This window comes from Drosophila teissieri, chromosome 3R (assembly GCF_016746235.2).
Source record: "Drosophila teissieri strain GT53w chromosome 3R, Prin_Dtei_1.1, whole genome shotgun sequence".
In the NCBI taxonomy this organism is placed as follows: Eukaryota; Metazoa; Arthropoda; class Insecta; order Diptera; family Drosophilidae; genus Drosophila; species Drosophila teissieri.
This window is the reverse complement of record NC_053032.1, coordinates 14075301-14217187: the sequence shown is the minus strand read 5'-3', so window position 1 is coordinate 14217187 and position 141887 is coordinate 14075301. Positions and strand designations below refer to the sequence as shown.

Genomic DNA, 141887 nt, shown 5'->3' with positions numbered 1-141887 from the left:
ACAAAGGTAAAAGTTTAACAAACGCAAATTAGGCAACCAAACTGTAATTATAACTGTTAGCTTTTAATCATGCCAAGCATTTTCCGTTCAATTCCCCCGAATTTGCGTTGCGAAAACTCGCTTGAAACTCTATGTTTTCACTTAGAACACACGGATTAGCTTATATTGCAAACTGTAGTCGCAAACACACTCAAACTCAAACACACTCACACTCACACACCCATGGGAGCACCCACACGCCGACAACTGCCCGTTTGAGTAATGTGTAATGGCTATGGAACTACTTAATGGCTAACAAACACTCGCCGCGGGCAGCACTAATGCAAATAAAGTTAAAAGGTAGCTAAAAATAACAACTAAGACCACTTTTGCTCGAGCAAAAGAGCAAAAGTCACGAGCAGATCGAAAATTAATAAATCGAAACTCATAAAAGTGGACACAGACACCCAAACACATACAGTCAGTTAGTACAATGGCAGCTCCAAAAGTCCTCATCTTGTGTTCCAAATTTGAATATATATTATATACATATGATTTGATGGCGACGCTTTAGTGTTCAGCAAAAGTAAACAAATATGAAACCGACAAATTAATGCAGAATTCTATTTAATGTATATGACGATGTTTGTTTGTGTGTCAGTGACGGAACGTTGTTAACGATTAAATTATAATTATAATTATAATTATTATTGTCGCAGAACTTACTTTAAATTCAAGGAACACGAAATGGAAGATCATTTCGCGCAGACGACAGATAACATATGCAAAACATAATTGCTGTTTTAAGATATTAACTATATATAAATATATATATATATATATACAGACATACATCTAGATTGAAAATATGACATGAGCATACAAAATGTAGGGATCATTTTACTGAATATTATATACATACTACTACATATAATCGAAACCAAAAAAAAATTCTGCTAAACAAGGAAAAATAAAACCACAATTGAAATGCTAAATGTAATACGATTACCGAAACTCAAGAGAAAGTATGAAACTACCAAGAGAAAAAGTAATGTGTAAACAATTGAAACCCGCATTGAGGCAGCATAAAGAATACAAAAATTTAAGTGAAATTATATTACGAAATATATTGTATATCGATACAAGATGGATACAAGTAAAATACAAATAAAACTCATGTATCATGTACTAAACAAACAGCAATTCGCTTTTATTTCCCGCCCCGGCCGTCGATCATTTCCCAATGGCATTTGCACCTCTGCTCACATTTTTCCATATTTTTCCCGTAAGTCATTATCGACTTCAGGAAGCGCCTCCCATCTGAGACAACAGCTCTATCACTCCGACTTAGTGGCTGCTAATTACACGGCACTTTGCATTTGCATTAAATCAATAAAACTGAAATGATAAACACCAAATAAAATCGCGTACCTACCTACCGCTCGGCCAGCTGAAGTGCAGAAAACTTAATTTATGATGCATATAAATCCACAATTATGCCGCCACTTCCGCATGCCGACTGCAGGCCGAAATATGCAAATTAATCACGGCAAATTAAAACGAAAGGTGCCCCATAAAAGCCATGGTGACCACAGTGCCGCCGCCCGTCTCCCTAATTTGCGTGCCAGCATTTGTCAATTTGCCCGGGGTTCAGGGCTCCATTTACGGTCGCCATTTCGCATCCGTAGTAAAAGTTAAAGTGGCCCCGACCCGAGACTAAGCCTGAGCATTGTGAAAAGTCCATCTCATTTGGGCTCAGCCGTTTAACGAATATTTCATACTCTGTTCGGGAATCATAGTCGAATTATTTACCTTCCACTTTATTTGTGTATATAAGTGTATGTATGCAGCCGTGGGTATTTATTTTTGGAATTATTATAATTTTTATTATTGATGCAGATGTTATGGTGCCTTCGTATTATATTACATTCTTGAATTTTAAATTTTATATTTATATAGCTGTTAGTTTTAGAGTCAGCTTTCTCGTCAAAAATATGTATGTGAATATATATGTATTCCAATTCAAATGAACTTATTTATTTCTTAGCCTTCTATAAGCTAATTTCGAATAATAAACATAGCTGCTCTATCTTGAAGTGAAAAGCTTGCGAAAACTGAAGGCCCTTTTCTGAAAAGAGTATGCAAAGGAAGAAGGTGCATTGTCATTAGGGCTCGGTTTCCAACGCGTTCTGTTAGTCAAAAGAGCCGACAGCTTTGTAAATGCAAATTAGACCTGCAGTCGGCGGGTACATTTGAGTGTTTGAGTAGATAGTCATTAAGTCTCTTTATGCCCGGTTTATCTAGTGAAGTTTATGTTATTTTTGTATCTTCTATTGCAGAATTTGCGCAGCGGATAACCTACGTGGCTACCTCAGCGTTTGTCTACCTGAAGACCTGGCTAATTAGTGGCTAAAGGAAGTGTTATGTCAATACCTCTAAACAAAATGTTAATAGTTATTCAGGGCACTGTTTATATAACTTCCTCGGAAAGCAACGGAAAGTCTGATTGAAGAATAGTTAGGCTAAGAAACGGAAACCAGTGATAATAATTTGATAGGGAGACTGTAAAGAAGACAGGATATGGAGAACAAGTCGAATTTAGGAATCCAGGGCTTCGAAAAGCAGTTTCAAACTGAGTAGTTTTGTAAGATATTGAAAGAGGAAAAGTGCTGGACACCCTCACACGCTTTGAAACTCGTACTTCCCCCGTTTAGCTTATTCACCAGAAAAACGAATAAAATTGTTCCACTTGATTGATGCAAACTCTGGCTATTTGCTATGTTTTGTGTATTTCCGTTTGCAGCCGGTTTCACAGACGCCATTACTTAGTTTTAATTGATCCGCGGACAATCGCCGGGCGGACTTAATCTTCAGATCAAATAGGTTTTTACACGCGAAAGGCAGCAGCGGCAACAACAGCAGCAACAGCAGCCTTCAACCTGACATATGAATAATTTAAATTTCGCTGTATGCCGTGCTGCGACTCGATAAACCAACCAAGATGAGAAGTAAAGACGTGAGGCCAACTCGAACTCGAACTCGGATGAAATCAATGAGCCATAGCCGGCGCAGACTTCTTGGCAGCGTTCCTGTCCATTGACCCAGCATGGAGCCCCGAAAGAAACCCTCGTAAACTGACTATCAGATGGTCCAATGAAAAACGCTTGGCCCGTCATAATACGCCGGGATAAAAGGGGCATTCTGTATGTGTACATATACATAGGTAACACTTATACATATATTGGCCAGATAAATGAGCCAGCGCACGGCGGAGACAACCAGTCACCACTTGTCGTAAATCTTCAGCCCGGCTTTTTCAGTGGGGATGGGTTTGGGGATGGGCCAGCTAATTCTTCAATAGAAACAGAACCTGTTTCCAATTATCGTTTTGCATTTGGTCGCCTGGACAGGCTTTCGCCGGCAACTGCGTTTGGCTATGGAGATTTCGACGGAAACGTGGCTAGATGGTCCGCTGCCGAAGCAAATTGGTAGTGTCAATTAACATATATGGGCTGTGGCCAAATGATGCTGCCAAAAACACAACAAAAAGCACTACCAACCCAGCTGCACAGTGACACACAAACGAATATAATAATGGTCTAGCCCTTCGATCTAGCAGAAATAGAAGGGGATTCCGGCGACCTGGAATCATTTAAAGTCGCCAATCGCTAATGACCTGCCCATCTACAACCGGACCGGCGGCCTAATCAATTTCAATTAAGTGTTCACAGCTTTTCGCGATAAGTATTGAGAACTCGCCGCCTCGAGGCCACTGTTCCTGGGACTCAGAGAAGGTGTCGGGCACGGTCCGTCCAACTGAAACCAATTAGCAGGTGGCTCCTACAAGCGATGACCAGTCGCAGACTGGAATTGTCCATCGGGGCGGGGAAGTACTCTGAAAAGAAAGGTTAGGTTTGGGACTTAACCCATTACTTGTTTTTGGAATAAATAAATCCAAAGACTACAACCTGAGTTAACTTTGTAAATAATATCTGAAACTAAAATGTAAGATGTTCGATTTTGCAACAAATTTTGATTTTCTTATTAATTAATTTATCTAATAATTTAATGTTTTCCTCTGACGTCTTTTCAAACAAGACAAAAATGAAAAGTTGTTGTAGCATTTAGTTTTTTGAAAACTGTTTAGGATAGTGTTTCATAAGCTAAATGCCATCAGTTCTTAATTAAAAGAAATTAGTCTTTCATGGTGCATTTAATAGGGTAACAATAAAGAAACGGCAGCATCTCTATTTATAAGATCGTTTATGGCCACACTAACTCGCTGGTGAATGAATGACTCGCTGGGCAAACATTGTGATTCGATGGAAATTGTCAAGCTGCGTATAATGCGCCATCAAAAACAATTATAGTAATGTCTTGTGCAAATGTTTTTAGCCACCTTCGACGTAATCTAAAGCTTAACCGGTGACGCAGTGTGCGAAAACCAAGTTCAATGGAATTGTTTATGTCTCCGCAGCTGAGAGAAATGACCCGTTTGCCTCCAAACTCCAAAACACCACCCACACGTGCCAAATATTTAACTTGGCTGTGTAACGCAAGTTATCAGGTTATCTAGATGGCCAAATCCAGGGTACACGCGTCGCTCCAAGCGTGGAAGATTCATTGCCAAGTTCGTTGGCACTTCCGGAAGGTCAGGAGAGACAGCTAATGGCCCACAAATCATAGCACAATTGTGTGACTGTTTACAGAATTGGCCATGGGGCTGCTTATATAGCCCAGGGTCGATCTTCTATCGATCTCGGCTGTTGGTATAATGGTTTGTCGCCCCTTGCCAAATATGGGGTATTTAACACGGTGACTCAGTTTTTGTTATTGGGCTTCCTCATTTGCATGGTCTTCAACTCGTTAAGCGTACAGATAATAAAATACATTTTCTAGGAGAAAATGTAATTTCTTAATCCTTTTTGATGGTGATAAATCATTAGTATCTGATCATCCTTGACTTCGGATAGAATGCTTTTGAGCGAAATCTTTGTTTGGTATCAAATAACAATAATCGACAGTAAAGTATGATCGCATTGACTTGTATAATATGATAGTTCTGTTCATTCAACACTCACTACACATCCAGAACAGATCGGTTGGCAGCTGTAGAACAGTCAAATAAATTTTTACCCTGAACACATTGTTTTTTTTTCATGCGAGAACAAGAGTTTTAAAAATTTATCATTTACGATCCGGGACCCGCAAAATTTACGTGAATGTTGAGGACCATCCAGACCAGTGCTGGCCAACCGGTGCGCTGCCTGGCCACCTTCGGCTCCAGATTCACGTACCAGAGCCAACCGATGTCGCAGCTCCGCGTGGAGAATCACTACCAGGTGCTGAACGTGCCCGTGGGCTCCAGCGACCGGCAGATTAAGCTCGCCTTCATCGAGTTGTCGAAGAAGTACCATCCGGATGCGAATAGCCAGACCAGCGACTCGGAGGTCTTCATGAAGATCTGCGAGGCCTATCAGACACTGCATCGGCAAAACTCCAGGCAGATCTACGACTCCAGACTCCGGATGCAGAACCAAAACAAATCTCCGCAGGAATCAACGTTTACCGGAAGACGAGTCTATACGGTTTGGTCACAGTATCAGTCCGCCGTTCGGAGCAAGCAGATGGGAAGGGGTTCCCGGCGGTTTGGGGGCGTAAAGCCCATCACCTTCAAGGGAAAGATGGTCAACAAATGGCTGCCGATGCCAACGACCTTCGATGACCTTAAGCGGCTGGGGCTCAAGGGATCGTGGCACGATGAATACTCCTTTCCCAACAGTCCTATTTTCTACCTATACATAGCTGGATTCTGCTTGGTGGGTGGACTGGTTCTAATGGACGTGATCGGTAGATTCCAAGAGCAATCATCCGTGGAGAAGGACATCGAAATCTTGCTTAGCGAAAAGGATCTGGAGACCTCAACAACAACACATCCAATCCCTCTATCTGCTTAATTTTTCTACCTCATCCATATGCATACAGAGATCACTGTCTTTGTTGTACTCCCTGGTCTCGTTTGAAAGAAAAATATATAAATCTGTTTGTTAATTGTGTGAATCTCTCTGTGAAACTACATCTTAGTCTGGCAGGCTGATTATGCATAATTTGTCATTCCAGCATAACCGATCGGATTGTACAAACAAGTTTCTCGCCACTCACGACTTCTAGTTTAGTTTTCAAGCTAATTAAGAATTATGATGTGTAGCGCTTTTGCTTTTCATCCTACCCTAGGAAAAGGGGTACTTGGAAACTGTGATGACGTTAAAGATTTTTTGCCCCATCAATGACGTTTAAGATTTTTTGCCCCATCAATGACGTATTGAAAAATATTTGTAACGTTTATACGCTATTTGCGTAGTTCTTTTAACGACCATGTTCAAATATTTAAAGATACGATCTAAATTTATTATGTTCATTAGGGGTTTCTGGTGACTTAAATGGGTTTTTTGAACAGGTTAAGTTTAATCAGATTAAACCTTTCATAACATTGGCGTAAACATCGCAAGACTTCCGTACTTCCCCTACTCTGCCGAAAAACTATTTGCAATCACTGAAGAAAAGTACTAAAAAAGATAAAGAAATAAATATCTAGGTGTTAAAACTCCCAATTAAATAATAATTCATAAAATGCTTTTCGATGTTTGTGAAACTTGCATTGCAGGCTGTATTGGCATACCTTAAAAATATAAATGCTTTACATACCACACATACCATATTTTCCACAGTGTAATTCGGGTCCAAGCACCTCTCACACTCGGATTATATCTGCTGCCGTATCTATAGATCGCGATCCCGTTCGGGTTTCGCTGAACTTCCGCGCTTTGACCTTTTCTGAAACGGCGGGCAGACGATCCCCAGATAATAGATACGTTTGGCTTAAGTATGTTCTATTATGATGCCATTAAATGGAACGTACAGTGGCAGCCGAAACTCTCAAGGCGAGCGAGTGGCGGCTCTCACATACATAGGTCGGGTCTCCAATCAGAGGCAGATATGTACGAGTATATTCCGGGCTTGTTAGATTCGCCGGACCACCGACCACCAATGGTTCCACCGTGGCACCGTTAGTCAACCAGTAATAATAGTTTTGTTAATTTGTGTATTGTATTCCCCTGTCTTTCCGCTTGTTTTGCTTTTTTCCGCCTGACAGAAATTGATAAATTATGATCGGTGCTTAGCTTTGATTAAGTTGTCGTGTCGCTCTTATGAATTCAGCGAATGTCAAAGGCAGAGGCAGCTGGGGCGAGAGATCAAATGCGCTGATATAGTTAAACAGCCAACAATGCGAATTTTGAATTTCCAATTCTCAGATCGCAAATAAACAAAAAACCGATGCATAAATCAATATTCGCACCGAGTGTCGAATGGCGCGCATGCGCAGCGGAGCGGCGCGATAAAGAGCGTTAAAATTATGTTCTGTCGCCTGGCTGCGCAAAATAAATACATACAGCGATCGGACCCATAATGAAGCCTATAAAAAGACGGGGCGAAATCGGCTCAGCAGGCGCAAAGTGAAAAAAAATCACCGGATCACAAAAAATGGTCAAAATTTATTGTACGCTGACGGCTTTTTAATGAAAAAACGCTGGCTACCAAAGCGAATTAATGAAGGTGTGTGCGCATATATCCCAGTTTCCAGATCCCTGATCCCCCCGCTCAAAAACCTTCATCAATTTCTGCGCCGGCACAAGTTCAAAAAAAGAAGAAATAAAATAAGAAAGAACCACAAGCGCAGAGTGATCAGCATATGAATCGATTTAGCATAAGAATGAAAACGTTTCTCTAACGAAAATTGTTTATGGTTTTACGACATCGGGCAGTTCATTCATTCACACACGTGTTGGACTTATTTTCCCTGTTTTATTATTTTTCTTGGCCAAAAACATCGAATTGATTGAGCAGCTCCCATTACCATTATCATTCCGATTTTGATTTCGATTCCGATTCCGATTCCGTAATTTGTTAATGGAGCTTTCGCCGTTCACAGCTTCGTTGTGAACTCAACCAGTATGACATTTTAATTATGCGCCTGTCAGCCAGACTGCCTGGCAGACGGCTTTCAATTGCAATTAATTATATTTTAATAATAGCCGTTGACCCCGGTGGGCTGAAAAAAGTAATCTAGTATATAAATGTTTTGTCACACATGGAGAACATGGAGAACTCATCAAAAAACAAGAGGTTTCGCAACCCTATCCAATCTGCTCTGAATAAAGTTGTGTTTTTGAGTTATCACCCGGATCAGTTGGCGAACCGTCATTTATCTCGGCCTCCGGGCTTGCCCCAAATGTATTCCTTATTTATTGTTTATTTTGCCTAAGAAAATGTTGATCATCAGTCAAGCTGGGGAAGATTTATGGCAGCGGAAGCGACTGCACCTCCACGACGAGGATGCGTTGATGACACTTGACACCTGCATTGCCAAGTGGCGCATCAACAGCAAAAATAATAATAATAACGATATCAGCCGCAATGGCAGTTTCAGGGGCGGAATCTGTATAGTTATGAGCAAATGTCAATTGGCAATCATATTCGCCGAGAGCCGAGTGGTTCCGCAAGGCGATCTCCGCGATAAACAAGTGACTGATTAGAGAAATTATCAGCAACCTTCGCTCGTTGTATCAGCGAATGGAAAAGCCATGTTAACATCACCCCCTATTTGCAATGAATTGGCTGGTGACCTTATTGACGGCGCTCTGACTTTCTATCCGATATCTATCTATAACTAGAAGTTTAAAATATATAAATAGCATGTATTCTTTGCAGCGGGATTTCAAGGCGAAACTTGTTTATTCTTTGGGGCCATTAAATTGGTGACTATTTTTGGATTGCTATAAACATTATCTACTTCAAATTGTTTTTGGACACTCCCAATCATCTCCCACAGTTCTATAAAATTGGTATAATAGCCTCTAATTTGTGAGAATTTTCTAATTAATATTGCTTTTGGCTATATATAATAAAATTGCTCAATTACCAGATTTTTAAGTTTATGAATTATGAATCACGTTGATGACATCATCGTGAACCCTTTAGTTTATGTAAAACCATAACTTCATATTTCCAGTAATCCCATAACGGCACTAACTGAAATCCAGTGATATTTCTCCATCGGAGTGAATCAGTGAACGATTCACTTTCCTTGCATCGATTAAAAACAACTGGGTCGCCTGAGTCACTTACGCCAAAGCGATGACTTTATAAAAATTAATATGCAACCGTCAGGATTTCAGCGGAAAGTACTGACCGCTTCCGACTTGTGAAGTCTTGAGTGGCTGAACCTAAAGATACAATGGAGGAATGAAACAAGTTGGTCCAGTGGGTGGCAGCCGATGTCCAAATGGACAGCACACGCGCAACGTAGGAAAGACATTAAATTGAGTCATAAAACTAAACACAAAGGCAAATCGAAGGAAGAACTTCGAAATCAGAAAAAGAGCTACAACGATAACCGCCGGATGATGCCAAGTGCTGTTGAATTGAGTTAAATGAGGTGTTGGGAATTTTTTACTTCGCTTAACATGCACGATTGTGCCTACATACATATGTACATATGTATTGTACGTACATACGCAGCCAGATCGGACAGATTCACGCAGGTTTATTGAAATGCAAACACCGACTGCCGAGAATCGACAATCGAAGGCCAATAATGTTTGCCTAAATCTTAAATCTCGGCGCTGCATGGGTATTGTACCAGCACAAATATGATCACACATCACACTTGAGTAGGAAATGTAAACTAGCCGCGAGACAAAAACATCGGCAACCTGGGGAGCAACAGCGAAGAGGTACATCAAAGAACACGTATCGGGCATATGTTTATTTCATATTTCTGTAGAGCATAATTTTTGATATTTATGTAGTTTTCGCGAAATAAAATAAATCAGCAGCGCAGCGAAGACGTCACTCCCGATGCCCCATCGCCGATCACTTGCCTCCGTTCTCCGTTCTCCGATCTCCGATCGCCAGTCGTCGGTTGCTGCTTGCTGGTCCCTGGGATTGGCAACTGCAACTGGCACTGCCACTGGGATTGGGCTCGAATCTGGGAATGGGAAGGAGGTCGAGACCGAGACCGAGTCCGAGTCCGATTCCCAGCCCGAGTCGGAGACCGAGATTGGAACCCTCACCCAAAACGTCATGTGTGGCATCAACATGGTCAGCGGCATCGGCGGCACTAAAACGAGGTGAAATAAACAGAACCAGTTAACAGTGGCCACACTTGGAAAAACCACGATCATAATTATTTTATGAATGAATATTTCATATTTTATGTTGTACATTAACCGGTTTAAAGTTCATGTATCCTGAATATACTTGGATAGTTTGTATCATAAATGCTTTAAATATAATTTGATGTGTTCCTAATTTTTGTTCAAATAAATCCGAACTTTTATTGGTTTCAGTGCATGAATAGGGCTCCTTTGGTTAAAAAAAAAGGCTCAGCTCTGCGATTCTGGGCCGGCGCAATCGTTTGTACTTGTTAATGGCTTTGTACGCGTAATTATTTTGGCAAGAAGCCGGCCAGTGCGAAGCGGAAATGCGCGAGGCAAAAGCGAACAGGGTCAGTTCAATGGGCAGACACAGATACAGATACTCGTGCATACATGACTGCCCCACTAGCGATGATGGTGAAAGGATCAAGTGGCATTTGTTCTTGTGCGCGGCGACTGTGCATTTAATTGGGTGTTTTTATTGGTTTTTAATGATACGCGAAATGATCGAAGCTTCGACTGCTGCCCGCAGGGCACCTGCTCGTCGATTTCGCGGGTTTCGCAGATTTCCCAGCGACCTGGCCAGCTGCCACGCCCCCGGCGAAGGCGAGTGATTGTTGCCGAACCAGCAGGATGATTAATATAAAGTTCAATCTTCAATTACGCCGGCTAAAAACACAAAACACAGCATTGTAGCTTACTAACAGCCGTATCCGAAGCAACATGTTGCTGATGCGTTGGCAACAAGTTGCTGGCGCGTAACTGCGACTGCGCGGCGTTTTTTGCGTCGCTCTCTCGCTTTGCTCACTTTTCTGGCCTGGCGATTCCGATTCCAATTCCGATTCCGCTGGGCGATCGGTAGCTTCTTTACCTGTTGCTGCCGCCTCTGCCGCTGTCGCTGCCAGCGATCGGCGGTATAAAAACGTTGGCGCCGCCGAGCGGTTAACCAAACAGGCGACGCCTTCAAGTCTAGCTGCACGTACACGAGAGTGGAGTTGGAGTCGTCGGCTTTTTTTCGTTGCGCTCTTTTTTTCGGTTTTCCACATTTTACACACCCCGCCCACCGTTCAAAATTGTGATACAAAAAATCCTAGCAAAATTGCAAAGCTGAAGTGTATGGAATACCAAATATAACTCTGTCATTTATGAAAAGGTTATATTTGAAAAATTAACAAAGTGCTTAAATCAATAAAAAGAAATCAACGTGTTGTTCAAACCCCAATTTTACGTAACCAAAATGATGCAGCCAAGTGCGCTATTACTAACCACCATCATGATCATCTCCTGCGGAGTGGCATTCGCCTGCAATGGAAAGATAATTGGTAAGTTATTCAAGAAAATCAAGCCAAGGTCCCAACAAATCTATATGCAGCTCAGGAATTTTGGGTGTTTCTAGAATTTAGAATTCCAGGGCATGTCTAGCATGGCTATTGGGTTTTTTCTAGTTCATTTTGGACACACGTTTCAACTATTCAGTGTGTGAATGAATACAGTGATGTGCAAATATTTGCCAGTAAAAAATCTTCTGTTTAAACTGCGTTCGCTTATTTCAGCGAGGGTGGGTTGAGGATTTTTTGGGTAATATGTAAATGCTTCTTAATTTGCCAGTTTGGCAGGTCTCGCCAAAAATAGACTCGGATCGGCACGAGCGAATCACCTTTCTTAATTGTCCAGTTTTAAGCAGTGTATATATTGCATAATAAATAGTTTAGAAAAGCAACAAATACGGGCGAAATATTACTTAAGCGTCGAGCGGGATAGGAACCGGTTAAAAAATATCTGGTTTATATAATTTATATAATATTTGCCAGTGCCCAAACGAATTAAAATTATTTTAGGTGGCTGACCTATCAACTGTCAGCGGCTCATACTCGTACAGCCAAAAGGCCGCTCAACTTAAAAACGAAATCCTCTTTAAGTGCAATGAGATCAGAGCAGGAGCCTCGTAGAACCCCCGAACACGATTAGTGGCGCCTAATAATCAGGCGTGCCAAAAGAGCTCATTGAACTGAGTTTGGCTTTTTAATTGCCCCACCAAGGCGCCAAGTTGAAGTTTGTAAACAAATTAAGTTACCAGGCGTCACAAATGCGCTGGCAAAATTATACAAATCACCCGATTTTTAATGGGTCATTGAGCTGATCTTGGCCACGCTTATGAGTTTCGGATAGAAATAGAAATGCCAAACGATTTAATGTTCTTTGTTCTGCACACGCGGCGCCTAAACACCCAAAAAATCCCAATTTGCCATAAAAGGCGAAATGAAAACAAAAAGAGTTTTATAGTGCGCGTGTGCGTTGCTGATTGATGATTGCTTTTATGCCTTGTCTTCGATATCAACTCGATTAAATGGTGTGTTTCCTTCGGAGGGGCCGGCACTTCAATTTAATCGCATGTCACAGGTATCATGACTGTTAAGCCGGAGCATTGTGGTGCGGCATCAATCAAAAGACCGCCGTGCTAATAATGTAATTAAATATGTTGGGCACAAGGCTAGTTGTAGTGATAATCAGTAAATGATAAATGAAAATGAAACGAAACATAAAGCATAACTATGAAAATTAACTCGCGCTAAATGCGTCGGTTATTTTTCAACGTCTTGTAGTCCTTGCCACTTAGCCCTCTTCCGTTGGGCATTTTTTTCCTGTACTTTGTTGTTTTTTCTGTTTTGTTCAAGGTGAAGTCAACGCCTGGCCAAGATGCGGTGCAGTTAAGCACTTGTTAACATATTGTCGGCATTTGGCTGAGCGGTCAGACTGCCAACAAGCGAGTTCGTTGCTTGAGTCTTTCGTTTCATTTCGTTTCGTTGCGAGCGAGCTGTTGACGTTCCGTTGTCAACATTATCTCAGCGGTTTGTTTCGTCCGCAAGCGGAAACTGATCGACAGCTTTATGTGCAATTTGTCAGCGAAGGTAGTTCACAAATTTGCATAGCGCCCGCTGGATTGCATCAACCGCAGCATCCATACAGAATACGAGGAATATGTGAGGCTTTGCCGGATGATTGATGTCCGCTGCCGTCTTAAACACACAGCTCTGGGCCTGGTTTTTGGCTTTCGCCTACCGGTTTTCACATTGATACAAATGTAGCATAATTTGACAGCTGTGGCTGGTCTCTGGGCCTTTGAGCTTTAGCTATTCGATTCTGATCGATGGCTCATGTGCTATTTTTAGTCCAGCCTTGGAAAGCATATGTTTTAAGATTAAGTCGAGGCAAACGCCGTGTTTAGTATTCTCGGTTTTTGTTTGGCCCCGCCGTCTCCGCCGCCGCCGCCGCTGCCGCCGCTTCAGTATTGACATCTAGACCCATATATTTGTGCAAGACCGTTGGCGAAGCTGCCAATTTATTTACCCAGCGACGATCAACTTGGGGCGCGTCAAGTTGTCTGACTTTAAATCTGATTCCGACAGACACGTCCCGGCACTTGACCGGCCGGCAAAAGCCATGGTCAAGTTGGAAGCCTGGCTTAAGTGCTATCACGTCGCGCTGGGCAATCAGCGCCCATCGCCTGCTCCATTATTATAATTATTAAAAATTATTAAGCGCGCGTAATTATTTAAATGAAATGGGGGCACTCCCCAAGGATCCACTTCCGTCTCAGCTCCTTTTTACTGTTTCGCCCCGATCTCGGAGTAATTAACACCCCGGGGCAATTCGGCTTAAACGGCGACCACTTTTCGTAACTGATTGGCTGACACACTTCAAACAAACCTCTCATGAGTCAGGCGTCATAGGACCATGATTTTGGGATAAAATCGAATCGAATTTGGCTAATTGACGCCTTTGAGCAGCACGCGCCGCTGGCATTTTGCATTTCATTTGATTTTTTATTCCAATTCGTGTTGTTCTGTGTTCCATTTGAATGGCCAACGCTTATCGAAACAAACCGGTTGACTTTGGGAAGCTAAAACGCTTTAAGGAAAGTGACACAGATGTCTTGTGATTCGTCCAACCGGCTGGTTACATAAAACACTAATCGCCGACAATTTGGAGCACACGCAAGTGTGGAATATTGTGTAGCTGGGTAAATAATTAAAATATATGTAAAACAAAGACCAATAAAAATGAGCAGCCCCACTTGGGATTTCCGTGAGGCAGAGCCATAGACACTGAGATTTCGACAAATATTAGCTCGCTAGAAACCGGCTCCCTTGGGTAGACAGTTGTTGTTGGAGTTCGTTTCCATCTCCATGTCAAAGGAGAAACACCAGCCCGAAGCCATCTTCGAAAAAAGCAAGCATTTTAATGCAAACAAAAATAGAAATGATAAAATTCTCCAGCTGCGTGGCTCATGCATATTCCCTATTAATTCCCCTTCTTTTTGGAGACTCTTTTTTAATATATGCAAATCTCGACCTAATCATTTCAGCATCGGGCATCACGACGGAAGAGAGATCAATCATCTTGCAGGAGCACAATCGCCTCCGGCAGATCGTGGCCACGGGACGCTATCCGGGCCAGCCGGGTGCCGAGAACATGCGAGAGATCGTCTGGGACGACGAGCTGGCCGCCAGGGCCCAGAAATGGGCTGATAACTGCCAGTTCCGCCACGATCCGCACCGCACAATAAGTAAGTTATTGCTATCCACAGCCCCTAATGCTCAATCCCATATCCACATGTGAAATCAAGGATTTGAAGCAGATCAGCGCAATGCATGTGGCGCGTTTTCTTCTACACGATACGGTATTGGCTAATTGCGGTGGTCATTAAACCTATAAAGTCAGAGTTTCATTGATTAAACATCGTTATTTTTAGAGAATGTATCAAATCCAAAGCCTAATATGTATTCAAGTTTTTTACGGCTCCTTTCACTGCCACTTAAACGAATTTCACCAATCAATAACTTTAAAACACCTTTTTGAGTGCTTTGTTTCAGAAAATGACTCATATGGACTGTGATTTGGAACTAAATATGATTAATTATTCTAACTAAATGAAAAAATCCCCTGTGCAAATATGTTTTCCAATTAAAAGTAGCACTTTTATGGCCACCCAATCACAATTATTTCTTAAGATCTATCATAATTTCCATTTTCCGCCTGCACGAAGAGCTTCTAAAACACTAAGACTAACCTGGCACTATCAGCACCTGAAACAGCATTCACCATAATTTTATACTCAACCATCTTTCTTAAAACCACATCGATGCTAATGTGCGACATTAATCTATTGACAGATCGCTTTACGATGGGCCAGAATCTGGCCATCATCTGGAGTACGGCGCCCTTGGATGCCGATGACGGGGATTTTCCCTCTCGCATCCAGAGTTGGTTTAACGAGGTGCAGAAGTACTCCTTTGGAGACGCCTGGTCCCCCAAAACTGGACACTATTCCCAACTGGTTTGGGGCGAGACCAGCTTGGTGGGCTGTGGATATGCGGAGTACAAGGACACCAGCAAGTACAACAAGCTCTACGTCTGCAATTATGGGCCTGGGTAAGTTTCATAGATGTTTGTCAGCGATTTGATTACTTTATTTAATTTATTCAGTTAATATAACGTAAAATTTAAAAATTTTAACATCATATCCCAAGTCTGTTGAATATATTATAATTTTATGGGATTTACTTTTGAATTCTTTAAATTTCTAATGAGTTGTTTCTTTCCTTCTTGCAGTGGCAATGTGGTGGGCTACAATCCCTATGAGGTGGGAAAGCCTTCGTGCTCCACGTACGGCATGAAGCCCTCGTCCCGCTACCAAGGACTCTGTGCCGCTCCCGGCTCCTCGCCAGCGGCCAACAGCGTTTACGGAGGGAACACAATTGAAACGTATGAGTACGGCTACAAGAGCAGCCCTTCCAGTCAAACCGCCAATAACAACTCGCCGACTAACAACATTAACAAGAGCCAGTTCAGCTATAACCAACCAAGACCCAAGCCCGTCCAACCCATCAATCCAAATCCCTCCCCGTTCACCCCACAGGCAGCGGTACCATCAGCGTCATCCTACGGCGGCAGTTCGTTTGGCACCGCCTCGAGGGGCGGCAGCCACGCCTACACAGCGGATCCATCGCAGTCGGCAGGCCGCTATCAGCACAAGCTCGAGGCGTATCGTCCAAGTGCGGCCGAGTTCGAGAAGTCCGTACACAAACACACCATACTACGCACCTATATAGAGCAGAATCAGCAACAGCAGCAGCAGCAGCAGGAACAGGAGCAGGATCAGCAGCAGCAGCAGCCAGAGCCATCGAGCACCAAGAAACCCAGTCGTGGATGGAGCCTGCTAACATGGCGTGGTTGAGCTATAGAAGTCCAGTCCATTTGCCAATCTAAGATGCCGCTCAATGTATTAGGCCATTAATAGCTACTGTGTAGTGCCATTAGCCAACCACCAGGACCCATCGTCATCTCTAACACCCTCTGTCCATCGCCGTGAAACCCCTAGCAAATCCTATTTAAATACTTCAACAATTTGCCATATGAGCTGTAGTAGTTTCCCTTCTTTGCAATTCCGGCTTGTTGAGACCAGAACATAGAAGAAGTGCTGGCGGCGGACGAATCATGCCACAGACGAATATTTGTATCAAATATTTGCCACCCACCCAAACTGTCATCCTGTTAAAACCAACCAATCGGCATTCAACATCGATCAGCTAGTTGTAGTATTGTGTTCAATAAAACAAGAATATTGATTTGTATATTAACGCTGTAATTCGTTTGATTTCGGGCTATACATTTCCTTGAATCAGATCTTGTTTCCCTTTTACGTTTTTAATTTGGTTTCCAACTTGCAAATGCTGACTAAAGCTGTTTGATTTGTGTTGAGCCAACTGACAAAACTTGGCTGCTCGTACACTCTAACTTAATTTCCGAAAAGAAGAGAGTGGGATTTAATACCCAAATCAGCTAAGAGCAAATGCTAAGGGAGCGCATGCGTATCGCTTCGAAAATTCCGCTGAATTAAAGAGTTGCTACTTGGGAAAACTCAGGAATATGATGGGGAAACGGTAACCCCCTCTGGCTAATGCGTTAAATGCAACAATGCCAACTCAAATTAAAGCCGGATATGAAAAGAGCAAAGCAACAATGAGCTAATGAGCTAATGAGCTGAAATGGGAAATGTATCGAGTTCAAGGGTTTTTGGCCAATTTAGCTTGCAACTTGTGTGTGTGTGTGCGTTCGAGTGAGTGCTGCGCAGCATTTTGGGAACCTTGCACCTGCTCAAGGTCGTCCAGGTGTCTCTCGCCCAGCCACCCAGTTACCCACTTCGTTCGCCTGCACAGCACAAAGTTTCCACCAGATAGCAGTCCATTTTTCCTTCCTTTCCGTACCGAAAAACTTCTTTGGCCATAACCACCCTCAAAATTGTGGCGATTTAAACCGCAAGTGGGGACTTTGTTTCCGGTTTTAATTGTTCCGTTTATCAGCCAGTTAGCTGTCCCCAAAGTACAACTCACACACTCCTGCCGAAAGTGCCAATTTCGTTTGTGACAAGGAATTAAGATAGGCAAATATGGCTGTCAATTGTTGTTGGGGCGCCCTATGACAGTCGTAAAATATATGCGAAATGTACGCATATGCCAAAGGGTTGAAGTTGCAGTAATTCCGGTGCTCTATGTGGCAATATGGTTTATTTATGTTGCTCTGGGATGTACGAAACATTACTCTGTTCCCTTAATAATTACATTTTGCCTAACAATATATAATTCAAATGAATGTAAAGAATATTTGAATTATTTGTATGGAGTAGAAATATATAGTAGAAAATAAGCCATATTATATAGATATGTATTTATTTGAATTATTTTCTGTGCACTTCTTTAATGCCTCCTCGTGGGCAGACGCACTTCATCATCCCGACCATACTCACAGGTCCTGGCAGCGTGAAATTAACTGACAGAGTCCTCGGCAGGACAACTTTTTATTTATACGCAGTCATACATTTAAATATGACGCAAGCCGGAGAGGCCGCACTGGCAGGAGTGTCCTTTTTTCTGCTGTCAGGCCAAGAAAATGTCCTGATTCTGAATCTGGACCGGAATCTGTATCCCCGTATATATAATGGCTCGAAACTTGACCCGCAGCTGGGGGAAGGACTTCGCGCTTGTCCCGGCTGATTTATGGCATTTTATACAAACGTCAATTTGATGCAGCTGTCACTGCAGCTGCAGCGGAAGTGCAATCTGCGAGTTAAATGCGTGCAAAAGCCATTTCCCATGCCATTTCCATGGCCAAGAAAAATAAAATTAAATGGCCGCATGTAATTAAGTCGCTTAATGTGCCTCAAATTGCCAACTCGCTTCGGCCAGAAAAAACGTCCGGGGCTTATGAATTTCCACGCATTAATTTTATTTCCCTTAATTTTCGTACCCTTTATGCGGCCTTCTTTTTTTGTTGCTTTCTTTGTTTATCCCCAATGTGGGCACTTTTCCGCTGCCAAGTGTCATTTTTGATTGTCGCCAAAGGAAATGGAGTGGGATTATATCCTTGCCTTCTGCGATAATTAGCGGAAAACTTTGGCAAGCATTTGACACGGCTTGCAAAAAGTGGCCATTAAAAATGTGCCATTATCGGATTCCAGCTGGCAAAAGGGCTTTTCCATTTTCCGTTTCTTTAATTTTTGCTCAACTCTTTCATTGGGGTGACATGCAGAACTTTAGTTTCAATTTGCAAACGTCCCACCTGACTTGGCATGATTGGCGAAAATGCTGAGTTTCAATTTAGAAAAGGGATTAGGTGTGCAGCTGCATATCATAAATGCCACGCCCCCATTGCACCGCCCACACGGAGCCACTGAAATGAAACAATAAAAATATCCACAAAGCTGCATCCCATACGAATATAATGCAATAATAAAATGGGTAACGAAAGCAAGAAAAAGCACATATTGGAAAAGTTTTTCAATTTCAGCAAAGCTTTTATTTTACATGCAAAGATCCCGCAGCCACCCACACACTCGCACCTCGGAAAATCTGCTCTCCCAACACCATGAACCACTTCCCACCACTTATCTCCATTGGGGCCAAGTGCAGGCGGGAAAACCAAAACTATTTTGTTGTGAAAGAGAAATCCTCACACATCCCGAACTCATCCCCGAAAACAGAAAATACAAAATTAGAAATGGGAAACCCGGCAACAAAACAACGCAAATGCAAAATGTAAGCAATAAGCGAAAATGAAATGAAAACTCATGAATGGCCAACGAGAGGAAAGCGAAATCAAACCGAAAAAGCATTTTCCGAGTATTATTGGTGGCCAACTCCCCGTCTCCATGGCCCTACAACTTGCCCTTCCTCGATTATTCCAGCTCCAGCTCCATCTCCATTCCCAGCTCCATTTTCATTTCCATCTCCATCTCCATTCGCATATCCATTTCCATTCCCCATTCTCATCGACTTGGTATTTGTAGTCGTTATGCAGTTGGTAGTGGAATTTTGCATGCCGCAACGCAGTTGGCCATGAAATGGAAAAAGAAGGCCAGCATAAGCTGGAAATTACCGAAAAACCCCGTATCCGTGTCCATGTCCATGTCCGTGTCCGTGTCCGGGAAATAGAATCAAAAGAGCAAAGCTCGCGCAGACGAAGCGTGTGATAGAGTTGCTCCTTTATTTATGAACGTCTGCGGTGGCTAAGCGCCGTTTGCCCATCCAACTGACCATCCAACTGGGGGAATCCTGCGCCCACTCTTAATTACGCACAGGACCTTGAGGGACGATCTCTGGCACAGCCGTTAAAAACACGTGGATTCTGCTGATGAGCCAGGACTGTAAATCATTTTGCATTTGGCCGTGGCTCCGTAAATTGGCATCATGCTAATAATTCAAGCCACTTAAATCAATTGGAAAATGTATTTACAACGAAGATATTAGTTAAAAGTTAGTAAAAATGAGAAAATACTTTTAGGTTTTCGGTTATTTAGTGTTATATTTAGATTTTGGATTTTTTTTTTCAGTGCGATATTCAGACTGTGGTAGGCCCATTAACCCTTATTTCATACCTTGCTGCATTGCCCCAAAGAATTCTCATTTTTAGACAATCAACTGTTGAGTGTGATTTCCACAAAGGACGAGAGAAAGTTCATGCATTTGTGTAAATGCTAAATCCTTTCGCTTTCATGCCCTTGACTTTTGACAAATGTCAGGCAATCTATGGCACTCTCCTTCGAATTCGATGGAAGTCATCAAATTTCGCTTTTGACCAAGACCCTGGTTCCAAGAAATGTAATCCACATGAGTGGGAAGTTTATGTGCGGTCCACGCAGTGCTGTAAAAATCCTGCATGAATTTGCATATTTTCGGGAGCACAAAGCACATGGCGGCAACAAAGAAATAAGGTAAATAAATATACAAAATTTGCTGGAAGAACTGCTGGGAATAAGGTTTGCTTTTGTTGAACTTTACGCGTCAAATTTTACATAAATCTTTATTTTCCCAGTACGAAGGGAAATGTTTGCTTTGAAAAATGTGCTGCATACTTCTGGGCGAGTGCTGACGATTGGACTGCGCACTGGGATTGGGATTGGGATTCGAATTGGGATTGGGAGTGGGATTGGGATTGGGGTCCTTCTACGAGTCGTATCCGATGAACTGCCCTAGTGACTGGCAACCGGGAACCAAATGGAAAGCAAACACGGAACGACAGCTTCGAACTGCCGTTAAATCAAACATAAAACCCGGAAAACTGTCGGAGAGTAACTCGCCTAGCAACGGCCACTAAACCGAACAAAGTCAGCTTTATGGGCCATCAAAATTGCACAACAAGCTGCCGCTGAACCCACCCACAGGTTATGTTCGCTGTTTGCTGGCCAGATTGGTTGGCCGTGGCCATCGGCATTGCTCCTGGTTAAGTCCATTGCCTAGTTTCAAACGCCTTGATTGCACAAAATATTGTTGCGAGTGTCCGTTTTCAATCCGAAATGAGTGTTCATCAAATCTACATAATTCGACCCGACCCACAGGATGCTAGGTGGTTCAATCAGTCCGGCAATCAGCACTTTTATTGTTGCTAATCAAAGGTCAACCGCACAGATTGTAACGAAACAGAGTTTTGGCTAGTTTTGCGACCGCCATCCGTTCATCCTCGTTCCGGCCAAATCTCATTTCTCATTTAGTGCTACCGCCTCGACCCGATGTCAGCTTTCCATCATCCCAAGTCCAGTCCTCATCCTGATCCCCATTCGCATTCCCATCCCCATTTGAAACCCCATCCACATCCGCATTCGCAACACGTAGTCGACGCATTTGTCGTCCGTTAATCAGTGCGTTGATTTTTGAGGATTTATGACAGAGTCGAGTGCAATTGCCAGTTCGGTTTTTGGGATATCCTTCATCAATTAGTTTACGCTTTGAGCTAAACTTTCATTGGCGAGGTTGCAGCTTTAAACGCTTTACGATGCACACATACTCGTATAGTCCGCATTTCCATCAATTAATTGCCTAATCGAAAAGCTTCTGACTAACAGCTGCACCATAACAAAAAATGTTAAAGTAGTAGACTCGAAGATTTTATGGCTGTAAAGGAAAGATTACAATAAGCACAAGCCAATACTTCTTGTGTCTTATTTAATTAAATAAATCTTTCAAGAAAATATATTTTCTTGTATTTTTCTAAATTTGTTCCTTGCCACCCCTAATTTTATACTTCGCCAGGGTAGAACTTTCCAGTGTAGTGCTGCCCCACGCCCGTATCATGGCTACAGCCATTTGCACTTGGTATCGGATATCACTGCCAGCCCTCAGGATGGAGCTCATCCCTTGGAAAAGGCATTGACTTGTACAAGAAAAACCAATTAAAATGAAAACATGCAACGTGCCATGGAGCAATTTATTGCATATGTATAGCTGTTGTGCGGCTTTCTCCGATTCCGTCTAGGAGTTGCTCCCTGCGATTACCCCGATGCCTTTCCCGGTGCCCCCGATTTGCGACTCCCGATCCGAGTGCCTGGTTTTGGTCTTTATCCTGTATGCGCATCAATGACTCATTAATGGGGCAGGGGAACTGGCGATGAAGTATGCCACACAGTGGCTCCATGCTGATTCATTAAATGCAACCGATTCAGTTGAAATCTGACCTCCCCCTCCGCCGCAGCAAACACTGTTTGCTGATATAGATTGCATATTTGTTTTATTGCTAAATACCATGGTTTCTTGGCTTATTGCTTTTTCCACTTAGGCACACAGAGGGCCACATATCAAGTTGATTAATTAATTCCTGAATTATGTGCTCTGCCCCAAGGAATGCGTCTTTTATCCGACATTTTCATTATACATACGAGTATATATACGAATATCTTCGGCGCTGCATCTGTTGACTGTTGGTCAGATAGTAACATTATTTTAGCATTAATTGGCTGTTCGCAATGTGTTTGCTTAATTCCGTACCTTTTACTTTCGACTTGGCAGCTTATTGACTCTCGACAGACTTGTTGAACAGTAAATAATTACACTTTGCCGGCTAAGACCTGAAGGTTTACCGGGCTGCCAGTTTCGATATGGTTCGATAATGTGCATTTTGCAGCCCTGAGGCACTTTTCGTTGCCTGTAGCAAGTGCTAATCGTAGTAACTGCCAAATATTTAAAACTGACTGTCTCTTAGCTATGTTCAATGATCAATATTTATACATTTTAACTATATGTTGAGGTAAACTTAAAACTATAAAGACCATAGAAAAAAGCCTCTTTAATAATCCATAAATTGGATATATTTCCATAAAATGGATCTGGGCCATATGGTATTCATGAATACAATGAATTAGAGAAGCCTTTACACAAACACACATATTTTATAAGGTCAAATTGTTATTTGCCCATAAGACTCCTAGCTCTGAAAGTGTCCTTAGTTAAACTGGTGCTGCCGCAAGTCTGCAGCGGATGTTGCAAATGCCAGAACAACGAGCCACATTCCTCAGTTTCAGCAAACTTTTGCCTCCGTTTGTGTGCTTGAAGCGGGCTCAATGGAAAAAGTGACACATGTGCCGCATTTGTTGTCTCAGTTCTTGTTCGTGTGCATTGGCGTAATTAATTTGAAGCGGCGCCAAAAGCGGAAGCGCCGCCCCCGCCAAATGCCCCTCGTCCATATGCTAATTGTGCACATCCGGATCCGGCGGTGCAAAGTTCCCAAAATGCGCCCCAATGATTGCTGGCTTTGTGGCATGTCAATTAGAAAATATCGCAAAATCTCTTCGAAAGAACCAACTTGGTCTCTTATTGAATCGTTTTCAGTGCGCATTTACCCAACTTTATTGCTCGCAATATTTGCATTATTTCTCAATTTTGGCGGGCCACGTTTAAGCATTCGTACTTATATTGCCGCCATTTCACACAGCTGACACAAAACCATTTTTGCCGTCAGTTTGCATACTCTCTGGTGTCACTCGGCCCGGCAGCTGTTTAAAATTCAATAAAAAAAATGGCAAAAATATGGCGAGGCATGTAAATTGTGCCTAATAAAAGTCTTATTGAATTTGCAATATGCCCACGGAAGCACAGAATTATTTAACCGATTTCAGCCTACATATGTACATATGTGTGTGGAAAGGCATTCACACGGACAAAACACGGATTTACATATAAAACAGATTGTAATAAATGCAGGACAAATACCGGGGCGAACATTAAAAGATAAAAGCTGTATGTGCCAGGGCAAACTAAAAGCAATATTTATTTAATGTTTAAGTGCTATGGGCTAAGTAATAGATTTACCTCTAAAATGCAAAGATAAGAGGTATTTAGCTCTTATTCATTCGCATAAATATTAATTGAGTACATCAAATGGGCAGAGTAATAGAAGTACACCCCAAATAGGTAATACTTTTGCCACACAGAAGCACAGATAGACCGCAAATCTGAAGCGATTGCGCATAGTCGTAATCTGTCCGTATTGGAAGTTGATTTGTCATGCACGTAGCGTTTGTCACATCAACACCACCAGTCCAGTCCAACACCACCGCCAGATACAGACAGAGATATTCATTTTGGGGGACGGGACACGAGTGATGTATGCATTGCCAATTGTCACTTTTGTTGACTGACATTGACGTGAAATGTTTTTCATAAACTACGCTCCGGAATTTGTGGGCAGCAGCCGGAGGCTATTCTCCCTATCCTCACAGGATGTGGTGTGGCATTGAGAGTTGCCATCCGTACAGGCGAAAATGCTCGCTTTCTTCTCGACTTAATGAAAAAGTTTTTATTGCCACGTCAGAGACACATACGCGCATAAGAAATGTGCCGGCGAAAACTATGAGGGACGACCTCGAATAATAAATGAAGCGCCTAGGGCGTGGCCAGGACCCAGGACCTCTCGGATCTCGAATATTCCCGTGCCAGGAGATTGATGACACTCTTCAAATTCCCGCCCAGGGGTGGAGCATCAGCAGCCCGAGGCTTTCGTGTCTAATTAAAAAGCAAAAGGACCTCTCAAATGATGCGCGCCCGAAAGGGCCCCATTACTCATACGTTATAAACACATTAAAGACGCCGACTCAACTTCGCGGCGTTGGCAACATAAAATCTAAACAATAATTACACATGCGACTGCAGCACAGCATATGTTGTGGCAATGGCTCCCGGGAGAGCTGCCTCCCCGCCTCCCCAGCCCCGTCGTATTCATGTACGTTTCCGTGTCCGGAGCTCGGGTTTTGGGTCTTGCGTTTCTGGGTTCGGTGCCCATAAACGTAAGTGAATTAACCATTCAACTAACATTACGGCCATTAAATCATTTTCGTGTGCGCTGCGTGCGGATGGCAAAAGGAAAGGCAATGGCAAGCCCGCAGAGGAAACTCCTGAAACTCCTGACCAGGATTCGGATTGGGGCGTGTGCTCGTCTGCCTTCTCTCCTGCTCTCCTGCTCTTTGGCTCTTTTGCGCTTCTGCCTCGTTGGCTGCATACTTTTCAGGACGCAGCTACACCAGCAGAAAAATTCCATTTAAAATGTATCAAATACAAAGTGTACTAAATTAACCAGTTGTTGAAAGTGATTTAAGCGTACCTGTCATTTAATATCAGGCCTATATTTAAAGCCACATTATCTACAATTGAACAATATTTAGTTCCGAATGATTTATATTAAAAGGGGTTCTGTCCGCCGGATACTCCGAAATTAAATGATTACTTTTACAATATCACATTGTTTCTCCCGGTGCACTGCCACAGAAAAGAACATGCAAACTAATTTGATGTTTGCCGCCCCTTGCCACCTTTCCCCCCAAAACGCACTGTGTGCGTGTGCTTTGCAATTGAAATTGAACTACAAAGTGTGCTGATGAGTTCGTGGGCCCTGCGAAATGGAAGGGCATGTCGAAAAGTGTTTACAGCGGTGCAATAAATTGCGCACCGCACGCAACTCGCTGAAGAGGGTTGAGGATTCACCGAAGGAGTGGCAACGGCCCAAGTGCAATGGCACTGGGTCCTCGAGAGGGTGGCCGGAACCCCTGGTGGTGGAGGGCATTAACGAGGCGTCAAAAGGTGCGATTAAGTCGAGCGAAGCAGCGAACACAAAAGACTTCGGGCGCAGCGGGAAAATCAATTTATGACTCACGCACACCTGGCCTCTTGCGAAACGGAGAAATGGAGGTGTGAACAGTTTAGTTCAACAATAATCTGATTTGATTCCACGAGCCTAACAATGGAGCTAAATGGGTTTATACCTCACTTCCAGGTCACTCGATCCACTTGCTCAGTTGTTGGACATTGTAGTGTTTCGTTACTAGTGTGATTGCAAGTGTAATTGCTATAGTTGATGTGATTAATTCATGCATGTAACCGATAAAGCTGAACTACATACCCAATTGTACTGCTAATCTTACTCTAAAGTTTAACGCGCAAACCACTGAAAACTGTGCATTTATTTCGAAAATATGTTCCTAAATTACGATATTAGTAAGAACCGTGAAAATGCTTCCGTTAGGAACCCGTAAACTTAAAGTCGCCCACCATTGAGCAGCCCCAACGACACTTATCAGGCAGACAGGAAACACAAACAGGCCATCAACCTGCAGCAAATATAAACTCTGGGGACTGGGTACTGGGGGCTGCCATATTCTATTTGCGGATCGCGGATGAAAGGACGCTATCTTTATGTGGCAGTAAAGGTGAAATAAATATCTTAACGAGCCGAGAGCGGCGCTGAAGTGCGTCGGCAAAATGAGCCGTAAAAGCAATCAATTCGCCATGTGTTTTGGAATGAAAATGCAAATGTACGCCAAATCAAATAATGTGCGATTGCGAGTACTCTGAGATGGGAGACAGAACACGTCGTGGAACTTTCACAGACTCACAGATTTATTTGCATTCGTCTGAGCCGGGGCTTCTGTTTGGGTTTGGGCCAAGTTGCGAGCAAACAATTATGAGGCAGGTTTTGAATCGAATACGGAGCAGAACCACCCCCTTTGATGACACACATTTTTGAAAAATACGATATGTAATTGCAAATATTTATTTGCGCGCACGTATGACAAAGCAAACAGGGCCTACACGCGCTGAGTTTTGGCGAAAAAGTAAAGAAAATTCCCCCACACTGCCCAAAAAGGAAAACGTGATGCTGTCAGCACTTGTAATTTTTAATGGCAACTCTCGAAATTTATGGCGCCAACTCTTGGCTCAATACCATGGACCACATGGAAGTAGACTGGGACAGGGTGAAATGCTGTCTGCAGCATTAAATGCCAGCTGGGAAAACCCAAACTCTGCTTCCCATTTCCCTTTCCCTGTCGTACCAAAAGGGCAATTTAAAGGGCGAAAATATTGGTCGAGGTCACTCCCCCTCCAAAAGTGGGAGGTCAAGCATCTCGCACAGAATATGCAAAAAAAATCAAAAAAATAGTGAAAAGCTCGGGGAAAAACACACGCCCTCTCGTGTACTCGAAATTGGCAGAAATTAGTTCGAGGGGTGCATAAATTTATGAAAGAATAAGGGCGAGGGAGTGTCCCTGTGTGCTGGCTCGAATTTGTTATTTAAGTGGCATATGCACGCATAAATGTTGAATTTTAATTTTAATTGATTCCAGCGGATTCCGCTGCGGAGGGGAGAAAGCTTTTCAATTGGGACTCATAATATACGTTAAGTGCTGCTTATTGGGTAGAAGAAATTAATGGCCTGATACAATACAGTACCGAAATAAATAATTAACTACCTGCCTACTTGAAAACTGCACTTTCATCACTTTGCTTATTCATTTTTGTGGGCATTTAAACAAGTTGAATACTTAAACATGTTCAATCAGTTAAATATATATTAAATAAATATGAATCATTTTTACAGAGCTATGGAGAACAATAAGTATATCTCTCGCAATAACTGCACTATTTATACATATACTTCTTGCTAAGCCAGTGAACTATTTTTTTACTATGAGCTTCTGATTATTGGTCGTAAGTAGTAAAGTGTGCTTCAGCTTTTTGCCCCAAACTCCAGCTAGCATAACGTACTCAAGTACGTCATAAGCTATAATGGTATGGCGAGAGTGTGCTGTTAATTAAATGTTAATGATATGGGGAAATGGCTGTCTTGTACTTAAGGTCAGCGAGAATGTTTTCTGTAATGCTGTTCTATGCTTGGAATGGTTCTTACTTTAACCAAGTAATAAATTTGATTATAAAATTCGCTTTGTGAAAAGATATGGTGTTTAATGGAGTAAGTCTTATGATGACCGACTATTCATGAGCAAATACCCAATTTTCGTTTATACCGAAACAGTTTAATGTCTGGGGCAAGTGTTTTACCGTGTTATGTGGTGGATTGTGGTTTTGGTTTCTCCTGGACTTTACAAGAATCTGTTCAATTTTATAAAGCATCCACACAGAATGGAAAAGATAAATGGTGATTTCACAGCGCAAAAGTTGCCCCTCCTTGCTCGCAGTTGACCATTGAAATGATGGATTATAGCACTCCTGAGGAGCACACGCATAACTGGCCAACAAATCGTGGCCAAAAATAACAGAGCACCGCAATTTACGTACTCGCCAACTAGGAAAACAAATGGAGGCGGAGGTCAGGAGCCAAACGTGAGCACACTCACGCTCATAGATACACAACCAGTCACGCTGGAAAAGCAACAGGAACTTTGGGGAAACTTGTAAGTTTGTTTGCCCACTGACTGCCATGGTTGTTTGTCTTCTTGGATGGGTTAAGCGGCATGGGTTAAGGCTGAAAGTGGCCTTCACAATAGAGCCGGAATCCCCCGAACCCGCCGCACCTGTCTGAGTTGCTTAATTGTGGCCAGGACTTTGGTGGGCCACTACAATCCTTGGACATTGGTGGTTGGCTCGTGGGGTTTTGTCACCGGCTTTGCAGTCTGGCCGCTGACATTTTAGTGGCCGTTCATATGTTAATATGTGGGGCAAAGGGCTAAAAGGTGCGACTGTGTGCCTCTAATTAAAAGCTACACATATGGGGCCAAAGCGAAGACTTGGTCTAGGGAGTGTGGGCCTCAGCTTAACACTGTCACGCATGGCTCCGTGTCGAAATGGTTCTGGCCAAAAGGTTAAGGCCAGGCCTAATCACTGAGATGGGTCGCAATGTACGCACGCCCGCCCAAGAGTCACAATTAGACTAATGAAAGCGGCATCAGACTGCGTAATTTTGTGGCTAATTTTCGTTTGGATCGCATTGCCTTTGGCGGGCTTGTTTGTGTTATACCTACATTTGGCTTTTGCCAATTAAAATAAATTATAATCCAATTTTTCCGTAAAAAGGGGCTAACGAGGGGATCCAGTCTTACACAATTACGCGTAGATTTATATCATTTCGGAATGTCGCGACGTCCTTGTCTCCGGGGATCCTGATCCAGTATTCATTTGCTTAAAATGAGAAACGAATAAAGAATAATGAAAAGCGTTCTGATTTCGATGGGATGCCGCAGACAGACTGTCTGGATTTTCCTTTTTTTTGCAAGCTCTCTTTTTGTCTGCTTGCTAAAACAATTTTCCCTTTCTCATTGAAATCGACAGGGGCCGCAGCGATGTCGAGAACATTTTGATGGATTAAAAGTTAAATGCCCGCGCCCCGCGGGGCATTTCACATTTTCCAGTCACTGGCTGTTCAATTGCAGAGGCAAAAAAATAAAAGTTTCGCTGATGATGAGTGGATATCGCCGGGCTCTTGCCCCACTGATTTCTGCAATATGGCCAATAATCGGAGCTAAATTCAGCTTTCAAAGAATTAAAAGTTGTGTAAAACAGCTGCAAAGCTAATTAAATTAAAACCATTCGATATAGTAGTTTAGATAAGTCAGTTTTTTCGCGTTTACATTCATTTTCCATTCACTAACGAAGCCAAATTAAAGCCGCAGACCATAATTTACAACCGAAACTCATGCGTAGTGCGAATATATACCAGCGGCAACCACAGAGGCTTATTTCGCTTCTTTTTAAATGACACGCCAAATATTTGCGTGTCATTTTTAATCGGAACCTGTGCAGGATATTGAATATGACTCTTGATTTCGTGTTTGACTTTTTGATATGCGCCAGCTGTAATAATGGTGTTAATGGCAATTAAATCGGATAAAAGGTTGGTCCCTAGAATGTTGGACTGTCTGCTCTCTATGTAGTTTTATGGTTAGTTTTTAAAGCTCCTACGCTGCTCCGGCTGCAAAGTTCGAGCGCTGACAGCTCGACGGCAAAGTGTCTCTCGGCAGCAGACACCGACTCTAAAGTGGTAAAAACTTTTGCGGTGATAAGCGTCGTCCTTTTGGACTGAAGGAGAAGAACCAGCCAGGAGCTGGGGAACGAGCTGGAACTGGTGGCATTTCTGAGGTCCTGATGCCAATGGCTTGTGGCAGCGCATAAAAGTATGCAACAGTTTTTAGCTTCCGCATTATGCCCAACTTGTTACTCAAGCCACAAGGAAGTCAAGTTTGCTGCTCCTGGCTGGCCGCACTCTGTGTTTTGGCCCGTATCAGTTCTCGTCTGAATAGACACGTTATCTATACACAATATGGCGTCAAGTGAGCTCGGTAAAGGCACGTTTGAATGATGCCCACCCACTCAAACCCAGCCCCTAGGAACTTGGCACAATGTCGTGCATTTCTTTTGTAGTTGAGTGTTCCATTTTTGTGTCTCTGCCGAAGACGTGCCATTGTGTTCACACAATATCTGGAAAAGCCATTTCCCATTTATTTCAAAAGTGCCTGAAACTTTTGGCCGCTTGAGCTTTGCCTGCAATTATCAACTGCCAAATTCACACACAGTCACTTACTCACTTATGCGTACCTATTCGAATGCAAATTAATCAACCGAAATAAATCTAAATTAGAGCTCTTGACACCAGCACAACGCACCGAGTTCAATTGAAATTTTCATTTCAACAAGTTGAATTAAGTTGGTCCTAGCGGCCACAACAATGCCATATTTTATTGCCCAAGTGAAGTTTACCTGGACGAAAAGTACAACTGGGAATGAACGCCTCTGTATTTTGTAGCACATAAATTTGATTTGTTCGACAAGCCTACAAGGATAGGACAATCCACAAGGATACTACACATTGCGAAAATATTGTACAAAATATTGAAAAATAATACGATTGCAAAGGACTACAAACATACATATATATTTAAGGTTGTTTGATACTTATTTCGTAATAATATGATAAAAATGTATTTAAAATATAATACAATAAATAAATGGCATGTATTTATCCTTTGAAAATGTTATTTTTTGTATTTCACAGTGGACTATAAAAGCTACTGTTCGCAAACTGTGCAGCAAAGTTCAAGTTTTGCATTGCACTTTATATCATTGGACGACACGCAGATCGACATAAATAATTCATGCTTGATAAATTAAACAATATACTAAGCAGCCATTTGTTATGCATAAAGTATGCGCCATGTGCGCCAGACTGTGGCACACCCATACCAATGCACTGGATCACACACACACAGCGTTATGGAGACAAAATGGCGGAGGCTGTCGTTGCAACAAGCGACAATTGCAACGCCTGTAAGCCCGAAAGAGCGGAAACGGAAACGTGCATAGTGCATGCTATTTGCACAAATGTGTGCTGGAGCGGGGGGAATAGTCGGGGTCGCTACTACCGCCACTACCACCATTATGCATTGTGTCTGCGTGGGAGTTGGTATTGTGAAGAGCTTTTATTTATGGTCACTTGGAAGCGAGGCTGGAACGTCTTGAGTTCGTAGCACTGGCCAAGGAGAAGTGTAGCTTGTACAAAGGCCAATGCGAATATCCAAACAAAAATGTAAACATAATTAAATACCGCATTCAAAATGTACTGAAAAGCTCCGTTTGTTTTAATGGCTTTCATTTTCCTTTATTTAAGCCCTTACTGAATGGAAAAACAAGTTATGGTGCGCACGAAAAGTTCGAGCATCTATATCTATGCAAGGCATGCCCCACGGATAACGAGATTCCCCACTAACCTTGACAATTACTCATAATCACTGCTGGTTGCACTAACCTTTGCCCCAGGGGCGACTGCTGCTTGCCACAGTGCAAACACAACAGTAATTATGTAATGAATAAAAGCCACATTCACAGTTGCAGCATGGCAATAGGATGTGCTGCAATGGAAAAGGGGATGGCGACGGGGTTTGGGATGAGCATGGAGATGTGGTTGAGGATGGGAATGGGAATGGGGATGTGGATGGGGATGGGGAGTGCCTTAAATAGCGCATGTCATGTGTGTGCCCCTCTTCTCAAATGTCTGGGCGGCAGATACTGTAATTGAGAAGGAAATTACGGCTGTTACTCATATGACCACAATCCCACTACCAATTTCTGCAGAGCTTAGGAAGATTAAACATTAGTTATGGGTATTTTTATACTGAAGGGAAAGTTTTAAAAATATGCAAATAACTGACATTTAACATTTAAACATTTAAAAGGCAAATTTAGTTAAGTTTAAATGGGATGACAGTGGCTCACAAATGATGTAGGTTAAGTTAATTTGGGTATTTGAAATAAAACAATCACAATCTCGTTAAAATTTTAAAATTGTTATGCATACAATTTTCCGAATTGCACACAACTAGCTAGCTTTTGTGCGAAAGTGGCCAAGTCGCCAGCACTGGATGGCTTCCGTAATTATGTATACGTCATGTGTTACATGGCGGCATAATTTAAAATGAAATGTCTGCCAAAGCTCGGCAATATTTGGCCAAAAGGCGAAAGGCGAAATGCGAAATGCAAAAGAGAACAAAGTAGCACTCGTGACGAGCAATTTACTAGCGCTTTGTTGTTCAGCAGGCGGAAGATTTTAATGATGCCCCCAGAGTCTGGAGTCCCGGCATTTGGCATTTTGCATTTCCTGCAGCCACTGCTGATTTAAATTAATTACTGCTAAATTTGCCCTGGCGCAGACGCCGCTTAAATTGGCCAACGGGAACTTGGCAGAAACTAAAGCTGAAAGTTGGTAAAATCGCGGTAATCGATACACGTAACTCGAGGCTCGGGGCTTGGAGCCTGAAGCTTGGAGCTTGGAGCTTGGAGCTTGGAGCTAGTGTCATAACGCCAGACGCCCTGAGAACAAGGCAAACAAAATTAATTTAATTTGCACACAGAGCTGGCTTTCGTGAGCGTGTCTGTGTGCGAGTGGCTGGGATTACGTTCCATGGAATTTAATGCAATTTAAAACGCATCAATTTTCTGTGTTGCTGCAGCGGACATTGTCATGTCCTCGCAAAGGCGGAGAAAGGATTTTCCATTTTCCCCACACGCACACTCATGCACACAGAATCACACAGATGCACACACGCACAGACACGCACACAAGCACGCTGCTGTTGGCAAATGCCATTTAAGCTGCAATAATAAAGCTGAATCACAGGATGCATCTGCATCCGCTTCCTTTCGAAGTCCGTGTCGCTTTCTCCGCCTAGCGGCCGCATTAACTTCTGACGCTTGCTTTCGGTTATATATCCTTACGGATTTCTCGGCAATCACTTAATTAATGATAAATATTGCCCAGAGCCAAGCCGCCAAGGCCGACACGCAACTCCAATTCCCCAACAAAGCCGTCATCAAGTGTCCATCCCCACAAAAGTCGGATAACAACTCAATTGGGCTAACCCAATTCCCCGAATATTCAGTTGACCATGGTTCATTAGCCAAAGTCTTCGGTTGTTTCTCTCCGTACTCTTCAGGTGGAAAGCTTTAAGTTTCGACTCTAAGCAGCTTAACTTCGCTTACAGTTTGGCTTGGGTTCATAACTGCCCAAGAATTTATTGCTTCAGCTGTCCAGGATGCCCTGGTACTTTGCGATGTTGCATTTAACAACTTTGACTTGGCCAAAAAGTTCATAAAATACTTTTGCGTTTCCCTCAAGATGCAAGAGGATTCCAACGAAAATTTCTTGCCTTAATGTGAACCACAAATTATAATTATATAGATAGCGATAATAATAGATTCAAATTATTTCTAATATTCCTTAATCACTTCTGCCGATTTTATGAAAAAAACTTTTAGCACTAGCAGAAATTTATTGAGGTCCCACCAGCTCACAAGATATTGACCGAAAAGAGCTCGCCTCCCATTAACAAATAATTAAATGCAACAAAAATAAATCGCACAAACCACTCTTACTAAATCGCACAAACCACTCTTACTTAGGTCAGTGACATTGCGGACCACACCAGGAATATGGTCAACACGCATCCCAACTGGAACCATCTGAGAAAACCAATCTGAGCTCCGATCTTAGGGTACAGCATTGGCAGAAGCCTGAGCACGCAGAAGAGATCTCTCTCCTTGCTAGCTTCACGGAAACCCGATGGGGTCCCATCCTTGGAATCGTTGACCGTGAACCAGCTGGGAAACTCCGAGTCGTAGAGGTACAGTCCAGTTGGACGAGGCACTGAGCCCGGCTGGGCCGGCACATTGCTGTCCTTCTGATGGGCATGGGGTCCCTCTCCATGGAAGGGCACGATGTCCTCGTACATGACCAAATGGCGTAGACAGAATGGGCATCTCGGCATTGGAGTGCCACTTAGTTTGGGCCACAGGCAAGTCCAGCAAAACAGATGGCCACAGATGGTGACCACACCACCACGCACATACTGGTGGCACTCATTGCACAAATAGGGATCCAGATGCGAATTCCTGCGACGACGACGGACACTTATACGCAAGTGGATCCCTTTGGCATCTTTGCCACTTTTTTTCTGCTGCTGTTGCTGATTGACTTTTGCGTTGAACAAGTCTGCTGCACCCTTTGAAGTCACCTCACCTAGTCAACTTAAATATTAATAATTTGCCATCTAATTGGAATGCCTTACCTTGATTAGGATTCTCGGCAGCTCCATTCGCTGGCATTTCTTCATTTATATCGCCATGATTTGGTTGATTATTTACTCGATCAACAGCCTCCATAATAAATTGAATTTTTTTTTAGCTTTAAAACCAATGTTTCAGCTTAGATAAGTATATTATTGTGCCTGGCAAACTTGTGACAACCGAGTCATAACAAACGTCACACTTTATAATACTTATACCCCTTAGTCGTTGAGTAAAAGGGTATACTAGAATCGTTGAAAAGTGTATAAACGGTGGTAGGAAGCTTTTGCGACTCTTTAAAGTAAAGTATCAAGAATATATGATCAGGATTAATAGACAAGTCGATCTGGCCATGACCGTCCGTCTGTATAAACGTCGAGATTTTGGAAACTATAAAAACTAGAAAGTTGAGATTTGACATGCAAGCTCTTGTGAGGCCTCGATATCGCATATACCAAAAATAATGTTAAACATTTTCGTTTACACTCGCACTAGATGAGTAACGGGTATCTAATAATCGAGGAACTTGATTGCGATCTAACATAACATAAGTTAACATAAGTTAACTGAAACTATTTTAGTAGATCCCATTACAAAATAATTTAATCAAATATAATAATTTTATCGGTTAATAAAAGAGGTACGATTTCACTATAAGCTAACTTGGTTTTAACAATTTTGTATTAAACATATTTTTATCGATTTGATGAAGGCATTCTCAGCGATTTCCATTTTGTGGGATGTTCATCAATGACAAATTCTCATTGTAACATAGTTTATACCAGATTTTGCAGACTTTTAGTGATTTATATTAAAGCCAGTCCATCATTTGGCTTAATGCCAATGGCAATTAGACAGAAGCTGTTGCCGTTCAACCAAGGATCGCAAAATAGCGACCTACGCACGCCGAGCAGTTGACAGTTCCGGAAAAACAGCGGAAAATCGAAATTCGTAGCATTCGCCAGATGTCCGACATATGGCGGCATAATTTATGCGAAAATTGAACCGGATAGTGAGTGGAAACTTCGCGGTCCGTTGCCGCTGTATTTCAATTCTGACAATTGCTTGCATTGTCCTGGCAGCACGTCTGCGGCATTGTTTAATCCCGATTTTTCGACAACGACATCGATGGGGACCATCGACTGCTTGTTAATTGACCCACATTTGTGATCTGAGTACATAATTAAAAGAAAATAAAGCGCGGGCTGCGCCAAATAAACCCGCCGACAGGCGTTCGCACACATAACAATGACAATAATAATAAAAGTGAAGTTTTACAGCGAAATTACACACTCGAACAGAATTAAATAACGAACGATTACGCAGTTGTGTAAAATACCCTGTTCTGGTTCTGATTAAAAACAAGTGAGAGTGTTGCGCGGTAAAATATAATTAAATTTAAGATTTTCAGACCATCTATAAGTTATTTTTTAAGTGCTATCTTAATATGGGTTTGCGTACAAAAGTATCTCCGAAACTTGTGACGCTTTTAATTTACCCAGTGAGTTGACAACTGGGGGAAAATTATGCATATTAATAGGGACTTTTTCTCATTTCACCAACTGCCGACATTTATCAGGCATTAATAATTACGTGTTAATACGTGAAATATGATTAAATTTTTATCAGTTTACATGAATCACTTTCGCACGTTTGCGTGCGAACAAGGACATTTTATTGGCTTCATTTGGCCACGGACCGCAGAGAAACTGACGTTTGTCCAATCGGAATTACAATCGCAATGCCAGTGGTTCTGCGTCATTTGGCGTCCTATATTCCTGTCCACAAAGCGAATCCTTTGGTCTGGCCATTTGCATGCTGTGACTGGAGGGGCGTAATACACTGCGTATACGCGATGGGGCCCTCCCTGCGTATACGCAATAAAAAGTGGTAAGGCCGAGCGATGGCGCAAGGACAACCGCCTGCGCTGGCCATTAAATGCAACAATAAATTCGGCAGTTCAGCTCCAGTCAACTTCGCTGGCATGCCCGAAATTTAATTAGTTGGCATTTAACATTAAGCATTTCAACTGGCGCCGCGGCTGTCATTGGGCTTTGTTTTCGTTTTGCTTTTTATGTTATTTTTCAGTTAATTAAACGCACGCCAACATCTCGCCATTCTAAATTGTGCGCAATTAAATTTGGAATTACTTTCAACTGAGTATACTGCGTTGCTCCTGCCAGCGGCGCGGCAATAACTTAACTTGAAATTTTATTGTAAGCCCTGCCTTGCCAACTGTCACTTTTGATGGGCAGCCATTGGAGCGTAATTAGGCTACTCCAACGTCCCTAAAACCCCTTTCCGAAATACCAGCCCCTTTCTCCTTTCTCCTTGTGCTGAAAAGCTTACTTTAACTTTTCCGCCTCGGCAAGTCTTTAAGTTCTGGCCTAACTTCGTTTGTCTGCTGCTGGAAATTGCACTGTCTGCCGGCTTCATTATGCAAAATGCAATGGTACACAGGCCGAAGTGAAGAGGCTGCTTGTCTTCCTTATGAGTTTCACTGCACATACTTATCCTGGCCGGAATGGGATTTTCGGGAGCTGATGGTGCCCAAGCACTCGCACATCGACTGCATCCGTCTGAAGGCATTTCTCACAACCGAGAAAGAAGTACACTATCGTACGAGGATTGGCTATTAAGTTTTTAATGATACCAAATGGCCTGTAAATAATACTATTTATTATTAAAACACAGAACGACGAAGTATCTTAAAAAGCCATATACTTTTGCCTATCATTTATAACATAGAAAAATATACAAGTATTATGAAGTGGGCTACAATTACACTTATAGGCAGGCATTCCTTGACGTCAGAGCATGCACACTGCGACTTGGATAAGCAATGACAGAGATTATCTTTTATATTTTTCCATATCACCTGCGAAGAAAGCACACAGACAGAATCGGTGTGTCAAGGGTGCCAAAATATAGGAGGTGAGCAGTTCGTGTCTGTCTGTGCCAAACGACGTACGAGTGCAATATTTATATTATTGCAGCTGCGGCGCCACATTGCAGCGACATGAAATGTTTGGCGTTGCATGAAAACCGAACTTAATGTGCACTCCCACGGGAATGAGGATGAGGAGTTTATTACTTTTGCGACTCGAGGTTTCGCTCCCTGTCCCGTCGGTGTCTCCTCCGGGTCTGGATGATGGTCACAATGAGTAACACCATGATCACGATCAGGAGCCCCACGCAGATGGCCGACATGCTCAAGCTGACCGTTTTGGAGGCCACTGCAAAGCTGCTAAAGAGGAAAACCAGCTCCAGGGAATCTCCCAGTTTTGAAAAGGAAACGCCCTTTACGAAATAATAGGTAGAACAGCAGTTAAACAGTATCATAATCAAAAGCATGGCCAACAGCTGCAAAAATTGGATGTTTAAATGTTCGAAATGAGACTACACCTCCATTCCGGCGACCACCCACCACCAATCGCATGTGCAGACGGGTCCTGGAATAATTCGAGTGGTACAACCAGGTGCTCAGGGCGTAAATCAGGCAGATGTAGGCGGTTCCCACGCAGACCACCTGCTGGGCCAGCTGCTCATAACTGACGTGGAGGGGCAGGACATTCCCAAACACCGACGCGTTCAGCACGGAAATGATCTGCGGAGCGGATGGCAGGGGGAGTCACAAGGTCAGGTATCAGATAGCACTCAGGTGCAACTAACCGCCGTGAGGAACAGCAATAACGATACGATTTCCTTGCGGGAGAGAAACATAATGGACCTTAAACTGGTAATTTAAAAATGCTGCAGCAGCTACTGATGTTTAACTCAAAGGCTGATAGGTCATTTTCTAATACTTGGTTTTAAATCCGTATTTTTTCAACAGAATACATTAGATCCAGTTCTTCGATAATGGAGTAATTTCAGATGCATCCTTTTGATGAATAGCCGATTCCTTGCTGTTGTAGCTCGGGCATCACTTCACATCCTTTCGAACAAGGTCGTGTTCCCGTCTTCCTAGATTGCCAGCCTATTTGATGAGCGCAAAATCATCGAGAACAAATTGAAATTTGCACCCGTCGTGGAAGCTTATCTGCGCCACGCAGGCACTTGCAATGCCACCCATTCCTCTCCAATGGAAGCGGCAGGCAGCCGGCGCTAATTCATCAACAGTAAAGGCAATTTAGATACTCATCTACCGGATATCGACAGCCAGGCAGAAGGCAGGAGGCACAAGGCAGCCATGTAAGCAGATACCCTCGTCCTGTTCCGAGGACTCCAACCCATCCATTCCTGCGGCTGCGAGCAGCGCGGAGCGTTCTGCAGACAGGGTTTCATAAAATATTGATGGACGTGGAGTTGGCAGCGCATACTCGCTTCCTGTTCCGTGTCTGTCGCAGCCATAAATAATTTGCTGTAAATGCAATCGTGGGGTTACATGGGGCATGGCATGGTCCACCCTGTGGCTCCAAGTGGGCGCCTTTGGGCGCCAGTGGGTGGGGCTGGCTGTGGGCGATGCGTGGTGGGTGGTTGGTGGTTGGTGGACGGTGTGGGCAGTGGTACGATGCTAATGGCAAGGCGCACGGTGCGAAAGTGTTTCGTATGAATTATTCGCCGGCAGCCAATTTGGAGTCACGTTTGCCAGCACAATTGAAACTGAACACCGACCATCGAACCACCGGCCATAATGCCAATCCAGTGCTGGCGATAGCGGATAAAAATAGCCATATAAATAAATATTAAGTGTAGAAAACAATTGACTAAGCTGAGTTTAACTCTAAGCTAAAATCAAAGGTAATATTCATTTTGATATTTTGAAACATGTATTAAAGCCAGTCGAATTATCTATTACAAATACTGCAAAAATATACATTCTGGTTAAAATGGAGTTTCAGATATGCACACTACTTCAAAGAATTATATGGATATGCGCAATATTTTAAAATCCCAAATTTATATGGCTTCTAATACATATATCCATTATACGTAATATATCTTGATATGCATCTCAGAAGTAGCTAACAGCTAGAAAAATCTAGCCAACAACACTGCCTTCCTGTTGCGAAACGCCTGTCGAAATGGTGTAATTTGTTATGTCTGCCACTGTAGCCGACCATGTCTATCTTCGGGCCGGGCTGCTTTTTAATAGCCATTCTCCTGCCGGCCGACTGTTGCTCGGCGGTTGTTGTGCCTTTATCGCCGGACTGCCTCCGTGCCCCGCCGCCCGCTGCTGCTCCTGCGCCGGCAGGGTAATGTGTATTTAATGACGCCATCTCATGTACAATGCCCGTATCCGTTCTACCATGATCCTGGCCTTGTCGGCGGACACCGGTTGTCCTCCAGCGCCTAATGTCCAGTGACCGCAGCCATCTGCAGGATAATGCCCCGGCTCCTGGTCGACGGGTGCCAATAAAGCTGCGCCCGTTGGCAGGCATTTCAATTTCGTGCCTGCCCTGCTTTTTCAATATTTTTAAACGGCGCCCATAAAACGTGAGCGGTAATGTGCGGACAAGGCTGTTTAATTGTACCCCTGCCCTCGGGCAATCAGCTACGTTTGTCTCAGATTACGATGGTAAGGCTCTCGATGTGTTTAAACAATAATTGAATTTAAGTCCGTTCTCCAAACAATAGAAGCCGAGCATAGCAATGCAAATGGAGGAACCAAGTGCACTGGAAAACTAGTTTTGCATTCTTGAAATTCTTGAAAATTATATACTTATAAATACATAAAGCGATAAAATGCCTGTGGATGTAATAACATCAACAAGCAATTATAATAGGTATATGATAAGCATACTTTTAAACACAATGTCTTTATCTAGTGATCTTTGTTTTCCACTCTAAGCCCACACATTATCCACATATATTTATTCCCACTCCGAATCTCATCCACAACTGGAATAAACATATCTATAACGTATTTATTTGTGTACATTTCTAATATATACCATCCTTACATCCGTTCAGTGGAACGATGAGTCTAAGGGATCTCAATCTGACGAAGGAGCAGATGCTAAAGCTTCAGCAGATACTGGCAGAGGAAATCAAGGACGAAAGCCAGCAGGATCAGAAGGAGCTATCGAAAGAAAGGAACATAGCCAAGGCCCTGGATAATGTGCAAGTCTATGTGGAGGCTGGTAAGCCAGAGGCTTTTGTCCAGCTGGAACAGCCGCTATTGCACAAATTTGACATCACGCCAAATGGAGTGGCCACTGGATCTTCGGAATCGAATATGTTCAAGCGGGCAGACGCCAAGGAAATTGATCGCTGGAAATCGGACAATGTGCTCAAGCTGGATTGCATTTCAGACGAGGACCGCGAGCAATTAGGCCACATTCAAACCGACGAAAGTACTGGCGAAACGTTCATGCTCGTGCCCATGGAGATAAACGTACTCATCGACGAAGCCGACATAACTCCTGATGCCTCCACAAAGCGTATCACCGAACAGGACGCCTACAAGAAGGCGAAAGCTGGACACACCCTCTATATGCACCACGAAGACGAGCATCCTTGCAAGTCGCCACAGGCCAACGGTTTGGATCAGAATCCTCAGGCTCAACAGACTAGCCCGGCTGCGGCAGAAAATCAGGCCAACTACGACTACCACGTGCACACTTTCGAGGTGCCCAGATTGAGTTTTCCCTTTGAACTCAAGTTTGACTCTGGTGAGAAGAAATGTGAGGGTGGCAAAGTGGCTAAATCAGGCGAGGTCTCGGGAAATCCAGATCACGACGCAAATCCAGCATCAGCTAAGCATCAGGACGTCCAAATAAATTAAAGGAAGTAAAGTGCAAGCTAGATGCATCAACGTCATTAAGGAAACCATTTAGAACAAAATTACTCACTAGTTTTCCTAACTTGGTCCCTCTCTTTGGCTAAATCTTTGTCTTAAATATTAAATATTTCGTGAAACTAAGTACAAATATCCCCCAGTTTTTCCAGTGTAAGCAACCCCATTCATGCAAACCCATATGCTGCATATTAATTAATTCGCTGGACACGATCTAACCGATCCAATGAGCGTTCGAATGGCTGTTGCAGTAATAATGCTCTTAAAAGGGGTTTGTAAGTGCCCTGCGTGTTCAAATGCATAACCAAATGACACTTCCTCTCAAACAATTGCACCTAATTGCAGACACTTGATCTTAGTTGCACAACAATGACCGCCCACCCAATTAACCCCTCGATATCGTAGTTACTATATGTGGATACGAATATATATGGATATACGTACGGACCACCGGCGCACTGCAATCTCGTTCCCTGTTCAATACAATTTCCATTCAGCTTGCAGCAGAGCAAAGAGAATATGATAAGAAGCAGTGGGAAATTTGCATAAAGCTTTTAGCCTAACGACGCGACATTTGCTTTTTATGTGATTCACGGACCGCCCCCACTCTACGTTCATTCTTTTTCATTTTCATCCCAGAATGCAACAGCTCCCAGCTTCCGCACAATTATTCAGCAATTTTAAGCACAACAATCGGTGGGCAGATGGGGTCGAGTCAGGAGCTGGCGCGGATCTGGTTGCATGCCTGATTGCCTGGGGGCCAAAATGCTAGGTCCTTCGATTCCGACATCGACTTGGTCGCTTAAGCAGATTGAAACAATCTCCGGGGTGGGTAAGAGCTTATAGCTTCTGTGCTTCTATGGACGAAGGCGAGGAGGGTTTTCTTTGGCTTTTAACTTTCGCCGAGACTGCCATTATTATTATTCTCCGGCGTCTGCCTGCAACTGTCAGTTGGGTAATTTATAATGAAGTTTCCTTATTGACAGTGGCAGCTTCCCTTCGAATTCCTGGCCGAAGGAATTCCCGATGCCCGATTCGCACTTCCGCTGCAGCGATTCTCCTGCAGTTGGGCATAAATTATGGATGCCTCCATAGTATATAATATATCGCCATAAATTGCTTGTCAAGTCGCGAGTCGACAGGCGAGCTAACTAAGATGCCGATGCCGATGCCGATGCCGGCAAACAAATAACAATCAAAATCACTTTTCGACCCCAAGTCGATTTATTTGTATGGGACGAAATCTCGGCACTGAGGCCTTAATCGCTGAGGCCAGCCGCATCATGAGATCGTCAATCGTTTTGATTTATTGCTATTTTATTTGCGCATATCCTTATTTGCCTTGGCCGCAAACTTCGAACCCCAATCACTGCCGAGGCTACTTTATTGTTCGATAGCTTATCAGGCAAAGGCAAAAGCAAAGGCAAAGGCGAGCGTCTTGGAGGCCGGAAAATATCATAATTTTCGCAGGACACGCTGGCCCCTGTTTGTGTTTGTGCTGGTCTCGTCCTGTCACAATGCCGTGCAAGGCATAAATCTGAATTAAATGCCATTTTGAGCGGCTCGCAAGGAGTAGCTGGGCGGAGAAAATGTTTACGTTCCGCAAGCACATTGTCACTTGTTGTGGCCTCTTTCTTGGACTCAACGCAACTCAACTCAACTCCGGGCCAGAAATTCCGCAGGGAATCGCTGCTCAGTGGCCCGGGCAAATAAATATTAATCATTGTGTAATAATTTTCTGCTGTCAGCTAAATTCAAGCAAAGTATTCATAATCCACAAGTAAGAACCGCTTTTGACAAATCGCTTTGCGGGCCACTCGCATAAATATTTATATTTGTATTCATGCTGGCCGGCAGTTGAAATGCTTTTAAAGTGGCCAAAAGTTGGGCGCCAGTTGTTGATTTGATTTTTTCAGCAATGTTTCCATTTGTTTTCTCGCCAACTTTCGGCAACTGTAAATCAGTTTGAGATCCTTTGATGTGTGTTTTGGGCTTGGGTTCCGAGAAACGAGATTGCAATAATCAAAATGTAATGAACAGAGGCTCTCACACATCCGCTTTCAACTGCTCGGGTCAAAACCAAAATGTTCTTTATGCACGGGTCCTTTGTACGTGATTGTGTGGGTGTGGGACCTTCTCATCTCGCCCTTTGTGTGTGTGCGGTTCTCAGCATTCGATGCACGTAACGCATTGTTTGAATTTCATGGCGACTTTATGAGTTTTGTAATCAGGTTTGTGAGCAAACAGACCCAAAAACACACACGCAGTCTCGCACTCACGTGTTAACCTGCACATAAATATTGTTTCTGGTCGTGGGCTCTCCGATTCTCAGATTCTCAGATGTGGGCGTGTTGACAAGCCGGCCGAGCAGCCAACCGCCCGTTAATGCTAATGAAACCCAAAGTTTGGGCTCCTTTGCTCGCCTATTAAGCCATTTTGTGGTCTGCAAAATCCACTTAAAACGTCTGGCGGCAACAAAATATTTTATTGCATGCTTTTCTGCGCAGACATTACCTGCACCTCTGCCTCAACGATCGGTAAAAATGCTCAACAATGTGATTTATACACGCTGGAAGCACTTAAAACTAGACACACTCTTTCACAATGGACTGGCCACGCCTCCGGAACGCCCCTTTTGTTGTTTGCTGGCACTTTTGGAGCTCTTCCAAAGCTTAGGGCTTAGTCAGCACACGTGGAAAAATAAAAAACAGATTCAACTTCTTTTTCTAAATATTAAAATAGACTTATTGATACATAGTTTCAATTTCATTTTAAATATTACACGATTACCCAATGTTATTTCCATTATAAGCAGATTTTTTCATTGCAGAATAATCACCTCGTTATCCTTGGGGTTTTTCTCGGTGATATGCTATTGTCCGCTTGCCAAACAAAAGCCTCTCTGCAGTTGATGACTAGAAATTAACTAAGCAGCAACAGCAACAATGTTGCCAAGAGCGAAACAAAGGGGCTTTCTCAAAGACCAGGGGCAGCACCCCACCCCCACCACCGAAAGCAAACAAGTAGTATTTCCAACCCCTAGGTTTGCATGTCTGGCTATCGGCTGTCCACTCCGGAGCATTAAATAAATATTTGCCATGCTCTGCAGGAATTTTTAGACCCCAAGCCCAAGGAACACATCCTGCCCGCCCGTCCGACTGGGAAAAAAATATTCTAAATATCATATCATCAGCACTTTTCGATGGAGTCTCGGCCTGGTTTCCATGGGGCCATGCGGTTTCGGGGTTGGGATCGTCCAGTGTTTACCATTTATTTTTTGATTTGGGTATTTAAGGTGTGGATGGATGGGCCAAGTTGGGCGTGCGTGTCCACAAGAGTGTCGCAGTGTGAGTGCGGAGGGGTGAGTACGTGGGTGTGCGTGTGTGTGTGTGTGCGGTTGTGTAGGCAGCAGTGTTGACAACTTAAGTGGAATTTTGCCTGCTCAAGCGTTGCAAGCATTAGCTTTTATCAGATGACATTAATATTATCTGAAGGACAGTTATTAGTTGGGTTAGAAGGAGACGCATCCTGCATAAAACAACTAAGAAAGGCACTGTATACTTCCATATTTAAAATTATATTCATTGCTCGCCAAGACACCAGTACTAATTTAAGTCTTCTTACGAACGTGGTGGTCGTACAGTATAATGAAACCATATAGACTCGACTTGATCATAGAGCGCCTAACGTTGCTGGAAAAGGGGTTCTTCTTGGTGGTAACGGGTATGTTCTTGTGATCACCCTTGTGAGCAAACATAAGACCATGTTCGGGATGAGCAACCACCGTATAATTGTCGTTGTCATTCGAAAATATCTTCCTGGTCTTCCAGTCGTAGAAGACTATATCACTCGGCTGGGGCTTCAGCATCTTCCGCTCCTCGAAAACCGCCCTCCAGTCGACTGCATTTGGTCCTTTGAACCGGTAGTTACGCAGACTGGCCTCAAAGTCGATGTAGCCGGACTTGGAGAACCCACTTCGCCCGCTTATTTCCAGAAAGATAATGGTCTGCATGGGGAGAGTTTCTATTATAAATATTAAATAAAGCATTGCGTATTTACCGATATCTCCTGCTGGACATTGCCATGTTCACGTTCGGCCAAAGCCCAAAGTGCTGGGTCGGTTCCATGGAAGTACTGACTGTAGTATATCTGAGCAGAAACCGTTGGGTTCAGGAGCTGCTCCACCTGTTTCTTCACGTTCAGGAATTCGTCCTCTTCGTAGAACGAGCGGTGTTCCCGATAGCCGAGTTTTGTGAGAGTGACGACTGTTTTGTGGAAAGGTAAGTACCGAAAGTCCTCGACGGTCGTAAAGGAGTGCAGGTACTCCTGGTAGTTGTTAAACTTGGCAATGCTGAAGTCCGTCATGATGGGCAAATATTTTAGAACCTATTGTGTTCCTACAAAAGTGTATTCTCTGTTTTAAATCTGCTGTATCTCTGATTCAAGAATGCCAGACTGCTAGGTGTGCACCAAGCCACAGTATGAATAATTGTTTCTGCCCTGTTAATAAGCTTAATATGTGAGCCAAAACAACCACAACCACAAATTATGAAAATCAGTTGTTCATAAGAACACATGGAACAGGATGAGCTCAACAATTCCCTAGAAATAAACATACCTAAAACCTTCTTAAACTCGGAAAGACGTATGCTAATTATTTATGTTGAAACTAAAAATAAATAAAAATAAAACTCATCTCGTATAGGAATTTTTTGGAATCAATTAAATTCATTTGTTGTAAAGCACGAATCTTTTAAAAGTACAATTTTGGTATAGCCTTTTAATATATATATTTTTTTAAATACAAACTATTAGCATATTATACTCATCCTTATTTTGATTTTGGTACGGTGGCTTCAGCACGTTCAGCCTGAAACCGCAAATATTAACATAGTTTAAATAATCCGTATCATGAATACGTCGATTTTGTGGAATTTTTTAATAAATTTCGAACAACACGCTCTGTGGCGACTTTTCATTTGGCGCATTATCCAAATACCGCAATGGGCAAAAATATGCATTTATTCATTTATTTTATTTGACTTTCTCGACGAGCGTGTTTAAAAGAGGGTTGGTGTCCGAAATTCCGTGCAGCCAAAAACATGTTCACTTCTAAAAGCCCATGCCACTGAAGGAGACGTCTTCAATGGTGAAAATATTAAACCCATTCTCGACATTCCCCATTTGATATGCGTAGATGCCTATGTGGATTATTTGGACAGGATTCGGGGCTGAGTTCAGCAACCTGCGGAACGGTCATTTATATTTATCAACACTTTCGTCAGTGACGTAATTTCCGGTTCGGCACGCACACATAAACAATCGTGCAGCTGACATAACAAAACGAAAATGGCCGACGCGTGTTCAAAATTTGGAAGCGAAATAATTAACTTGAATGCTAATTAGTTGAATTATCAATGAGAGGCTCAGTAAATCCGCCACTAGTATTTATTGACATTAAATCGCCGTAATGTCGGAGGGGGCGTGGTAGTCCATGTTTATGGCCCAATGGGCTTTGTTCGTGATAACCAGAATGTGTTTTTGCCGCATAAATCCTCATTCAGGCGATGGGCTTTGCCAGGCATTTAAATATATCAAGTGGCAGGACGGCCCAGATACTCACTATTATTTACATGGCCCCCATCAACAACTGCAATATCAGCAAGTTCTCCTCGGCGTATGTAATTTAAGACCACGGCATAAATCATCAGGACACCCGCTCAGACAATTTTGTAAAACACTCCGAGTGTCCCTGCCTTGCCTTTCCTTTCCTTTCCGTTCTGCTCCTTTCGTCTCCTTTCGTCTCCTTAGCTGAGTGGGCATGTGTTGAATAAATTTATTGTTGTGCATAATGCTGCCCAAGATCGCAAGCGTAAAAAATTGCCATTATGAATATGAAGTGCATTGCGTTTAAGGATGCAAGACGACTGCTCATACGCGGAAACGGGAGAGCGTGAATGATGGCGGCGTTTAAGGACACGTTGCATCAGCAGTCGCAGCCCGTAATTATGAATATTAATTGCAGGGTAAGCGCCGAAAGTGCCAACCGCAGGATGAAGGCGTGACCCTGTGAGGCTATGCAAATGTACGCAAAACTAATGGTGCAAAAACGGAGTCCATGAATAAATCACAGAAGATTAGGTCCCAAATGATGTGAAAAGGGATAAGGCCGCAAAAGTGTCCATCTCACCAAAAAAACAGACGCACACACGCACGCACACATTCAAAACACAAGTGAACCTAAACAAATAGGACCAAAAAGTATTGGCATAGAAAAGGATACGACCGGAGGAAGCACAGAGTTCATATCAGCCTAAATGCAAGTCTTCATTAAATTTGCATATGTCGATATTTTGGGGCTTGCCACATGTCTCTGTAGAAGCCCAACAAGTTTCATCTGCAGAGTATTTGTGGAAAATATGCGAATGTCTGAACAGCTGACAAGATTTCATAAGATGATTTCAAATCGTCAGTCCAATTAAAATTTCTATACACTTTCTCATATCCTTTGGATGACTGCCTGTAAATGGTTTTCACCAATCCAATTATTCTATAAAGTATTTTACAACAAGCCATTTCGGTTGCTCAATATGAACCCTAAAATTCCAAATCGAAGGACATCAGGGCGAAGTCGTATTCGTATTTCTCGGAACTCGGTTTACGGGTATATTGAATTTTATTCTTCTACTTGTAGGGCTGGCTGAATTTTGTGTAATTATTTGCCATGTGCGTCGGAAAACTTTGCCATTTTTGTGAACGAGTGCACTTCAAAGTTTATGCGCCAAGTGTTACATGGCGTATACGTAATTTTTCATTTCGGAGCCAGATTCAAGGCACTCGCAGTATGTCTGTATCTCCCCCCTTAGACTGTCATGTTCTACATGGCCTTGTGCGTGTGTGTAGTTTTGAGTGCTCTTTTCCCGTGCCCTGTTGATGTTTAGTTTTTAGACAAGCCGGCAAATATATTCGAATTTTATGCAAATTTTAATTGCTTTACTTTGCGATGGAAATTTACGACCGCAGCCGTGGCGGAAAAAAAAAACGGATAAGAGGACTTCAGTGTGGAGGATCATCTGCATAAATATTTTAGTGGTGCTAAAATAAATAATAGCCATTCTCGGTGGTTAATTCTCGACGTTGTCGGCAATTAGCCAAGGAGTCAATGGGGCAACCGGAAAAACAGACCATCGCGCTCAAGAGGTTTTATGGCCCATCTCAGATTTTGCTCGGCAAGATGAAGAGCTTTTCTCGCACAAGCTCGCCAACAGACCAAAACGACTTGCGAAAAGTTCGAAATTAATTCGCAGAAATCACTCAAAAGGATTTTCAGCTGCGCAGCAACACATGTGTCCATTCGGCTTCGTTTCCGCAGCATTTCCGGCATTTTTATGTGTCCTCCAGCAATTTTGGACAGTTGACTGGCTAGACAATTGACCCAGCCGAGTTTTTTATTTGATTCCCTCTGACAGACTTCAATGCCCTTTTAATGGCTATCTAATGGTTGACCATGGCATTTTTATCGTTCACTTGGACAGCTTGTTAATTTATATTTGCCTTAACCCTGAGCACAAAAACAATTGTTTCATTATTTATATCATAGATACTTCTTGGGCAGTAACTATTAAAAAATTTTAATTAATTATTTACAACTATTTATATCAAGAAATATCATAATTTGCATAACTTCTATATCCCCTGAAATGTAGAAAAGAAATGCTTATGAGCATACATTTTGCATTAAGCAAACGTGGGTAATATTCAGCTTGGCCCCAGCTTAATACACATGTTGTTATTCTATTTAATATCGTTTTAATCTTTTACGACTCTCAATATTGAAATAACATATTGTATCGGTCTGGTCTGGAGTCCTAGGTCTGGACCTCGGGGGCGTTTCCCTGCATGTGTTACTTTTTACGAGCATCAATTTCTGCCACATTGACATAAATGTGCATAATAACCGAAATGCTTTTTACATTTCCGCTGCAAAGGAAGTCATAAATAAGCCAAACGCTGACGGGGCAGTCAAGCCCGGCGTCTTCGCTGTCCGGCATTATCCGCAAAAGGGGCGTGTCCCCGCCCATGGAGTTTTGTGCTGCATCTGCGTCGCCACGTTGGGCGCAAATCAAGTTATTACGGCCCATGGCTGGACTCTGCCACTGCGTCACATATGGCGAGCATAAATAGCACCCATCCGCCCCGTTGGCCGGCTCACTTACTGGCTGAATGGGAAACGGGCTAACTGGCTGGATGGCTGGCTGGCTGGCTGGCTAGAAACTTTCTTTATGCGCTTTCCATGAACATTTCGTGGCAGGTTTATGTATTTAATGGACTTTGCACAACTTTCTTTAGCTTTCTTTGGCCCTTACCAACTGGCCCTTTCTTTTTGGCAACTGAAAGGGCGTCTGCATCGCAAGTTTGGAAAGGCTCGGCTTGGACGCATTACGTCCATTGGCAAAGTTTTGTGACGCCAGCTTTTATAACCGCTTCAGTGTCCATTTTCATTATTAGCCGGCGAATCCCACACAATAGCAGAATGCGTGGGATTTTATGTTCAATTATTTTTGTCGCCTGCGCAGCACATTCGCATTATTCGCGGCGCCACAACATCCATAAATTGCTCAATGCATTTTCTGCGCTGGCGGCATCAAATACCAACCAAAATTACAAAAATAATACCTATAGGGTCACTATTTGAACACTAAGCCATATTTACCAACTGGTTTTATTAAATGTTAACTTTAAATGTTAACTCTTCTTATTTAAAAACAACTTTTAGTTGTGGCTGAAGGGCTTTTAATCCGACTGCTGTAAATGCCTTTCACCATCAACCTTGGCATTTCACGCAGCTCTGGATGACCTTGAACTTTCACCACGAAAGGAAAAGCAGATAGCCAAAAGGGCCCTTTTGTTCGCTCGGTTTGAAAACATCCTTTGAAAGAGTGCTTTGCATACGGCTCGGTCGAAATGAAAAGTTCAAAAGTTAAGCGAACACTCGCAGGCAAATACGGTGGTCAGTTGCAAATGAATATGCCTACTAAATCGTTTATTATACTCGGCTGCCTTTTGACCTGTTCGGGTGTGTGGAAATCTTTTCATTTTGCGGTATTTAACATACTGTGTAAACTCGTATTCATACATATGCCAATCCTACGGAGGACATGGAACTTGGCAAAGAGCCGGCGCCGAATAGACGTCGTGAGGCAGCAAAAAGCCAACACATCTGTAAGATGGCACTCCCTGCGGAAAATGTCCTCGCAACATTATTAAAATGTTGTCAGGCATTCCGAACAAGTCACTGTGCAGTGGAGTTTATTTCATATTTGCAGCCAACCAGAATCGCATACATATAATATGTTGCATGTTGCGACAGTAAAAGTAAATGCAATATGGAAATACAAGTCGCCTTATTGCCTTTTTAAAGCTCTCCCGTTTTGCTGATATGCAAGTATTTTCACGCTTTTGCATGAAGCATAGGTAATTGTAAATATTTAGGTATCGTACAAAATATTTTCAGTTTTTGTATAAATGTTGTTTTAAAATTCATATTTCGATGGCACAAAGACCATATTAAGAAAACATTATGGCCGCAAATATTGGTCAACCAAGATATGATGAGGTACTTAGGATTTGCTGCTGCCATGAAGTATATGAAAAATCGAACAGAAATGGACAAAATGAAATGGTATCAACAAGCGCTGACAGCGGCGACAACGACACTTATCGAATGCGAAATTGATGAGCTAGGCAAATGACAGTCCGGCTGGGAAGGCTCACGTCCCTCGTCTTCGTCCGCGTCCTCATCAGCAGTCCCAGGTCCCAGTTCCCATTCCCGTTCCCAGTTGCCCAGCTCAGTCCTCCTGCTCATCCAGCCACCCCCAGGCGTAATGAAGGCCCGGCGGACTCTGTTCGATAAATTCCCGAAATTGGTTCTGACTTAAAGTCAATAAAAGTCCACTTAAGGCTTCATTGTTGCCCGCTTTTTTGGCTGGAGCTGGAGTTATCCTGCTGCTGCCGTTCTGCTGTTCACAAAATTGTTTTTTAATGCGCGCACATCAATAGACAAGCCAAATAGTCCATCGCAAATTTAACTACTACCATTTTCGTGCTCGATTTTGTAGCTTCTGCAGTGTTCAGCATCAGATATTAAGCGACAGCATGAATGGTGTTGCTTTTCCGGGGGGTTTTGCTGGACCCCAAGGATGGTCCATTCGGGGGATGTTTTCACAGTTGGTTTCAGGGCCTTTTACCTGCGGAGCCAAGGATTAACATCAGCGATGCCCAACAAGTGTCGTGGTCTAAAAGCCAGGGATGACAATTGACTCAATGGATACCATTAAGCCCATGTAGTAAAATAATAAATATTTATATTTTTTTTAAATAAACCATAAAGATATCAGTTGCCGAAAATCAGGAACTTAACCATCGATATCAGTTAGGGTTTTAAAATCATTATCCATTATATATTTTCTATACTCGAGTTTGTAGCTGGCCAGCATCCCTGACTCAAACATTACGTTGCATAATCGCCCCTCATAAATGGAATCTTTTTCCGAAAGCTTCTGAATATAGCCCCAATTTGTGGACAGAGATTTTGGAAGTGAAGCCCTTCCCCTGTATCTTTTAACGAAAACAATAACTTTCGTATGCCCCTTTGCTCTTCTTTAACGGGCTAATGCGAGTTTCCCAACAAGTTTCAGCAGCGATGAAGTTTCCCCTGGAAAACCAGGTTGCCAAGCCGGGGATGAGGAAATGGGAAGCGTGTGTTGCTAATTAGAACACATTTCTTCAATTTAACCCCCGCAAAAGTCAGGGAAAACACAAGCAAGTTTCGGGGAAAGCTGAAAACTCCGGGTACAGGTCGCTTTAATGAAACAAAATGGGGGTTGAATACGCACTCGTGATGAATATACGCGCAATTATACCTTAAGGTAATCCACTGTCATACCTTTGTTAAGTCGATTCCAATGAAAACACTTGAAACTTTTCCCATGAATGATCTTGTTGTTGGCTCACGACCGCGTTGTTGTATTTGACAAATATTTATGCTAATAAAAGCGGCATCACCGTAGATATGGCCTCCCCTAAAACACTGTTGCTGCTCTTTGCGGGCGAAACTTTCCACGAAAGTTCAAACTCCAGCTCTGAGCCATACAACCGAAGAACCAAACAACCGAACAACCAAACAACCAAACAACCGAACAACCACTGAGGGACAACCCACTGCTGCGGTCGATGATGCGAACCTAGCCACATCAGCGAGCTACCATAGAAGTGGGACCCGTTGGAAGGATATTATGCTTTGGAGTTTTAGTATTTAACAATTTAAAATGCATTTAGAGCAAGCGAAAGTCTTAGAGCACCTGGCTTTTAAGTGTTCGTGTTAATGATAAATGGTTTAAACTATTCAGTTTTGTATCAATACAGGTTTACCACAATAATATGAATAAGTATTCATTGGACTACAATAACAGCTTAAGTGAATATTTGTTAATTAACATTTAAATTTTCGTTAAGGCTTTCGGATTTGCTAATCATTAGGGTATAATTTGTATTTCGAATATATATATTTAATATACCTTAATAGAATAGATGACTACATCAAAGTTTAAAGAAATCGTGTTGCTTAGTTTAAACTGGCAGTGCTTGTGTTTAATATACATTCCCGCGTATCATAAATTAAAAGTTGCTTAAGAAATCAACATTGTTGTGTTAACATCTAATATTCAATACTGTATTACCATATTTTGCTTTCGTTTCCGAATGCCTGTGGAAGCCGAACTGTTGCTGAATTAGAAGTGCCGCAACCCTCTAGCCAAACGGCTTTCCGGCTCGACTTTATTAAATTAACGTTTCATGTTCGTTTAATGAACAAAGGAAGACGAAAATAATGATGCTCGAGAGGAGGAGGCGTGCTCCACAAGTGGGGGAGGGAATTTTGGGGCAAGTCAACGTGTCGCATACTCACCGAAATACAAAAATAAAAGACGCAAATGCGAAAAACGCCGCAAGATGTTGCCCTTGCTCCTGATGTTGCTGCTGCTGTGGCTGCTTTTTGCGTAACAAGCCACTCTAATGACAATATTGGCACTTACAACAACAATAACAACAACCTCAACAGCCACAACGAACACAACAACAATAATAATTTTTGTGGTTATTACCAAGATTACAACGGCAGAAGCAATGACAACTTTTTGTGCCCCACCCCAAGGACACCTACACTGGAAGATGAAATGGTACGTTTTCGAACAGATTAGGGAAAGCTTTTTAAATTTTACTTCTAAGAGTGAAGTTTTAGAATAACAATAGGACGAAATTGATTCTAAGTATTTCATAAAATAGTTATATTGTAAAGAATTGGAATTGAAATAGACATCAAACTTTATGTTGTACTTAAACAAAAAAACATTCTTTAAAATATACCAAATGGGTGTTAAGTTTTAAAGAAAAAGTTGTTCGAATATGTACTTTTAATTTTGAGTCTACACAGATTACTTCGTCTGAGCAAAGTAAACAAAGGCATATATATCTTCCAGATAAATTTTCCGTGTGCACACATACAAACTGTCAGGAAAAGAAAGAGAAACATGTCGCACCCAAGGAAGTCAAACTCACACACGTGCAGACGCACCTACACATGTACAAACATTTATAGTCTACTTAGAATTTAGCGACATTTGCCGTGGCGAAGAAGTATCAAAGGAAAGAAAAGCTGCACAAGCCGACGACGGAATGTTTTCATTTTTAATGAAGGCACGTAAAATGCGAAAAAGTCCTACGCACTCACACACACACACACACATGGACGGGCTTTCATAGATTTGCTTTAATTATAATTCCAGACGCGTTTATCACATCAACAACAATACAGGCGCAGACCCGCACACTTGTACTTGACTTATTATATGGCACTCGCACAGTAAGCCATTACATCTGTGTGGCCACAAAATGTTTTTTCATAAACTAACACACACACACACACATACACACGCAAAGGGCTGTTGAAAATTTAGAATGTCCTGTAGGTGGTAAAAAGGCGGAAAAACCACCCTGCCGCACTTCAGTTGTCTTGCCTGCGTATCCTGTTTTTTGGTATTATTTTTGGTCCTTTGTTCGGCTGAAATATTTATGCATTCGTATGACAAAAATTTTACAACAGTTGTTTTGTATACATATTGTATATTTGCCCTTTTGCATGCTACCCATCCAACTTCTTGGGCTTGTAAATTCTTGATGCGGCAATTTTGCAACAAAAATTATCTCAGCTCTTCTGGATTATCACAAACTTTTGCCAAATTGCAATTTTCTTAAAAGAAAACAACAAAATAACGGTGTAGAATTTTGTTATGCTTTACGTGATGAGTTTACATTTACCAAAGAAAAATTGGCTGTTCTAATTAGTTCACGACTTCATGTGTACAGTCACCTAAGCATAAACAAACTTCAAATGTTTGCTGAATTTTATTCTCAAACTACTTAGCACAGCTTATCATAGGGTATATGTATATACTCTTGCCAACTATGGAATATGTTCTTGTGTTTAATTTGAGGGAATTTTAGCAGTACATTCTAATCGCATTCCATTTCTTCGATTTTAATCTTACATTTTTCATTGCCTATGCACCGAGTTAAGCTCAGCATTTGGTACTTTAATAATTTATACAGACTGCAACATATGCAACAGAAAGCACTAATCCCAGCATAAGTCCCATTTGATTCCAAGAGCAGCTGTGCTTTATGGTCCTATCAGCCGAATACAGCAGACTCCCATGAGGTCAGAATGCTCGCTGTTTTCTGGTTTGGGGATAGATTAGAGGAGGAATTTGTAAACACAAACATATTTTCAGAAGTGATAAACACTTGTCTCTCAATTGGAGAGCCCACAGACACCTGGATGTCAAAAAATCCTTGCAGTCAAGTGGTTTTTGCAAACACTTGAATCGCACGCCAAAGACTAAGCTGACAAAGAATGTGCTCAAATATGAAAAGCAGAACAAGAACGATATGCAGCCAAGATTGGAAATAATATTTATTTGATATTTCCCAGCGCCATCGATGGCAACAACAAATGGCAAATATTTGTGCAAGTCTCAAGCAGCAACTTAAGCCAAAGTGCACACAATCCATCGTCCTTCTTCCCTCGGCCCATAGGATGTGCTTAGGCATGCAATAATCTAATGTGCAAATATGAATAGTGAATGTGCCAGGCGGGCGAGCACAACATGCTACATGCCACTAAAAATCTAAATAAAGTGCCAAGAAAGGCGGCGCAGAAGGGAGTGCCTTCATAGGGCGCAATGCAGTGAAAGATGTTGGCTCAATAGCTTCATCACATATACATCTGACTATATATTGCGATTGTATGGGAACTTTGCCTTCGGCCTGTTTGCAGAGACTACGCCGCAGACCGCCAGACACGTGCACTTGAAAACGCCAAAGTCAAGCCCAACATCGACGCCAACGCCCGGGCCAAAAGTCAATAATAATAAGTTGGGGGATTCGGAATACAAAAAAAATTCAGTCAGCAGTTGGATAAAGGGGTTTCGGAGGGGTAAAACATACTCAGACAAATTCGCTTGAAAAGGGTAAAGGAATGTAATAATACTTAAAACTTGAAATTCGACTATGCTGAGCAGGTTTCAAGTGCAGACATGCCAGTTTGGAGGCAAAACATACAAAAACTGAATGCTATGAAAAGCATATTAAACTAAGATTAGAAAATTAGTTTTATAAAATGAAGACTAAAGTATAAATATGTATTGCAACCGATAACTACAGGTATTAAATTTGAGGTAGCTTTACTTGATATTAAATTAAACTTAATTCAAATCTGTCTTTAAACACGTATGATGCTTTATCAGCCTTACTACTTATAACCTAATGTTTAATTCTAAAAAGGGAAAAATAACCTTTTAAATATTTTCCAATTCAGGCTGTCTAGTTTTTGTTTGATTCGTTGGCGGCATCACTGAGCCGCATAGCGTGGTCCCCACTCCGGGCCCACTAGGCGTATGAGTTATAAGCGAAGTTGCCGTAAGCCGTTCAGTGAGCTCTGTCCGCCCTGTTGGCCCTGCCCAACTGTCTGACTAGCTGGCTGCCTAGCTAGCTGCCTAGCTGCCTGGCTGCCTGTGCGGGATTGGAACTGGGAGGAGGACTGGTGGTGGGCACGTCCCTATCTTCGGCTGACTGTTAGCACTGCCTGCTTGACTTCCAAGTGGCATTTACTCATTCTTTTCTTCACATGTTTGCCCTGCCTCCGCAACGGCTGCAGTCTGCCTGCCTCGATTTGTCATTTTGCTGCCAAGACGAGACAGAGGCTGGGCGGCTAGAAAAAAAAGGAAAGACGGGGGTAAAAATGAAAAAGCCCTCAATTCTGTGCATACTTTTGTGTGTCGAATTTGAATTCAATTTCCGACGCTGAAAGGTTTTTAATCTTGTTATCAGGCAGCTGCTCAACCGCCTGGCATGCAAACTTGAGGATTTTCTGGCCAGCAACCCTTGTTAAACGTTGAGCAGTTGATTAGCTTAACCTTTTTGTTGTTATGCCTCCCCCTGCGGCGGGCGATAGTTATTCACATATTAATAAGTCCACATGCTCAGTTGGATTCAATTGGAGAGGCAGTGGAATTTTATTCTGACTTCTAAGGGAATAGCTCAATTTTTGATTAGGAAAATTGTGCAACCTTCCAAACTTGGATGACAGATCAGCATCTTCTGAGAACTTCATATAGTTTACTGGGCATACATATGTGTACAAGAAGGATAATAATATAAATACAAAAGATATATCAATAAGACAAAATAATAATAAGCTTTGGAATTGATCACTTTTTTGTTATTTCTAAATACTTATATTTTTAAGTGGGTTGTGGGTGGGTATTGGGTTCATTTTTCAGTTACATATACTTGGTCCTGTTCGGAAAACCCCACATATCACACCTCAGTAAAAGAAGAGCCTGTCACACAATTTGAAAAAGATGGGTAAAAGGATTCCAGTGTCCAATGGTCAACGTTTGTCTGACAGTTAGACACTTTTTTAGGTGTCCTTTATTGGGGCTTAATTAATTTCTTGATAGTATGCTGTTCAGACCACTCAGCTGGCATTTATCCCACGAATTTTCCAAGCCTCTGCAAAACGTTGGCCCCGCATAGGGAAATGGCAAACCGAGATATCGATCCCACGTCAGAAGTTTATTAAAACCCACCTGCAGTGGTATATTGCCAGTCACATGGATTTATTTGCGGCCATTAAATGTCAGAGCGACTGGAGCGACTAGAGATTGCAACGGCCTATCCCAAATCGCAACCGGATAGTCAGCTCACGCATTTTGCAAATTTACCACCGCCTAGCCGGCCAACAGCCACACCAAAGTTGCGGCAGATTATAAACGTAATCCCGGGCGCGGGCCACGTATTCCGGAGTCCTATAAACCGTAAACTCACGCACTCGCCCGCAGCGTTGGCAAATGCCACGTAGCTGCGGAATCGCAGAGCCCGGAGCACAGAAACATAAAAGAAAGCATTAAAAATGGCAAACAAAATGGCAAACATATTTCTCCCCGACGCGTCGCCACAGAGGTGAATAAAAATAAGCACAGTTGCCAAATTCCACATTTGTTTAGTGCTTAATGTTTAGCCACCGCCGATTTGCATGCCAAGCAGGTGCTCCATAATTTATCAGCGAATGCAAATGTCGAGAAGCTACGGCTCTGATTTATACACTATACTCGTACACGGTACTCGGCTGTAAAATGCTACGGCGGAAATTGTTTTCGACATTTAAATGCCAACTGACAATCGGCAAACCGACACCTGCGTCGCCATTTCGTCTGGGCAAATACGCAAAATTTCGGTTGAATTGCGGGGTGTTCTTAGTAAGTGTATTAAATAAGCTCTTATTAATTATTCAAGCTTGAAAGTAAAAAATAAATCATTAATTAGGCAGTGCCAATTTTAGTATCTTCAAGAAATGGAAAATTGAGGAAATGAAATAAAAACACTTGTAAATTTATTGGCAAATTTCTTTTGTAATTCCATGCTTAAAAGTTTTGTAAACTTATAATTATATTTATTTGATATTTTTGGAACTCCCCTTGGAAGCAGTGATTTCGATCTGCGATTGCAATTATCATCAATTTAATCAACAAGGTTGCAACGCCAGTGCAAATAAAAATCGAGAGTCGCCGCCATAATTTTGGTTTATAGCCGGGAATCTGTTAATGCGATGACTCTCACTCGGAGCTCTACCCGACTCTCCTGGCCACCTCATCCACTTTCAGGCCCTGTCCAATGGCGCTCATAAATAAAAATCACTGAGGCTTGAATTTTGCATAATTCCCTTTTTTCTTGTTTTGGCTGCACGCGTAGCTCTGCAAAGTGTAGTAAAAAATGGTTGGGAAAATTGCCCGTGTACATATATGGCCAAAGGTGTGGGTAAAAATCTCGGTGTGTATTTCTGAATGGCTACTGGAGGAGGGGCGTGTCAACGGCCTCTGCCACTTCCACTCCCACTCCCGCTGCGGTCCCCCATGCATCATGGTGTGGCAATTTTCAGCTTTTATGTATTTATTGCACATGAAATGCATTCCACAATGCGCCGGTAATTTACCAACTACGCCCCGTTGCCGCCCATGAAATCCAGCCCAGCCACCCACCAGCCGCCACTTTCAATGAATGCAACTGCAATGTGCAAATACCAGATATTTGCAGTTAGGGCTTCGGTAAAGCCCGACGATCCAATTTGTTTCCACAAAACCATGTTCTCAGAGCATTTATGACACTTTTTTAAAGGGTTACGCGTCATAAAATTATACAAACTGCAGCCAATGTTAAAGTGGGACTTCCCTTCGAGCATGATGTCTTCCAAATAGATGTTTCAATTGTTATATATTGCAAAGTTTTAAATAGAAGTTTAAGAACATGAAAATTGGATAAATTAGGGCAATGAAATATATCATTTGTAAATTGACTTTGTGCGTAAGTCATGTAATATGCAGCTTGTGAATAACTCTCGTAATATTCTTTGACCACAGCAATTAGATTTATCCGAAGAGCCAAAACTTTCCCAAAATGCCCTCTCCCCAGAAAGCCGAACAAGGACAAAAGTTTCCAGGCTCAGCAGATCACGAGAATCGTTCCACCAGCAGCACCCAAACCACCTCGCCCAAAAAGAAATTGGCACATTCGCTATCCAACCACATTTCGCCTACCATAAATCCAGACAAAAGGAAACTTTTTGGCAAGCGAGAATTTATGCCCGGACTGCCGGCCGACTTCTTAGCGATTTGTTCAGGCTTATAATTCATGTTTTAATTGGCAAAAGTCGAGGGTCGAAAAGCGCAGACGTCGAAGAGGCGCATTTATTTATGACTCGTTAAGTGTAAAATATCTGGCGCAAAATCAAAATATGCAGAAAGCCCCACACCCAACCGACTGCGGAGCACCAATCTAAATCATGTGTCTGTTTATGGTAGTGCCTAGTAGCGCCCACAAAATCGGGCAGAAAAAGCCGCTGCCAAGTTGGCAGCCATTAGGCTAATTATAAGCGTTCTACGGCCAACAGAAAGCTAAGCCCCTACGAGCATTGGAAACGATAAGTCCCGTATACGGGATCACGAGGGTCACTAAAAGCCCCTTATGCCGGGTACAACATAAACTACAATAACAATTAGTCGGCTTACGAAGTCGAAACTCGGGGTTCCAGCCCGAAAAGCCCAACCCTCATCATCAGGCGTAAAGGAAAAGTGTCCACAAAGTTCGTGCGTAAGCCCTCGCAAACAGGGTGAATTTTCGGGTGGTTCGAGCTAGTTAGCCACTTCGATCCGTTGGGGTTAACAAAGGCCGTTCGAGGCTGTCGTTGTGCCAGAAGTGGGCCGGGCTAAAGAGTGCATGACATACGCTTTTTACAATTATTTACTGACACTTCCGAGTCACGCCCCTAGGTGTCCTGAGGAAGGTCCCCAAAAAAGGAGACTCGTTTTACTAGTACGATACACATGTGCAGATTAAGGCATGCTTTTTGCTGCCCTAAAACAAAGCTCCTAAAAATAGAAGTCATGGGAGGAACACTGAGGAAAACAAGGGATCTTATAATTTAAGCTATGGGAGCTTTTGTTCTTTGTTGGGAAAGAAACCATATCTTCAAACTAAATGTACATATATATGTTTAATGAGCCAGATTTATTTATTTCATGAACTTGGATTCCGAGAAACTCCTCAGCAAAAAGTTGCTAATCAAAGCCTCTTCATCCGGAGTGTAAACACTTCACGAAGTGTATCTTAGCCTCAGCGTTTTGAAAACAAACTTTGCCGGCTGCTTTTGTTATGATTTCCCAAAAGCCAAGACGGGACACTGAACTGTGTTTGTCATCGGGTGACAACAAAGACTGGGAAAACTGAAAAGGGGAGGACCTCTCCACAGGCAGTCGGTGAAGTTTTTGCCAAAGTGCTTCTCTGCTCGCAGTTCTCCTTTAGCGAGTCCTGTGAATCCTGTGAATCCTGCGAATCTGGCATTGTGTTTATCACACGTCAAAGGCGCTTTTTGTCTTTGCCCAAATCTGCTTCAATTTGAGCCAAGATGAGCGGCATATAAAAAGTTTCTGTTGTATAAACATTGTGTGATTGTTAGAAAAACATGTGCCAGTGGCACCAACACACTCATGCAAAGAGAAACGCCCACTCGAAACAGGAAACGAAGAAAAATGATAGGATCGCAGATATATCCTCAAATACACTGCAAAGTGGAGTAATTACTTTTTTGAGCTTTAAGTTGTTTATTGCATTATAACTTAGAGTTACTGAGCATTCCGGAAGTTCAATAGTTGGACTGTATTGTTCATTTGGTCACCACACTCCCGTGATTTTCTATTTACGCTACATTGAATCTATTTTATTAAGCATAAATGTGAAATTCGTAGTAAACGTTTCATAAGGAACGTTGTACTTTTGCAAGAGTGTAATGAGAAAAAGTTGGGAAAAATCGAGTAAATCCATGGGAGTGGGGAAGCGCAAAGCGAACTCATCAAACAACGCCATCATCTGCATATGCCACGTCCTTGTCAGCGACATCCTTATTCCCGTTATGATGAAAAGTCGCAAGTTTTGCGAGCAGCGAATGTAAGTGTGTGTACGAGTACGAGTACGAGTATGTGTGCCAGTGTCTATGTCACAATAAAGCCGCTTTTATAGTCCTCAGATTAGGTTAATCCGCTGGCTGTTAGCTGTTAGCTGTTGGCATCGCTATCTGCTCGGCCTTTGTTCTAATGATGGAAATGAGCGTGTGAAAAGCCGGGCAATAACTCTTTCTGTTATGTTGGCCCTAATGAAAGCAGTTACGCTTTATTGTGCTCACGCACACACATTCCACGGTGAACTCGGTTTAATGAACAGCTCCTCCGCGCAGCGAAAAAAAGGATATTCAAGTCCCAGGCCACGCTTTATCATAATTTACGATGTATTAAGTGATTTTAAACATGATGCTTGCTGTTGCCTCTGCCATTACTGCTGTCTTTGGCAACCTCTTTGACACACTTACACGCACAGCTAATGACAAGAAAATAGTTAGTTAACTTGTAGGAAAGAAGCCTCCAAGCTTATAAATTAATAATATGTACCCTTCATATCAACCATCAGTAAAGCATAAATAGAGGTGTTTCCCTCGGACTGTAAAGTCAGAAGTTCCGATGAAAGGAAATGCTATTATTCTCAACGCTGCTGTACAAAACCTCCACGCTATCTCCATAAAAAGGTGTGGCATTCTTCTGAGGGCTCATGCAGTTGACATGTGCCAAGGAGGTTGATTAAATTAATGAAATAAATTATGAGCTGCTCATCACCGGCTCACTCGCTGCTGCCTTTTAAATTGAGTGCGCGCCATCTTGAAATTAATAATGTGACATGTCGCAGGACGAAGGGCAGGAGACGGGGGTCCTACTCCTTGGCAGGTGCCACACACGTGTGTCGTGTCCTTTTAATTCTGCTGCAAAATAAATGAAGTGCCTAAGCCAGCGCAGACTTAAGTTGCCTGTCTGAGTTTTGATTTATGCACGGGCTTGTATTCTTCGCATCCCGCTCAAATTTATGCACTTAATTTCATTAATCCGAACAGTGCGACATCACGCATACGCCCCGTTGCAACCAGAAGCGGAAGCACACCAGACAGTGCGTTCTGATTATTGAATTGAATCGAATTGAATTTGCTTTTTAAGAGCCTTCTCTTCCCAATCAAACCGCATTCTCATCTGTGGCCGAGTAATTTCCAATAAAAGTGTCACAAAATAAAAGTTCCTCTCTGACTGCAGAACGCACCACAAATTCGTTAGACGTGCAGCCCCAAAAAATCCAATAAAAACACAATAAGGCCGGGGCCATTGGCCACTGACTTGTGTGCTGCTCTCTGGCTCCCCTTTTAGAAGCAGCTACAAAGCAATGCATTTAAGTGTGATTATTTCTTCCGACAATGTGGATTGTGTGTGAATTGCAACTGCCATTGCACAGAGCTCATGCGGAGCATTTGCATGCAGTCGTTTACGTTGCTAATACACCTGAAAAATAACCATAAGGATGTTTGAAAAAAATATAAATACTGTCTCACAGTATATTCCCTTGAAAATATCTTATGAATGATAGGTTTATAAGCAATGAAACAAACCCACTGTAAATTCGCAATAATAAGAACTTTAAATCCATTGTATGCATTGTAGCCTCCATAAAATACACATTACAACCGACTCCAATAAAGTCGCAACGATAATTGAAGCGATTTCCTTAAGTGCATGCCTTTTGCCAGTCGAATTGGAGCCCAGCCTGGGAGCCTGGGACTTGAACCGTCTCACCCTTGCCAGAAATTAACAAAATGCATTGCACGAAGCATGGCGAGTGCTCACCCCAGTTGGAGCAACGGACCAACAAAAGCCACCAAATTAGCAGAGGCACACAAAAGGCTCCAGAGGTGGGGCAGTGTGTGCTGCTCACAATGGACCACCATGGAATTCCATCAAGTCTTCTGGGGGAATGGCAGAGGTAATAGAACTGGCCAAGAGGGACTTTATTCCGAAGGAAGGGTCGTCGGGGTCTAGGCCATGTTTGCTGCCAGACAGTTACAATGCAGTCGGTTGACTTTTGTTGGCCATGTGGATACCCTTAGGCTGCCACAGGAGGCAGTACATAATGTAAATAGCATGCTAAATGCAAAATAGCCATTTAAAAATGTTGTTCTTCAATTTATAAGTTAGGTAATTAATTTCGAGACACAAATAAGAAACTCTAGACAATATAACAAACTATGAGCGTCTTTAGCGTTATGATATGAATATCAGACCTATGTACTTTTTAAGCAAAAAAAGAGTCCCAATATGTGAGATAATACCCACTTGATACCCTCTCCTGCAAGAATCACAATACGCATATACACAGTATACACTCTCGGACGAACATGAAAACGGAACAAACAAAGGCCGATATGCAAATTAAAAGTTACATTTATTCGAGCTTCCATTCCGGTGAGCTATAAAATCAAGAGCAGAACGGGTGTGCATTAAAAATCATCCTCATCATCGTCATCGATGATGGCCAACCGACGCCGCTTGGCCGGCTCGCCATCGACTTTGGCTGGCTTTTTGCGAGCCAAAAAGTTGGCCTCCTCGTCGCTGTCCTCCTCGGCATTGGCATCCATGTGGCCGGCATCCCCATCCTCGTCATCCCGATCGTCGTCGCTGCGTGGGCGTTTGTTTGTCTTGTCGGCAGGCAAGGCGCCATCATCGTCGTTGTCGCTATCCGAGTCAATTACATTAACGCGACGTGCACGCTGCAGGGACTTATTGGTAATGTTTTCTTTGTCACCGCCATTCTCATCCGCATCCGCATCCTCGGCGTTCTGCTCCTCATCCTCCAGTTCCAGCAGGCGGGCACGATAGTCCTCCGAGTTGAAGTTAAATGCATCGTCGTCCGCCTCTTGAGCGGCATTTGTTGACTCATTTAGAGCCATATCGCTCAGTTTGATTTTAGTGGCTCGCTTGGCTCGCAATTGGTTAAATAAATCATCCGTGTTCGGTTTCTCCAGCTCCGCTTTATCTGCCCTATCATCATCGGAGTCCTTTGACTCCTTGGCTTTCTCTTTGACCTTTCGCTTGGCCTTCTTGTCGCTGGCCTTGGGCTTGTCCTTGGGTTTTGGGGGAGCACGTTGCTCGGTTTCGTCATCGCTCTGGTTGAACATAAGACTATCAAGTTTTCGCTGCTGTTGGGTTGCTATGTTCTCCTGCCGCTGCCTGCTGTGCTTCTCAAGGAAGTCCTCCTCTTCCTCACTTTCCTCATCCTGCTCTCCCTCCTCATCTTCGTCTTCGTCTGCAGCCTCGTCTTCCGGCTCAACATCCACCTCTTCTCCTGCCAGGATTTTGGAACGTAATTGCAAATCGGCAGAATTGAGATATATGGGAATACGCCAGTAGGCTTCCATTCCCGAAATCGGCGGCTGCATGCCCAGGGAGACCAGAACCTTTTGGAAATCCGCATCTTCCATGGCATCCTTTTGGTCCTGCATCAGTGGCAGGAGAGGCACGCCATCGTCGTCCTCAGTTGCTTCCTCGGTATCTTCGCTGGCGTCCTGCAGGCATTCCTGCAGCCACTCGATGGCCGATTGATACTTCTCTGAATCCACCTGGCCGATTAGAGCTTTGATGGTGCCTACGTGCAATGGTGTGCGTACCACCTGGCGCTTCTGGGCCTTTTTCGGCTTGGCCTTAGGCTTCTTATACCCCTGCTCCTCGAACATGGGCTCCTCGGCGAAGTTGTACTCATCGTCCTCACCCTCGCCCTCCATTTCTGGTTGCTCTTTCTTGGACTTGCCTTTGCCACGCCCCTTCTTGGCGGGCAGAATCTCGGATTTATCCGCTATCAAATGAATCTGAAGCATTCGCTTGATGATCTGCTGTTTGGTGCGCCGCTCAGCGAACTCATGGACGATTCGCTCCAGGCAGTCTGAAAGAATAAATAGCAAGTGAAATCAAAAACTGACTTCTGTACTTAATGCCCCAAATAACTAATCAATTTGGATTTAGTTGCGTGCCCTTGTTTCAGGACCTACACTCATCTTCAGCTCTGTATACTCAAACTGATTGTCCACTTACCCGGCTCAATGCGATGCTGATCATATAAGCTCCTTAGCTCGTCATCCTCTTCCGGCTGCCAGACGTTTTTGCCGCTCTGGGCGGACTTGGTCGAACGCTTGGTGGGCGCCTTGAACAGCAGGCCCAGTTCCTTTAGCTTTTTCAGGACAGTGCGGCGGTTGCGCGTCTTGTCGACCAAATTGTCCAGAATCCAATCAATCACATCTGAAAGAACAGACACAATTGGGTAGTTGTTTTCCGTCTATTCCTGGCCCTCCTCTGCCTGCTGCCTTTTCGAGTGGCTCGAGTGCTGGAGCTTTGATTGCTTCCATTCACTTACTGCGAATCAACTTTTAATTCACACTCAAGGGCAGCTTTGAAAAATGCAGATGCAGTGCGAGCAAAAGCGTATTTCCCGGATTTTTAAAGTACTTCAATGGTTGAGTAAAATTAACTATGTATGTCCGAAAAACTATTAAAGACTCGGGTATTTTTAGAAATTTTGATTGCATGGGCTTATAGTAGCAGACTTGATATAGTTACCCTTATCGGTTTCAGGATTGCGCTGGTTCTCCTCGAAGAGGAAGCGCAGCTCCGACTCCTGCTCCTCGCTCCAGGCTCCTTTGGTGCCGCTGCAAGTAAAGTTAATACGATAAATGAAGGGCCAGGACTTTTCAGCACACTGTCTCCCCGTAATTTTGGCTTGCCATGCAAATGATCTGACCCTTTCACTACTGTCCGTGGGGTGCAAATACAATAGACTCCATTCTCGCCGCTGGCCATCATTTATCATGTGCCAACTAAACGACAGACGATGAAGCTCCGGCTCAGTCAATCATGCGGCCATTGTGATGGCACCACCCATCCATCCCATTCCATTCCATTAGCTTTTACCTCAGAGATGAGGAGACAATGGCCAAGTAGCCCGTACTCACGCTTCGTAGGCGTCACAATAGCCCGACTCCAGCTCATTGGCCTCCCTGATGCCTTTGTAAAATAATAACTCCGCATAGATTTTGGGATTAGTCGGGGCCACCTCGACAAATTTGCGCACCACAAAGATGGCCAGGCGGCGCAGCTCCTCCTGATGGACGTCACGTTCCACGCTGAAGACTTGTTGAAAGATGCGAAACAGCTTGGCCTGTGTGGAGAGCGGGTAAAACGCTGGTTAGGTTGTGCTTGAAATTCAAATGAAAAGTTTCTGGAAAGACAGCCACAGCTACAGCCACAGCCTCAACAGCCGCCACCTCGTCCCTCTTCTCCTCCATTTGAAATCCTCTGCGGCTGCCGCCTGCGGTTGTCTCTCTGCTGAGCAAGATATCATTTGCAGTTGGCAAAAACTTTATAACTGCCACCCCGCACCCGGACAACTAACCCTAAAAACAGCCACCTCCCCATCCAAACCCACCGAAAACCCCTGTATCGTTCTCGACTGTCGACTGTCGTCGTCCGTATTTGGAATTTAATTTATCCTATGATTGCGCAGACCCATTAGTGGTTTTGACTTTGCATATGATGCTACTTTTGTTTTGCTTGTGGCCAGACTGGCAAGCAGCAGTCTACTCCTTTTGATGGCCTCATGGACGTGGATAGCTGCAGTCTTTCACTGAGGCAAAAACCTCATCTTACCAGCTTACCAAAAAAGGAGAAAATTAACTAATGTTAATTAAGGCTTACATCAGGAAAAACGGTTATGGTCTTCTATTTAGTTAACGCTTTTTCAAGTTCCTAAAGACTTACGTTACGGTTTGAAAATTTTGATGTGGAAGCCTAACTAAATACCGACTAAATTTGTTAACCATTTTTCCTCGATTTTTTAGTAAAGAAATGTAAGAACATAATACAAATAAAAAATTTGGATTTTCTCCATTTTGAGCAGTACATTCTCAAGCTGATAAGTTCGTTGGCTCTAGGAGGATTTCTTCCAGTGCTCCGTTCCTCATTCTCGTCATCGTCATAGTCATTTTCGTCCTTTTAATCGTCGCTTTTGCAGAGCAGACATTGAGCCGGCTTAGATGATGCTGATAGGGAACCCATGACGCCTGAACGGAGGGACGCGAGATGATGGACCACGGAGTACGAAATGCGAAAGACGATAGACGAAAGGCGGGAGACGGGAGGCGGAAGGCGGAGACACTCGACACCGGCTTTGTCCCCCAAAATGCGATGCCGTTTCTGGCCGCTCCAGTGATTAGCCATTCTCCGCTTCGCAGTCATTCTGCAGTGGTTGCATGCCACTCTGTTGCCCGTTGGAAGCCTAGACCGATGGCTTTAAGCAACGCTTTAAGCCGATGAAAACGGAAAAGTGGGTGGATGGGTGGCTGGGGGGCTGGGTGGTTAGGAGAAGGCCGCGCAGCCGGCTGCTGCTGAATGTGATTTATGAACTCTGCCCGAAAAGAAAAGTTTAATTGCCAGCCGTGAAAAGCAGCATAAGCAGTTGAAAAGAAATCCGGAAAGAAGTGGAAGCACTCTGCGCAAGGTAGAAAATTAAATGCTCTACAAAGAAAAACTTGAGAAGAGTAAACCAAATTTTTAAGCTGTGAATTTAAGATATTATTTAAAAAATTAAGCAAAAAGTAAGGACTGTCGTAATTCGAAAAAGAAAACGAAACGGTCACATTCAATTTAAAGCAAAGTGGTGAAATCAGCCCTGCGAATTTATTTAATGTCCAACTGGAGCACCAAAGCGTTGGACTCCTTTCCAAGGGCCGCGAACCAACTCAAACACAGACATTTGAATATTTGAGTCGCTATAGAACCCAACCGATGCTGTGGCTCAAGGCAGCGCGTGAAAGGCTTAAAAAGTTCAAATTCCAGCTGACAGCGGAGGGACCGAAAAAAGCCCATCGCCAAACCCGCTTAAAAAATTGTATATATACGCGCAAGGCAGTAAATATCGTTTGTGGCTTTGGACAAATAGAAAAAAGGTCCGCTTAATTTGTACAAATTACCATAAAAATGAAATGAAAGCAGCGACAGTAAAAGAAGGATGGCAAAAGGAAAATGAGCGGCAGCTAAGCTGTGGCATTTGTTTTTTGCGTTTGACTTTGATTTATGTGCAGGTCGCTTAAATGGATTTAAAAAAGTGGATTGCATCCACTACTTATGGTATAAGAAAATATTTAAAATTCAATGAAAACATATTCTTAACCTAAGATAATCTCACCTGAAAAAGCATTCCCGAACACTTGCAGCCGTAGGCAATGCGATGTAGAATAGTTACAGCCGCTTTCAAGGATCGAGTGGGTATGTCCGCCCAATCCGACAGGACTAAAGTGCAAGCTCGGACGATTTTCGGATTCAGCAGTCTAGAGGAGAAAGGAGAAGGGAGAAAGGAGAGACGGAGGCCATTATAAACCAAACTCAAATCAAATTATGCTAAATTTAACTAATTATGATTTAAGAGTTTATCCAGGCCGTCACCCCAAAAACATCATCGACCGCGGCAACCGCAAATGTTCCACACTCGGCGCCAAAGTTTTAGAAACATTTGCAACAACAATGGCAATGGCAATGGCAGCACAATTAAAATTCAACGGGCCAACCAACTTGACGTCATTTTATTATAATTGTTGTGGCAGGGTGAGCTGATGTTGCTGCTCTGCGAAGGATGTTGCTCCTGTGATGTCGCTGCCGTTCTAAGCTGCCCGCGGCATCTGTGTGCGCCGGTTTCCAGTTCCAGTTCGAGTTCGAGTTCGCGTTCGCGGCCATAAAACTTTTGGCACAAGTAATTTCTGACACTAATCCTTAATTAGTAGCCACGAGCACTGACTCTCTGGTCTGCCTTTCAATTAAAAATACAATTACAATTTTCAACACGACCATCACGGCACAAAACCGCCGTTCAACCGAGCGGTCGGTCGACCATGATAACTTTTCAAATAACAGCAGTTAAATTTAAGCGATGTGGCCCCTCATCCCCTCTTCCATCCCACGCCATGGTTTGTATTCCCCCAAATGGAAAAGTGTCCAGGAGCGGTTTGGCCTTGATTCGAAAACTTTATGGGTCCGGGGCGATGGCGGTACTTGGTCTAGTCCTAGGCCTATTTACCTGCGAGCGAAATCATCAAATTTGAACGTTTTCTCGGTGAGTCCATTATCTAGCCGGTGGATGAGAGCAGGGAAACGGGGTGGGAAAACAGGCAAATGCCATTTATTAGTTGAAATTTCCTCAAATTATTTTCATATTTATCGCAGATTTATGCGTTGAGCGCTGCCCTTTCTTACCCTGCTCTCCGTATTCTTCGTTATCCAAGTCATCGTCCTCGTCCTCGTCCTCATCCTGCTTTTGCTCCTTTTCGTTTTCCTTATCCTCGGACTCAACTGAAAATTGAAAATATTTTTTAAGTATCAGGACTAATCAGGATGTCAGTAATGGTGATTGAATTTCGCTGGCAATACCCAATTTCGGACAGAGATATTTAAGGAATGACATACCATTTATGCTGAAGGATCAATCAAATCAGATCAAATCTTAAATGGATTTTTAAAAAGCTCGCATAGAGCGATTATTGTATAATAATGAAGGGCAGAAGATCCAGATATATATATATTATCTCGTGATCTATAACCATTCGTTTTAGGGCTACTCTTTTACAACAATAGGTCATTTGTTTTAATTCTGAAGCATTCTTGCACCCCTTGCAACTTAATCAATTATGCAACAGTTGCAGATAGAGACAGATGAGGGCACTCCGCTCAGGCACACCCATTCTGCATGGCAAAACGCAAATGGCCATTAACAATAATTATGACTGTTGCAATACATAAACAAGTGTACTTGTGTTCCAACATCCAGGCTCAAGCGCACATAGGGAAATTTGCGAGTGCACAAAGCGAGGGTCCTGATAAAATGCAAAGCTAGTCAAAAGCACACTTCACAGGATCCCTGCTCGAAAACAGTGGAATTCGAATGGAACACGAATGCAGGGCCATTCGACCCTGGGCTTTCGCTTGGAGGCTGCTAATGTTGCACCTGCTCCTGGCGAAATGCCCCCAAAAAATGTCAGCCATGCCCCGAAAAGCCGGATTTCAGGCAGTTACAACTTCATTTTGGAAGTGCAGGTCCAGGACACTACCCCGCGCCCCTTTTGCGCCTTTTGCACCTTACACCCATGGATTGTGCTGCGTGTGCGTCGCTTTATTAACGTCTTGAATGGGGTCTCCACTGGCATTTCGGTCCGTGTCCCTGTTCCTGCTCCTCCGCCTGCTCCTGCTCCTGCTCCTGTACCGTGTACCCTGTCGTTGGCAGTGACGCTATGCTCCGTCATTAAAATACAATTTTCTGTGTCAGGTTCAAGCTGTAAGCCCAAAAACATGGCACACGCAGGGGCAAGGTGCGTGGTCGGGGAGACATGCAACACGGACAGCACACGATATTAGTGCATGTCTTTTGGGCTGCCTTTGTAGCTGCATTTGTTGGCCCGACACCCGACAGGACTGTGGATATAGTCACACGGCCCCCTCCTATGGCCATCCTGCTCTCCGGCACAACAACACCTTACTCCATCCGAAAGACTGCGACTGCACGGCCATTAAACATGAACCTCGTTACGGCGTTGTTGATGTTCTTGTTATAAGCGGTAACTTCAGGGTAGTCGGGCTATGGCCCGAACTTGAGGACTCGAAGTCTGGAAGTCATGATGGCACTTTGAAACTCACGAAGTGCAAGTTGCTGGGCTCACACGGAATTATTAGACACCAAACCGAGTTGTACTTTAATAAGAAGAAATGTGTTACATTTTAAAATTCAATGCCATTTTTTAGGTACTTTGTAGCTTGTATCATTATGTTTAGGCCCATTAAAGTAATCAACTTGGCTACATATGTAAGAACGGTATTGTAAATAAAACGAGTACCAGATGTGGTTATATTTTAAGATTAAAATGTGCTTTTTTCTAATCAAATATAGATCAGTTTTAGATTTTAGTTGCGACCTAAGGTTTTCTTAAAATATGCTAGTTGTGTAAAGAGTACCACAGCAGTCTAGTTAATTAAGCCTATGTTTGTTCAGTTGTCGGCTGCATCACACTTTGCAGGCCACACTTAATGACTTTTGCGCGTCGCTTGCACCTGGACAACACCTGAACGCATATTTGCCACGCCCCCTGTTTGGACCACCCACACCCACACCCACTCACCTTATCATTACATGACCTTCAGTGCTGGATATTCCACACAACCTGGTGCCCGGTGGCAGCATGCAAAGTGGGAACGTGCCTGGTGTTTGAGCTGCGGTCAGCAGTAGAAAATGTCCTGCCATGTCCATCCAAGGACCCTGTGCACATAGTCGTGCCCATGCCCATATCCATACCCACATATCCCTACACTTTTGGGTAGCAATTAATTTGAAGTTTAACACGTGTGCGTGTGTCTTTGTGATTATTACATAATGACAAAGACAATTTCAGCAGCAGCCTCTGCCAACCAAACCAAAGGGCGGCTGGAACGAGTGGGTGGATTTTGGTGGCTCAGGTTGTGCAAGAAACTGAGCCGAATTTCAAGGACTCGCAAATGCTAACAGGTGATGACAAACACACACACAGGCACTTCTCTGCTGACAGGGACATAAACAAAATAATAACAAAACGCAGTCAGCAGCTTGAAGAGCAAATCAGCCTGGTGCTCACCGAATAGAAAAGAGAAACCGCGCAGGCGCCCAGCGACCATTTCGAATTTCGAACTCCGGCGGATGGCTTAAAAGCATGTCCTGGCCGAGTGAGCAGCTCAGTCTAGTGCTAAATACATCGAGGCCAGGACACGCGACCCGAGAAAGCGTCGATTCAACCAAACAAAAACCAAGTGCCAAGTGCCAAGTGCCGTGTGAAGAGGCCACAAACAACTAACTAACTAACTGCCTCCAGAAACTGTGCGATTCAAACTAAGCCAAAAATAAATATAAAAAGTTGCCAGGTAGCAGATCGAGCTTGTTTTGAACTGTGTGGTTTGCGTGTGTTTGTATTGTGCGTGTTGCGTTGGTATTTGTGATGTTAGCCAACTTCCGGTAGCAAAAGGCGAGATGTCAACATATTTCTTTTATTTTCCAGCTAGCAGACGGCAAGGCGTCGAAATGGGAATTGGGATTGGAGCATCCTCGTATCCAACATATTATTTATGATACTGACTTTATTCAGTGAGAGGATTTTTTTCAGAATATACATTTTCGTGCCTTATTTTTAGATGTCAGATATATTATATATATTCAATAATGCTTTAAAGAATCAAGTTTGTAGGGTTTTGGACAGCATCATACATTTTTGATATGGTAATTTCACATTCGTTTAACAGCATTAGAGATTTCCCAAAAGAATAGTAGAATTGTAATACTAAAGCTTTGAAATGCACAAATTTATAGTTTTATTAGGTGTCTTTTTTAAGCAAAATAAACATTATAAAGCATTGTTTGAGATAAAAACTTCATGGAACTTTGCGAGCATGCCGGATAAAGAATTTCGCGTGCTCCACTCATTTCCGCCAGTTGCATGTATGCGTGTGCATTATGCGTGTGTGTGTGTGTGTGTGTGTGCGTAAGAATCTGCTCATTTCCGCTCGCCTGCAAAAGCAGGTGAAAGCTAGCTCGTAAAGCTCACGGTGAAATATCCATTTGCAGTGCATCAGTGCCCGGGAAAAGGACTTAAAGCAAGCAGCAGGCGAAGTGAATAAACCATAAACAAAACCCCCGAAAATAAACCGAAAGCAAGGCGAAAGCGAAATTTAAGCGTCTGTGCATATTAATCAGAACGAGAAACGTGAACAGGATCAAGTCCTAGACAACTTATCACAGGGGATTTACGCAGACAGACAAACGCAGGACACGAATGCGAGTGTAGAGCAAAAGGCAGCGCTAATCAACGGCCAAACCAGACGACATCCTTACCGACTGGCCACGCCCACAACTCCCCCTCGAGTGGGAGAAAAAAAGCCACCAGGAGCTTGAGAGGAGAGGAGCAGGAGCCGCCTCATTTGGCCACTGCGGATTATGTTAATTAGGTAATTTTTGCTTTGATTACTCGTACCTTTGGGGGCTGTGCAATTTTGTTTGCTTTCCACCCGCTTTTTGAGCACGCTCCTCAATTGGACTGGGTACCCAGTGTTGGTTGGGTACCCAGTGTCCGGCTTACATATTTATGAAATTTTCATGCAAATCGAGCCAATTCATTCACATTTTGCTGTTGCTGTTGCTGCCGCTGCTCATCTGGCAACCGTTGCTCAGTTTTTAATTCGCTGCCTTAATTGCAAGACAATTTTGTTGCTTTCGCCCAACTGATTTGTAGTTAAAAACTCATAATTAACAGGCAGTGGCGTAAATTGAAAAAGTTTTTGGGGTAACTATACCCCTCTAAATCACAAATTGAAATTGAAATTTTTCACAAATGTAATGACAACACGGGGAGTACATTAGGAATGTTAATCAACAACAAATGAAAAAGTTAATTTTGATTGCGTTTGGTCGGCAAATAGAATTATCACTTGCCAATCGGACTCATAGCCCACCAATTAAAATATATAAATTTAAATTAGCAAAATTCTACTCTTTTTCGACTGCTGTTAATGCAATTGGAATTAATAACGAGTTCGATAATTTACTTAACAGCTGACATTTAATGGTTAAATGGTTTCGCCCTGTGCCAAATAAAACAATTTTGCAACCACAACACCATCAAATATTACTCAAAACTAAATGCAAGGCTAGCAGCTGAATTATTGTGGCCTGTATGCCCAGTCAATTGCAAAATTCGATAAATTGAGGCCCGAATCCACGGAGGAGAATGCAAATTGTGGGCAAAAGTCCAAGGCTCCTGGGAGGACAGAGGTCAGGGGTTTTGGCCAGGACAATGCCGAGCAAACTTGCGACTGGCAATGGAAACAAAAACAGAAACTCCCAGTTGCCGGCAGGCATTCAAAACTTTATACTCAGCCTCCTCTGCCTCCTCTGTTTCAGCATCGATAATTAAATTGCGAAATTGTGAGCTCGGAATCGAGAATGGAAACTATGAAAATGTGGCCAGAAATCATGCTCAAGTTTCTGCCACAATTCACCTACCTCTTAAATCATTTCAGTTTAGTGAGGGCTGTGGGCGCGTGAGGGCTTTATGATTTTCATTTTCAATTTAATTTGATTGATTTTTGCCTTGTTTGGGCTCTGGCACATGAAATTCATACTTATGCATGCAAAGCTGTTCGCAAAAGTATTATGAAATTCCTGTGGGCAATTTATTTATTTACGAGTATATTGCGCACAAGCGGGCCAAGAACATAGAACACAATGGCGGGTAAATTATGTATGTATATATCGAAACACCACTGCACACCGTGAGTCTATATATCGCCGGCATATAGAGTATATTTATGCTCTGGTAAATTGTCAAGCGCAAATTAAGCAAACGCTAATTCGACTTTTATCTGACACGGCAATAAAAACTTTGGGTATCCGCATTGGGTATCCAAAGAATCTTCTACCCCGAAAATCCATAAAGTCCGAGTTCCTGGCAATTAATGCAGCCACAATGTCTAATTAGATGGCAGCAAAAGCGCCGCCAGTTCAGTTCAGTTCAGTTGAGATAGCGCACGCACCCCAGGCTGGGGTTGCCCCGAGCACAGGTAGCACCCCCTATGGGGGATGTTGCTTATGGGGGGGAGGGGCTGCCGCCCCAATTAAGTGCCTCAGGGTGTGGCGCGAGTGGCTCTTGTGCGGTTAAGATGGGAGCACCATGGCATCGTAACCTGATACCACATCAAAACACGCTCGCAACTCAATTTGGTTTGACTTTCAATCAAGTCAAGGCTTGGCAGAATTATGGGAAATGTTTCCATTGGCAGCACAATTATTTATTTATTTAATTAGTCGCTGAAACAACTCGACTTTTTGCCGCTGGCTATGGGTAAACGTGTTTCAATTGAAATTAATTTTGCGCCTCTATATGAATATTATTAATGGCACAGCATGAATAACGCTTAGAGCTATTAGTGCTATCTGAATACGGGCTAGTGGTAATAAAATTAAAATCATTAGATTAGGGCAGGTTCATAGGGCTAATTGAAATTTCAATTTGTAATGTAAGTAAGACCAGTTATACAGTTTCGTATTGTGCGGAATATTAATAAATCCTGGGCCACCTTTGAACAAATAAAATCGCATGTTTGATACCTGAGTAACCTTAACCATAAACAAGTAAAAGCTTTAAAAATTAATTGCTGCCCTCGGGAATCAGTCCAGGCCACTGTGCGTATGAGTGATGCTCACCGCAAGCCCTTCCAGGTGGACCAGGTGGACCAGGTTGCCGGTTAGCCAACCCACAGCCAACAGACGGCGGCATTGTTTGTGGCCAACTCGGGCACTCGCAATCACGTGCCCCGTCTCGTGGCAATCAAAGTCGTTAGCTGCAACCGAGGGGGAAAGGCCCAAAGGAAAGTGGGTTCGCACATCCATCCATGTGCGTCGGCAGCGGCGGCGAATAATCAAATATTTTCGTGACTACAAAGGACCCCGCACAAAGATAGCAAAAGACAGGCGGGCGAAACTTAAAGCCAGTGAAGTAAATCCGATTTAGGGCTGGAAAACGGCAGCAGGAGCAGGAGCAGGAGCAGCCGAAGCCGCAGCCGCAGCGGAAGGAAAATCCAGAGAAGCGAGCAACGCTCCAGACAATTTGCATATTTATGAAGAAGAACGGCCTTTGATAAAGCTGCAAGACGGCGCTCACAGGCTGCTTTAAGCTGATTCAAATTGAAAAACGCAGACAGCAGAGGCAAAAGATACAAATGTAAATGGTTGTGAGGCATCGCCGGGTTGGGGGTTGGGGTTAGCAACAATAATCTGCGCTGATTTACGATTTACAGGCGCGAAATAGACAAGGAAAGTTTCGGAATGGGAAGTCGGCGGACAATTTGCGTGCGCAATTTGCAGTTGATGGGCGACACACGCCTCAACTCCCGCCTGACCCAAAAAGGAGCCAGAAGCCATCCCCCAAATTGTTTAACATTTTTGCGAGCTCAAAAAAAAAGCGAAAAATATTACACACTGATTTAGATCGTTTCGCTTTTTATGCTTTTTTCTTAAAATAAACGCCTGCTGGAAATGGCAAATGGATGAAAGCTGTCTATCCACTGCAAATATTTCACGCTGAGTTTGCACAAACATGGCCCAATTCAGAGCAATCGAAAGCAAATGAAGCATCAAAAAATGTTCTATACAAGTTTTGCATCGGTTGGATTATATACAAGAACGAATGAAAAGCGTGTTAAAATTGATTGGCGCCGGTGGTAAAATTCTATAGAAATATTTGACAACCAAATTGGTCTTCTGGGACCATAATCCCCCATTTACGAACATAAATACATCCAGTTACATTCACATAAAATAATTACGGCAGCCTGAAACAATTTTCAATTAAAAAGCCAGCCCCATTAGCACTCCGCTGATTGCAATGTGAAAACTTGTCTGCATTTGCAAGTATTTATAATTAGTCAAATGCCGCAAAGCTCAGAGTCCCCAGTCATTTCACCTCAATCTGTCTGTGCGAGGAACTCATACTCATTTCGCAATCACTTCTGATATGGAGCAAATTTGGGTTTTTGTTCAAGTTATGCAGTAAAAGCTTTCAGCTTTCCCACTTGACATGTTCCTAGAACTGTGTCAACATAGTTTTTCAATAACGCTGCGGCATGTGTGTGCATATGTATTTAGTGCAAATATGGGTAAGCAGTTGGCATTTGAGGTTGATATTACCAAAAACCAACTTCCACTTACTGTACCTCACATTGCCTTGCACTTTGGCAAGCACACTCTGTGCAGATATACACATGAGTTTGCCTTCTGCCAGATGACTTTAACAATGCAAATGCACCACTCAAATATACAGTGCATATATATCTTGGAAAATGCAGTGACTAAAGCCAGGTGCGTAGTTTATAGTCGAAAGGGGTTGTTATATTTGGCTTAAACAAAGAATGTAAGGAAATATGATCCACGACATGTGTTTACTTATGAATGCAAATCTGCACTGCTAATTAGAATAGAAAACCTAAATAAAACCCAGTGCAGGGTGCAGAGTACAGAAACCTAAAGTCTACAGCACATTTCCATATTGAAGGATTATGGTTTTAACCAACATTCAACATTTCCTCTGCTTTGAAGAAATATGCTTTGCTACGCTTCTGTGCATGAAACACTTGGAAATCTCACCTTAATGCCTAATCCCCGACATTAAAGTGTTGCGCCAGCAAAGTGATTTGTTGAACACGAAGCGGCAGGATACCAAGGCATCTAGACACCCCGAAGAACCCCCCTTAAGAACACTCTGAATCACCATTATTCCCCTTCATCAGAATCGCACAATGGGAACAGGAACGAGAACGACGGCATTGCAAATAATCTTTGCAGTAAATACGCAACAAGAATGGAGAGGAAAAAACCCCGGCCGGGGATCATTATTTGCCCAAGTGGGAAACAAAACGTTGGCAAAAAGTCCTGCGAACCAAATGTCGGACATGACTGCGGCAACTGTGTGCGTGTGCGAGTGCCTGTGAGTGTGCGTGTGCGAATGCGTGTGCGAGTGTGCGTTTGAATGTGTAATTTAAGCATTAGAGACGCGTAAAACCTTAACTCAAGGCACATGCACGCATACACAGAGGCATGAAAATTGAATAAATTATGCGTGTCATCACATGCAGAGCAGCTGGGATGGGGCGCAAAATGGGGGATCTTCCCATGGAGCATCGCAATTTGTGTGCGACGACGGCATTTAATTAAGCATTTTGTATTCATCGGAAAAGTCATAAAAATTACGAACAGCCGTTGGCAGTCGAGTTTGAAATTTGCCGAGGATTCAGCATTTGTGTACCTTTATGTTGCATCAATGGCTGCATTGCAGCTGGGATTTGCCAAAGAATAATTACCCAGCATTCGTGCTTTTCCGTCCTCTATAAGTATTTTTTGCTGGTTACTTATCTTCCATGCCTTTGGGCATCCTTTAAACGCAAAGTCACGTTCCTGAGCGACAAACTAGAAGGAGAAATAGTGAAAATATGCAAAGTAGTCGGGCGCTTCGAGCGTATCGGGTTTCAAGGTCCCAGCTATCCATAAAAAGTGTGTGGAAATCGAGCTTTCGGATATCCTGTATTGACTTTGAACCCCGTTGAAAAAGTTTTCTGGTAGAAAATATTTTATTCGTACACCGTAAAAATATACATAATGGAATGCTGAAGTGTAAGCAACTCATTTTAAGTCATTTGGTTGCTCAATAACTACTCTGAACTTTAAACTTTTATTTATAGTTCTCCGTCACGAATCGAAGTCCTTAATATTGTCATGGTATTTCGAAGAATATCAATTAAAAAAGTGTAATAAAGTTGGACTAGTAAATCACATAGAAAATAAGGTGATCATCAAAGGGCAAGCTAGTTTATGTAGTAATGTGATTGTAGAGGAATTGGTTAAAAGATTTTTAGGTTCTTAGTTGTAGAGCGTCATTTTGATAAGAGATACATTTTATTTTTTTGATGCACCGATGTTGTGGTGTCCTTTTTGTCGAGAAGTTCTCGAACGTATGTTAATCCTGGCGAGGATGTGCATAACAAAAACAATGAGCACTTGGGCGACAAAGTTTTGGGTCGCATACGGATCCTGCTTTTGTATGCACATGTATGAGTGGGTCGTGTAAAGTTATCCTTGAAAATATTTAGCAGCCACTCAACGGCGTTACGTATACGCACAGTTAACCTGGCATCATCGCAGCTCAGGACACCCGGGGGCGCCACCTACAAGTCACCAGGCACCTATTTCTGCTGTTTGTGCGAGTGTAGAAAACTTTTTTAGACAGCAAACACTTTCGCATCGATTTTCCTGGCCTTTTTCCCATGGTTTTGCTCTTGCTCTTTCTCTTGCTTTTGCGGTGGCTGCTATCTGGCAGTTGTCGGTGCTGTTTGTTTTTATTTTCACACTCCGGCTTTGGCTTTTAGTGCTTCCCACAGTTGCTCACGCTCACGCTCACGCTCATGCTCGGGCTCACCACCGACCTAGCACCGAGCGGCATCATCATTTGGTATTCAACGTGGCATTAAGGTCAGGATATCTGGGATTTATAAGTTTTGTTAGCAGCTCCTCGAAGGCCGAAGGCATGCGTTTATTTATGCAGGTCAAAGGAAATTCCAAAAGGCATTTCGCATCGGCTGCGGATTGCACTTTGCCTCACCGTAAGTGGCAGGCAGATCCTTTTTGGCTGACTCCCATCATTTAAATCAAATTAAACGCCTGGTTATATCAAATAAAGTTAAGACATGATGCGAAACTTTCCGGGCACTTTCGGCATAATTTCCTTTACATTTTTTCCGAGCGATCCACGCATAACTCGGGAGCCTTTTCTTTAAACGGTTTCGCCTGCCTTTGTTGGACAACAAAAGTTTCGTGGCACGCCCACTTGGCTGCCCCTCACTCGCCTGCACTTTCGACACTTTTATGCCTCACGGTCAAATTGTTATGGCTTATAATGAATGCCGGGCTCGAGAGAAACGAAAGAAAGGCGCACAATAAATGTTCGAAATAAAATATGCGAAATGCAGCACACTGAAAGTGGGCGTTGGGAAACGCAAGCAGCATAACAAATTAAAAACTTTTCTCCCCTCACACTTTTCCTTCCATCTTTTCCGCTTTTGTCGAGAAATACCAGCAAAATGTTTTGCCATTAAAATATGAAAAATTGCTTAATAATTCAGGGTGGCCGGGGGCACTTTAAAACGGCAACAAAACAATTCAGACGCTATGGATGCTGATGGCTGTCGATTCGATTCGATTCGATTCGATTCAATTCGAGATTACCAAATGAACAGAAATATTTGGTTAGTGTGGAAAATTGCTTGTCAGTTTGAGGATTTAACATCATTAAATGTCAATTTTCTCTATCAAATTTGTGAAGTATTAGAGATCTGGAATATAGATATTCTGACAATTCTGTGAAAATGACTATAATAAATATAGTCAGTAAAGTTTAAAGTTGTTCATGCTCTAAAAAGACAGCCTCCCATTATTCCAGACATTTAAAGAATTCGGGTCTCATTTGAAACACATTAGACATATTTCGCATGCTAATTCACTAATTGCCATCCTAATCATCGGCGCACAACGGGAATTACCAGCATATATCAAGCGGCTCAAGTGCCCTTCTGTCTAAATGGGACGAGAGTGAACCCTTGCAGGCCGCGTTTCGTGCTCAACTTGTGATTTCCGCCACATTAATTTCAATTTCACAAAAAGACGCCCCCGGAAGACCGAGCCCTGCTTAGAGGAAATACTCGTACCAGGGAAAAGCCAGCCGGGCCAGTTCAGTTCAGTTTGGTTAGGTTCGGTTTGGTTCGGGGACACGGAGCATTTGGTAAATGCCTTAATGGCCTAATTTTTGTTTTCCAACGCAAAGACAAAACGGGGCGAAGAGTCGCACACCGCACACAGCACAAAAAAAATATACGACAGTTATGCGTGTAATATTTTTCCTTTTGCCAGCACCCAGGAAAATCCTGGTGGAGGGGAGGGGCTGGCAAATTATCATTGAAGTTGAGCACAGAGAGAACAACAATCGTTAAGGGTTCGTGGGCCGTGGACCGGGCTTCGTCGTCTTCGTGGTCTTCGTCGTCCTGCCCTGTGGCCCATGAAATGATGTCGTAAAAATTTAAAGTTTGCCGTCTGCCTTTTGTTGTTTGGAAAACCTCGGAGCAAACAACAGCCCCCACAGAGCTTTGCCATAATTTGATACTCGAAAAATTGAGCGTAATGTGCGTTAATGTAAATGGCGCGTATTACTGACAAGTGCCTGGCCTGATAAATGGCCCCAGTTCCGCAGATTTATGCGCAGACACATGCGCTAATTGTCAACGAAACTTTGGGCTTAGTTCCACTTCCTGTTTGAAAATGTGCCAGCGACACAACTTGTTAGTCGGGCAAAAGAAGGAAAACTGAGTGTTTGCTGCCAGCCAATCTGTCAGGGGACCAAAAACCCCGGTGCCCGACAGCTATGAAAATTAAAAGACACAAATTCCAAAAGTTGACGACACAGCCGGCAGGAGGATGAGCAAACAAGCGCCGTTGACAACCACAATCAAAATAACAGACGAAACTCGCAGATGGGAATTCGGTGATGTCGAGAGACGATGACAAACAGAGATCTACTTTAACTGCTCGGATTTTGCTCTACTCTGTTCTATTTCTGGCAGCCCCCAAAGCTAAAGTTATGCACACAAATATTTACCTAGTTTCAGGAAAAACAATGAGGAGCACGCACGCATTTAGCTGTTGGAAAATATCCAAAGAAATTTTAAGGCATTTACGCCGGCTCCGTACTATCTTCTCTAATGGAGTATGTGCCAAGCTGGTACATGAATGAAATAATAAATTATTAGAGGATTACTTTAAAAGCTTTCCAGCTTGGTGCACTTGTTAGGCAGCTGCAAAAACTGTTCTAGTTACTGCCAAATCTTTAGAGTTTAAACTTTAAAGAATTTATTTTTAATCACAGCTCTCTGAAAGTATTTCTAGTTATCTGTAGATTAACTGAGCTGCTGCAATGCCTCTCAAATTTTCTTATAAGCCAGCGCCCAATTATGGAATATACGTTTTTAAGAGTATCATCGCTTCCCCACTAGAAACCTTTTCCACACTAGAGAACAATGGCTCTGGGCCAAGTGAACGACACCCAATCTCAGTACAGTTTTGGTGCATTTTTCCCTTTTGATTTCCTTTCGTAATACGAAACCACTTGAAAGGGCGGAAGGAAAAGCGCATACCCAAGTCAAGTTATTGATTTTGCACTAGTCACAGATTTATGTTCACGGTTTTCTTTGACCCGCTAAGCAACGAGCTTTAAGGGCCCCGACTTTAAGAGTCCAGAAAGTGAGGAGCAGAAATTCGATGACACCACACTCGAGGCAAAGGATCTGCTGCCAAAAGTCTCGAATTATGTCCTGGCCAGAAGAATTTCGTCTAGATGACTGCTCAGACATTTAAGGGGGCGTGTGTGTGTCTACAAGAGTATTTCTGTGAACATAATCTGGCTATCACACAGACACGTATCTCAGATTTAATGGTCAACCAAAGGCAATTTGGCAAATTATTAGAAAATCATTGTGTCACTTTATGTGCCGGACAAGGAAATATGAGTGCCTGTGGCTCGGAACACGGCCCACTTCAGCGTCTGTCAGCTACACAATTTTCCGGGGCTGTTGACCCAAAGTGGAATTGGTTTTCATATAACCACTACGAGACCATACCATATTACTGTATTAACTATGAGTAATATTTTAGCTCAAGAGCTGGCCAGAATCAGCCAGGGAGATGGGAATACTTTGAGTAATCGAACAATTGAGATGGGCAAAAGGAGAGTGCGGGTCAACAAATTATGCGCAGTTATTGAAAAAGTTTTTCAATCTCGCAAAAAGCTTCGCCAGAACCAAACTAAGCCACGACAAAGGGGTTAAAAATATGAGAAAGATAATAAAAATGAGTGCCACGCCATGCCGACTTCAACCATCAGCGTTTCTTCCTCGTTTTTTATCGCAAACATTATTTTGCCTGGTATTCGAGGTCCCAGGGAAGATAAGCCGCTGCGAGCAAAACCGAAATTGGGCTACCAAAATAAAGCCCAAGACGAAGTCAAGCACACAAACAGCCAAAACCCAAAAAATATACACAAAAAAGGACGAAACGGAACAAAAAGCGACCAAATAAATATACACAAGAGGACCGTCTCTGTTGTGGCGGCCCTGAGCCTTCAGCGATTTTTCACAACACAATTTAACAAATAAAAGCAGAAGGAAAACTACAAAACAAAAAAAGAATAAATAAAATAAAAAAAAATAAAAGCAAAACTTGCCTCAAAAGACGCACACAAATAAAACAATAAAAGGCCCACATACTCACCCACCGGCAAGAAGAGAACAACAACAAGTTTATTACAGATTTTACTTATGTGTTTTTGGTTGGCTGGGCCGGCCGAAGGCTGGGGCTTTTCCTGGGGTTTTTCTTGGGTTTTCGCCGGCTGGGTGGTCCCTTTTTACCGCAGGGCATTAATAAGGAGCACAACATGGCGGCACAGTGCTAGCGGAAGTCAATGACATGTGCTCTCCAGAAATCTCCCGTTGATGGGAATGACAAATGCCGCTGATATTCTAGGTCTCTCATATACACATACATGGAAACGGAAAACTAGCTACGAGGTCATACCTAATATCCTTGAGATATTAAAAGGGCAATCTTTGAAGAGGCATTCAACATGATTTGAACTCGCGCAATAAATAACGGAGATATTCTATAAGTTATTATTAAGTTATAGAGTTACAAAACTAGGAGTAACGTATTCTTAGTTACTCTAGAATTCTCAATTCAATTAACACCAATGAAAAATCTCTTTAAACTTTTCTGCGAGACATGGCTAGAAATCGATTTCGTTGCCCTTTTCTGGCATCTTCAAGTGGGCCTAAAATCCTGACGTGGCCTACACCTACGCAGCTTTCTTTTTGGTTTCCCGTTATCGATATGGCTTTGCTTCCACCCACTTTGTCTGCCCATATTTCAGTCAGGCGGGACCGTCGAATTGATGCTGCTGCCAAATTGCTGGCTCGCTCAGTCTGACAGCCGAAAGCCGGAAATAAACTTTAATTTGAAAACTTTTATGCGCAGCAAATAAAGGCAAATCGATGGCTGAGAATCGACCGAGTGTCGTGCAAATTGTTCGCCAAGTGTTGGACATTTTGCTTAAAGATGCCAGACCTAGAAAGCAGTTTAAGTCCCACATGCATATCCACGTGCCCGCACGTGCCTGACATTGACACAGATGCTGGGCTGCAGGGTTCTTGCAGGATAGCTGACTCGCGGAATTTCCGCACTGCACACTTGGAAAAAATCGGATCCAAATAAGAGAAGATGGCATTCATTCTAGACCGATTATAAAACCTTTTTTGTATAATCAATCATCACGTTTTAAACTGCATTTAAACTGATAAATGGCCAAGAATGACACTTTGTTCAGAGGAATTGCCAATGTCTATAGCTCTATACTTTTATTTTCAATGTTGCTTTCATATAGTTTTTTCCAGTGTAGCCCCACACCAGCATCGAGCGCATGTCGCTCACAGAAGGCGAACTCCGTGAAGCTAAGGGTAAAGCGGAAGTTTATTAAAACTACAGCAAACAAAGGGGCGCAATGGGATAGGATGAGAAGAAATAGAGGGTAAAATGCATTGAAAGGAGCACAGAAAGTGCACTTAAACAATAAACATGCCGTTCGTGCTGAGCAAAGAGGATCCAAAGGATCCAAAGAGGCACAAAGACACCGAACGAACCAGCAGTTACATTTCCATACAAATAAAGCACGGAGCGCGATAGAGAAGTAAATGCAGCGCATTACGTATACGCCAGCGTGTCTGGAAAAATGCAACCAGCCGCGACGGGCATGGAGATACAATTTTGTGTGTATTTTGTTGCACCATTGAGCGCACCACTGAAGCAAAAAGCTGTTGCAAGCAGAGAAGTACATATATAAAAAAAAAGCAGTCGGCTGGTGGAAGCACTCAATGAAAAAACGCAATGGTGCAGGATTGGAAGGACAGCCATGTGGCCAAGTCCTTGCTCCGTCAACTGCATTTGCATCCGTTGATAAAGCCATGTTGGGTTCGGGGATCCGCACTCGAGTTCGGGGCATCTAAATACGTTTAAAATAAATCACAGACGTATGCTGTGTGCTCTGGGAAAATGCGGGGTTGTGAAATCCAATTTCAGCTTTTGCAGTGAGTGCGCCTTGAATTTTTGTTAAGCAGCTTGCTTTTTATATCCTTGCAGCGGGAATATGAAGTCTGAAAGTCAGCTTTCAAGCTCAATACTAAAAATGTTATGACCAACTGCGAAAACTGTTAAAATTGTTTAGGGTTATGATACCTCCAGGTGGACTATAACTAAAATGAAACCTGATATCAACGTTTTTTTAAGTTTTGGACGTTTTAAACAGGGAATGTAGAATTCGGGTTAAACCGGTTAACTCGGCGACATTCTGCTCTTAATTTGCTTTTGTAAACTTTTGTTTCTTGATTGTGCTCTCCTGGAATTTGTGTCCTCGTACAATGCACTCTGAGATTGCAGCATTGCAAGTTATTAGCTTTGTGCGCAGCATTTGAATAACTAACAAAAATGTGCACTTGCATAAAGGGAAGAAAGAGAAAAAAGCTCGCTCGTCATATAAATATGCAATAAAGTCGACGACAAATTTGAACAAACAACCCTCGCTAATGTCTGCTAATAAAATACAGCCGAGAAGTACAAGGAAAATATGGCACAGCAATTTGCAAATTATTTTCAAGCTGGCATAAAATAAACTGACAGGCACCCTTGGAACCCAGCCCACCAAATAAGGGACACCACCACAGCGGTGGAGTGGTGGGATGCGTCAATCTTCTCCAGGCAAACAGACAGCTCACGTTGTTGCTGCTGTTGATATTCCCCCCATTTGTTGTTGGTTTTTGAAATCGACTTTCATGTCAATTGACTTGCGTACATCTGCCTGTCTGAATATCTGACTGGATTGGGTGTCTGGGGGTGTTACGTATTAGGGGTGGTGGAATGGGGCTGAGTGTCGCCAAACTTATGGCCCAAATTTTACTGTTATGTAAGCAAACGGCAGCAGATGAAATGAAACGCCAGCTCCTTGATGATATTTGTCAATAAATTTAACGTAAACCAGCCAGAGCCTTTTCCCTTTATTTGTATTGGTATATATGTAAACGTCTCTGTATGTGGCCCAACATTTTTGTGTGTAATGGCAAGGAAACCATCTACAAATAATGCCTATGTATTACGAATAGCACATTTTTCGTATGGTATGCAGTTAGGCTTTAAATACCGGAAAATCATTCAATTGATGGCCCAAATGTAGCCTGAAATATTTGTTAATTTATCACAACAAACTTCGGAACATTGCTAGGATTATAAAATAAAGTAATATTTTTTAGAGAATTTAGAAACTATTTTGTTATCGATTATTATGCTATAAATACCATTAAAAACATTTCAATATGCCGACAAACCCATCCATCAATGCCCTGCAATCTTCCGAAACAAGTTATTAAAACTCCCCACCGGGTTATCAAAATGCCATACTCGACTTTAAGTAGACATTGACAAATTAATTTGCCACGATTGGGTTGTCCGAGGCCAACAAAAAAAGGCAGGAAACCAAACCGAAATCCACTTGGGAGGGAAGACAGTAGAGGCCAGGATGCGTAGCACACATTCGAGCGTCATTAGGCCGGCAATGAGTAAATCAAATTTGCGTCGTTTTTGGGCCAGCTGCTGCGGGTTGTCAGTTGACAGTTGGGTTGCTCAGTGGCCTTCCTGTCGCTTGTCTACGCCGGAAATGAAATGACCCAGTTAAATGATTTATGGCAAGAGCCCACACACACACACACACACACCGTTAGCTTGGGGTTTATTACCGGGGCTTAGTGGCAAGCGGCTGACAGGATTGGAGAACATCCCCTTCAGCTTGTATCGTGAAAACCGTGGCGTGTTGAAATTATAATTTCATTAGCTGCAATCAACATAAAAATAACACTAAAGGCAACTGCCGAAGCGCTCTGATGTCGTAAAGCCAAAGTAGAAATTAAAATGCGATGAAAAGCAAGTCAGCAGAAGAGAAGCACAGGGTGAAAGATATTTAAAAACAACTTCTACCTTTGCCACCTTTTTTGCATTCACACAGCACAGTACAGCACAGCACACAGCTAACAAGAGCGTAATTACAAGCAATTTTTTCGCGTTTTATTTCAGATTTTAAGCACGCGATGACAACAACGCCGGGGGAGCACTTGGCATTGTAATGTGACAACAGTTGGCTAAGGACAACAAAACCATACCAAAAGCGGGCCATCAGGAGTAGCTGGAATGCTCGCTTTTTAATTGACATTTGCTCGAGTTGAGTTGCGTTTTGTTCAACAGCAATTAGCATCGTGAAAAAAAATAAATTAAAACAGAAAAAACGCACAGCAAAACACAACGCAAAACACAAAGCAGCGCAATTAAAATTGTAAAACAATTGCAGAACGTTGAATTGAAAAGGGGAAACAATAACAGACGACGACGACTGCGACTGCGACGACGACCCGGAATAGAATGATCAAGTTGATTTAATTAAAAATTCAGCATCACCCCCAGCATCCGTGTGCAATGGCATTTGAGCACGCTGCTTGAGCAATGGCCGCCGGACCGGAAACGCAGCCATTGCCCTCGGGCAACATCCGCCTCTGACTGCCGCCGACACTTGTCACATGTTTGGCCAAAAAGGCGCGCACGTGACGCCCCCGGAAAACCAGATGAACGAACGGATGAACGAGGAAATGAATGAGCTAGCAGCCATATTCAAAATTGAACGTTAAACGTTCGCACGTACCGCGCATAAATTCCAAGTGAAATAAAAGAGCCAACAAAAAAACAAAAAATAACCAACACGAAACGTAACGAAACGAGGACCTCCCCATTTACAGCACCAATTCAAAAAAGAAAGGTTGAAAGTGGGTCGCAAAATGGTGAAAATCGTGAACCAACACTGTGATCTAGGCCTGGCCCTCCTTCTGGTCTGGACGTGGCTAACAAGGCTGGTGGTGGCGGCCCATCTGGTCGACATCCCCACCTCATCACGCCTGGCCGCCGAACGGGAGGAGCTGCAGCTATCCCGGCAGGACGTGGGTCGGCTCAGCTACCAGAGTATCCATCGCATGCTGAGGGACGAAAACGAACCGGCCAGCTTTCGGGGGGAATTGCGATACCAACAGAAACGCCACAAAAGGGAGCTGGAGCTTAACGCTCCGGCAAACAAGCTGAATCTCACCCACCGCGACTTAAGGACATTCAATAGCACTGGTGGTCAGTGGAAGGGCGACTTTCAGGTGATCACCGCCATGGATCTGAGCAGCAATCAACTGGAGAACGTCAGCTTGGACAACTTCAATCAACTAAGGCAGCTGGACTTGTGCAATAACTCCCTGGAGGTTATACCCCTGAGCTTGGTCGACAACAATAAGTCACTACCCCTTGTAACGCTCGATCTATCCTGCAACAAATTCAGACAAATTTCCACGAACTTTTTTGCCCAGCGTTTGCCTCAGTTGAAAAATCTCAACTTGGCACACAATGAGTTGCTGAACATTTCGCGGGAATCCTTCTACAATTTGTTGCAGCTACAAACGTTAGTCCTCAGTCACAACAACATCTCGGATATAGACTACGAAACATTTTTGGCGCTACCGAATCTGCAATATCTGGATTTATCCCATAACCGCTTGAGTGGATCCGCAATCCGAGCTCTGCAGGGAATTCCGGATTTGGTCAGCCTTTCAATCGCGTACAATCCAGATGTGGGAGTGGCGATGCAGGAGTTCGTCGCTTCCTGGAGCCTCAAGGAGTTGGATGCCAGTGGCACTGGATTGTGCCAGGTGCCTGCAGCTCTAGCCCAATCCGTGAGGGCTCTCAAGTTGTCCGACAACTGGCTGAAGGTTAGTTATGATTTATGAATTACTCATTCTTGTTCTTCAATATCATTAAGGTTTATTATAAATTAAATTTGTATTAATGTTGAACTTACTCAGTGAGTAATTATGTAATTATTAGGTAAAGGTTATCTACGGAAATAGAAAAAGCCTTCGTGTGGGAAAAATAGAAAATCTGATCGATAAATTTCCAACTCGACTCCCCGAGTCGAGCAAGCCAATGAACCGCAATTCGACGCATTTGCCGGCAATTAGCAGCACATTCCCGGCAGACACTTGCCATCTTTGTCCTTGGCTTCAGGTTCAGATTCAGATACAGCGCTCGGCTCCTGCATCCTGCAGGCTCCATTATGGTGGCTCCCTTTGCCACAGCCGCCATTAATTAGCATCTGTTATGTGGCCTGTGCTCCGCGCTGCGTGCTTGAGTGCGTTTTCCCGGGCCCCCTTGAATTTCCCAACCAATTTACACCCACCCAGCGGAGCAAGCGCGAGGCAATCCCACCACGCGTATGATTTACACTTTGTTATTTTTAAATTATTGCCCCCGCCATTTTGTGCGGCCTTTCTTTTACTTCCGCTTTCGATGCGGAAGGAGGAGGAAAGAGGAAGCGAACGAGGGAGGCTGGAAACTTTTATGTGGTGTTAATTTTGGCATTGGGAGCTATTACATAAAAATGGGAAATTTATATTATTGATTCTCTCGAAATTCGAGATGGCTAAACAAGTTTGGCGGAGAATTGAAGTATAAAGTTTGAAAAGCCAATAATTGATAGATTTGCATCTTAAGAATTGTATGTTAGTATGCATAGGAAAAAGATGAGATCGTAAAATCGGTATTAAGATGAATATACTATATGAAAAGTATTCTTTATGTATACTTACTAAAACTGCTCACACAGTGTAAAGCAATTATGTCATAAATGTAAAAATGTGTATTATTAAACTGTTATTTTGTATTATAAATATTTCAAACAATCCTTAGGTTGTGTTCAAAAAGAATTATATAAACCAATATTCAATTTAAAACGTTAGTTGCGGTGGGAATGAGGGCAGAAAAGTATTTTCCTTGAGTGGCAGTTGCAGGCATTGTTAAGCTGTTAGTCCGGCTAAGAGGACACGCCACTCAAGTCCAGTTAAGAACGTAATTAAGACACAATGTGGCCACACAATGGAATAGCAAAGTGCACTTCTCACTTTTCAACAAATGCGAGTGGAAAACAAAGGGAAAATAATAGAATGGGCGCGCTCAAGTCTTAATAAGGAAAGAAAAGCAATTGGAAGTGGCAGCAGAAAAATATAGACCACGGGGAAGGTCCTGCCCAAGTCCTGCGAGCCGCCTGTGATTGACATAAGCAGCAACACGAGCTGCAGATTAGCGTGCCTCCTCAAATTGCCAGCACTTACATCCACAAAAAGCGGCAAACAGATTTATAAGGGGCACAAAAATAGACAATCTCGATTGCATTACGGGCACAAAGCTCAGCAGGTCCGCAGGCTTCTTTTCCTTCGCCCAGGTATTATCCTTAAACGGCTTCAAGTGTAGACAAACAAATGCGGCGCATAAATTGAGGCTGCCGTCGCCTTTGTCGCTCTGTCGATTATGGCGGAAGCCATAAAAGGTGCAAAAATACCGCTTCGTAAGCTGTTTAGGGCCAGAGACAAAGGCTCTGGCTAGCAGCTAGCAGCAGGAGCGGGATCAGGACCAGGACCAGCACCTGGAGCAGGAGCAGGAGCAGGAGCAGGAGCAGAGGCTGAAGCAGCAGCAGAAGCGTCAGCCCGGCCATGGGCATTAATAAAATAAGGATAATTGGCATAAGCATAATCACGTTTAAGCCAACAGCCAACGTGCAGCTGAGACAGGAGCTGGAATTAGAAGTACACTTCAATGTAACCTCTATCTCAGTATCCATTTTTATTGGGCCCATCTTGAGCTAATAATTGTTGGGTTTTTTCAGCATTTTCTGTTTCTATTGGACATAAATTTCATTTCAAATACAAAGATTTTAGAAAACATTTGATATTATACGTTGATGATTTTTTCAAGTGGACTAGCCAACTATCTGTGCAGTCGCTTCTGCCATTCCTGCTGCTCCTGGAGTGAGTGGCTCATCACTGCTCCCGGGTGCCTTTGTTGCCAAGCCATTTTAATTTGTTCGTCGGGCCAGGCCGACTGCCTTTTGCCACTGCCTTTATCGGCAGTCAACACGCAGCCTTTTCATGGCAAATTATGGCGTTTAGGGGCCGCTGGTTGCCCATCCTGGTCCCCCAATTGCCCGCCTGCTCCTCCACTTCTCCAGCTCTCCAGTTCTCCACTCCTCCCCCACTCGCCACTTCGGCAGTATAATACTTTCATTTCTTTGGTGCCCCAGGACAGAGACGACGGCAGGCTGTCTGGCTTCCTGGTTGCCGTTGCCGTTGCCTGGCACTCGTTTCATTTAACGAGTCGCGTCGATGTTTACTTTGGTGCCAGACGAGCATTGCTCCGGGCAGCACAGGCGTGGCATGGATCGCAGAAAGGGGCAAGTTCGCCGCCGAGTCCTTTGAAGTAATTATAATGGCAGATTTAAGTTAATTTTTAAACAATGTCGCATGGGGGCTTGCATCTCGCACTTTCCCTCTTTGTCAGCCACTAATCAAATTTCCCCAGACTTTCGCCCAGAACAATAACTTCTTGAGTGCTCGGCGAAGTCAGTGGCTAGACAGGGATTAAATCATAAAAGTTTTCGCAGCCCTTTATGGTCCACTTTAAACAAAACAACCGCTCCTGATGGATTTTTAAAACTCAAGGAATGAATTTTATTATTTTTCAAACAGTTTGCAAAATGCTTAAACTAATGCAAATTTCTCATTAATTTTCAGGCAATTAATTGCGGGGACATGGACAGCTATCCGCTGCTGCAGTACCTGGATCTGTCGCATTCCCGCATTGCCCAAGTGGAGGACGATGCCCTGGGACGACTGGAGCTGCTCGAATCCCTTTTCCTCGACCACAATCTTCTAATGCGAGTGCCCAGCAGCCTGCCGCCATCGCTGGAACACCTATTTCTGCAGCACAATCAGATAATGGAGCTCCCGCCACAGGCTTTTGTGGGATTGGTCAACCTGCAGACTCTGGACTTATCGAACAACCGATTGATCTTTCTGCCCCCGCTTTCGCTGCCCAAATTGCTCACCCTGAATCTGCAATCGTCAGGGGTGGAGAGCGTTAGCCAATCGATAGTGCACACACTGCCACAGTTAAGGGATCTTTTACTAGACGACAACCCCATTAAGTGCAGCGATTTGCTGGGCATTGCCGAATGGGCCAGTCCTTGCAGGTCAGTGGATGTGGGTCAACCGAGTGGGGCAAGTGTGAGTGGGCGGGTGGACTTGAAGACAGAGTATCTGCAGTTCCACAATTTTTACGAAAACTTCAGTAGCCGAGCGTGTGGCACAAGAAAACCGGAAAATGACACAAAGCCGCCTTCTTGCAGCCTGACAAGGGCAGTAGCAGCATCCACAACAACACCCAGAAGTATGTCAAAAGTTAAAAAGTCAAAAGAAACACAAGAACCAGCAACATCAGTCGAAGTAGCGACGGCAACAGCAGCAACATCAGAAAAAACAGACACACAAGCAACATCAGCTGCAGCAGCAGCGACAGCAGAGCAGTCGACTGCAGCAGCAACAACAGCGGAAAAAGAAGCAATCCCAACAGCAACATCGAGCGACACCACAGCAGCAGCAATGCAATCAGCTGGCAACAGCCCTGCCCAGTTAACCACAAAAACGTTGCGGCCAACAGAAACAACTTCGTTAGCGCAACTGCAGCGTCGGCAACAAATGCCTGGCATGCCGGCCAAAACAACAGAAACGGCAGCAAAGAACCTGCCAAGTTTGGCCCAGACAATGGCAACAACAGCGCTTCCCATTTTGGCAACACGAGATGCCGGCACGGCAACAACAGAAATAAATTCCGACAAGCCAACGAACATTAGCGGTGCCACAAAAACAGCAGCAACATCAGCTGCTGAAATAGCAACAACACCAGCAACACCAGCAATTGAAGTGCCACAAACCATTTTGGCCGGCAAAAAATCTGACAAAATGCCAGCCGATAAGGCACAGGAGACTTTATTAAAATACCCAACAAGGGACACATCCGGTCAAGTTGCAACACCGCCGCACAAACATGCAACACTGCAGCTGCACGTTAAGGATCGACATCTAATTGGCACACCGCTGCTGATGCACAAGGGCGATGTCCTCCTGGTGGACGCCGAGCAGTTGTTGCTCCCTGGTACGGCCACCGTGGCGGATGCGGATGCGGATTCGGCTTCGGAAGTTCTGGACTCGAGCCAACAACATCAGTCAGCGGAGCAGGAAAAGCACCAGCCAGCCACTGATAAGCGACAAGCGGATGCAATAAACGGCGACACAAAGGCGCCGGCGAAAAGCCACAAAAAGAAACCATCGCTGAGCATCAAGAAGATGACCTACACTACCAAACATGTGGCAAAAGCCTCGGAGGACGTGGCAGCCACCGCGAAGACACCGCAGCACCAACATAGCAGCGTGAACACACCCAGGGAGACCACTCCCGAGGAGCTGAGCACCTTTGCCCAGCTAAAAGCCTTCGTAGAGCTCAAGAGCGAATCGAAACCGGAACACCTAATGGACCAGCGGGAGGAAAACCATCACAATCTCGCAGGAAATCATCCCGGGGTTATGCTTCTGGTGGCCTGCGTTTTGTTCATCGTGCTGCTTGCCGGTCTGGCCCACGTCTATCGCTGTGAATTGCCCTGGCAGAGGAGCAGCCGCTCCGGACAATCGCGACCGCATCATCAAAGGCATCTGAATGAAACGGATGATGCGCACAGCTTCCTGCACTATCAGGGATCTGTGAACTCCAATGGGGGAGATCCGGCTCGCCTGCAAAAGTGGCACCACAGCACGCGGCGAGAAGCTCCCTACAGCTCCCCGCTGCACAATCTACAAGCGCGCGAGCTGCAACAGCAACGCTGCCAGCAATTCTACAGCTCCTCGCTGGCGGACAAGAGCTCCTCCACCTCGTCATCCTCGTCGGGAAGCAGTCGCAGCAGCCTGCACTCGCCCAGCAGAGATGACAGCTACTACATAGAGATGGCGCCCAGTAGTCCACCAGCAGCCCACCTGCCCAGCTTGCCCATGGAACTCTTGGGCAGCAGGAGCAATGTCCTCGGATGCCGGGCGGACCGAGTGGCTGCCACCGATCTGGGCGGTACGACAGAGGCGGTACCTTCTTCGGCGGCGACCATCAAGTCGGTGAGCAGCAGACTGATGACGCCCAGTTCGCGGAGGCTGAACATCTGGTGACAAACCGTCTTTGGTCAGCGACAGTACGCGCCCTTTCAGTAGAGTAAAAAGTGGGAATGAGTGGAGTGCGAACGACAATCGCCAGCTGCCAACTTAGCCAGACGGCGCAGAAAGTCGGGGCTAAACGGGAAAATATTGAAATTATTTGGAATATTATTAACATAATTCTTTCAAATTATTTTGTATTTAAATAATTTAGCAATTTCAATAATTTCGAGTTCAAACTCCTCAGTTCACTGCATTCTATGCCAGGTGCTCGTGATTCGAAACTCAAAATTTATATTGACAGTTTAGGGAAGCCCCAGAATATCTAATTATCTTCTTGAAGAAATGCACTAAGTACATCCGTTAACAACTTTAGGAAGTCGTTAAACTTTAAAGTGCTTGGCAACGCAATGTGTCCTGTCGAATTTTCCTAGCTCGATACTCAAAAAAGAGATAAAGGTTAAAAATAAAACTCGCAAGGAAACCAAACTGGGACTACGATTGCAAAGGGAAAACATAAATGCCAGCAGCTTTATATATTATTTTCAGTTGGCTCCCGGCTTGATTTATGATGCCTGAGTGCCCACACATCGCAGACCTCTTAGCGATTCGGTTAGCAGCAACAATTTGTCATAAATTCCTGTTACGTATACGCCGCGTAGTCCAGGGCAACTAAGGCGCTCAGAAAGGGCGAGGGGCGTAGACAAGCGGCCAAGTCAAATGGCCAAAGAGCCAAAGAGCCAGCGCCAGCAAAGTTTTTACGAGCCAGCCGAAGAAGACGATGTCCATCTTGTGGTCGTATTTGGGTCAGTTTACTGGCCAGGACCACCGTGTGCGGCCCAGTTAACTTTATATAAGTGCCTGTCCGCCTGCCAAGATTAAGTGTTTCGATAGTCATGCATATAAAAATGAAATATCGATCAAGTATTAAATAACAATTTAGTTTATGACAGACCCAATTCAGTAATCAGAAGTTGAGGCAGCGCATGCTGAGCCAGGCGATTTAATCGAGGAATATTGGTTGGTAGTAAATTTGATATGGTAGTTGGGATATAATGCCATCCAAATTGGAAAATTAGGTGTGACTCGCCAGCATAGCCAACATAATTGGAGGAAATAAAAGCTTGCTGAGCATTTTGTTTTTGTCCGTTCTAAATGTAATACTCAATTTGATATGGTGGACCACTTTCGACTTTCCAACATTCAAGCCGAGTCCTTCCTACTCTTATTGTCTTTTGAACCATGATGCCTTTCCATGTTCGATACTTTGCCAGATCTTAACCTACTTTCACAGCTGCTTCAGATACGAGAGTTTAAATTGCAATCTAATTAAAGTTTTGCCTCAGTGCCTTTCGCAATTCCCACCCACCCTTTGGATGCTAGAAGTGTTTGCTATCTGCACTGGCATCTAGCATTCTTCACCCCATTTGAAGATGCTGGGCAAAGCGGCCACAAAACACCCTCTTCCTTGAGAATCAACCCGCACTTAACCTCATTTTACAAATTGCCCAACACAACATATGGTGTAAATCCAGCCAAATGGCCAGACATCTAATCCGCCACGCCAAAAGTGAAATGTTGTAAAACTATTTGGGGGCTATACGTACATGTATCTAACGGACATCAAAATAATGTGGCTGCAAATCAAATTACAAGACACGCGGCTGGCTCTGCGGGGGTGCAAAAATGGGAATGGTTAGGGGAATGGCCAAGACAACGTCCCACGGACATAGAACACAACAATTACATTAAGACACGATAAAAAGTTGTGCAACAATCTTGCAGCCCCAACCACCAAACTAAACCAACTACGCCGAACTGAGCTGAAGAAGATGGTAGCATCTCCTCCGAAGGGCAAACCACAGTCATTGCACAGCTTTTTCAACTTTTTGCGGCTTTGTAATTGGAATACAAGAAGGAGGCGCGTGCACACAAGCGGCAGCAACAGGAAACAGCCGGAGAAAGTGAAATACACAGTTAGATTCGAGTTAGAAAGCACTCGCAAAAATAATCGCAACTTATGTATTGCCACACGAGTACTCGGCAAGAATGGCACTCCAAGCGAATGCGAGAGCAGACTTTAACTTCAAATCTTTGTCAGCTATATTTTTTGTTATATTATACTTTAAGCGGTATAATACTGTTTTGTTCTTAGAAATATTAATTAGGTTTGTTCTAGTGAAGATGAGCTTATATGGAAACCAGGTGGAGGTCACAATAGTATGAACCTTAAGTTTAGACTTTCAAACTGTCTTAATAGACATTTTTGAATATCATTTTTATGGATTCAAGCACATAAGAAGTTTGCATTTGGCACAAACTTACGTGTGAATTTGAGAAAACGATACCCCATTTTCCCCAAGTGCAGATAGACACAACTTCCTTGGAATGGCAGAGAATTCAAGGAGGCGTTCAAGCAGAGTCCGCTTAAGCAATTCAGAAGGATTTATTTTCGGCCACAAAAGCGAAATGCCCGACAAAGCGCTCCTAACAACAATTAAAGTAATGCTGACCAACAACCCCATACGCCCGATTGGGTGGGATTAGATGGCGGGGAGTCCTTTTCGGTCCAGTCGAGTGGACGAGTGGAGTGGAGTGAAGTGGCGTACGATGCCAGGACGCACAAAATCTTAATTAAGGAACTTCGAAGTGGGCAAGTGTCGAACGGCAGGGAATGAGGGCATTTTTTGAGAGTTTCGCAGGGCGAAGAACCTTTTTATTTGTCGGCTTGCCAGCGCAGCACAAAATTCGCCTACAAAAGAAACCCTACGGCAGAGTGACCCAGAGAGTCCGGTTGGATTTAGTCCTCGAGCATTGTCAAATTTAATGAAGGTTTCCTTTTTTGGACTTTGTGCTTATGACACTGGCCAGCTGGCCAAGATTTAGGAAGTTTCCAGTCGAGGGACAAGCAACTGAAATGAGTTAATTCGATATTTGACACTTTCGGAGCTCGCATTCCACACAGTCTCGGTATGTGTGATGGGTTCCAGGGCTCCGGAGACCGCGGAGACCCCGGACTTTTGTCTCCTGCGCAGTTAATAAAGTTGGCCCGGACCAGGACGTAATTATTTGCCTGCTAAATGGCTTTTGGACGACATTTCGGGGCAGTAAATGGGGGCGATTTAGAAAATTATGTGAAAATAAGTTGCCTTTTGTTTGGCCATTGGCCATAGGCAGTTGGCAGTTGGCCGTTGGCCGTTGGCGGTTGTTGCGGATCGTAAATAACGTTCATAATTGGGCAGACTCGAAAAGTTGTGGGGCAAAGGCAAACAGAACTCGAAATGAACATCTCGGCCGTATGGATAGCAAACAATAATTAAACTTAATTGCGCTGTACATTGAAACGTCAAACTGTAAATTATAGTTATTAACATTTACTTGTAGTGCAGTTTACTTGAACTAAACTTTTCAATTCCGAATATTGCATGTACAATTTCCATAGAATATGTACTTAAAACTTATCAAAACAAAGTGGATTTAAAGTAAAATGGAACAAAGCGGCAGCCAGGAAAATACAATTCGAGTAACGTTAATATTTGCATTTAATTTGTCGAAAATCAAAGTAAAATGCGATAAAAACCCACAATAAAAATAAAAACTAATTGCCAAATATTTGACGTACAGTTTGTAGCGTTAGCCATTAAAACCTTTATATGTACGGTTACATAGAGATACACATATAGAATCAAGGAAATGCGAAAAAAGTGAGATACATCTAGCGCAAAGCCGAGCAAATAATTATTAAACAAATACTTCTATTTACAAAAACACAGCAAATATTTGGTTAAGCCAAAATGACGCGCAGCATTTTAATTAAACAACAGAAAATCGAGAGCTCTCAGAAACAGATGCAAAATGCAAAATGCAAAACATTCAATAAGTAAAGGTAAACAATAGTTGCAGCATAATTTTCCGTGTGTATTTGTAAATAGACAACTGAAACCAAATATGAAGGTATTGAAAAAAAAACCTGGGACAAAGCAGCCAATCAACAAGGAATATTCGATAAAGAAAATATTTGCTGGAGGACAGTTCCAAAAATATATACATACATATATATAAAATTAGTGTTAGATTTAATGTTGCCAAAATCAGAGCAACAAGGGTTGATACAAAAAACTAAAGGCATGTATGAAGATTAAAAATAACAATAGCATTAAGCGAAATGTATTATTGATATAGCAAATATGGATAGCAATTAAAATTGTAAAGATAACATGGCAAACATTTTATGAAATCTTCTTGAAAACCAAAACAATTTTAATGCAAACAGGAAACCGAAAAAATGTGAAAATAAATTGAGAAATTTAATTTGAAAGAGTAAAATCACTACTGTATCACTGTATTTTCATTTCATCGGGGGATTAAGTTAACAAATATTTCATATACGGCAAAATGGAAAAGTGCGTTATTGTTGTGCGCCGAAAGAGAATATCAATTAAGTGAAAGGAAAACTTCGAACGGATCCGAAAAATGGAAGTGGCCAGAAGTGGAATGGGCAATAACATGGCGTCCTCACAGATATTTTACGGACTTAAAGTTAAAGGTAAAGCAGCTACATCAGCAGTTGAAAGGATATTAACCCACATATTGAAACGAAAGATCAAACCGGGCGAGCAAGGACAATAAAAATAAACGTTAAATTAGTGACACATGCGGCAGTTAAGCTGGGCATAAATGTGAATGAAGCCACGGCTAAATTATTCCAACACACACATGCCAGAGCATCGGGAAAACTGGAGGAATACTCCCGGGAGGTCAGGACCCAACAAAACGGGGAACATTTTTATTTCAAATCCAATTATTTCACATCGAAACTGCAATCAGATGATTGCGTTCAGCAACAGGAAGCGTTCACATGTACATAAATACGGAATGGTTGTGGGCAAGTGTGTGTGTTGGTGGACAAACGATGCTGTGAAAATGGCCGACAAAATGAAAGTCAATTGGTTTTTCTTGTTTTTCCCTCCGCCGTTTTCATCTTTTTGTATTCTTGCCCTTTTGTGGCGTTTTTCTTTCTTTCGCTACAAACGTCGCTAGCATCGTGGGAAAAGGGGGCGGCAAAAAGGGAAAAAGGGAAAAGGAAAAACTGTCGTCACATTGGGAAACTCGGCGCACATGTCAAGAAATTGTTATGCGCCCTTGGACATTCATTCGTATTGGCGGCGGGAATTAAATATTCAATATTGCATCGGGACAAACACCCGACATTCAATAACGCCCAAAACTTCCTCATGCGGTTGGGGCCTGAAGTGCGTGCGCAATAAAAAGGTTAATGGTAAAATAATAAAAATATAACGCAATTTTGTGACATGCGGCGACAGTTTGATGAGCAAATGTCATTCCCTATCAATTTTTTGCTCCACATTTTGATGGGTGCCAAAGGTAAGGTGAGAGGTCGTGCCACATTCGTCCAGTGGCTTGGCAATTCACTTTTTGCGATAACCAATCCTGCTGCCGGTTCATAAGTGCCCCGTCAGCAGTTAATGCAGTTGGCATTTGACTGATGGCAAAGCCATCCGAAAAGTCTAGGCCAGAAGGACATTATCTCTGATTAACCCGCATAAGCACTGAGCGGTGGCCAGAACGCGGCATGGAAAAGCTCGGAAAGCAGTTTTGCGTCACAGGAAAAAATACCGGATTTTTACGTTGTCAGCTTAATTGATACCTAATAGGTGCTTACCGACAATATTAAATTAACTGACAGAAAATTATCCGTTTGCAGAAAATTTTACAAATGATTTTAAATGTCATGTTTTATACAGTTTATATTAGATAATAAGAAAAAAATGTTCCCAACTATTTAGGATGTACTGTGGTTAGGTACTCTCTACTAGTAAAAGACTAGTTTTTTCCATACTTTCTGCATGCTGTAGCTGCTTTAAACAGCAATTAAAAAAATATTATAAAATAAATTATTTTGTTCAGTGCCAGGCCACTTTAAAACATTCTGTACTTTTGCCCTAATGAGTAAGCGAAGATAAAGGGAAAGCGGGAAAATGCGAGAAGCATAGGGCAGGGCAATGGAAATTATCTCTGGCTGCCATTGAACTGCTAATTTTTATGCAATTTACTGCAGCGGTTGCTTCAATTGAAAAATGTTTGACTTTGTTTATTCGGGTGTGTGGGGCTGGGTGCCTTTTTTAAACTTGTATAAGAGAGAGCACAGCTGGGGGAAAACTTTATCTAATTGATTTTCAGAGCAGTGCAGCCAAATGGTGCTCCATTAGCGCCACTCATGCCGAAAAAAGAAACGGAAGCCAAACTAACGTGTTTTTTCCTTTCGCTTTTTATAAATAAATATGCAAAAAATTCTGCGGGTTGTTGATGTGCTTTGGGACCAAGAAATAAAAATACACACGCAGATAGCCATACACCGCGAGGTTGGCACACTGGCAACTTTAAATTGCATTCATTTTTAATGCAGCGCCGCCAAAAAGCACGGCCACATTACGTATACGCAACGCAGTGCGCTCTAGGGACACATTGCTCCATCAGCCGCCCAAGTGCGTGTAGGGAATCAGGGAGCAGCGATCCTAGGGGGTGTCGCATCCATGTGTGACACTCCCAGGACTCCCACGACTCCAAATGTCGAATGTAAAACGGCTCGTATTATACCATACAGGCAGACTTTTTATACGCTTGCAGCGGGTATTATCAACGCTGCTGTAAGTTTGCAATCCTATTAATTAAATTGGGCAAACTTTTTAAATCTCATTTTTATAAAAATATTTTTGGATTCCTGTGCTCCAGTGTCGAATGAATTTTATTTCTGGCCAGAGGTATTTTTAATTCCTTTAACAAAACGGATAAAACGGCATTCTTTTTAGCAGTATACAAACAATATTAACACTTGATAATTCATTTAGCAAATGTTGTATACTATGACTGACTTTTTCATTCCAATATTACACAATTTAATCGTCGTTAGGCTTAGACTTGCACGTAATACTTTGTAAGCCGTTAGCGCTCTAAGAGATTGCAAATTTTGTGGTTGAGCTTTTAGCTTTTGGACAAGGAAAAATAAATTCCTCACGTGTCAGCGTTTGATAAGGGTATTCCAATATAGCCAAATGTTCTGGGAAAATCAGGTGAAAGGGGTCCTGGGGCGGTAACGATTTCATTTCATGGTTTTGCACTCGTTATGACTTTTCCCCACCTCTTCACCCCTTTCTATTTCCCTTGCCCCAAACTCCGCTATCGGTCTCACCGCCTTCCTTGCTTTTTATTGTCGCCCAGTTGCGAGGTAGTGTCCCCAAAGTATGCAGCGTTTTATGTTTACTAGAGGTAAAATTCCGCACACAAGTTTTTTCCGCATTTTTGTTGTTTTTTCCAAGCAGGATTCTAAAGTCTCTGCCACCGCCAACAAACTTTTTGTTTTTTCAATTTAAAGTTAAATTTTTCGGCTACTTTTTCACATTACACATTTTGAATGTCATTGCCGCCAACTGTGGGAGGCCCGAAAATCCCACGAGAAAAGTGAGAGCACAGGTGCGGTTTGTGTGTGTTTATTTATGAAAAACAGAAAAAATAGCGAGACGAATGGGCAAATAAAAAAACAGAAGGTAAACGAGCACAATGTAAATTTTGCTAAATTTAATCGCATACAGGTTTTGAATTACACATAGCCTCGCATTAAGTTTGTGCACCGTTCCCAAATATTAATTCTTTATGAAAAATTAATTTTATCCATTTCTGTGCTGAAATGGAAGCCAAATATGGGTTTAAAGTTTAAGCCCGCTGGTTATTTGAAAAACTAGAAAATAGAGCACATTCACATAAGTAAGCGGTTTTACCAAAGATATTATGAAATTATTTGCAAAATTTAAAAACTAAAAGTGAGTTCTGTATGATGAAAAGCCAGCAAATTAAACTAATCAAGGTAAACGAAGAGGATAGCTCTCCAGCAGAAAGTTACGACCCAATAAAAATGGCCAGCAGAAAGGCAAATCAGTGTCGAGAAAAGTCACCTAATTGAGTAAGTGTCATCACCGGACCATCCGCACTCGCATCCGCATCCGCATCCAGATCCAGATCCAAAACTCTCGGTTCACTACATGTACATATACTCGTACATATAGGAGTGGCAGTGTGTGCTGATGGGTGTTGTGGTTGACGTCTGGTATCGCACTCCTTGTGGCAGTGGATTTGGAAAACGGGGACAGCAGACACGACACGTCAACTTGCAAATATACTGCTAAAAGGGGGTAGGAATCTTACACCCAAAGAAAATGCTATCATAAAGCGATCGAAAATCGAAGGGATAGAATCACCAGCATCAAATGATTGCAAGAGAGTACATAAGCCCCTTTGTAGATTTATTTATGCGTGTAAAATCATTGTACTGAACTAAAGTTAGTTCAACTTCGTTTATATTACGAAATGTATTTATAAATAAGTTCAGAAGTAGCTCTTACTTACTCTAAATAAGTTCGCACTATAGCCAGTATATTAGAAATACTATATTTTTATTCTCTGTGTGCAGGTCGGTAGTGTCCAAATGACTCTGTTCTTGCTGTGTGCTGTTGTGGATATTTTATTTCATTTTATTGTATTTTATTCCTTTCCCGGCTCGTATTTTTTGCGCACTTTCTGTTGTTCTTGGGCGAGCTTTGTTGTGTGCTTTTGTTTTTATTTGTGTTCATAACATAAACTTTGTATTTTTATGCGGGACAAAGAGCGGGGTGCAGCAGGAGCAGAAGAAGACAGGGGACACAGGACACAGGATTCAGGATTCAGGACGCAGGACCAAAACAACGACAACTGGAGAGACCAACTTGTTTGCGCTGGGAAATCAGTTAAGGACTTGGCGCACAGACTTGGCAGGACTTGAAATAATACACATATACACAAATATATTCACTGTCCCCGTTAGCGCTTGGCATTTTTTCTGCTTGGTTTTTTCTTTTTTTTTGTGTTTTTGTTTTTTTATTCTTGTTTTAACACTTGAGTGGATTTTTGTGTTATTTTTGTACGAGTCCTGGGCGTTGATTTGGCTTTGCCAGGGGGATCCGGAAGCGGCGGGACAAAGGACTCCTCATTTATTATGCGCGCCACAAATCGAAATCAACGAAGCAACTTGATTAAGATTTAACTAAGCAAACAGACTCTCGACTCTCATGCAGTATTCTCACACCTCCTGCGATCCTGCGATGTGTATTTCTCTTTTTGCCGTCCGGAATTAAGTTTGCATTTCAATTGGAAATTGAAACAAGCACTGCATATGTATCCAGGGGTACGAGAGCCCACACAGACAAGTGTTATAAATTATGCAAAGTGTCAATGCACTTGCTGTTTGTCTTGCCCAACGTCCGGCACTCTTGCACAAAGCCAATTTAATATGAAGTGTAATAATTAAATGGGGGGATGCGATTCGATTCAACTCAATTATACCCAGTTAGACGGATGAATAAATAATTTGTATTGTCAATAAATGGTGAAAGTCTGACGATGAAGATATTTACAGTCATGGTGGCATTTAAATCCAGAGTTAAGAGAGAAAAGGTTTAAGTTAAGCTGGAACTGAAAACACTAAAGGCCAACTGAAGAAATATAATTTTCTAGTTATCTAGTACATAAAATTGTTTATTTTGTTAGGATAATTTGATGTTGGGCAAGAAAACATTCAATAATTAAGTTAATGTTTTAAAAAGATCTCAGTGCAGGAAACTTGCTAAGTCGCACATTTTTTTTATACTGGCTGATTTCCTGGCCGACATGCTCTATTCAATGGGTAAGTCACGTAAAAAATTATTAATTAAAGCCAAACCACAGGCAGGGAGTTTACTACATAAAGCTTGCGGTCGCCGGTAATTAATAAAATGTTCGAGGGCAAAAAGCGAGAGGGACACACACAGTCCCATTCAATGGCCACTTTGGGGACTGATTCGGTTTTTATGGCTGGGGCATTAGCATGAGCTTTTATATAAATTTGTGGTGGGAGTTGGTCATTCTCTGAATTTTTTGGTATATGTCTGATGTCTCTTTTGCAAAATGCATATTGTTGCAGCCGGCAAAACTGTCAACTGAACATCAATCTATTGATGGCCGGCGGGCGTTAAGCTGCCCATCAAATCCCATGGTCGCTATTAGAACGGGTCACGCTTTTGTTCAGAAGCTTAACGAGCTCAACCCTATCGATGGGGTAAAAAATAAAACCGATGACGCAGACATAAAGGAGGGTTTCAAATGCTTTAAGCGCTGCGTTTGAGCGCCAACGGAGACTCTTTCATGTGGACTCGTGGACTCATGGACGGATGGCAGGATGGAAGAATGGCAGGATGGACGCTCCAAGGCACAGACACGGACGAAACAGCAAAAGGATGCGCACCTCGCCCACGCACACTCTCCCACACACCCACACACACACACAGCCATGCCCACTCGCACACTCAGCCACAACCAAAAAGGGGCATTGTCCAGACATTGTTCAATCCATTTGTAAGGCAATATGGGTATGCTACTTTAAATTGAAATTTAATTAAGTTTAAAATACAAAGGGATTCCTTGATCACCAAAACTTTAAGGGGTATGGCGTTTCTGGTCTATTAAAATTTTGAAATACATATAAAGTGGTGTTTGCTTATTAGTATCAAATATCCAAGAACATGACTTTAAACCAATCCGAAATTAACATTTTTCTTTCACTTGGAATTTAAAGCTTTAACTGAAATATAAATTTTCTCTTTAAGCTGAATTTGTTCTCCAACAACTGCAACAATGCCTTCTACTTTTTATAAATAAAGACGTCGAGTTTATTACCCAAAAAACTTTTTTAAAATAAGTAGTTCATCTGGCTCGTAACTCTTTGTTTAAAGAGCAAACCTGATATATACCGAACATACAAAAACTCTTGATATAACTTTGCTTTCACGGCGGAAATCATAAATTTTCGCACACAAAAATCTCGATTAACTGCACGGAGCAGCAAAAGTTGAAAACTTCTCCGTTGGCAGCGACATCTTTGGCGTCCTTGTATTGTATAAATTTCATTAAAAAACAAAAAAAAATGAATAAGAGTGTCAGCCATGGATGCGTTTTAAAGCGCTTGTCAAAAACTTTTCCATGCCACCGCAGCTTCCAAATTCTGCGAAGCGAAATGCACGAAAGCCGGAAACTGCAGTGCGGCGATAAGATACATGAACATAAATGCATATATAGTATCTATATAAACGGAATAAGCCCGAATGTGCAACATATGGATGAAGGTATAGGTTGTCAAAATCTAAAAGCCATTAGACGAGTCTCAACAAAAATGGCGCGGCTTTTGCATTTCAGGTGCTTTGAGGGCAAATTGAAAAGTCATGTCAAGAGTAAACAAAATATCCTGCCAGGCAGCAGACGACAGACAAGGAACCTGAAATGGGCATCGAATTGTCAACGCTCCGCTGACTCTCAAATTGAACGAGTCCCAACAACAGGAATTTCACAAACCAATGCACTTGGCCAACAACAAAAAAATATAAAACAATTACGCGTTTAATATATTTTCATTTAGTCCGGCATGGCGAGGAGCTGCCAGAAAACAGCAAAGAAAACACAGGGATAGGGATAAGGGGCGTGGAAATGCTCGTCCTTTGCTGCCTCATTTTTTACTTTTAATGAAGCGCAAGAATTTCTGTTGGATAATTTGTTAAGCGAACTTTGGCGGCCCGAAGGACGAGGCTTCTTGGCCAGAAGGCAAAAAGCCAAACGGGGCCTGCAAAAACTTAGACAATGCAACAAGGACATGCGCACACACACATACATACATCGACAGACAGCACTGAAAGTTGCGCCATAATTTGGCTTATTTCAGCTAGCAAATTTATAGACTGGAGATGCAAAATGCAGCACCGGAAGTGGCCCCAACTGTCCAGGACTGCGATGTGCTGAATTAAGGACGAAGGACGTTGGGCGCAGGGCGCGGGCGCAAGATAAATGACACGCAAAAGCCAAGTGGCAGATTTTCATTTTTAATTAAAACAACGGTCAGGCGAAGTTTGCGCCAGCACGCTCTTCCATAATGCATAGTAATAAACAATAATTAAAATCGTGGCCAATGGGTGTTGTCCTGTCCCTTACCTGCATCTCACTCAGCCACTCTCTCTCTTGGTTTTTTTCACTCACCTGTTGTAATGTTGTACATGAAAATCTCACGCAGGAGCAGCAGCTCGTCTTCCGGTGCAGCGGAAATTGCACCGAACACTTCGTTCTCCGGCCAAACTTCCCTGCGGAATACACAACAAAGGATGCGTTAGAACAAAAACAGAAAAATATATTACATTAAGTTTGGGAACACAGGGGAAATTGAAGTATTAACCAGGATATCGTTACCAAAGCTTGAATAAATAAGTTAAATTAAGCTTCTATTGAAATTATACAAATTTCTATGCTTTATCATGCCTTTTTGTATTTTCATTCTCTACCAACGCAAAACTACCGAAATTGCAGCAATTTTAAACATTTATAGCTATTTATAATTTTGTACAGCTTTTTTGATTTCTTCGGCCAATTCACAATCAACCTCATAGAACTCGATGTAAATGCCAATTTTCGTTTAATTCCTCATTCCAAAGTAATCAATACGCATAAAAGCTAGCACACGAAAGCTGTTAACTTTAGGTAACCATTTTCCCACAAAATTCAAAAAATGTAAGCTCCAACAATAGGCCCACAGTATTATTATCTTCTACATCCAACAAAAAGCTGAAATAGAGGCGCTTTTAGCCCCGGCAAACTGAAATTGATGCGTTTAAAATTGCGCCAGGATACAGCACCCGTTGTACTTGGCCAACATTTCACATGTTGTGTGCGTCCTGCCTTCTTTCTTTCCCTTTTTCGATGCCACACACAATATAATCCCTTACCACTGCCCCGATGATGCAACGTTGCAGGCTTTTCGCAACGTGGTCGCTGTTAATTTAATATTTGAAAGCAGCTTAATATGCAACGCACAGCAAAAACATAACGAGGAAGAGATAGAGCAAACATTGAGGGAGACCTTGGTTACGGTGCTCGAAAAAGCCTAGAACTTATTTTAAATATATAGTACAAATATATAATAACGCTGAATTTTCAACTAGTCCTTTTATTAGAAAATTTCTTTGGCAAAATAAATAAATGTAAGCTGAAAAAATTATTAAGAGATATTCATATTTGTTTGTTAAAACTTTAAAAAGTTAAAAAATAATACTAAAGCTTTATGAAAATAGATCGATATTGCATAGTATAGCTCACAGGTAAATAATTTCAATACTACACAGGCAGCCATTAAAATGTATAAAACTACTATTTAAACTTTAAATTTTAGTTAAATTTCGAATTATATATATAAATAACGTTTGATCACATTTGTTTGTCTAAAAATGTAAAAAATATGCATATACAAACTATACAATAAAATGTATTAACTTGTGCTCTTTTACAGACACCTAGAACTATACTCTTTTTCTTACAGTGCTATTGAACGACCTTGCCCGCTGTGGCAGTGGAAAGCGCGAGGTTCTTGGCCATATCAGTGGCAGGCAGGCAGTTGGTAAGGAATGTGGAGTAAGTCCCTCTAAGCGACATATTTATGCTTATTTGTGGTCGTGCTTGTAGGCGATAGTGCAACTTATGTTTCCCGCTGTCCTCCAGCCAATAAATTGACTGACATGCCCATGGCCACGCCCCCTGCATAGTGTCCTGCGTCCTCCGTGGCGTACACGCTATGTGCTCTTTGCTCCGTGTCTGCAATCCTGCGGGTCTCATTTTCGGAGCTCGTTAGTTGCCACCAGAGGGATAGGACAATGTGCAACAGAACCCACAGAAACCCACCATCCATGGGGTGGGCAAAGTGTTTGGGTTCGGATCAACATTTGCCTGCGCTCATTTAAAAGTTATGCGACAATATTTTGCGTGCAACTTTTACAGCGATGTGGCGTGGCGATAATTAGCGGTTTTTAGTGTGCCACTATGCTGGTCAGGGGCGAATATTGGTTAATTATGGACCATGAAAAATCTATGAAAACCATCGGGCCGGCGGTTTGGGGCTTTTGGCTTTTTAGTTCGATCGTATTCCATATTGTTGTGCTGTGCGCGCCAGCAGATAAACTATTTATTTCAATGAAAAAATTTGCTGATGCAAGGCAAAACATTTTTAATCACATTGAATGAAACTGGATTAATTATGAATCGATATTCTGGCCAATGCCATGGATTAAGTCGGCTCAAATTCCAGGTGCTTTCACCTAAAATTTTGTGATTAAATTTATAATAGGCCATAATGAAATGTTTGAAATTTTCCAATGCAACATACAATTATAATTTTGAGTATTAGCAAAGGAGAAATGTTCTCTGACGGACAATTAAAAATAGATAGCATGGCTTTGAAATTATATGCAAAACATTTTTAGATCGAAATAATTTTCATTTCAATAAATACGTTTAATAAAACTGAATTTAATTTTATCGATTGCTTGAAATAAAGTTTCAGGAGGTATAATATATTCTCGAAACTATAAATTTGTTATATTCAACACTAAACACTATGCATTTGGACACCAACTTAAATGCTGAAAATACTTTATATTTCCAGTCAACAAAATCAACAAGAAATGTGCAAAGGCGAAATAAAAGGCGGAAGCAGAGCTTGCCGTTGCTATGCTAAATAAGCGCATCAGCAGACGCTTAAATAAGCTTAGTTAAAAGGCGGCCAGAGTGGGCGGGGCAGAGTGGATGGCGGTACTGAAAGTTGCAGCCAAAGTGAAGTTTGAATAAACATTTTGCGCATTTACTTCACTTAAAAGTTTGCTTTTTTCCAAGCACACATTTCTGGGCACCCATTAAGCCAACGCCGGCGAAAGCCAAAGCAGCCGGAGTAGGAAAACCCAGAAAAGCTAGCAATTTCATTTTTTCCCACTCGCTCAACTTAAATGAAAAAACCCCCTAATAGTGTGACTTGGCAACTATTTAAAAATTCTGGACAGACACACAACACAGCACACATCATCCTCAATGCACTTACACACATGCCACACCAGACCCAAATTACGAATGTCTGCGTGTTGGGCCCAAAAACTCCAGTTTATTTTCAATATTTTGCTTACCCAAAAGCGTTCTCATTGCCAACGGAGAAAACAGAAACGAAGGCATCTAAAATGTATAAAATACCCTCATGTTTTGCATTCTCAATCGAGTACATATACATATGTACTGCATAAAAAGATTTAAAGATGCACTGACGCTATGACAAACTTGTACAAATTTTAGAAAATTATAATAAAGCATTTGGAAGGAAAAGTTATATACATCTTATCTTATAAAAAGAAATGTATTTTAAATATTTAATTAACATACTTGAATAGTGTAAATACTCATTAGACCCAAGAAGTCCTTCTATAACATACCAAATTTAATAAAACTCAAATAAAAATTAAAATTCTTCTATGATCTAGCAATCTAGCAAAGATGAAGCAAACCGTAAGTACATAAATCCAATTAGTGGGACTTCTTGGCAGGGTATGCGAAATAAAATGAGTGGCAAAAAGTGCCAGGCAACGGGGAACAAAAAAGTTCCAGACAATGCCCAGACAAAGGAGTGGGTCCCGTGAGGGGGCGTGGTCGAGGGCGTGGGCAGTGGGCGGTGGATGCTTCGGCAGTGCTCTATATGCATATAGCATTTTAATTTATTAGCACAAAAAGCGTCTAGACCTTTTTAAGCTGCCACTGCAGCAGCCGAGTCGCACAGCAAAAATTGTATTCATTTTAATGCAACAATTTTCGTTGGCAACAATTAAAATGTACATAAATTTCGAGAAAGCCTCTACACACACACACACACCGTGGAGTCATCTCACTGGCAACACTTTCGTCGAATATATCCAATCAATTTGCACAGAGAGCAGAGCCGAGCAGGAGCAGGAACTGAAGCCTCCAGCTTTTCGGTCTCCTATTTGCAGATGCCATCGATTGGATTCCTTTGAGACTCGGCTCCTCCGAGCAGAACCAACAGGCAGGCAGCAGGTGGAAAATTTTAATGAGGTTGTAATTAAATGACTTGGAAATATTTAAGCCACGTTTTCGATTGCTCTGGCACAGCACAGCACAACCAGCCAGCCTTTGACACTCGGCGACATCTGCCGATGTTTCTGTGCGGGTGGTGTTGGCACGGTGCGGCCCTATTTAAATGTTGACGCGAAAAAGATAAATTATTTTCACGCAATTTTCCCGAGCAAACAATAAACATTTCTTGAGCGCGTCTTCAATGGGCTTTACATAATTGAGCGGGCAATTAAATTGAAAGGCGCAGAGGGGGTCCGGTCCTCTGACCTGGTTCCACCATCAACCGTCCTGCATCATCCATCCAGCATCCAGCATCCACCTCACCTTGCCAACTCTGTGGTTTGTTGACTGAAAAATTGCAGGCGGCTGGGACAAAAACCGCGCACCGAGAAATTGTCTGTGCGAAATGCAGAGGGCAGCAGCAAGCGGCAGGACTCTTCTTATTATCTGGGGGGGAAAATGAGAGCAGGGACAAGGAATTCCGGGCACTGCCATTATCTGTAGTTACCGGGGTGCCAGCGTGCTCTGCCTTAACAATAAATAAAAACTATTTAATTTAAGAGCAACGCAGGGCAGCGAAAGGCATCGTGCAAGAGCGCAGAGAAAGGATATGAAAAATAAACAGGAAGAAAATAAAATTCGATAAATGCCAGTGAAGTTGCCTTAAAGGACACAGCGACCAAGCGGTCTTTTTACCCCATTTTTTTTTGACTAGAGTTAATTTATTATGCGAATTGCTTTCGTACCTTTTCCGTGGCGTGGTCAATGTCAAGTTATTAAAAAATGCGGATTTACAAAGGCATTACGTCTGGAGCCCTAGCAACAGGGTTCAGAGACCAGGGAATAGGGAATGGCACTTTCAACTCACCTGGCGGCCCGAAGAAGGGCGATGGCCTGGTCCAGTTTCTCGGAACGGAGCAGTTTATTTATGCGAATCATGCAATCCTCGCTGAAAGTAGGGAAAGACCAAGAAACATAATAAGAACACGTTGTGCCACTGCAAATCGAACAGGTAATAATGGATTCGGTTCTCTGGGTTATATGGGGTACAAGGAGGAGAAAGGGAAGAGAGGAAGGAAGGAATAAAAATAGTTGCAACTAACTCACCGCTGATCATCAATGGATTTCTCGGAGGCGGCATCGAAGGGTATGGGCTGCTCATCCTCCGGCATTTCCAATTCCGAGGACAGCAGGCTGCACACTTCCGTTGCCAGTTCAGCCCATTTGCTGGACAATTCTTCCTGCAATTATGCAGTAATAAATTATTTATGATTCGACATTGTGTGCAAATGGATAATCAAAGCGGGAAATTAGTCGTTACGTATATATCGAAGCAGCAGAATTAATTAAACCACAGGCAGTGGTAATTATAACCCGATAGCTAATAATACTTGTCAGCCATTTGCAAGTGGCGGAAAAAGTAACAAAACACAAAGTGAGCATTTAAATGAAATTTAAATATATTATATAGGAAATAAAATGGCTATAAAATGGAATTTTTGTTATACGAATTCGTATTTTAAAATCGCTGTAAGGCATTTCGAATACGTGTGATCAAAGCATAACTCAATATTTTATAGAATAAAAAAACAGTTCATAGTATGTCAGTACATATGTAGCTTAAAATTACAGTTTCTATAATTTCAGTTAAATTATTTAAAGTTTAAAGAGCGGTAACAGCAATGAATTTTAATTTGCTGATTGCAAAAAAAAGGAACACATTTCAACCATTGTTTTCGCATTTTTTTGCCGTTTTGCCCGTTTTCGACCTGTTAACAATGCATATTAATTGTAAATCGATGGTCGATGTCCTCCTGTATTTGTCCAAGTATTTTTATCTCATTCATTATCGAAACCCATCTAACGGGCATACAAATATAATTTCTCAAAATTACTATTAGTGAAATTTTGTAAAACGCAATGCAAAAGTAAAGATTACAAACATGTAATGAATATGCATTTAAATATTTAATGAAATGTTGCAAATATTAAAATGATAAATTGTAGGCGATCAGACTTCTTGACTACTACCATTATTATACCCGTTACACGTAGAGTAAAAGGGTATACTAGATTCGTTGAAAAGTATGTAACAGGCAGAAGGAAGCGTTTCCGACCATATAAAGTATATATATTCTTGATCAGGATCAGTAGCCGAGTCGATTTGGCCATGTCCGTCTGTCTGTCCGTATGAACGTCGAGATCTCAGGAACTACAAAAGGTAGAAAGTTGAGACTAAGCATACAGACTCCAGAGACATAGACGCAGCGCAAGTTTGTCGATTCATGTTGCCACGCCCACAAACCGCCCAAAACTGCCACGCCCACTCTTTTAAAAAATGTTTTGATATTTTTTCATTTTTGTATTAGTCTTCTAAATTTCTATCGATTTGCCAAAAAACTTTTTGCCACGCCCACACTAACGCCCACAAACCGCAAAAAACTGTCAGTGTTAAAGACTCTCCTTCGCACTTCCACTAGCTGAGTAACGGGTATCAGATAGTCGGGGAACTCGACTATAGCGTTCTCTCTTGTTTTTTTTTAAGTGTGCTCTGGAACAAGTGTATTATTTTCTTAACCTAAAAATCAAACCTGTATTTTATGATAAATTGCCACCATAGACATTTATTGGGTGTCAATGCTGATCCTTCAAAACTTCAAAGTCTCAGTGAATTGAATCGAAATAGATTTTTGAGTTAGAGGACAACAAGTTCAACGTTCCATTAAAGTTGGAAACAGCCCTATTACAGAATGAATGAGCGCGTATGGACAAGACGTAAGATCACAAATAAACGGGAGTCTGGTGACAATAAAGCTCATGCTTTTAAGCGATTATTGGCAATGCGGAACAACAAATTCAGCAAGGGCAAATTTTCCGAAGACTGTGCAGGGAAGACTGAAGCTAGTAATTATTGCAATGCACAAAAGCGGAAGGAGGTAAATATCATGGGTATAGAGACTTGTTCCGGAGATTCCTCGCCACACAGTGAGTGGGAGAATGTATCGCAAAACGTTCCGCCAGAGAAATTTAAAAATGAAGCACACGTATTCGACCGGGAACAGCTAAGTAGAGCAGTCATAAAACGAAACGAGATGGAGAATTTACTAGAAAAATCTATTTTCGAGGAGACTGTAACCGGATCCTTTGTGCGGCTAAGTGTTGGAAAAATCTACTGCATTTACGAAATTATTGATCTGAATCATGACAGAAAGGTCTCCCGAGTAGGCAGTAAGCACACCAATCTGGTCCTGACCTTGAGGTGCGGTTCCGAAAAGCGTTATTCGCGTATAGACATGGTTTCAAATCAGCCAATTACACAAAAGGAATTCTTATTGTGGTTGGCAACCAATCTGCGCGATCGACACATTTTGCCAAAACTTTGTGACATTGCAAAAAAGCAGGTGCAGATTAAAAAGGCCTGTAAATACAAATACCCTGAAGCTGATGTGGAGAAGCTTATTCAAACCAAAAGGAAAGCTGGTCTAGAGCAGAATGTCGCTTACAGAAAAATTCGTCTAATTATAGAGCGGGATGTGGCAGCGGGTAAAGACGATGTGGGAAAAGTGCAAGCGTTGGAAAAGGAAATCCAAGAGATCGATGAGGAACACAGACTCCATATCGAAAATTCTGGCCAGCATCGGTACCCCGTAATTAGTTCTTCGCGCGTGGTTCATAAGCCTACCATTTACCGGGACGAGTTAGGTGTGGCTCCCAGAGGCAAAAGTTCCTTTGGTAAGCGATCCGCGAATCCCAATCAACTTAAGTTAGAGCAGTATATGCGACGAAAATATAAAAAAAGTGTTGTCGTCAGTCGCAGTCGACTTGATGAAGAATTGTATGATCAGGAGAAGGTTTCTTCAACTACGATACACGAAATTCCTACCGAAAAAGAAAAGAAGGAGGGTGAGGCTGAGACAGAAAAAAAAAAAGGGAGAGAGGAAGATCTCCATTTGCAAAAGTTAAACACTTTTAAAATTGAATTGGATACGACAGGATTAAGTAGGTGCTTTTTAATAGATGTAACGAAATTAATAATATTTCTTTATAGTTCCTTTCAATGAAATTTTCACAAATGTGAAGTTTGATAGCCCTTGGGATGAGATAATGAAAGGCAACTAAGGATTTCAAACCACTATTTACGAGTGTAATGCTTATTTGTGCAACAAATGGATCAAATCTTATAAAATGTAATTATTTTCGTGTGATTACTCTTAAGGAATGGCTATGCCAAATGTTGCTATTTTTTGAAAGTCTCAGTTGTCAAATAAAAGGACCATCATACTTAACTATTATTTATTATTATTTTTATTATAATTATAATAATATTATTAATATTATTCTTCTTTGGCCTTTTATGACAAAAAAGTCGTTAAATTTTCCGTTCGTACTTCCACTAGCTGAGCAAGGGGAAACTCGACTATAAAGTTCTCTCTCTTTTAAGTTACTTTAAATAATAAATACTTTAATTAATATTTATATTTAATTATACATTATAATCAATAATTATACCTGTTAATCGTAGAATAAAAGGGTATACTAGATTTGTTGAAAAGTATGTAACAGTCAGAAGGAAGCGTTTCCGACCATATAAAGGATATATGTATATTCTTGATCAGGATCAATAGCCGGGTCGATCTGGCCATGTCCGTCTGTCTGTCCGAATGAACGTCGAGATCTCAGGAACTACAAAAGCTAGAAAGAAAGCTAGAGACTAAGCATACAGACTCCAGAGACATAGACGCAGCGCAAGTTTGTTAACCCATGTTGCCACGCCCACTATAACGCCCACAAACAGCCCGAAACTTTTGAAAGATGTTTTGATATTTTTATACCCGTTACTCGTAGAGTAAAAGGGTATACTAGATTCGTTGAAAAGTATGTAACAGGCAGAAGGAAGCGTTTCCGACCATATAAAGTATATATATTCTTGATCAGGATCAGTAGCCGAGTCGATTTGGCCATGTCCGTCTGTCTGTCCGTATGAACGTCGAGATCTCAGGAACTACAAAAGGTAGAAAGTTGAGACTAAGCATACAGACTCCAGAGACATAGACGCAGCGCAAGTTTGTCGATTCATGTTGCCACGCCCACAAACCGCCCAAAACTGCCACGCCCACTCTTTTAAAAAATGTTTTGATATTTTTTCATTTTTGTATTAGTCTTCTAAATTTCTATCGATTTGCCAAAAAACTTTTTGCCACGCCCACACTAACGCCCACAAACCGCAAAAAACTGTCAGTGTTAAAGACTCTCCTTCGCACTTCCACTAGCTGAGTAACGGGTATCAGATAGTCGGGGAACTCGACTATAGCGTTCTCTCTTGTTTTTTTTTAAGTGTGCTCTGGAACAAGTGTATTATTTTCTTAACCTAAAAATCAAACCTGTATTTTATGATAAATTGCCACCATAGACATTTATTGGGTGTCAATGCTGATCCTTCAAAACTTCAAAGTCTCAGTGAATTGAATCGAAATAGATTTTTGAGTTAGAGGACAACAAGTTCAACGTTCCATTAAAGTTGGAAACAGCCCTATTACAGAATGAATGAGCGCGTATGGACAAGACGTAAGATCACAAATAAACGGGAGTCTGGTGACAATAAAGCTCATGCTTTTAAGCGATTATTGGCAATGCGGAACAACAAATTCAGCAAGGGCAAATTTTCCGAAGACTGTGCAGGGAAGACTGAAGCTAGTAATTATTGCAATGCACAAAAGCGGAAGGAGGTAAATATCATGGGTATAGAGACTTGTTCCGGAGATTCCTCGCCACACAGTGAGTGGGAGAATGTATCGCAAAACGTTCCGCCAGAGAAATTTAAAAATGAAGCACACGTATTCGACCGGGAACAGCTAAGTAGAGCAGTCATAAAACGAAACGAGATGGAGAATTTACTAGAAAAATCTATTTTCGAGGAGACTGTAACCGGATCCTTTGTGCGGCTAAGTGTTGGAAAAATCTACTGCATTTACGAAATTATTGATCTGAATCATGACAGAAAGGTCTCCCGAGTAGGCAGTAAGCACACCAATCTGGTCCTGACCTTGAGGTGCGGTTCCGAAAAGCGTTATTCGCGTATAGACATGGTTTCAAATCAGCCAATTACACAAAAGGAATTCTTATTGTGGTTGGCAACCAATCTGCGCGATCGACACATTTTGCCAAAACTTTGTGACATTGCAAAAAAGCAGGTGCAGATTAAAAAGGCCTGTAAATACAAATACCCTGAAGCTGATGTGGAGAAGCTTATTCAAACCAAAAGGAAAGCTGGTCTAGAGCAGAATGTCGCTTACAGAAAAATTCGTCTAATTATAGAGCGGGATGTGGCAGCGGGTAAAGACGATGTGGGAAAAGTGCAAGCGTTGGAAAAGGAAATCCAAGAGATCGATGAGGAACACAGACTCCATATCGAAAATTCTGGCCAGCATCGGTACCCCGTAATTAGTTCTTCGCGCGTGGTTCATAAGCCTACCATTTACCGGGACGAGTTAGGTGTGGCTCCCAGAGGCAAAAGTTCCTTTGGTAAGCGATCCGCGAATCCCAATCAACTTAAGTTAGAGCAGTATATGCGACGAAAATATAAAAAAAGTGTTGTCGTCAGTCGCAGTCGACTTGATGAAGAATTGTATGATCAGGAGAAGGTTTCTTCAACTACGATACACGAAATTCCTACCGAAAAAGAAAAGAAGGAGGGTGAGGCTGAGACAGAAAAAAAAAAAGGGAGAGAGGAATATCTCCATTTGCAAAAGTTAAACACTTTTAAAATTGAATTGGATACGACAGGATTAAGTAGGTGCTTTTTAATAGATGTAACGAAATTAATAATATTTCTTTATAGTTCCTTTCAATGAAATTTTCACAAATGTGAAGTTTGATAGCCCTTGGGATGAGATAATGAAAGGCAACTAAGGATTTCAAACCACTATCTACGAGTGTAATGCTTATTTGTGCAACAAATGGGTCAAATCTTATAAAATGTAATTATTTTCGTGTGATTACTCTTAAGGAATGGCTATGCCAAATGTTGCTATTTTTTGAAAGTCTCAGTTGTCAAATAAAAGGACCATCATACTTAACTATTATTTATTATTATTTTTATTATAATTATAATAATATTATTAATATTATTCTTCTTTGGTCTTTTATGACAAAAAAGAAGTTAAATTTTCCGTTCGTACTTCCACTAGGTGAGCAAGGGGAAACTCGACTATAAAGTTCTCTCTCTTTTAAGTTACTTTAAATAATAAATACTTTAATTAATATTTATATTTAATTATACATTATAATCAATAATTATACCTGTTAATCGTAGAATAAAAGGGTATACTAGATTTTTTGAAAAGTATGTAACAGGCAGAAGGAAGCGTTTCCGACCATATAAAGGATATATGTATATTCTTGATCAGGATCAATAGCCGAGTCGATTTGGCCATGTCCGTCTGTCCGTCTGTCCGTATGAACGTCGAGATCTCAGGAACTACAAAAGCTAGAAAGTTGAGATTAAGCATACAGACTCCAAGGACATAGACGCAGCGCAAGTTTGTCGATTCATGTTGCCACGCCCACTCTAACGCCCACAAACCGCCCAAAACTGCCACGCCCACACTTTTGACAAAGGTTTTGATATTTTTTCATTTTTGTATTAGTCTTGGAAATTTCTATCGATTTGCCAAAAAACTTTTTGCTACGCCCACTCTAACGCCCACAAACCGCCCAAAACTGCCACGCCCACACTTTTGAAAAATGTTTTGATATCTTTCCATTTTTGTATTAGACTTGTAAATTTCTATCGATTTGCCAAAAAACTTTTTGCCACGCCCACTTTAACGCCTACAAGCCTCCAAAAACTGTCAGTGTTAAAGACTCTCCTTCGCACTTCCACTAGCTGAGTAACGGGTATCAGATAGTCGGGGAACTCGACTATAGCGTTCTCTCTTGTTTTATTATAAATTCATTAAATTTATGCTTATTTTACACGTTACACAATTAAATCTTTTTGTTCGTCGCACGCTTAACTTTTTCATGCCAAAAGGGAAGGGACATGCAAATATTTGTTCCCTCGTGGCGATTGTCATGTTTTTCGCTTGGCGGCAAGGACAAATATTTATAAATTAATTGTTGAAAAATTGATGCGCTGAACGCGTGTGCGTGGCCCAATAACAATAGCCCAGCTACACGACCGCAACTATACAAATAAATATGTCGAAAATTAACACAATTGAAGGTTGTTGCAAAAATAAAATTAATCTTGTTCACGTCAGCCATCGGCATTCGTGTAAAAATTCCCATATCCTTGCCCTACTTGCACATCCCGGCCGAAAGGACCAAATCGCAGGACACAAAACTGGCCAGCCCTCCCAGTATGCAGTTGCAAACTGTTGTGGAAAACTCCAGAAGCCAGGGGCCACTGCCCGGAAATCACGCTCAGTGGTGCGTCGTTTTCCCAGCGCGACAAAGTGTGCAAAAACAAAAGATGGTTAGGAACACAAAGGGCTCTGGGCAGCCGGGAAAATAGACGACTTTAAAATACTCTTACACGGCTCTTATAGGCTCAGCCTATTTCCTAAAATAATGAAATGCCATAAAGATAAAATTACCTTAATGTGTAGTAACCAATTACCAAATAATAAAGCCGTTAGAAAGATATAGATAGATATTTTAAGAAATGTCAATAATACAATATTAACTTTTAAAGACCGCCATAAATGTTAAGTAACGCAATTACAGTCTTCTAACCTTTATCTGCTCGTATGCTGGAAAAACAACTTGTACAAAACGCAGAGCTGAGCTTTTAAAAAGGGTCAAAGCGGCGGAAAAACAACGGAAACCTGCTGGACCGACTGGCGAAAGTTTTTCCCATTTTCCGCGAGTGAGAGAACGAAGTAGTTTGCGAGTGCGTTAACTAAGGTCGCATGCAATTGTGCACCACGGAAGTACTACGCACACACGACGAGGTAGAAAATACACAAAAGCCGCAGTCGTTAAAATTGAATAAAATAGAAGCGTAGCTGGGACAAGCTTCTGCTTCTATACGCTTTTTGTATTTTTTTCTTCATATTTTCAGTCAATTAAATTTCACGATCAAGCACATAAATCTTCAACGGTCATGGCATAGACGACAATTGTTTTTTGTGTATGGCCCTTTTCTTTGCTTCTGTTTGCAATTCGTTTTAAATTTTATTGGCAATTTAGGGTGTATTTTATGGCCTGCACAGCGGGTGCTGACCAGCAGGCTTAAATAAAGTTATTTAATGCGGCCATTTATTTATAAAACATTTAACAGAGTCTATGTGAGGACAGATTGATGTTGACTTCCAGCAAGAAATTACAGTTTCGTAATTATTTTTGGTAATTATTTTTAAATTAAGCCTAAGTTCCACGAAAATCAAAACCTAACCTTTCCCCAGTGAGCGTGAAAAGCTCCAACCGACTACTTTATTTTTCATTTGGCCTCACCTCAGTGGGCTGTGGTGCAGCTGGTGGCTTGGACTTGGTCGCCGCCTGCTTCTTCTTCCGGGAGCCGCCACCACCGCGCTTCTTGTCCTGCACCACCACAGAGTCCTGGCAGAAGCGCTCCATCATTTTAATGAAAACGTTGGCCGTTTCCACCACATCGCGCAGGAAAACCCTGTGGAGTTGGAGTGCAGAGGTTAGTTAACAAAATGAATATATATTGTAATTAAATTCTTTATTATGTGTGTGCACACGTATCCAAATTGAATTTTGTTGCATGTTGGCCCCGTATCTCTATAAAAAATGCATGCCACATTGCTTCAATTCAATTAAATGTGACAAATACTTAATTTTTTCAACTACATTTCATTGGGGTCGAATTCAATTTAAAATAAATATTTATGTTCATTCCACACCCTGAGTAATTAATAAACTTTGGAGTTTCCACTATGGGTTAAATGGTTTTTCAGTTTCAATAGGTTCCCAACGAAGTTTAAAAATAAGAACAATTTTAGGAATTTGATAAATTTATATCATTAATGTCGCATTTTATAAAAATAAATCCGATTCAATCCTCTTTCCTTTACAAACGAACACATTAATTTCTCTAAGAATATTTTGATCTAAAATGAAATTAATTCATTGGCAGTCAGTCCATTTTATACTTTTACGAAAATGTTCATGGACATAAATCAAAGTCGCACATCAATAACCTTTCGTACGGCCCAAAAATACTTATTGAATATCATCGACCACATTAAAAAGGACGAAAACAGCCCCGCCCAATGCCATTCGGCCCACTCATCGGCCAGGACGAAAAGTGCCCCACCATGACTGACTAACTAACCCAACTCGATTTTGGGCTGAGTGATGATGTTGCGTGGCCCTTTCTGTCGAAGCCGATGACGCCTCCAATTAGCAAATTACCCTCAAAATGTGAAAAGGCAACCAACGAAATTGGAAAAAAAAAGAAAACGCGGCAGAAGACAGCCGCCAAACTGCCAAAATCAGCTGTCCGCTTTGTTTTTAGGCAACCCATACCCAAAAAATAAAAGCCAACGTCATTGTGCACGTCAATTTGTTAAAATGATTGATTGTCGTTTGAATAATGAAAATCGCGCAAGTCATCGAAAAGGACAATTCGAAGCGAAACAGGAAGCGTATGCAAAGTAGGGCTATAATAGAGAACAGGTTTTGTAACCAATTATAAGAATGAGGAAATGCACGTCGATAGGTATTTAAAGGAATATGTCGACATATTTTTGTAAGAACCTTTATGTTGTATACGATTACCTATATATAGAAAAGCATTTTAGCATTAGCAGTTACCTTTGTATACTTAAATAACAGGGGAGTCATCCTTTTTCATAATAGAAAATAGAAAATAATCTCGAAAACATTGAACATAATGATATCAGTTAAACGTACATATATAGGTACGTACTTGATTAAAGGAATGTAATATATGTTATATTTTCGACCCTACAAGGTATATATATTTCTGTTCAGAATCTCTAGTGGAATAGTTTCAATGCTGATAGAAACTCGACTACAGCGTTTCCTCTAGTATTCCAACGTGGAAGGAATCCACATTCAAGTTCTTCAAAGTTCAGCACTCTAATTGCTGGGTCCCAGGTCCATAAAATTGGCAACATTGCGTTGGCGATGAAAATGGTGAAATGTTTCCAAAAAGGTCGCAGCGTTGCCGCCGAAAAATTTATGCAAATTCATTGCGAATTTGAAAGCCCCCTGGGAGCTTCGCTGCAGGAGCTTCCAGCATCATCGACGTTTTCGAATGCGGTCAATGTGCCACAACGCAGCTGGCGAGGTGATCATGGGAGCCGGGAATCGGGAGTCGAGAGTCGGCAGCCGGGAGCCTGGAGCTGGGAGCCGGCGACCGGGGAAATGAATTTGTAATGAAAGTGGTTATCCGGCATTCAGTGACCCGCCGGAGTCCTGCAGGAGTTGATGGCGTAACGATAGACATTAAGCGAAATTAAGCAGGCAAATAATTCAAAAGCACGCGCATAGTAGTTTTGCGAGGTTCAATAAAAATCAAAAGCATGTTTCAGCAAAGTCAACGTGCAATCTTGTATACTATTTTAATGGGCAAAACAGTAGAGTGCTTTCCTTAACAGTTACAAATAAGGTATCCAAGTTGAAAACACCATTTTTAGGACAGCAACTTAAAAGAACATTTATATAAAAGTAATAGAAAATTATAGTAGAATATACATCATATATTAAATCCAACCAACCAAATCTTATACTTTGGCCCTGGCAATGCAACCTGAGCAGCTCCACGCAATTAAGGGTCCAATAAATTACACGCCTATAATAGAGCTAAACAAGCCAGGTTCAACAGCCGCATAAAGCAGCCGATGAATAGAAACCAGTTAGCAATCACCAGCCAATTCCAAGATATTTGGCCATTTGTATTGATCAAGAACTGTCGGCAGTGACCACAACTGACAGCAGGAGGAATCTGGGGCGCACTGGCAATTGATGATAAAGGCGCTCAGTTGACTGCAAGGATTGGGATTGGGATGGGGATTCGGATGGGGATTCGGATGGTGATTGGGCATGGAGTGTGGTGTGGTGCACGTGGATCTTGAATGCCTCCCCATTCTGTATTCCGTATCCATATCGAAGCTCCTGTCCTGTTTGCGGGTGCCGTGTGGTGCACATTTGATGATAACTCAAATGTGAAATGAATCAAGCGCAGCCACGATGACGGCCATGTTACCGCAAAGATGTCCGTGGTGTCCGCATAAATAGCGGCGTGGTGCAAAAACTGCTGGTAGCTGCGGACTGTGATGGCTTTGACTATTTACTAGGGTTGGCAGCGATAATAGCAAAAAAAAAAAAGAATATTTTAAAAATATAAATCGTAGGTAATCCCACAAGCCAAATGAAACCAAATACTAAAGGAACCTCGGATCTAATAGTGTTCCTAATGATTAGTAAACTGGTCTAATCGAGCTGTCAGTCAGTCAAATACCAATAGTTGGATTAAATTATATATTTTGGTAAGTAATTATTCGACTAAGCTATTAGCTTTATTATTACTTGAATAGACATTATTTGTTTTTGGTTTTTAAAAAGTTATTTGCCATTGAATGAATACTATAACGACTACATTTGGCTTCTTTCATGTCAGACATTTTAGCAACACTGCCATTCGCGGAGGTAGATGGCGGTGATGGTGGTGGTGGTGGTTCTGCTGCTGCAGATACGGATGCGGATGTGGATGTAGATGCTGGTGCCACCTGACCACAACGCCAAGTAACCGCAGCGAATAGGCGGGTGGGCGGTTTGATAGTTGCACAACATCTTGCATGCCACAAACCATTTTACAAGCGGATCCAAATCGATTCCCCACCTACACCGCCCTAATGATGCGCAGGTGCAAATCGAGTCACCCCCACCCATTTGTTTCAACTCCTATTTACATTCTACACTGAGAAAAGGCTCTGAAACTTAATAAATCCTATATTTAGGAATAACTAAGCCCTAAACATCTCAAGGAATTTCATAAGTGGAAGGAATCTAAAGTATTATTAAGTAAATCTCAACAGCTTATATGTATATCTATAATATAGTTTTTAGAGAATCCGGTTTATGGTAAAAGAGCTTAATGTGTTAAGTAAAGATTAGCTCTAGTTCACCAGCCCGTTTTTCTCTCTGCACACATACTCAATCTCAAGCACATGTGACCAGCGAAGCCTGGCAGCAGGACAAAGATAAATCGTTAATAAATTATTTATAATTAATTTGTATGCACGCGGTTTTGTAACTTTGGCTGCTTTCGCAAGTGCTGCTATTGTTGTTGCGCCTGATTTGATATTCGCGTTTACGCTGATTAAATGGACGCCAACAGCCGCAAAATGCCAGGGAAAGTGGGATGAAGAAGTTCAAGCAGCAGGTTGAGCATACAGAATTAATTAGAACACTTGGGCTTGGGTGTTTTTGGGGCTGGTCAGCACTCAGAGGTTCGCAGGGTTCAGGGGTTGAGGATTGGGGAATCGGGAATCGGGAACAGGAAGATGGGAATCGCCTTCGCGCCGAGCCTGAGCGCATGGTGAATAAATGATAAAATGTAATTGCGCCCGAAACACCCACAAACGGACCGACTATTTGGGGGCAGTTGTTCGCGTTCTTGTTGTTGGGCTAAGACGTTTATAATGAAAATATTATTAATTATGACAGCCACAACAACAATGACTGATGGGCCTCAATTGCAGCTCGGCGCTAGTGCTGTCGTTCTGGTCATTTTGTAGATACTTTGCCACTTAACAGTCAGATTTGCTTACAAAACTAACAAAGCTTCTCAACCAGAGAATAGAAGAGAAGAGTATACTATTATCACATTTACATTCATGTTTCCACATTCCAAACGAAATGTATATTTTAGATACCAAAATGTTGGATCTTTTGGAAATATCTCATTTATGATTTCTGTTTGGTAAAGTTCTCCAACTTTGTTGCTGAAGTCAAGGCAGCACTACTCAGAGCCTGCAAATCAGAGGTAAGCTGGGTGGCATTAATCTGCGAGATAGCGGATACGTGGCAGCCAGACGGGGTCATAAATTATTCATCTTGACACCGAAAAATCTTTAATCTGTCAGACACTCAAAACACTGATTGCAGTTCAAAAGGCAGCGAAATTTGCATGATTGCCAATTAGCCTGCCTAATTGAAAGCTGTTCAACTTAATGTTTAATCGATGAAATTGTATAAACCAACTATTTTCAACTGGCTCCGCATTAATCATGCTCCAATTAAGCCACACAGTTGCTGGCCCAGCAACAACCCACAGCTGCAGTTACACGCGAGTTGAGTAAATGTATCTGGATCTATATCTGTATCTGTATCTGCGTATTGTAGCTGGCATCGCAACGCAACGAGTTTCCTGAACCAAGCCAACTCTCCCCGGCGAATCTCTGTCAATTTCATGTTTGCGCGCTAAATTAATTTAGTCAAAGCTTTGAAATTGCCAGTGCCCCAGCCAACAGACTCCGCTCAGACCGACTAACTAGGGCCCAGCCAACTGGCTGATGTGATGCGTTGATAGTCGACAGTAAAACCCAACAGGCACACAACAATTTGTTTATCTGTTTATGTGTCATCAGATACAGTGGTTCGTACAGGGATTTGTACATATGATACTTGAAGAACTATGCTAGCTTGTGAAACTAAACGAAAAAAGCTTAGTACAGAAATATGCAATATATATTTTCTCATTCTTTTATTTATTGCATTTCGAGGCGTCGGGTAATTTGGTCTGATTTAAATTGGGTTGAAAACATATGTACAGCTTAAGGGATTATGTTTGCGGTCGAATGCAATATTTTCATATGTTAATCAAAAATTAAAATGCCAATATCTAACACTTCAGTGGAAAACAATAAACGAATGAATATAAAAACATCTGCTGGATTGCGAAAGAATTCAAAATGACACATTAATAATTAAATATATACAATAATTTTAAACGCCGGCGGAAGGTTGCCTTTGGGGTTATTTGCTTTTTTATACACAAATTAAATTGAAGACCAAAGCAGAATTTATGAAATAATAATACCATATAGCAGGGAACGAGAAAATAGACTTCTTTTATTTTTCTTCAAAACTTTTGTGGACTGTAGCAAAGGTGCTTATGTCTTAGAGTTAGATAATTTAATTAAATGCAGCCCGACAGGCTAGGAAACTTTGGCGACCCAGGGTATCTTTTTGCCACTGTCACAGAGTCTGTGACACAGAAATAAATTTTCAGGCATTTATTGCAGGTATCACTCGACACAGAGCACTCGGAGTCGAGTTTGTTTGACAGGCGAATTTGTGCAGCCATTTAGAAATATTCAAGTGAGTCTAACTCTTCATGTTCGGGACTAAAAAATCGCAATTATATAAATGGATTGCGCAGTGGCTTCCATTTATAAAGGGTCTGCCAATGCATATGCATTTATTTTTAGAAGAGTTTTTAAAAGCAAGCACTGAGAAACGCAAGAGTACTATCGTATTCTTTAGTCCCTAACCAATTGCTGGAAATAAATAGGTGTATATGGTGTGATTTCTGTGTCAATGAACCCAATCTGCCAGATGAACTCGATCAAATATAGGTAATGAGTTTACAGCACTCTTCATCTGCGAGTAAATCGTGCTGAATCTGTGGAGCTGCACTATATTCAATGTTCTGCAGCGATTTATCAAGTAGCCGCAGTGTGGCACACGTTTCGATTGAAATAATCTCGATTCAGCTTTCGTGCAGAGTATGCGCTGTTAACTCGGCAATTAGGATGCAGCCAAGGTGCACGATTTGCCCCCAAAAAAACCAACACTGAAAAACACGGTTTGGCTTCTGGTAAATGGCATAATTTTTATGCCAGAGCACGCATACAGCACATGCTTGTAAAATCAATTAAACCTTTAGCCTTTAACTCCCATCGCCGCCTCGCGAGGAATGTGCAACTAGTTTATTTGGGGATGCCGGCTTTTTGGGGGAACACACGCATTCACCAGCAAGTCCATTCACTAAACTCTATTCAGGAATAGTGCTGTACACTGAGGGACAGCTCAATATGGCAAAAAATTACTATATGTCCTAAATTACTAACTTGTATACAAAAATAAACAGCTACAAACATTCGATCGACTTGTCTTTGCTGATGTATAAAAAGTAGGTCTTCGAGTAAAATACAAAATTAATGTTGAAACAGCATTTGAAATGGAATTAGTACTTTTGACTTTTTGGGATCCACTAGGTAAGCCTAGAAACTCTACTTTTATCCTGGGCATAAAGCCCTCCTACTTTCCAATTGAAAGGAGCACAATTAATTATAACTTATAGCCTGCTTTGAATTCCCACTGAGATTTGGCCATATCGAGAGCGGAAACCACCGGTTTGCCAGCACTATGAATGAACAGGGAGCTTTGGCGACCCAGCAGACATCTGTGCAAATAGCCGAGCAAACAGAGCAGGACTCAAGACAAAGGCACGCCGCCAAGACAAACAATGCCTGATTGTCGGGGCGAGAGATCCTGGCAGAAACGGCGATATCCTGACAGCCTGCAGTGCATATTTCGGTGGGGGGAGGTGGGGAGAAGGGGCAACTACATCGAGTGCTCGTAGTAATCCCATTAGAGGATGTGTGTTTGGCTTGCTTATTTCCAGATGCCACGGGGTCGTGGCCGTTATCTATCAGCAATGCAGCCAGGCCGGTAGATGGTTTCCAAATTCGGTCCGTGATGGGTATGCCCAGGGTATGAGTATTGGATGTGGAAGTGGGTACGAGGGTTTTAGCATGGCCGGAAGGGCAAGTTATTTTCAATCGGAATGTGTGTGCATAGTTGGAATGGTTATTCGCTCGGGTACTCACTTTGTGCTGTGCGCCTCATTGTAGTTCATTAACAAATGCAGCACCGTCTCCCGATACTCCAGGACATAGCACACGTTGTTCAATAACATATCGAAGAGGGCCCGCGCGTTGTTGTCATCCTTTAGCTTCTGCAGTGCCAGCAGGCTTTGCAGCAATTCCCGGAATGTCTTTAATTAAAAAATTGGTAAGCATTAACTTGGCAGACGCTGGAGCTCTTGATTGGAAAGTGGCGAGGCAGGGTCCAGAGATGGTGTGTGGTGGCGCATTGTAATGAGCCTGGGATCTGACTATCAGAAGGACACTTAACACACATGTGTGTAATTATAAACGCCCTTCACTACATGTGGCCAGTCCAAATAGTCTTGGTGTGAACGGAATCAATTGGGCTTTGTCTGGTTAATGGTAATGAAGCTGTTAGTTTCCAACTATCTGTAATACCGGTTAAAAGGCTTCCTTGAACTATGATTTCCACTTCTGATCAATCTAATTGGTTTCGAAAACAACCTTAACCCTTTCACAGGAAAGATCAAGGAAACCTTTTGTGCCACATCTCTGGCTAATCCCCGGCAAAGCTCGCTGTTCATTTGAAGTTTCGCCGTCATTCCGGCGGGCTTAAAGGATGCTTGGAGCTTGGCTTGAGCACTGGGAGCCCAGTGCCAAGAGGCAGGCACCCAGCTTAATCCGAGGCAATCGTCGAGCGGCATAAGAGTGCCCCCAAAAGTGCACTTACAGCGCCAAAGTAAACAACAACAGACCCGCACACACACTGTACTCTCGGCTCGGCTTAGGTGGCCACCGGGATCAGGATGCAAGGATGAAAGGATACAGGGATGGGGCAGGACCTGCAGCTGGAGCTGGAACTGGAGATGGAGCTGGAACGGAACGGAACGGAAGAGACTTACCAAAAGCGCTACATGCAGTCGCTTGGCCCAGAGACGCGCCTGTTTCTTGTCGCTCACAATCATGTCCATGTCATGTTGCATGCGCGTCAGGACCCAGTGGAAGCATTGCACGCTCAACGACTCGCTGCGAATGAAATGGAAAAGCCAACAGGGTTACATAACACTCGGGTACACAGCTCGAAAATCTAGGGTTCTTTTTACAAAACAAATAGTTTTAATATAACAATTTATAACAATTTCGTGGATTTCTACAGAGTATTAGAGTAATGCTAGGTGCAGGTTTTTCACTGGTAACATCCCCACCATTAATTTGCAGTGCACACGGCATCATGTATGGTGTGAATCATTGTGCTTGAGCGCATATTTAAGTAGTAGAGTTCTGCATTAAAGTTGGCCCGAACTGGCAGCGTGGAGCAGCAAAACAGGTAAGCAGCTTGCCGTCTGCCACTTGCAACTGCCAGAGCGAAAAACTCATTAACAAAATTAATTTTTAAGTAGCGCTAGAATTGAGCGCCAGCCAGCCTAAGTTTTGCCTGTCCTCTTCCCTTTCCCCACCAAGGATGCGGGGACCACTGGGCGTTGACATGCCGCACGTTACCCAGTGGCACGCCCACCGCCCGGCCACGCCCTACCGAGCCAGCCGCCCACTTCCGGTGGCTGCAGCATTTGCCTGCAACTTGGGCTAAATTAGCAGCGCAACGGCGGCGGCGGCGGCAACCACCATTAAAGTTCTGCGACAACGTCGAGAGCACTTGAAGAGGCATTAAAAACAAATTAATTACAGATGTGCGGCGGCAGCAGCAATAGGAACCTAAATAAATAAATTATAAAATCAATAAAAGTGCAATGAACAGCAGCACGATAATGTGGCAAAGGGAACAAACGGCAAAACGGAAAAACACTGATTGATGCAGAAACTTTTGACGAAAAACTGTGCAAAGCAAATAAACTAATTGAGATTTGGGGTTCAACTGGCTGCACTTACATAAAATGGGCTAAAAACGAAATGTTCAAGTGGAAAATATAATGCAAGTTAGGCAAAGGTCTCCAAAACATTTCACCTCTTAATATTCTTAGTTGTATAAAAATATTACATGCATATCCTGCTCACTTTTGGAAAGCAAATACACATAAGCATTATATTTATTCTCTACGAAAAAACTTAAAAGTTTCTTAAGATTGTACTTTATGTAATTGTAGCCCGCAATGATTTCATCAATCGAATAGTTGCCTTATAAGTGAGCCGTGTGTTTTTGCAAATTCCTGAGCATTCGCAGACTTCAGCGATTGATTTCGGTATCAATGCTTTGTACGTGTACTCGCATAAACAAAATGACAAACTCAATTTCACTTTTTTCGGCTTGCTGGCTGCTGGAAAAGTTTGCCCATCTGAAAGCCCATATATTACAGCAATGCCATGCTTTATATAGTGCAAAATCAGTAGAAAATGGCAGACGATAAAGAAAGTTCGGGGCGGTGCGGCGGCAGCGTCAAATTGCATTTGAGGAAATAAACAGAAAGTTTTATGGTCGGCGAGTATATACGAGTATTGTACATAGGATGCTTTTTATATATGTATGCGAGTATGTACTATGAGTGCAGAAATGAGACGAAGAAGTCTGATAAAAGGCGAAAAGCAGGGACACTGCTGAAAATGAATAAGGCAGCAGGAGCAGTAGGAGCAGCAGTTCCAGGAGTCGGAGCTCCAGTTTGAAGAACCAACCAGCCAACCAACTTAGAATAGTGCGAGGGAGTCGCCAAGCGGCGGAAAAGGGGAAAAACTGGTCTGGGAAAACTTTGCGCCAACGGAATGACAACATTTTTGCAAAGCTTCATTGTTGTCATTCAGAAACTAATTTGAAAGTAACCAAAACAATTTTAAAGAAATTTCCCACCACACTGCCAGCGAAAGAGACCAAAGCGGAGCAGGAGCTGGAGCTGAAGCCGGAGCAGGAGCCGGATCCACATCCGCATCCGGAGGAGGAGCATGAGGAGCAGGAGGAGGAGGAGGAGCAACGTCAGCCGGATGACAGCATAAAGAACGCAAAATTTTATTAACAGCATGCTGGACAAGAATGAAAGCAACACAACAACACAACGCCAGAAATACCGACAAGGGGCGCCTTATACACTGAACAACAGAGCTTGCTGGAATATTACATTTCCAAATTATTATTACTATAACCATGGATTTTCATCCTACTTACAATTTACTACCCGCCTGAACGGTTCCCACTCTATTCCTTTATAAGTATACAATGATTATATATATGTATATGATATATGGTTTTCAGTTCATAACTATATTGTTTCAAGTGTGTACAGATCACCATACCGGTATAGTCAGTGTAGCTTAACAACTTCGGCTAAGAACTTTATGAGGGAGGTTCTGCCCTCAGAAGTGCAACTCGCCGTGGCTGTAAAGTGGTCAAGTTTGGTGGGTCAACAATTGGCGTCGTGACTTTGATTTGTACATGTGCTTATTGTCCCCCGCCAAAAAGTCCCCCGTAAAAAGTAATGCAATAAAACTCTGGTGACGAAACGCTGATGCCAGGCCACTAGGGAATGACACACAAATTGTGTGGTGACCGCAGAAAAATTCTTGCGGGAAATGCTGGCAAAGTGCTGGGAAAATGCTCTAGATTTCGCATTGACACCCTGCCTGAACATTTTCGTGCAAAGTGCTAGGAGCAAAATGGAAATTGTCATCGTACTAAAGTTTATTTGCTGCGCACTTGCCCCTTTTGTTGCAAAAAAAGAAGGAAAATGAAAGAAAACAAATGGAAAGCAGTGAAAATACCCCTTATAAGCGGTCTCTACTTTTCACACTTCATCGGTTCAGATGATGGATTGTCCTTTCGACAGATAAACAAGTATTCGCAGCTTATTTGCTGTCGAAAACATTTCAACGAAATCAATTTCAAGTTTATCGGAAGCGGTTGCAGTAAGAAGCTATAACCAAGTAAAAGAAAATTGAATTTTAAAGTATTGCTTACTTTAAAGAATCAACTAGAATCTAGTAGTGTAAGAAGTATTCTACTAGTTTAGTTATACAATCCTACTGACAATCGTAGTTAGATGCAATTGTAACTTTCATCCATGTGAATAAATGGTTCACACTTGTTACCAAATAATTTAAAAGGTAAGGCACTTGTTGAACTTCTCACGGTTTACGCACAGCCGCTGCGTTTTAAATTTCATTATCAGGGTGAGGGAAAATGTTCCAATTGGGAGTGGCCACCGAAATAAAAGTTCAGGCGAATTTCCTTCATCTGAAGAGTGTTGCGAAGTAATTTGATTAAAAGCCTTGATGGAGGCGGTTTGGAAGTGTAGCTTGTGCGCCGGAGATTTGCATATCTGCTGACTGCTGACTTGGCCGGAGGACGAGGTCAGCGCTTCGTGGAGCCACTGAAAGCGGAGCTCATTCATCAGCATCATCAGCCTCAGCATCATCATCATATCACTTGTGAAAACTCGTCTGTACGAGCATATGCTTTGAAACTTGCTGCCAATTAATTTGAACACGTTAGGCGGCATCCAGCTGAGTATCTGGGGCAAGTCGAACACTTTCCAGAAATCTCTTTCGCAATGACGTTGCCAAACGGAAATCATATGTCAGAGATACTAAGAATGAGGCTTACGTCTTCGTAATATAATATTAAAAATATATAACATACATAAGAAGTTGGTTAAAATAAAGCGAGTCTTTGATGGTCTATAAATGTTCACAGATCTATTGAACGCCACTCACCTGACTAACTGCAATTGTAGACCACTCAAACGATTGAACTCCATGAAAAATCGTATGGCCCACAATAGATAGGAGTCATCGTGACTCGAAGATCCGGCGTTGCGTTCCAGCACACGACGCACCTGCCTCACCAGCGTGTTGTAAGCGGAGCGCAGTACCTCGATGCAGTATTCGCGCAGGCACAATCTGCAAAAGCCAGGAAAAGTACGAAAAATGAAAAAATGAAAAAATGTGAGAGGGAAATCCAGAAGCTAAAATGTTCAAGGCGCAGGTTGTTGGGGAAGGGGCGGTAAGGGGCCAAGAGACATGAAAAATGGTTATACCACAATAATATTGATTGAAAGCGAACGCCCTCTATCAGTTTATATAACAAATGCGAACTCTGCAACGGCATTTGGCAGCGCTGATGCAATAAATTTCGCCTGGCCAATTTATTTGTGCAAAGCTGGCTAAAAGATGCACCCAGCCAACCAACCAACCAACCAACCCACCAACCAACCAGCCACCCAGGCTGCCAGCCAAGCGGACCACCCATACCCAATCCTGTCGAGCGTGGAGCAATCTCTGCCAGCAGGCGAAACACAAATCCAACGCATCGATGCCGACGCGGATTAATTTATGCCAAAATGGAGGCAAGGCTGAGCAAAAAATGGCCAGCCCCCTTAGTCGGCTTAGTGCAGCATGCACTTGTGGTTGGCTAACAAATTGTTGGGGAGCACGGCGCTGCAGCACGTGACATTGATGAACTTTCGCCTTTTCCGCCTACGTGCCCTGGTCCTCTGACTTTGGCCATTCGTTTGCGGTCGGAATGGGACATTCGGAGTTGTCTAATCACGGACACCGGCGGCGCCCCGGTCACATTTGTTCTGCTCCATCAATTTATGGGCGCCTAAAGATTTGGCCAACGGACTATGGGGCTAAGCGTCTTGTCCCATAAACCAGGCCAAGCACTGGCCGGGCCGACTAACAAGCAAAAATGTTTGCCAGCCAGCTCCAAATCGCAGCAGCGGATAAAAACCTTTTGAGGATTTTACTTGAAAATTGCATGCCTCGTCGGCCAGAGATCCCAAAAGTCGATGCCGATGGCGATGGCAATGGCGATGGCGATGGAGAAAATGCCGATGGCGCCGCCAAGTTGCTGCTGCAGTTTTATCTCGGCACCGGTTTTTATGCTCCACGCCACAAATTGAGGCAGAAACCAGAACTTCCCAGACGAACTACAAATGCTCTAGGCTTGCGGAAGCGATAGGGAGGAGATGTCGGGTGTAAAGTAAAGTTCAATTCGTGACTATCAATCATTGTAATGAGTGGTAAGGACTTGAGCATTATGTGGCTCACCCGACATTTATGCATTAATGTCTTACTTTTTACGGAAATAGTTTCATTCTCCTAGTTGGTAACTAGGGTATATATATTTGTGGCCAAAAAGAAGACCGGAACCGAATGCATTTGCTGTAACTGTTGAAGAAAGCCAGGATAGCGGCAGCCCGGGATTCCTGGCCTGCGGACGTGGAGGAAGATCCTTTAAGTAGTTTGTTGGTTAGCGGAGAAGCATAAAATAGCTGCACCTGGTGGCCATTAGGGGGAGCGGCGACAGAGGCGCTCGGCGCCAAGATATTGTTTAGCCCGGCCAAGTCAGGCGGAACCCGAGAGCCTGGAAGCCCCAAGCAGCCAATATCGTTTGTGTGATTCTATAAAACAGCAGGAATTACAGGCTGCTGGGTGGAGCGTGGAGGAGCGTCAGAGGAGGAGGTGGTTGGGAAGCAGAACGGGAGAAAGGGCCAAAAGGAAATGGCTTCATTTATTATTGAATATTATTTTATACGCTCTCTCGCTCGACTGCTCACTCGCTCCGGTTCAATCTCTCGGATACGGCTGTCCTGGCAGCGTAAAATCGAAAATCAATGGCTGGGATGTGGCTCCGTAGCTCGGTTGGTGGCCATAACAATTCCGATGCTAATGGCCACACCAGCACCGCCAGCAGCAATAGCAGCACCAGGACAATACGAACAAGGCCCGGAGCGGGACCGACCAAAGTGCAGGAAGTGGCCACAGACAAATGGATATGGCTGTGGGATACGAGTAGACCGGGACTCACCTCACGGTGAACGCACTGCGACGGGTCACCTGCGCCTCCTCCTGGATGTGACGGTGGGAGCGCTTCTGCTGCTGCTTCTCGCGGTCGAAATCGATCGATGAGACGCGCTCCAGAGCCTGGTGGCATATCACATCTCTGTCCGAGACGGACTTCATGTTCCGGATGACGTAGGTGCCGCCGAATCGCGAATGTCGCCCGGGTGGAGGACGAGCCTGGCGACGAGCACGCTCCCGGCGCCGTGCGGCCAGAAGTTCCTGCTGGTCCCGCTGCTTTTCGCTCAGGCTGCGCTGCAGGGAGGCGTCCGCCAGGGATTCGGCACTCTGAAATCGCATTACACGGTATTTATTGTTACTTTAATACATATTTGTTTATTAGCATACCTGTTCCCTGAAAAGCAGGCACACAATTTCCAGCCCGTGCAGATGGAACTGCTCCTCATCCGGCGAGGAGATGACAAACAAGACCAGGTCCAGCATTCCAGTTTGGTGCAGCGCCCAAATGACCTGGTCGTGCAGACTGGCATCGTTGTCCGCCCGGCACTCGGCCTCCGGATTCGCCGGCACTTGCAGGACATTCCGCACCAGCACCAGGATGCGCTCAATCAGAAGATTCTGCTCCTCGCTGCGAATCGCAAATGCCTGGAAGGAAAGCCAGAGCATGGCATTAGAAATCAGCGCCATAAAATGCCGCAGCAAATCCCAGTGTAAAAATCTAAGCGCCAAATCCCGCGAGTCAAGTTAAAATAATCAAATGAAATTAAATTAAATTAAATTGCAAATTTATGTAGCTCGACTGTAAAACGGAAGCCCCGACTCGGGCCAAGACAAGCGATGGGACCACAACAAAGTCAAGTTGAAATCAATTTGGCCAGGGTGCGGGCGATAAGGGGAAGTGCCTGGGTGGCTGACTGGATGGGCGGATGGTCGGATAGTCGGAAGGGCGGATGGGCTCCATGGTTAGGGTTGGGCGCAGCAGGACATTACAGTTGCTGCTGTGAGCTTAAAAATAAATACAACTAATGCGGCTTTTGTGCCTACAAGCCAGCTGTGACTCCTCCGACCCGACATGGACACCCACTTCCACTCTCACACCCACATTCACATCCACACCAACATGCACACCCACATCCAGGCATGTGCCAGGAACTCGGGGCTCCAGACCTCAGGACCCCGAGAGCCCATCTCAAAGGCAAAGTTAATAATGACTTCCGTTTTTGGTTTCCCTACGCAACAAAAACAACAACAACACCACGGCTCATTCAAAACTGAAAGCTTTCCTCCGCAGCGGAGCAAGCGGAGGAGGGGCACTAGCTCCTCCTGCTCCAGCTCCTGCTCCTGCTCCTGCGCCTGTCCACTTGGCTGCTCGCCGCGCATACATCAAAGCGTGTAAGTCGGTGCGACGCAAATAAAGAAGTAAAGCATAAAAAGTCAGCAGCAACAGTGCACTGAAAACAATTTCATGCCCAGAATTATACAATTTTTATCTAAACCCATGGAGTTACTCTCGTAAAATCACTAAGAGCAGTCAAGATAACACATTTACTTTTCCATTCATAAACACCTTCACTTTTTAGTTACCAAAACGAAATATACATAAAGCCTTGCTAATTAAGAAAAAAACATTTTTGAGTGCACCACGCACCCGGAGGAAGGACGGATCCGCCGACGGCAAAAGCGGAAAAATCCTCGTACACATTCATTATCAACGACAACAGCCACACAGCAACAAGAACAAATAGACAGCGTCCATATAGAAATTCGCGTGCATTTAACCTAACCAAGGAGGCAAAAAAAAGTGGGGAAACCGAGGAAAACCGAGGAAAACGGCACAAATAAAAGGAAAAGCGCTCCCTAAAAAATGGAAATGTAAAGAAATCCTCGGGCGACTCTTTGGCAACGCAGCGCCATGAAAATCCTTTGCAATTGCTCCCCGGAGTGTTATGAATGTCGATTCAATCGGCTTTAAATGAATTTATTTCGTTGTGATGGGCGATGGATGGTGATGGTGGTGATGGTGGTGCTGCTGCTGCTGGTGGTGGAGACTAGGAACTTTGGCGGATGGTTTCGCTCTCTCATCTTTGAGATTTACGTTCTTACCTTCCGGTTCTCCGGTTGCCAGGACTTAACTTATGATAATTGTTGGGATCATCAACCTGGTGTTTCAGTTTGGGTCAGCCCGTTGAAAAAACTAGTTTGAGTCACAAACAAACAAACAGCAAAACTTTCTCTTCAATGGAAATTTTCAATTACGAATTTATGGCAATCCAGACGGAGCTCATCCATAAATTGCACACACACAAATCAGGAAATCCTTTTTTATTTGCTGGGTACTTGCCGATTATTTCACTCTGGAGCAAAGAAGTTTCGGTAATACCCTTAAAGTCATAAAAAATAGAAGCAATCTCTGAACCCTTGAAGTTGTATCACATCATGAACCGAATCTTACTAATTGTGTAAAACGTATTAAATTTACTTCTACAGCTGGAATGATCAAACACCTAAACCACTGTCATAAATGAAATTGTAATACTCTCAAGAGCATCCTAGGATCGGTCATTGTTCTGCAACGTTTTTTCCCAACAAGCAGCAATTGAAAGCATTTGAAAAACGCAGACTGCCAACGATTGGCAATCATTGTTGCTGGGCTTTTGCCTTTGTGGTTTGAACAATGTCTCGACCCACCGATGTTGGTGCAATTCCATACAGTTTCGCTTAGCTTTTTTGCCGCATGGTGCGGACAGATTTTTTTGAGAATTGAGAATTGAGAATTCGTCTAGGCCGGAATCAAATTCCTTTTCCCAACTGTGACGCGTTTGATTCGAAGGTGCCTTGTAGCCATTGGCACCCCAGTGAAACCTGCTTCCTGCCCAACCGCCAACTTGTCGTGGGTGTTGATTAAATCGACTTGTTGCGGTTTTCCTGGCGCTGTAAGGGGAAAGCTGAAAGCAAGTGAGTGGAACCCTTTGGAGATTTGATTTCATATTGTGAGATATTTTAAATGAAATTCCATCTTTAGATCTCGTTGGCCAGCAGTTGAGTCAAGTTGAGGGAATAAAGGATAAAGGGAAATGGTAAATGGGAAAGGGGAAATGGGTGCAAGGAACAAATAAAGAAGATAAAAGCGAGCAGATATGAAGTTCAAATTAGTTATGAACCCACAAAGCGGACGAGTTCAGTCATAAAGCCAGAGCTGGTCAAAACAAACTTCAAGTGGGTTGGGCAATGTGAAAAACATTCTCTCTCCCCACGAAAACTTGACTGCTGCCAGCTGCAAGGGCCATTAAAAGTTTTGCGTACCCGCTTGCCCATTAATACATAGATTAAAGGGATTACAGGAATAGTTGCGCAAATGCCCGAACGATAATTGCCCGGGCTTTAGAATAGGAGCCCCATCCACGGGGTGGATCAGTTTGTGGGCATGGAAAGTAGCTTGGGGATGGCTATCAAGCCTGTGATAAGTCAAAATAATTATGCGTGGTGGGTGCACACGGAAGAGAAGTTTATTTACGTGTGAGGTGGCACAGCTTACACAATTGGATTGCAGGTACCAGTTGAGATAGCAAATAAAAACTGAATTTCAAACTGAACTCAAAAATCAAAAGGAGTGTGTTGGTAAAAGGAGATTTCTGGCTGCTACATCTCACTGAGGCATCACAGACGGGAATAATTAGGCACCAGAATCGGACAGGCGTCTCTCAATTCAAACAACTGACTGGTTAGCAAATTACGAGATCAGCATCAACGAGCTTAGGCAGGTACACGTGCCATGTGCTGGTACATGGCAAGCAAGAGCAGAAAGAGGGCGAAGGTAATGAAGCGCTGGTGCAGCGAGGGGGTGACGAACTGGCGCTCAATGGGAAGACGCGACCACTGCTGGAGCATCTGGGGCGCCAGGGGCTTGATCCGTGGCATAGGATCCGCCGGATACTTGATGTGGCCTCGTGTGAACATGACGGCCTCCGGTAGAATGATCTGTTCGCTGATGTAGTCGCTGCGCATGCGCATCAGGCGGTGCTCGCCAAGGGATCTGCATGAACTGGAGCTCTCCACCGTGTTCGTATGGTGCGTATTGCGTATGGTGATGAGGGTGTTCTCGCCGATCAGGGACTGGCAGTAGGGGCACTTGGCGCGGTATTCCTGCGTCTTGATCCAGTTGCAAATGCACTTGGCGCAGAAGTGGTGGCCGCAGAAGCTCACCCTCGGCGACTCGGCCGTTTGCATGCACACCATGCAAACGTAGTAGGTGTACTTGTCCATCCAGGGCTCCTCTCCGTCGCCACCGCCTCCGTTGGAACTCTTTGGCTTTCGCTTGTCATCCGAATTGAATATTTGTGGCATGTTGTGTCGCTTTGTTTTCTACGTGCTTCCAGTCGCAAAATATCGAAGGATCTACTGTATGTACTAATGTAGAGCTACGGAACTCGAAACTCACTATTTCCAAGGCCTGCTTCAGCTTCTCGAAGAGGGCGCTCCACACTTTGTCCTTGGCGAAGGCTGCTTTGTAGCCCTGCAGGATGTCGATGAGCTCCATGAACACCTTCCGGCCATGGTTGTCCCTCGGTGCACCCTCCCTGTAGAGCAGCAGCGTGGGATTGGTCAGGATGACCAGCAGGCGGATCAGCAGATCGGACAGCTCCTCCTGATGCACGTAGTCCGGCAGCATGTAAACCAGGTCCGTTTGGAGCACCTTGGAGCGGCCCAAGTGGCGGCGATACTCGTGGTTGTCCAGGTCCCGACGCAGTATCCAAATCAGGTGCTGCATGCAAAGCGTACTTAGTATTTAAGTCGTTTTAACTGAATAAAGAGGCGGAATACCTTGAGTCCCTCGGCGGCATCAGGTTCAGCTTGATATTTCTGGCCATCACTGTAACCCAAGGCCGCGCACGTGGCGTCGATGTCCGCCAGCAGAATAGACATCTCGAAGTGCACTTATCACTTTTATTTGTTTTATAAATAGTCCGACAAACTTTGCGACATAAACAAAACAAAATTTCACAACGATTTCTGCAAGAAAAGCGCGCGAACTAAATCAGCTGTGCTGAGCAGCTGATCGATCGCTCAGTGGTTTAGAACTCCGATGGGGAGTAGCAGGGGCGCGCACCTTTTGGTGGCAGACTCACCTCGATGATCCATTTGAAGCTATCGATTGTTTTAGATCTTTTAGTACATGTATAAATTCAAATTTGAATTTAAGTTAAAACACAAATATATATTTCTATAAAGATTAAATAAAACTATAATAACTAAGATGGTATGTGGCTACAGTGGCTACATTTAATTCAACAACTAAAGTCTGAGCATATCACTTGAATGGGAAAATTCAATTCAAATGCGTATATTCTTTCCAAATGTTTTCTCTGCGAAAATAATCCATATGTGCATTTGCATTTGCATAAAACACTTTTGCAATGCGTGCGTACACTCATTCGTTTCCATCTTAAATCGATTTAAATCCAAATTATTTGCTTGCATAAGACCCACTTCCCCACCCTGCAGAGCCATTTATTTGGCTAGCTGGATGGATGTAGGGATATAAGATCCTTGACGAGACCGAAAGGAAGGAGTCTTTTGTGTGCGCTTGTCTCCCAGTGCGGTAAATTCAAATCTTTTCACCATTTCCATTAGTCATTGGAGCAGGAAATTGCCGGGCCACATCATCCAAGCCATCTGAGTAATCTGAGTCATGCAAGTAGCCAGTTAAAAGTAGATGGTAGCCAGTGGTCGAAGCTGGTCAGGATTGGCGGGGTCCGGTCAGGATGCCGCCGCTCTAATCATCCGGACACATTAAAAAGCAAATGCAAAAACAGAGGCTAGGGAACTGGCGAAATTAAAAGCAAACATCGAGGCTCCCGTCCAGGATATATTTACATACCTATGATATGAACAAATACGACGGCCAAACTTCTGCCAGGAAGCATGGAAAACTTGGGGGCACCTCCTGCTCCTCCTCCTCCACCTCCACCTCCACCTCCTCGCCCTGCAGCGCTTCACTTGCCCTCCCTCGCTCCCCTCCGCTGTCATTTCCCCCGGTCGAAGAAGTTGAATTTAATTAACTAAGTAAATGCCCAGACATGGGCCCGGCTTGCTTATTTATCAAACTTCTCGGCACTGCGATGATGGGCAACTAGTGCACTGCGAAAATCCTGTGCTTGTCGTTAAATTAAGCCATATGTCCTACTGATCATAAAGATCAAGAAAATGTCAAGTAACTCGGTGTGTCTTACTTTATCTGTTTATCAAAAACACTACATAAACTAAAATCCCGAATTAAATATATAACAACTCACATTAAGATAGTGGTTTTATTGACTTCATATTTATGTTTGATACAAGATAGTTTTCTTATTTTCTATACCAATAAGAATGGTACCAATTTTTGGTGCCCAAAATATGTAATTTTGAGAAATATAAAACATACACTTGCTTACTTATTGACATTTTCTTGTTGTGCACGACTTGAGCCAACTACAAGAACTGGCTGCCCAAATAAGCAGAGCACGTCAAAGCGGCCAAGTTGCCGGAGTGCTCGAGGGATCGGTTGACTCAGTGACTGAGTGACTGACTAACTGACCGACTGAGAGACTGAGGGACTGCGGGACTGCGGGACTGAGGGAGTGACTGGCAGGGCGAAGGACACTATGCAAACCTGATTATAATGTGTCAAATCCATTATGTGCTGTCAGGCTTTTAGGCACAAAAAGCGCCGCCCTTTGCCATGGTTTTCTTTGGAGTCGCCCAACGAATTTCTCAAGTTTTCAGGAAACTTTGGCCCCGTCAGGTTTTGCAGGCCAGACAAAGTTAATTATGATTCGGGGCCTCAGTTAAGCTGTCGAGTGCCTCGGGCCCAATTAAATGCATCGCCACAGTGCCTTCAATCAATTGTTTGCTCAAATAGCTGGATACACTTGCTGACACGATTTGAAACTGGACACTCGGTAAATCAATTTAATATAAATCACCATAATTATGCAACGAAACTGGGGGAAAGTGTGGCCGGTCCACAGATAATTACCCATATCATGATAAACGGACAGCACCTCAGCAAAGTGTTGGATTGTTTGGTGAAACATACATATATCTTTATCAAACTAGGTTTTAAATGACTGGGCTGCCCTTATCGCCCTCCTCAGCTACAGGAACTTCGACTTCATTGTGTCGTTGGTTCCGCACAAACTCTCCATTGAACTGAAAGTCGAAAGGATACTCGGCCATGTGTTTCCAGGTGTGCGGAATGGGTGGATGGGCCTGGTATATCCAGAAGCAGCAATAGTTTTCGATCATTTTGCCCGTCCTGTTTTTTCCCACAAACGAAAGTGAGTTCCTTTGTCGAGTTCTCCCCTCGATGCGCTTCAGACTCACAGAACCAAGAACATCCTTATTAGCATGTAGTGTGGTTATTTCCTCGGGGACTTCGAAGTCATCAAGGATCTCCATCGGATGAGTGATGTGCGTCAGCAAAAGAAATGCCACCGCAACTGAAGTTAGTTACTTTAATTTCTGAGGAAATATTTGATTTTCTCGCCTACCAAATGCAGATGAGTGTGCTCTCATAGTGAACAACCATTCAGAGTGAACAAAAATTCTTAATAATTCAACAGAAAGAAATGATTCAGAATATAAGCCTGAATGTGAAATTGCAATTGCTTCATTCGACACGCGTTTTAGTCGAACAGCCACCTGAAAGTCGACTAAAGTTCTCATTTTATATTTTAACATTAAGCAAAGAAGAAAGCAACATTTGCAATTCCAAGTTATATATATAATATTATTTATTTTAAGGATATATGAGGGGACATTGAGTAAGAAACTAACGAGGCGGTCGAGGTGCAAATATTTAGAGAAACCACTTCGCCACCATTCTGTTGCCACAAAGGCCTTGATTCCCGCGATCGACGTCGCCACATGGACCTGCTCGTTAGTGGCTCCCATTTGGCTCCGGGTGCTCCATTGTGAGTGCTCAGCCGGGCTCGGCAAACAAAGTGCGGCCGGAATAGGGAGCACAGACGCACAGATGCACAGATGCCCCACTGCCACTGCCACTGTCGGCGCCCAGAGGCACCTAAAAGTGCAGCGGAATAACAGCTTCTGACAGATGTCAGCTGCCATGTTGGCTTTGCAGCTTGTGGCCGCCATTTCGTCGGCATTTGGGCCACCTTGCAACTCGACGCTTCTGCTGGCTTCCGAATCCGGGCCGGGCTCCCAGTGATAGTGGTTTCCAGGAGCACTATTCCTGGTGTTTAGTG

General features: G+C 42.8%; 13 protein-coding genes across 18 annotated transcripts in view; 7 read left to right on the top strand and 6 right to left on the bottom strand.

Moving 5' to 3' along the window:
- The window catches only part of LOC122621158 (acetylcholinesterase), a 37625-nt gene extending 34921 nt beyond the window's left edge, over window positions 1-2704 (top strand). For 2 of the 4 annotated variants that reach the window (XM_043798914.1, XM_043798915.1), the window contains exon 10: window positions 1-1176. This exon is cut by the window's left edge and continues 4162 nt beyond it. The gene's annotated coding sequence lies outside the window, so the exon portion shown is untranslated. Of the gene's footprint in view, window positions 1177-2318 lie in introns of those variants that run through there. The other 2 variants (XR_006326197.1, XR_006326198.1) reach the window with 2 other exon arrangements.
- A 2339-nt stretch (window positions 2705-5043) lies between these two features.
- On the top strand, window positions 5044-6030 carry LOC122621340 (chaperone protein DnaJ). The gene has a single exon (XM_043799174.1). The coding sequence runs from the start codon at window positions 5202-5204 to the stop codon at window positions 5934-5936; it is 735 nt and encodes a 244-aa protein (XP_043655109.1). The 5' UTR covers window positions 5044-5201; the 3' UTR covers window positions 5937-6030.
- A 5288-nt stretch (window positions 6031-11318) lies between these two features.
- On the top strand, window positions 11319-16684 carry LOC122620669 (scoloptoxin SSD552). The gene is made up of 4 exons (XM_043798253.1): window positions 11319-11518; window positions 14563-14763; window positions 15371-15629; window positions 15810-16684. Exons 1-4 carry the CDS (start codon window positions 11434-11436, stop codon window positions 16432-16434), a joined length of 1170 nt encoding a protein of 389 aa, XP_043654188.1. The 5' UTR covers window positions 11319-11433; the 3' UTR covers window positions 16435-16684.
- A 16995-nt stretch (window positions 16685-33679) lies between these two features.
- Window positions 33680-34550, bottom strand: LOC122621476. Its single transcript, XM_043799337.1, has 2 exons — window positions 34366-34550; window positions 33680-34316 (listed from the first exon to the last, which is right to left on the bottom strand). Exons 1-2 carry the CDS (start codon window positions 34457-34459, stop codon window positions 33697-33699), a joined length of 714 nt encoding a protein of 237 aa, XP_043655272.1. The 5' UTR covers window positions 34460-34550; the 3' UTR covers window positions 33680-33696.
- Window positions 34551-37096: 2546 nt separating this feature from the next.
- Window positions 37097-38155, bottom strand: LOC122621305. Its single transcript, XM_043799136.1, has 3 exons — window positions 38036-38155; window positions 37791-37970; window positions 37097-37726 (listed from the first exon to the last, which is right to left on the bottom strand). Exons 1-3 carry the CDS (start codon window positions 38084-38086, stop codon window positions 37454-37456), a joined length of 504 nt encoding a protein of 167 aa, XP_043655071.1. The 5' UTR covers window positions 38087-38155; the 3' UTR covers window positions 37097-37453.
- Window positions 38156-40159: 2004 nt separating this feature from the next.
- LOC122621344 lies at window positions 40160-41238 on the top strand. Its single transcript, XM_043799179.1, has one exon. It carries the CDS (start codon window positions 40287-40289, stop codon window positions 41091-41093), a length of 807 nt encoding a protein of 268 aa, XP_043655114.1. The 5' UTR covers window positions 40160-40286; the 3' UTR covers window positions 41094-41238.
- Window positions 41239-44671: 3433 nt separating this feature from the next.
- On the bottom strand, window positions 44672-45551 carry LOC122621385 (cilia- and flagella-associated protein 299). The gene is made up of 2 exons (XM_043799231.1): window positions 45165-45551; window positions 44672-45111 (listed from the first exon to the last, which is right to left on the bottom strand). The coding sequence occupies exons 1-2, from the start codon at window positions 45468-45470 to the stop codon at window positions 44716-44718; spliced, it is 702 nt and encodes a 233-aa protein (XP_043655166.1). The 5' UTR covers window positions 45471-45551; the 3' UTR covers window positions 44672-44715.
- Window positions 45552-63565: 18014 nt separating this feature from the next.
- On the bottom strand, window positions 63566-138659 carry LOC122618967 (protein timeless homolog). Its single transcript, XM_043795566.1, has 18 exons — window positions 138460-138659; window positions 138077-138400; window positions 134026-134283; window positions 133646-133965; window positions 131548-131733; window positions 127797-127920; window positions 126895-127061; window positions 119519-119690; window positions 111170-111303; window positions 110931-111011; window positions 106148-106248; window positions 69434-69529; window positions 69258-69306; window positions 68373-68514; window positions 66142-66347; window positions 65750-65838; window positions 65228-65431; window positions 63566-65078 (listed from the first exon to the last, which is right to left on the bottom strand). Exons 1-18 carry the CDS (start codon window positions 138559-138561, stop codon window positions 63640-63642), a joined length of 4194 nt encoding a protein of 1397 aa, XP_043651501.1. The 5' UTR covers window positions 138562-138659; the 3' UTR covers window positions 63566-63639.
- On the top strand, window positions 87758-94177 carry LOC122618968. The gene is made up of 2 exons (XM_043795567.1): window positions 87758-88726; window positions 91580-94177. The coding sequence occupies exons 1-2, from the start codon at window positions 87758-87760 to the stop codon at window positions 94052-94054; spliced, it is 3444 nt and encodes a 1147-aa protein (XP_043651502.1). The 3' UTR covers window positions 94055-94177.
- LOC122618970 (RNA polymerase-associated protein Rtf1-like) lies at window positions 112628-114330 on the top strand. 2 transcript variants are annotated; one of them, XM_043795572.1, is made up of 3 exons: window positions 112628-112931; window positions 113439-114061; window positions 114111-114330. In XM_043795572.1, exons 1-3 carry the CDS (start codon window positions 112813-112815, stop codon window positions 114179-114181), a joined length of 813 nt encoding a protein of 270 aa, XP_043651507.1. In that variant the 5' UTR covers window positions 112628-112812; the 3' UTR covers window positions 114182-114330. The 2 variants fall into 2 exon arrangements, with proteins under 2 accessions (XP_043651507.1, XP_043651506.1); XM_043795571.1 differs by having other exon boundaries at window positions 112629-114061.
- LOC122618969 (RNA polymerase-associated protein Rtf1-like) lies at window positions 115418-117117 on the top strand. Of its 2 annotated transcripts, XM_043795569.1 has the most exons (3): window positions 115418-115721; window positions 116229-116851; window positions 116901-117117. In XM_043795569.1, exons 1-3 carry the CDS (start codon window positions 115603-115605, stop codon window positions 116969-116971), a joined length of 813 nt encoding a protein of 270 aa, XP_043651504.1. In that variant the 5' UTR covers window positions 115418-115602; the 3' UTR covers window positions 116972-117117. The 2 variants fall into 2 exon arrangements, with proteins under 2 accessions (XP_043651504.1, XP_043651503.1); XM_043795568.1 differs by having other exon boundaries at window positions 115419-116851.
- Window positions 137135-138070, bottom strand: LOC122618971 (helicase-like transcription factor CHR27). Its single transcript, XM_043795573.1, has one exon. It carries the CDS (start codon window positions 137980-137982, stop codon window positions 137392-137394), a length of 591 nt encoding a protein of 196 aa, XP_043651508.1. The 5' UTR covers window positions 137983-138070; the 3' UTR covers window positions 137135-137391.
- Window positions 138660-140561: 1902 nt separating the features above from the next.
- LOC122621414 lies at window positions 140562-141220 on the bottom strand. The gene is made up of 2 exons (XM_043799265.1): window positions 141171-141220; window positions 140562-141119 (listed from the first exon to the last, which is right to left on the bottom strand). The coding sequence occupies exons 1-2, from the start codon at window positions 141193-141195 to the stop codon at window positions 140740-140742; spliced, it is 405 nt and encodes a 134-aa protein (XP_043655200.1). The 5' UTR covers window positions 141196-141220; the 3' UTR covers window positions 140562-140739.
- Window positions 141221-141887: the final 667 nt, after the last annotated feature.

What these genes read in the sequence shown, in the direction of transcription:
- LOC122621340 (XM_043799174.1), top strand. Translation starts at nt 5,202, where the DNA reads ATGTTGAGGACCATCCAGACCAGTGCTGGCCAACCGGTGCGCTGCCTG.
- LOC122620669 (XM_043798253.1), top strand. Translation starts at nt 11,434, where the DNA reads ATGATGCAGCCAAGTGCGCTATTACTAACCACCATCATGATCATCTCC. An exon ending in CTGCAATGGAAAGATAATTG is followed by an intron (nt 11,519 to 14,562) that starts GTAAGTTATTCA and finishes TAATCATTTCAG; the next exon opens with CATCGGGCATCACGACGGAA. An exon ending in GTCTGCAATTATGGGCCTGG is followed by an intron (nt 15,630 to 15,809) that starts GTAAGTTTCATA and finishes TCCTTCTTGCAG; the next exon opens with TGGCAATGTGGTGGGCTACA.
- LOC122621476 (XM_043799337.1), bottom strand. Translation starts at nt 34,459, where the DNA reads ATGGAGGCTGTTGATCGAGTAAATAATCAACCAAATCATGGCGATATA. An exon ending in TGCCGAGAATCCTAATCAAG is followed by an intron (nt 34,317 to 34,365) that starts GTAAGGCATTCC and finishes TAAGTTGACTAG; the next exon opens with GTGAGGTGACTTCAAAGGGT.
- LOC122621305 (XM_043799136.1), bottom strand. Translation starts at nt 38,086, where the DNA reads ATGTTTCTCTCCCGCAAGGAAATCGTATCGTTATTGCTGTTCCTCACG. An exon ending in TATTGCTGTTCCTCACGGCG is followed by an intron (nt 37,971 to 38,035) that starts GTTAGTTGCACC and finishes TCCGCTCCGCAG; the next exon opens with ATCATTTCCGTGCTGAACGC. An exon ending in GTCTGCACATGCGATTGGTG is followed by an intron (nt 37,727 to 37,790) that starts GTGGGTGGTCGC and finishes CAATTTTTGCAG; the next exon opens with CTGTTGGCCATGCTTTTGAT.
- LOC122621344 (XM_043799179.1), top strand. Translation starts at nt 40,287, where the DNA reads ATGAGTCTAAGGGATCTCAATCTGACGAAGGAGCAGATGCTAAAGCTT.
- LOC122621385 (XM_043799231.1), bottom strand. Translation starts at nt 45,470, where the DNA reads ATGACGGACTTCAGCATTGCCAAGTTTAACAACTACCAGGAGTACCTG. An exon ending in ATGTCCAGCAGGAGATATCG is followed by an intron (nt 45,112 to 45,164) that starts GTAAATACGCAA and finishes CTCCCCATGCAG; the next exon opens with ACCATTATCTTTCTGGAAAT.
- LOC122618968 (XM_043795567.1), top strand. Translation starts at nt 87,758, where the DNA reads ATGGTGAAAATCGTGAACCAACACTGTGATCTAGGCCTGGCCCTCCTT. An exon ending in TGTCCGACAACTGGCTGAAG is followed by an intron (nt 88,727 to 91,579) that starts GTTAGTTATGAT and finishes ATTAATTTTCAG; the next exon opens with GCAATTAATTGCGGGGACAT.
- LOC122618970 (XM_043795571.1), top strand. Translation starts at nt 112,813, where the DNA reads ATGAATGAGCGCGTATGGACAAGACGTAAGATCACAAATAAACGGGAG. An exon ending in ATTGGATACGACAGGATTAA is followed by an intron (nt 114,062 to 114,110) that starts GTAGGTGCTTTT and finishes ATTTCTTTATAG; the next exon opens with TTCCTTTCAATGAAATTTTC.
- LOC122618969 (XM_043795568.1), top strand. Translation starts at nt 115,603, where the DNA reads ATGAATGAGCGCGTATGGACAAGACGTAAGATCACAAATAAACGGGAG. An exon ending in ATTGGATACGACAGGATTAA is followed by an intron (nt 116,852 to 116,900) that starts GTAGGTGCTTTT and finishes ATTTCTTTATAG; the next exon opens with TTCCTTTCAATGAAATTTTC.
- LOC122618971 (XM_043795573.1), bottom strand. Translation starts at nt 137,982, where the DNA reads ATGCCACAAATATTCAATTCGGATGACAAGCGAAAGCCAAAGAGTTCC.
- LOC122618967 (XM_043795566.1), bottom strand. Translation starts at nt 138,561, where the DNA reads ATGTCTATTCTGCTGGCGGACATCGACGCCACGTGCGCGGCCTTGGGT. An exon ending in CGAAGAATACGGAGAGCAGG is followed by an intron (nt 69,307 to 69,433) that starts GTAAGAAAGGGC and finishes TCCACCGGCTAG; the next exon opens with ATAATGGACTCACCGAGAAA. An exon ending in TTTGATGATTTCGCTCGCAG is followed by an intron (nt 68,515 to 69,257) that starts GTAAATAGGCCT and finishes TTTCTCCTCTAG; the next exon opens with ACTGCTGAATCCGAAAATCG.
- LOC122621414 (XM_043799265.1), bottom strand. Translation starts at nt 141,195, where the DNA reads ATGAGAGCACACTCATCTGCATTTG. An exon ending in AGCACACTCATCTGCATTTG is followed by an intron (nt 141,120 to 141,170) that starts GTAGGCGAGAAA and finishes AACTAACTTCAG; the next exon opens with TTGCGGTGGCATTTCTTTTG.